Source organism: Tursiops truncatus (assembly GCF_011762595.2).
Source record: "Tursiops truncatus isolate mTurTru1 chromosome Y unlocalized genomic scaffold, mTurTru1.mat.Y SUPER_Y_unloc_1, whole genome shotgun sequence".
Lineage (NCBI taxonomy): Eukaryota > Metazoa > Chordata > Mammalia > Artiodactyla > Delphinidae > Tursiops > Tursiops truncatus.
Genome location: NW_022983136.1, coordinates 3,967,174 through 4,111,352, shown reverse-complemented (window position 1 = coordinate 4,111,352; position 144,179 = coordinate 3,967,174). Strand labels below are relative to the sequence as shown.

At 38.8% G+C, this 144,179-nt stretch overlaps 1 protein-coding gene across 8 annotated transcripts; it reads right to left on the bottom strand.

The window, feature by feature from the left end:
• Nucleotides 1–49,998: 49,998 nt before the first annotated feature.
• On the bottom strand, nucleotides 49,999–111,003 carry LOC117310588 (gamma-taxilin-like). Of its 8 annotated transcripts, none has more exons than XM_033850289.1 (10): nucleotides 110,876–111,003; nucleotides 98,583–98,886; nucleotides 96,820–96,911; nucleotides 63,304–63,474; nucleotides 61,630–61,824; nucleotides 59,143–59,262; nucleotides 57,309–57,383; nucleotides 55,248–55,340; nucleotides 53,184–53,279; nucleotides 49,999–52,232 (listed from the first exon to the last, which is right to left on the bottom strand). In XM_033850289.1, exons 2-10 carry the CDS (start codon nucleotides 98,827–98,829, stop codon nucleotides 51,912–51,914), a joined length of 1,410 nt encoding a protein of 469 aa, XP_033706180.1. In that variant the 5' UTR covers nucleotides 98,830–98,886; nucleotides 110,876–111,003; the 3' UTR covers nucleotides 49,999–51,911. The 8 variants fall into 8 exon arrangements, with proteins under 8 accessions (XP_033706180.1, XP_033706179.1, XP_073655875.1 ...); XM_033850288.1 differs by lacking the exon at nucleotides 110,876–111,003 and adding an exon at nucleotides 103,144–103,246; XM_073799774.1 differs by lacking the exon at nucleotides 110,876–111,003 and adding an exon at nucleotides 97,473–97,541 and having other exon boundaries at nucleotides 96,820–97,362; nucleotides 98,583–98,697.
• Nucleotides 111,004–144,179: the final 33,176 nt, after the last annotated feature.

The window sequence follows — 144,179 nt, the reverse complement described above, 5'->3', positions numbered from 1 at the left end:
AGCAATACAAGCCTACCTTAAGAAACAGGAAACATCTCAAATAAACAACCTAACCTTGCACCTAAAGCAATTGGAGAAAGAAAAACAAAAAAACCCCAAAGTTATCAGAATGAAAGAAATCATAATAATCAGATCAAAAATAAGTGAAAAAGAAATGAAGGAAACGATAGCAAAGATCCATAAAACTAAAAGCTGGCTCTTTGAGAAGATAAACAAAATAGATAACCCATTAGCCAGACTCATCAAGAAAAAAAGGAGAAGACTCAAATCAATAAAATTGGAAATGAAAAAGGAGAAGTAACAACTGACACTGAAGAAATACAAAAGATCATGAGAGATTACTAAAAGCAACTCTATGTCAATAAAATGGACAACCTAGAAGAAATGGACAAATTCTTAGAAATGGACAACCTGCCAAGACGGAATCAGGAAGAAATAGAAAATATGAACACAACAATCGTAAGCACTGATACTGAAACTGTGATTAAAAATCTTCCAAAAAATAAAAGCCCTGGACCAGATGGTTTCACAGGCGACTTCTATCAAACATTTAGAGAAGAGCTAAGAACTATCCTTCTCAAACTCTTCCAAAATGTAGCAGAAGGAGGAACAATCTCAAATTCATTCTACGAGGCCACCATCACCTTGATACTAAAACCAGACAAGGATTTCACAAAGAAAGAAAACTACACGCCAATATCACTGATGAACATAGATTGAAAAATCATCAACAAAATACTAGCAAACAGAATCCAACACCACATTAAAAGGATCATAAACCATGATCAATTGGGGTTTCTTCCAGGATGCAAGGATTCTTCAATACACACAAATCAATCAACGTGATACACCATATTAACAAATTGAAGGAGAAAAAAACTATATGATCCTCTTAATATATGCAGAGAAAGCTATTGACAACATTCAACAACAGTTTATGATAAAAACCCTGCAGAAAGTAGGCATAGAGGGGACTTTCCTCAACATAATAAAGGCCATATATGACAAACCCAGAGCCAACATCATCCTCAATGGTGAAAAACTGAAAGCATTTCCACTAAGATCAGGAATAAGACAAGGTTGCCCACTCTCACCACCCTTATTCAATATAGTTTTGGAAATTTTAACGACAGCAACCAGAGACGAACAGTAAATAAAAAGAATCCAAATCAGAAATGAAGAAGTAAAATTGTCACTGTTTGCAGATGACATGATACTATACATAGAGAATCCTAAAGATGTTACCAGAAAACTATTAGATCTTGTCAATTAATTTGGTAAAGTTGCAGGATACAAAACGGATGCACAGAAAACTCTGGCATTCCTATACACTAATGATGAAAACTCTGAAATTGAAATCAAGAAAACACTCCCATTTATCACTGCAACAAAAAGAAGAAAATATCTAGGAATAAACCTACCTAAGGAGACAAAAGACCTGTATGCAGAAAATTATAAGACACTGATAAAAGAAATTAAAGATGATACAAATAGATAGAGAGATATACCATGTTCTTGCATTGGAAGAATCAACTTTGTGAAAATGACTCTGCTACCCAAAGCAATCTACAGATTCAATGTAATCCCTATCAAACTACCAGTGGCATTTTTCACAGAATTAGAACAAAAAAATTCACAATTTGTATGGACACAAAAGACCCTGAATAGCCAACACAATCTGGAGAACAAAAAACAGAGCTGGAGGAATCAGGCTCCGTAACTTCAGACTATACTAAAAACTACAGTAATCAAGACACTATGGTTCTGGCACAAAATCAGAAAGATAGATAAATGGAACAGGATAGAAAGCCCAGAGATAAACCCAAGCACATATGGTCACCTTATCTTTGATAAAGGAGGCAGGAATGTACAGTGGAGAAAGGAGAGCCTCTTCAATAAGTGGTGCTGGGAAAACTGGACAGGTACATGTAAAAGTATGAGATTAGATCACTCTCTAACACCATACACAAAAATAAGCTCAAAACGGATTAAAGACCTAAATGTAAGCCCAGAAACTATCAAACTCTTAGAGGAAAACATAGGCAGAACATTCTATGACATAAATCACAGCAAGTTCCTTTTTGACCAACCTCCTAGAGAAATGGAAATAAAAACAAAAATAATCAAATGGGACCTAATGCAACTGTAAAGATTTTGCACAGCAAAGCAAACCATAAACAAGACCAAAAGACAACCCTCAGAATGGGAGAAAATATTTGCAAATGAAGCAACTGACAAAGGACTAATTTCAAAAATTTACAAGCACCTCATGCAGCTCAATAACAAAGAAACAAGCAGCCTAATCCAAAAATGGGCAGAAGACCTAAATAGACATTTCTGCAAAGAAGATATACAGACTGCCAACAAACACATGAAACAATGCTGAACGTCATTAATCATTAGAGAAATGCAAATCAAAACTACAATGAGATATCATCTCACACCAGTCAGAATGGCCTACATAAAAAAATATAGAAACAATAAATGCTGGAGAGGGTGTGCAGAAAAGGGAACACTCTTGAACTTTTGGTGGGAATGTGAATTGGTTCCACCACTATGGAAAACAGTATGGAGGCTCCTTTAAAAACTACAAATAGAACTACCATATGACCCAGCAATCCCACTACTGGACATATACCCTGAGAAAACCATAATTCAAAAAGAGTCATATACCAAAATGATCATTGCAGCTCTATTTACAATAGCCCAGAGACGGAAACAACCTAAGTGCCCATCATCGGATGAATGGATAAAGAAGATGTGGCACATATATACAATGGAATGTTTCTCAGCCATAAAAGAAACGAAATTGAGCTATATGTAATGAGGTGGATATACCTAGAGTCTGTCAACAGAGTGAAGTAAGTCAGAAAGAGAAAGACAAATACCGTATGCTAACACATATATATGAAATTTGAGAAAAAATAATGTCATGAAGAACCTAGGGGTAAGACAGGAATAAAGACACAGACCTACTAGAGAACGGACTTTAGGATATGGGGAAGGGGAAGGGTGAGCTGTGACAAAGCGAGAGAGAAGCATGGACATATATACGCTACCAAACATAAGGTAGATAGCTAGTGGGAAGCAGCCGCAAAGCACAGGGAGATCAGCTCGGTGCTTTGTGACCGCCTGGAGGCACGGGATTAGGAGGGTGGGAGGGAGAGAGATGCAAGAGGGAAGAGATATGGGATCATATGTATATGTATAACTGATGCACTTTTTTATAAAGTAGAAACTAACACACCATTGTAAAGCAATTATACCCAATAAAGATGTTAAAATAAAAAATAACTAAATAAATAAATAAAAGTCATACAAATTATTTGATAATTTTCAACATGTTTTCATGATAAACGTTCTCAACAAATTGGTTGTAGAAAGGACATACCTCAACATAATATAGGACATAGCATGACAAATCTGCAGCTAATACACTCAGGTGAAAGGCTGAAAGAAACCTTTTACTCTAAGATGATAAGAGGCATGCTCTAGCCACTTTTACTCAACATAGTACTGGAATTCCTAGCCAGGGCAATTAGGCAAGAAAAGAAATTTCAAACTGGAAAGGAAGAAGTCTCTCTCTCCATGTGACATATTCCTGTATATGGAAAATCCTGAAGACACCACCAACAAAACAGTCCTAATAAACAAATTCAGCAAAGTTGCAACATTCAGTACCAAGGTACAAATGTCAGTTGTGTTTCTACACACTACAATGAAATATCAGAAAGAGAAATAAAGAAAAATAATGCATTCACAATAGCACCAAGACCAAAAAATACTAGGAATAAGTTTAAGCAAGGAAGTGAAAGTTCTATACACTGAAACCTACAAGACAGTAATGAAAGAAATGAGAAACATGAATGAAAGGTTTCTCATGTCAATGATCAGAAGAGATAACACTGTTAAAATATCCATGCCATTCAAAGGCATCTATAGACTCCATGCAATCCCTATCAAAACTCCAAAGACATTTTTCACAGAATTAGTAAAGAACAATTCTAAATGTGTAAAACAGATCTCATAAAGCCAAAGCAATAATGAGAAGGAACAAAGCTGGAGGAATCAAACTATCTGATTTAAACTATATGACAAAACTATAGTTATCAAAACAGTATGGTTCTGATATAAAGAGACATATAGACCAATGTAGCCAGACTGAGAGCCCACTATAGGTTAAACTAATATTTGACAAGGCAGCCAAGAATACTCAAGGGGAAAGAAAAATCTCTTCAATAAATGGTATTGGGAAAACTGGATATTCATATGCAGAACAGTGAAACTGGACACATATCTTACACCATTCACAAAAATTAACTTCAAACGGATTAAGGATTTAAATTAAATGTAAGACCTGCAAATGTAATATTTCTCTAAGAAACACAGGGAAAAAGTTCCTTGCCATTGGAATTAACACAGGTTATATCCAAAATATATTAAAAACTCATACAATTCAATAGCAAAATAACAAACAATCCAATTTAAAAATAAGGGGAGATAGCTAGTGGGAAGTAACCACATAGCACAGGGAGATCAGCTCAGTGCTTTGTGACCACCTAGAGGTGTGGGATAGGGAGGGTGGGAGGGAGACACAACAGGGAGGGGATATGGGGATATATGTATATGTATATGTATATGTATAGCTGATTCACTTTGTTATACAGAAGAAACTAACACACAATTGTGAAGCAATTATACTCTAATAAAGATGTAATAAATAAATAAATAAGAAAAGAAATTCAATTCCAAGTGGCCTAAAAACAAAAAAGGGAAATTACTGATTAAAAACTCATTTATTAAAAATAAATAAATATATAAGGGGAGGATCTGAATAGACAGTTTCCTAAGAAGACCTACAGATGGTCAATAAGCACATGAAAATATGATTAATATCATTAAGACTCAGGTAAATTCAAATCAAAACCACAATGAGATACCACCTGACACCTGTCAGAATGGCTATCATCAAAATGATGAGAAATGCTGTTGATGAGGATATGGAGAAAAGGGAATTCTTGTACATTGTTGGTGGCAATACAACTACTACAGAAAACATAATGGAGGTTCTTCAAAAAAAAATAAAAATAGAGCTAACATATGATCCAGCATTTCTACTTCTTGGTATATATTACAAGGAAATGAAACCTCCATCAAATAATATGCACTCCCATATTCACTGCAGCATTATTCACAATAACCAAGTCACAGAAAGAACCTAATGATCCACTGACAGATGACTGGATGAAGATATACACACACACAGTGCAATATTATTCAGCCACTAAAAAGAATGGTATCTTACCATCTGTGATAACCTAAAGAGAGCTGGAGGCTTTATGCTAAGTGAAATAAGAAAAGAAAAATATTGTATTATTTCACTTATATGTGGAATCTAAAAAAAAAATTGAATTCACAGAAACAGAGAATAGAGTAGTGGTTACCAGGGACTAAAGGGTGGGGGAAATGTGGAGATGCTGGTCAAATGGTACGGACTTCCAGTTATAAGATGAGTAAATTCCAGAGTTGTAATGTCCATAAAACAACAACAACAACAACAACCCCTCCCCCACAAAAGACAAATGACTCATAAACCCAACCAGTCTAGATAATTAAGAAAATTAATTTCAACCAAGTATTAAAGAACAGGACTTGACCTATGTTAATTACCTTTATATGACATTGAAATAATATATTTGTTGAACAGTGACATTTATCTTTTACCTTATAAACAACAATACTGCAGTCACATCTGACACAGGATTTTTGAATCTGCATATTGGATGCAAAGAGTGGAATGCTTCTACATTTACCAATAATAGTAACCACATGGATTCCCACCATAAACTGAAAGCTATGTATTAGATGCTGCTGCTGTTATCAGAATGATTACCATTCACAAATCAATGAGAAACGTAGGCACAGAAAATGTGAAGCCTGTGCTCAAGTTCAGGAAATGAAGATAGGATATAAATCAAGAATAATTTCATCCAAAAAGTAAACCAGTAATGTTATCATTGGTAAAATAACACTTGTTCATTAACTTAATATAGCTCACAAATTATAAGAAATTCATCCCCAAACTCTTAATAGGAAAATAAGGAATATAATAGGAATAATTGTAAAGATGACTTCAGGAGGAAGACCTATAAACTATATTGTCAAATAGAACATTCTGTAATGATGGAAATGTTCTATTATTTGAGTTGTCCAATACAGTCGTCATTAGCCTGGTGGTTCTCAACTGAGGGGTAATGTGTCCACCTAGGAGATATCTACCAGTACTGGAGAACATTTTTGATTGTCACAATCAAGAGGTGCCACTGGTATCCAGTGGGGAGAACCCAGGGATGCTGCCAAATATCATACAATGGACAGCACATCCTCCATAAAATATCATAGGACAACTGAAAATGTCAATTGCGTTGACGTAGAGAAAAGCTGAACTAACCACGTACAGCTAATAAGCACTTGAGTATGGCTAATGAGAAAGGAGAACTTAATTTTTAAATTAATGTACTTCTAATTAAGAAAATTTAATTTAATAATGATTATACAGCTTTATCTACATATATAAAGTATGTAGCTAGAGATAATGAGCATAATATAAAAATAAGGATCTTGTTTCTCAAGTATTTTAAAAGCTGAGTATCTTCAAAGAACAGATTCTGTGATTAACATATACACACTACTAAATATAAAATTGATAACCAGCAAAGACCTACTGCATAGCACAGGGGACTATACTCAATATTATGTAATAACCTATAATGGAAAAGAATATATATGTATATGTATATACATAACAGAATCACTTTGCTGTATACCTGAAACTAACACAACACTGTAAATCAACTATACTCAATACAATTTTTTTTAATTTAGGGAAATAATGAGCATAAATAAAAGCATAAAAGTGAACACCCGTGAAGCTTTAGGACACATGTCCCGGCACCAAACAGGAAATCGCAGGGAAACTCTCCCTCTGTCACTGCAGGCCACTCACTCTTGCAGGGTCTCCACCCCCTTTTCTTTGTACTTCAGTTCTTGCTTCATCTGGGTCAGCTCTCATTTTAATCTGCAAAGCTAAAGACAAATTACATTTTTTTTCCACAAAAAGAAGCTGTGAGAAATGATTTCTACAGTTGTTAGCATTGTCATCTAAGTTTCTGAATAGCTTGCAATTCACGGGATCACCCAGTCTCTCCATGACCTCCCATCCCTGGCATATCAAACAGCCCTGGCAGAGGGGCTGGCTCACTTAGACACAGAAGGCCCGGGTCACCAAACAGCTTTCTACCCATGTGGAGCCCTGGAACTGGCAACAATTTTCTTTTTCAAGGTATTGATTTACACATTGTAATGAGCAAACTTTGTCATACTTTTTTTCATCCTCTCTTCTGCTTACTACCCACAGATCTCACCTAGGAAACCCTGTTGCTCAAAGCATGGCTTCCCACTACCTGAAAGTCAGTCGCCTGCAGTGCTTATTTAAACAGGTGCTAGGACCCACTCCAGGCCTTGTTAAAACTCCACCTCCAGCTCCTTCAGCAGAAACCCCGCGTCTTCCCCAGGTCCCCCTGAGAAGGTCCCCCACACTCACTCCCCCTCTTCCATACCCAGTGACACACATATGGGGACGAATCGAGGACATGGTGACTGCACGGGACAGGGAGGGCTTGTAGACCCAGGGCAGCCCCTCTGAGCCCCTCGTGGAGGAGACAGACCCCTCCACCCACTTCTGGAGAAGCCTGCTGGCCCTGGAGCCTGGTGACAAAATGCCTTCCGAGCAAGGGGACAAAGGGCAATGCCCAGGAAGTGATTTTAAACCTAATGGGTCACATGTCTTTTGTTCAGCATCTTCGGGGCACCTGGCAGGCCTGCTCACACAGCACCCAGTGAAAATCGCAGGAAGGCCGACGTCTGGGATCTCGTAACAGGCGCATCACCTGGTCACAGGATGGGGCGAGCTCATGTGTCTAAGACGCCGAGAAAAATCCCCACGCAGATATCTGATCACTCCAGAAAGCGGGCATACTGACATCCCTTCTGAACCACGCTGGCTGGGGTTGGGAGCCATCTCTGGCAGCCGAGCGAGGAGGGGACACTTAATTGTGGGCCGTTTGCTGGCAGGGAGCCCTGCCTCTTCCAGGGGCAGCCAGCATGGTAATGAGACAGTTTCTATGGAAATGGGGATGGGGCTCACACTTTGAACTGATGCCCCAGGTGTTTTTTGTTGATGCACTAGAATGTGAGAACCATAGCACTAAAAGAGACACTCTGGTTTAGGCACTGAGACACTAGGATGGGAGGCTTGGTCTCCAAGATGTCTCCTGTCCCCCCTCCCAGACACCAAAGACAAGAGGATGAAGGGATGGAACACGGTGGCACACAAAGAACCCGGCACCACTGGCAAAGAGCACCGGCACCTTCTGGTCAAACACCATCGCAGGCAAGATTTCTCTGGGAATACAGAGACCAGGGAAGAACGGCAGATGCTAAATCTGCCAAGGGACAGAGCTGGCCTCCCACTAATAAAGGGAAGCAGCCCTGTGAGCTCGGGCCCGGACATCGCCAAATCTTTCCAAATGTTGGGTGAATCTAGCCCTATGAAATACACAGAGGGATACAAGCAATTTTTTGTTAGATGGGCTGAGGCTTTAAAATGAAACTTTTCTCTTCCTATCAAAGGAATTAAGTAAATCATAATAAGTGATGTTATCAGTATATAAAGAATACACAAGCTGCTTCTAGTGTAAAAACACTCATTTTTACTCACCCTGTCCTGATGACTTGCTATTTCTGCTTTTATTTGGAGTGGGCTGTACTTAGTATTTGTTGAATATCCAGAAAAGGCTAAATAGAAAGAAAATATTTTATTTTACAATAGATCCATTAAATTACATACATGCATACAGATAAGAACTTCATATTCACCTTATTAATTACCTCTTCGCATCACACATACAAATTAACATTAGCACTGACAACTAAAGAACTAACATTTCACAGCCTCAAATATTTTTAATGGTTGATTTTTACTTAAGGATTTGTTTGCAGATGACTTGACCTTTATATGAAAAATCTGGAAAAAAATGACCAAAAAAACTTCCAGTAACTAATAAATGATTATAACAAGACTGTAGGATATAAGGTTAATATATAAAAGTCAACTGCTTTCCTAAATACCACCAATAAACAAGTAGATCTGAAATTTAAAACACAATACCATTCACATGGCACCACCAAAAGTGAAATACTTAGTTATAAGTCTAACAAAACTTGTACAGGAGCTATACAAAGAAATTACAAATCTCTGATGAACTGAAACAAAGAAGAACTAAATAAATGAAGAGACATTCCATGTTCATGGATGGGAAAGATTCAATACTGTCAGGATGTTACTTTTTTCCAGCATGCTTTATAGATTCAAAACAATCCCAATCAAAATTCTAGCAACTTATTTTGTGGACATCAACAAATTGATCCTAAAGTGGCAATAGGCCCAGGACAGCCAACACAATACTGAAGAAGAACAAAGCTGGAGAACCTATCAGAACCTATCAGACCTCAAGACAATATAAAGCTACAGTAATCAAGATAGTGTGGTAGTGGCAAAATAATATGATAGCAAAGATAGTCTTTCAAAAAATGATGCTGGAACAAGTGGACATCCACATGCAAAAAAAAAAAAAAAAAATCACCTAGACAGACTTCACACCCTTCACGAAATTTAACTCAAGGCCTAAATATAAAATGCAAAACTATAAAACTCTTAGAAGATTACATAGGAGAAAACTAAGAGGACCTTGGTTTGGAAATGTCATTTTAGATACAATACCAAAGGCAGGATCCATGAAAGAAATAATGGGTAAGCTCAACTTCATTAAAATTAAAACTTCTGCTCAGTGAAAGCCAATGTCAACACATGTGAGACAACAAATCACAGACTGGGAGGAAACATTCGCAAAAGACACATCTGATCAGAACTGTTATCCAAAATATAGAAAGAATACTTAAAACTCAACAGTGAGAGAACAAAGAACTCAATTAAATGGGCCACCACCAATTAATGGACACCTCACTGAAGAAGATAAACAGACAGCAAAGCATATGAAAAAAAGATGCTCTAAATCATACGTCATTAGGAAAATGAAAATTAAAACAACAGTGAGATTCCACTACACACCTGTTAGAATGGCCAAAATGAAGACACTGACAACATCAAATGCTGGTGAGGATGTGGAGTAACAGGAACTCCCATTCACTGCTGGAAAGAATGCAAAATGCTACAGCCACTTTGGCAGTTTCTCACAAAACTAAACATACTCTTACCATGTGATCCAGCAGTCACACTCCTTGGTATTTACCCAAAAGAGCTGAAATTTTATATCTACATAAAAACCTGCACACTGAAAAAAAAAAAAAAAAACCCTGCACACTGAAGAAGGTTCATAACTCAAAACTGCCAAAACCTGCAAGCAACCTAGATGCTCTTCAACAGGTGAATGGTAAATAAACTTTATTACATCCAGATCATACAGTATTATTCAGCACTAAAAATAAGAAATAAAAAGTCAGAAAGCCATAAAAAGATATGAGGAAACCTAAAATATATATGTGAAAAAATATACAAGTGACAAAAGCCCATCTGAAAAGTCTGCATGCTATATGATTCCAAGTATATGACAATCTGGAAAAGGCAAAAACTGTGTATCCTACAGCAAAAGAATCAGTCATTGCCACAGGTTGTAAGGGGGAATTAATAGCTAGAAACCAGAATATTTTTAGAGAAGTAAAAATATTCTAAAAGATACTATAATGATACATACATGTCAGTATATGTAGGTCCAAACTCACAGAATGTACAGTACCAAGAGACAGCCTAATATAAAGATGAATGCTGGGTAATGATGATATGTCAATATATATTCATCAGTTGTAAAAAATGTGCCCTTTGGTAAGTGATGGGGAGGTTGTGTATGTGTAGGAGCAGTGGAATATGGGAACTTTCTGCTGAATTTTGCTGTAAATGTAAAACTGTAAAAAATAAAGTTTTTTAAAGGTAGCTTTATAGTAATCTGTCAGTATATGGCAGGCCTGAGAAAATGTAATTCCTCCAAGGTTTTTTCCCCACACACACTGAAGAGCCCACAATTTTATCCTGAGTTGGATTTCACAGATATGTAATAGCTAATATACAATACATGGCTCACTGCTTTCATAAACAGTGAAGTGCACATGATTTAAAGTTCTTTAACAGGCACAGCATCATTACCAAGAATAACCCATATCTAGGGGTGAATAAGGCAGAACTTTTACACAGTCAGGCACTTTCTGGCAGCACAGAGTGCTGCAAGCCTTTTCCAGTGTCTCGACACCTAGACCACTTTAGTGGCCGTTTCTAATTTCTATCACCCCGTCCAACTCTCTGCATCTCTTTTTCTTGATGCTTCTGACTCCTTTCTCTTAGGCCTTGAAGGTACGGTGTCTTGGTTCCTGTCCCTTTCTGAGTTGTGGAGACTCCTCTTTCTTCATCTGAGAGTCACCCCACACTGGTGTATTCTGCATCCAGGTCATTTTCATTAGTTTCTCCTGCTTATAAGACCCAACTGCAGGGCCAGCATCCATTCTTTTATTCCTTTGATCTGGGTACTGAAGGCTATCATTCAGGCAACTTAGGTGGCAACACTTAGAAACGAGGTCAAAATCATTTCCTGACCTCATATAGGTGAGTGTGGCTTGTAGAGGAAGAATGTCATCTGCCATATCAGTAAGCAAAGCAGGCACCTCCAATGGTACACCCTGAGGAAACACAGGATACTGGCTCCAGATAGCTGAAGTGCATATCAAAGCAATGATTTCAGTGAACCAGACTCTTCCATCTTCCCATACATGGGAAAGCACTAAATTCCTTAATGTGACATATCTGCTTTCTTTTATAAACAGTAAACTTTTACCTGTTTTTCTGTTGCAAAACTCTTCTATATGCTGGCCCCTCCCTTACCTCTTTGGATCAGTCCCTCAGAGCTATCTGAGACACTGACTCATGGGCTTGAGTCTTCAGTAAAAGCCCTGAAAAAAACAACTCCCAACATTTAGGTTGTGCATCTTTCAGTTAGCAGCTACATGCCATGAAGTGCCTTAAACACCAAGATTGTTTAATAGCTCCACATACAACCAAATCCAAATAATTTGAACAGGTCAGAAACTCCTAATTAAAAAACAAACAAATGCAAAAAATCTTTTCTCTGTAAAATTTATTTAACTCACTATCAGTCAGAATTCCAAACAACTGAATCCACTGGAAATAAATTTCTGTTACAGCTAAAATACTTTCCAAAATTACCTCAAATTTTCATTTACTAAGAATCATAGTTACACAAACACAATGGATTAAGTATTTAGAGAATATAAATCTTCCTTAGGCCAAGTCCTATTCCTTTTGTTTTGCCTCTTTCTTTCCATTTATTAAGATCACAAACAAAATGAATACCTCAAATAATGTCACTGAAAGAAATCATTGATACAAAATCTCTACGTTAAAGTCCTGGGACTCAAACACAGTAAGTTAAGCAAAATGAGAAGACAGAGAAAAACACAGTAGATGAAGAGGCAAATTAAAAACCCACCAGACCAAACAAATGAATAGGAAATAGGCAGTCTACCTTAAAAAGAATTCAGAGTAATGACAGTAAACAAGACCCAAAATCTTGGAAATAGAATGGATAAAATACAAGAAATGTTTAACAAGGACCTAGAAGAACTAAAGAACAAACAAACAATGATGAACAACACAATAAATGAAATTTAAAATTCTCTAGAAGGAATCAATAGCACAATAACTGAGGCAGGAGAAGGGATAAGTGACCTGAAGATAAAGTAGTGGAAATAACTACTGCAGCACAGAATAAAGGGAAAAAATGAAAAGAATTGAGAACAGTCTCAGAGACTGCTGGGACAACATTAAATGCACAAACATTCGAATTATAGGGATCCCAGAAGAAGAAGAGAAAATAAAAGGGACTGAGAAAATATTTGAAGAGATTATAGTTGAAAACTTCACTAATATGGGAAAAGAAATAGTTAATCAAGTCGAGGAAGCACAGAGAATCCCATACAGGATAAATCCAAGTAGAGGAGAAACACACCAAGACAAATATTAATCAAACTATCAAAAGGTAAATACAAAGAAAAAATATTAAAAGCAAGAAGGGAAAAATAACAAATAATATACAAGCAAAATCTCATAAGGTTAACAGATGATCTTTCAGCAGAAACTCTGCAAGCCAGAAGGGAGTGGCAGGACATATTTAAAGTGATGAAAGGGAAAAATCTACAATCAAGATTACTCTACCTCGCAAGGATCTAATTCAGATATGACAGAGAAATTAAAACTTTTACAGAGAAGCAAAGGCTAAGCAAATTCAGCACCAGGAAACCAGCTTTACAACAAATGCTAAAGGAACTTCTCTAAGCAGGAAACTCAAGAGAAGGAAAAGACCTACAATAACAAACCCCAAACAATTAAGAAAACGGTAAGAGGAGCATACACACTGACAATGACCTTAAATGTAAATACATTAAAAGCTCCAGTAAAAAGACAAAGACTCAATGAATGGATACAAAAACAAGACACACATATATATATGCTGTCTACAAGAGACGCATTTCAGAAATACGGACACAAACAGACTGAAATTGAGGGGATGGAAAAAGATATTCCATGCAAATGGAAATCAAAAGAAAGTTAGAGTAAGAATACTCCTATTGGATAAGATAGACTTTAAAATGAAGACCATTATATGAGACAAAGAAGGACACTACATAATGATTAAGGAATCAATCCAAGCAGAGGATATAAAAATTGTAAATATTTATGCACCCAAAATAGGAGAACCTCAGTACATAAGGCAAATACGAACAGCCATAAAAGGGGAAATCGACAGTAACACAATCATATTAGGGGACTTAAACACCCCCCTTTCACCAATGGACAGATCAACCAAAATGAAAATAAATATGAAAAAAAAAAGCTTTAAATGATACATTAAACAAGATGGACTGGGCTTCCCTGGTGGCACAGTGGTTGAGAGTCCGCCTGCCAATGCGGGGGACACGGGTTCCTGCCCCAGTCCGGGAAGATCCCACATGCCATGGAGCGGCTAGGCCTGTGAGCCATGGCCGCTGAGCCTGCACGTCCGGAGCCTGTGCTCCGCAACGGGAGAGGCCACAACAGTGAGAGGCCTGCGTACCACAAAAAAAACAACAACAACACCAACCAACAAACAAGATGGACTTAATTGATATTTATAGGACATTCTATACAAAAACAACAGAATAAACTTTCTTCTCAAGTGCTCATGGAACATTCTCCAGGACAGATCATATCTTGGGTCACAAATGAAGCCTTGGTAAATCTAAGAAAATAGAAATTGTATCAAGTATCATTTCTGACCATAGCACTATGAGACTAAATATCAATTACAGGAAAAATTCTATGAAAAATACAAACATATAGAGGTTGAATAATATACTACTTAATAAACAAGAGATCACTGAATAAATCAAAGAGGAAATCAAAAAATACCTAGAAACAAATGACAATGGAGACACGATGACCCAAAACCTACGTGATGCAGCAAAAGCAGATCTAAGAGGGAAGTTTATAGCAATACAATACTACCTCAAAAAACAAGAAATATCTCAGTTAAACAACCTAACCTTACATCTAAAGCAATTAGAGAAAGGAAAACAAAAAAATTCCCAAAGTTAGCAGAAGGAAAGAAATCATAAAGATCAGATCACAAATAAATCAAAAGGAAATGAAAGAAACTATAGCAAAGATACATAAAATTAAAAGATGGTTCTTTGAGAACATAAACAAAATTGAGAAACCATTAGCCAGACTCATCAAGAAAAAAAAGGGAGAAGACTCAAATCAACAGAACTTGAAATGAAAAAGGAGAAGTAACAACTGACACTGCAGAAATACAAAGGATCATGAGAGACTACCAGAAACAACTATACGCCAATAAAATGGACAACCTGGAAGAAACGAACAAATTCTTAGAAAAGCACAAGTTTCTGAGACTGACCAGAAGGAAATAGAAAATATAAACAGACCACTCACAAGCACTGAAATTGAAACTGTGATTAGATATCTTCCAACAAACAAAAGCCCAGGACCAGATGGCTTCACAGGCAACTTCTATCAAACATTTAGAGAAGAGCTAACAGGTTTACTCCTCAAACTCTTCCAAAATATAGCAGAGTAAGTAACACTCCCAAACTCAGTCTACGAGGCCACCATCACCCTGATACCAAAACCAGAGAAAGATGTCAGAAAGAAAGAAAACAACAGGCCAATTTCACTGATGAACATAGATGCAAAAATCATCAACAAAATACTAGCAAACAGAATCCAACAGCACATTAAAAGGATCATACACCATGATCAAGTGGGGTTTATCCCAGGAATGCAAAGATTCTTCAATATATGCAAATCAATCAAAGGGATACACCATATTAACACACTGAAGGAGAAAAACGATATGGTCATCTGAACAGATGGAGAAAAACTTTCAACAAAATTCAACACCCATTTAAGATAAAATCCCTCCAGAAAGAAGGCATAGAAGGAACTTACCTCAATAAAATAAAGGCCATATATGACAAACCCACAGCCAACATTGTTCTCAATGGTGAAAAATTAAAAACATTTGCTCTAAGATCAGGAACAAGACAAGGTTGTCCACTCTCACAACTATTATTCAAGACAGTTTTGGAAGTTTTAGCCACATCCATCAGAGAAGAAAAGGAAATAAATGGAATCCAAATCAGAAAAGAAGTAAAGCTGTCACTGTTTGCAGATGACATGATACTATACATAGAGAATCATAAAGATGCTACCAGAAAACTACTAGAGCTAATCAATGAATCTGGTAAAGTAGTAGGAAACAAAATTAATGCACAGAAATCTCTTGCATTCCTATAAACTAATGATGAAAAATCTGAAACAGAAATTAAGGAAACACTCCCATTTAGCACTGCAACAAAAACAATAAAATACCTAGGAATAAACCTACCTAGGGAGATAAAATACCTGTATGCAGAAAACTGTAAGACATTGATTAAAGAAATTAAACATGATACAAACAGATGGAGAGATATACCACGTTCTTGGATTGGAAGAATGAACACTGTGAAAATGACTATACTACCCAAAGAAATTTACAGATTCAATGAAATCCCTAGAAAAACAGCAATGATATTTTTCACAGAACTAGAACAAAAAATCACACAATTTGTATGGCAACATAAAAGACCCAAATAGCCAAGGCAATCTTGAGATAGAAAAACGGAGCTGCAGGAATCAGGCTCCCTGACTTCAGACTATACTACAAAGCTACAGTTATCAAGACAGTATGGTACTGGCACAAAAACAGAAATAAAGATCAATGGAACAAGATAGAAAGCCCAAAGATAAACCCAGGCACATATGGTCACATTATTTATTTTATTTTATTTTATTTATTTTTTGCGGTACATGGGCCTCTCACTGTTGTGGCTCTCCCATTGTGGAGCACAGGCTCTGGATGTGCAAGCTTAGCAGCCATGGCTCACAGACCCAGCCACTCCATGGCATGTGGGATCTTCCCGGACCAGGGCAAAAACCCATGTCCCCTGCATTGGCAGGCAGACTCTCAACCACTGTGCCACCAGGGAAGCCCCTGGTCACCTTATGTTTGTTAAAGGAGGCAAGAATATACAATGGAGAAAAGAGAGCCTCTTCAATAAATGATGCTAGGATAACTGGACAGCTACATGTAAAAGAATGAAATTAGAACACTCCGTAACACCATAGGTAAAAATCAACTCAAATTGGATTAAAGACCTAAATGTCAGGCCAGACACTATCAAACTCTTAAAGGAAAACATAGGCAGAACACTATATGACATAAATCACAGCAAGATCCTTTTTGACCCACCTCCTAGAGAAATGGAAATAAAAAAAAAAATAAACAAATGGGAACTAATGAAAATTAAATGCTTTTGCACAGCAAAGGAAACCATAAAAAAGACAAAAAGACAACAATCAGAATGGGAGAAAATATTTGCAAATGAAGCAACTGACAAAGGATTAATTTCCAAAATTTACAAGCAGCTTATACAACTAAATATCAAAAAAACAAACAACCCAATCCAAAAATGGGCAGAAGATCTACACAGACATTTCTCCAAAGAAGATATACAGATTGCCAACAAACACATGAAAGAAATGCCAACATCACTTATCATTAGAGAAATGCAAATCAAAACTACAGTGAGGTATCACCTCACACCAGTCAGAATGACCATCAACAAAAAATCTACAAACAGTATATGCTGGACAGGGTGTGGAGAAAAGGGAACCCTCTTGCACTGTTTGTGGGTATGTAAATTGATATAGCCACTATGGAGAACAGTATGGAGATTCCTTAAAAAACTAAAAATAGAACTACCATACGACCCAGCAATCACATTACTGGTCATATACCCTGAGAACACCATAATTCAAAACGGTCATGTAGCACATGTTCACTGCAACTCTATTTACAATAGCCAGGACATGGAAGCAACCTACATGTCCATTGACAGATAAATGGTTAAAGAATATGTGGCACATATATACAATGGAATATTACTCAGCCATAAAAAGAAATGAAATTGAGTTATTTGTAGTGAGGTGGACCTAGAGTCTGTCATACAGAGTGAAGTATGTCAGAAAGAGGAAAAACAAATACCATATGCTAACACATATACATGGAACCTAATAAAAATAGGTTATGAAGGACAAGAGACAGGACAGGAATAAAGACACAGATGTAGAGAATGGACTTGAAGATACGGGAAGGGAGAAGGGTAAGCTGAAACAAAGTTAGACAGTGGCATGGACATATATATACTACCAAATGTAAAACAGATAGCTAGTGGGAAGCAGTCACATAGCACAGGATCATCAGCTTGGTGCTCTGTGACCACCTAGAGGAGTGGGATAGGGAGGGTGGAGGGAAACACAAGAGGGAGGGGCCATGGGGATACATGTATATGTATGGCTGATTCACTTTGTTATGCAGCAGAAACTAACACACCATTGTAAAGCTATTATACTCCAATAAACACGTTAAAAAAAAAAAAGAACCCCCTACAGAAAAAAGACTACCAGAAAGACTCCCACATAATCAGAGAGGAAGTGGGAAAAGTACTGAGTTGGGACCTGTGACACTGGGAGGGGACTAAGAAGAAAAGTGAGGCTACACAGGCAAAGACCTACCCTAGGGAATGAGCAGGTCAAGCCAAAGACTGGGTCCCACATGGAGGAGACAAGCACTGTGAGGCCTGGCTGCAAGGAGAACTGCTGAGACAAACAGAAAAGCTGGAGAATCTGACACTCCACACCTGAGAGGTGATTGTGTGCTGCCTTGCCCTCAGGCAGGATTTACAGCATGGATTGAGAAGACACAGGTGGCTGGCTGATTTCTCGTGAACCCCTGGGCGCATTGATTCTGCAGACTGATCCAAGCAAACGCCCTAGTAGGCTTGTTGCATGTCACAGCTCCACAGTAAGCTGGCAAGCCAAGGACAGAACTTGGCCGTGGAAGGCAGAGGCACCTCAGACCTTAAAGAGGTATCTGCATGGGGCAGAGGCAGCCATTTCTGGCACTCACTTTCAGGAGAAAGTTCCTCTTTCTCTTACACTACTCCAGCAACATGGGACCTGACCACACCTTGGATAGGGCAGTAATAGTCACTGAACAGAAGAGAAGCCCTGGTTCAAACTGGCTCTGGCTCTAGGCCCTCCATGTCCAGTCCCACCACCTACCAAGGTGATAGCTGCCAGCACACCCTGAGGAAAGACATGACTAGTGATCACATCAGATTGAGCTCTCCCAACAAAGCCACTGGGCACATGCAGGAAAAGCATTTGACAAATTTGAATATTCATTCATGATAAAAACTTTAATCAAAATTGGTATAAAGGGAACTTATCTCAAAATGATGAAGGCTATTAATGACCAAGCCAGCCAACATAAGTACTCAATGGTGAAAAGCCAAAAGACTTTCCTCTAGAATGAGAACGAAAACAAAGATGCCCACTCTTGCCTCTTCTATTCAACTTAGTATTGAGTACCTGGCCAGAGCAATCAGACAGGAAAAAGAAATTAAAACCATCCAAACTGGAAGGGAAGACATAAAACTGTCATTATTTGCAGGTGACAAGATACTCTATATGGAAAACTCTAATGTCTTCACCAAAAAACTATTAAAACTAATAAATGAATTCAGTAAACTTACAAGATACAAGATTAATATTCAGAACTGTTGCTTTTCTATACAATAACAATGAAATATCAGAAAAAGAAAGCAAGAAAACAATCCTGTTTAAAATTTGATCAAAAAATAAATTAAATATCTAGGAATAAACTTAACCAAGGAGGTGAAAGACCTATACTCTGAAAACTATAAAATACTGATGAATTAAAGACGATGTAAAGAAGCGGAAAGATAACCTATGCTCTTTGGTTGGAAGAATTAATATTATTAAAAGGGCCATACTGCTCAAAACAATCTACAATTTAAAGCTATTGCTATCAAAATATCAGGACATTTGTCACAGAACTAAAACAAATAATCACAAAATTTATATGGAACCACAAAAGACACCAAGTTGCCAAAACAATCTTGAGAGAAAAGAACAAAGCTGGAAGTATCACACTCCTTGATTTCAGACTACATTACAAAGCTACAATAATCAAAATGACACTAAATTAGCACAAAAACACTCACATAGATCAATGAAAGAGAATAGAGAGACCAGAAATAAACCCACACACCTATAGTCAATTAACCTATGAAAAAGGAGGCAAGAATAACAATGGAGAAAAGACAGTCTCTTCAGCAAGTGGTGCTGGGAAATCTGGACAGCTGCATGTAAATCAATGAGATTAGAACATTTCCTCCCACTGTACACAAAAACAAACCAAAATAGTTTAAAGACCTACATGAAAGCCCAGAAATCATAAAACTCCTGGAAGAGAATAGAGGTGAAACACTCTTTGACATGAACTGTAGCAATATTTGTTTGGATCACTCTCCTAAGGCAAAAGAAATAAAAGCAAAAATAAACAAATGGGACCCAATTAAGCATAAAAACTTTTGTACATCAAAGGAAATCATCCACAAAACAAAAAGACAACCTATGGAATGGGAGAAGATATTTACAAATTATGTGACCAACAAGGGGTTAATGTCCAAAATATACAAACAGCTCATACAACTCAATATCAAAAAGCAAACAGACAACCCAAATGAAACATGGGCAGAAGATTTGAATAGATATCTTTCCAAAGAAGACAGAAAGATGGCTAACAGACACTTGAAAAGATGCCCAACATCACTAATTATGAAGGGACTGCAAATCAAAACTACAGTGAGGTATCCCCTCACACCTGTCAGAATGGCCATGATCAGAAAGTCTAGAAACAACAAAATGTTGGTGAGAATGTGGAGAAATGGAACTCTCGTATGCTGTTGGTGGGAATGGAAACTGGTGCATCACTGTGGAGACCAGTATGGAAGTTTCTTATATAAACTAAAAATAGAGCTACCATATATGACTCAGCAATCCCACTCCTGTATATATCCAGAACAAGAATGAAAACACTAATTTGAAAAGATGCATGTACCCCAATGTTCACAGCCGCATTATTTACAATAGCCAAGATATGGAAGCAACCTACATGTCCATCAACAGACAACTGGATTAAGAAATGTGATATTTGGGGCTTCCCTGGTGGCGCAGTGGTTGAGAGTCCGCCTGCCGATGCAGGGGACACGGGTTCGTGCCCCGGTCCGGGAAGATCCCACATGCCGCGGAGCGGCTGGGCCCGTGAGCCATGGCCTCTGAGCCTGCGCATCTGGAGCCTGTGCTCCGCAACGGGAGAGGCCACAACAGTGAGAGGCCCGTGTACCGCAAAAAAAAAAAAAAAAAAAAAAAAAAAAAGAAATGTGATATTTGTATATATATAAATATATATGTATATATACACACACACAATGGGATATCAGTCAGTTATAGAAACAGAATGAAATCCTGCGATTTGCAACAATATGTACGGACCTAGAGAATATCATGCTTAGTGAAATAAGTCAGACAGAAAAAGACAAATACTATCTGATACCACTTGCATGTGTAATTCAATAATAATAATAGTAATAATAATACAGTGGCTGTATCTGCAAAACAGAAACAGACTCAGATATAGAAAAGAAATTGGTGGTTACCAAAGGTGACAGAGTAGGGGAAAGCGACAAATTAGGGGTATGGGATTAATGGATACAAGCTGCTATTAAACAACTATTAAAATAGATAAGAAACAAGAATATAATATACAGCACAGGGAATTATACCCACTACCTTGTAATAACCTACAGTGAAATATAATTTCTGCAAAAAGTTTTTTAAAAAACAAGCCTACCCAATACCTCTGTAATTGGGAGTTTTGCCTCAGTCCTGGTCAGGTGACCATGAGTGAACCAGAAGGAGTTGCAGAGTTCCCCTGCCAAGATCAAAGAAGGAAAGAAATTAGTCCCAATACCAGCTAGGTCACATTTGGGACAACTTTATTTCTCCGTAGACATCCCCTTCCCTTAACAGGAAACAGATATTGAAACAGTAATGAAGACTCACTCATGGGTGATTCCTGCAGTGTTAAAATGAATTTACATTCCTATAGAAAGGGGAAAAAAAGGATTTACATTTTGAAAAGAAAAAACTAAAATACTTCTACAGCAAAAAAAAAAAAAAAAAGAAGAAAATTCCACTTGAAAATACCACCTAGAAGAAATAAATACTTAAAAACAAGTTTATGGACAATCGAAGGTGGCGGAAGAGTAAGACGTTGAGATCACCTTCCTCCCCACAGATACACCAGAAATACATCTACACGTGGAACAACTTCCTACAGAACAACTACTGAACGCTGGCAGAAGAACTCAGACCTCCCAAAAGGCAAGAAACTCCCCCACATAGCTGAGTAGGGCAAAAGAAAAAAGAAAAAACAGAGACAAAAGAATAGGGATTGGACCTGCACCAGTGGGAGGGAGCTGTGAAGCAGGAAAGGCTTCCACACACTAGGAGCCCCTTTGAGGGCAGAGACTGCGGGTGGCTGAGGGGGAAATCTTCGGAGCCACAGAGGAGAGTGCAGAAACAGGGGTGCAGAGGGCAAAGCGGAGAGATTTTCACACAGAGGATTGGTGCCGACCAGCACTCACCAGCCCGAGAGGCTTGTCTGCTCACCTGCTGGGGCGGGCGGACTGGGTGCTGAGACTCGGGCTTTGGTCACAGCACAGGGAGAGGGCTGGCAGCGTGAACACAGCCTGAAGGGGTTAGTGTACCACGGCTAGCCGGGAGGGAGTCCGGGGAAACCTCTGGACCTGCTGAAGAGGCAAGAGACTTATTCTTGCCTCTTTGTTTCCTGGTGCGCAAGGAGAGGGGATTAAGAGTGCTGCTTAAAGGAGCTCCAGAGATGGGCGCAAGCCGTGGCTGAAAGCGAGGACCCCAGAGATGGGCATGAGACGCTAAGGCTGCTGCTGCCGCCACCCAGAAGCCTGTGTGCGAGCATAGGTCACTCTTCACACCGCCCCTCCCAGGAGGTTGTGCAACCCGCCACTGCCAGGTTCCCGGGATCCAGGGACAAATTCCCCGGGAGAATGCACGGCCTGCCTCAGGCTGCTGCAATGTCACGCCAGACTCTGCCACCGCAGGCTCACCCCACATCTGTACCCCTACCTCTTCCCCCGGCCTGAGTGAGCCAGAGCCCCTGAAACAGCTGCTCCTTTAACCCCATCGTGTCTGAGCGAAGAACAGATGTCCTCATGAGACCTACACGCAGAGGCGGGGCCACATCCAAAGCTGAACCCCAGGAGCTGTGCGAACAAAGAAGAGAAAGGGAAATCTCTCCCAGCAGCCTCAGGAGCAGCGGATTAAATCTCCTCAATCAACTTGATGTAACCTGCTTCTGTGGAATACCTGAATAGACAATGAATCATCCCAAATAGAGGAGGTGGACTTTGGGAGCAAAGATATATATTTTTTCCCCCTTTTTCTCTATTTGTGAGTGTGTGTGTGTATACTTCTGTGAGTGATTTTGTCTGTATAGCTTTGCTTTTACCAATTGTCCTAGGGTTCTGTCTGTCCTTTTTTTATTTATTACTTAAAAAAGGTTTTTCTTAGTAATTGTTTTCTCTTTTAATAACTTTATTTTATTTTATTTTATCTTATTCTTTCTTTCTTTCTTTCTTTCTTTCTTTCTTTCTTTCTTTCTTTCTTTCTTTCTTTCTTTCTTTCTTTCTTTCTTTCTTTCTTTCTTCCTTCCTTCCTTTCATTCATTCATTTTTCTCCCTTTTATTCTGACCCGGGTGGATGAAAGGCTCTTAGTGCTCCAGTCAGGCGTCAGGGCTGTGCCTCTGAGGTGGGAGAGCCAAATTCAGGACACTTGTCAACAAGAGACCTCCCAGCTCCATGTAATATCAAACAGCAAAAATCTCCCAGAGATCTCCATCTCAACACCAAGACCCAGCTGCACTCAACGATCAGCAAGCTACAATGCTGGAAACCCTATGCCAAACAACTAGGAAGACAGGAACACAACCTTATCCATTAGCAGACAGGTTGCCTAAAATCATAATAAGGCCCCGGACATCCCAAATCACACCAACACACGTGGACCTGTCCACCAGAAGACAAGATTCAGCCTCATCCACCAGAACACAAGCACTAGTCCCCTCCACCACGAAGCCTACACAACCCACTGAACGAACCTTACCCACTGGAGACAGACATAAAAAACAACAGGAACTACGAACATGCAGACTGTGAAAAGGAGACCCCAAACACAGTAACTTAAGCAAAATGAGATGACGAAAAACATACAGCAGATGAAGGAACAAGCAAAACCCACCAGACCTAACAAATGAATAGGAAATAGGCACTCTACCTGAAAAAGAATTCAGAATAATGATAGTAAAGGTGATCCAAAATCTTGGAAATAGAATAGAGAAAACACAAGAAACATTTAACAAGGACCTAGAAGAACTAAAGAGCAAACAAACAGTGATGAACAACACAATAATGACATTAAAAATTCTCTAGAAGAGATCAATAGCAGAATAACTGAGGCAGAAGAACAGATAAGTGACCTGGAAGATAAAATAGTGGAAATAACTACTGCAGAGCAGAATAAAGAAAAAAGAATGAAAAGAACTGAGGACAGTCTCAGAGACCTCTGGGACAACATTAAATGCACCAACATTCTAATTATAGGGGTTCCAGAAGAAGAAGAGAAAAAGAAAGGGACTGAGAAAACGTTTAAAGAGATTATAGTTGAAAACTTCCCTAATATGGGAAAGGAAATAGTTAATCAAGTTGAGGAAGCACAGAAAGTCCCATACAGGATGAATCCAAGAGGAAACACACCAAGACATGTATTAATCAAACTATCAAAAATTAAATACGAAGAAAAAATATTAAAAGCAGCAAGGGAAAAACAACAAACAACATACAAGGGAAGCTCAAAAGGTTAACAGCTGATCTTTCAGCAGAAACTCAGCAAGCCAGAAAGGAGTGGCAGGGCATATTTAAAGTGATGAAAGGGAAGAACCTACAACCAAGATTACTCTACCCAGCAAGGATCTCATTCAGAGTCGATGAAGAAATTAAAACCTTTACAGACAAGCAAAAGCTAAGAGAAATCAGCACCACCAAACCAGCTTTACAACAAATGCTAAAGGAACTTCTCTAGGCAAGAAACACAAGAGAAGGAAAAGACCTACAAAAAGGAACCCAAAACAATTAAGAAAATGGGAATAGGAACATACATATCAATAATTACCTTAAATGAAAATGGATTAAATGCTCCAACCAAAAGACATAGACTGGTTGAATGTATACAAAAAGAAGACCTGTATATAGGCTGTCTAAAAGAGACCTGCTTCAGACCTAGAGACACATACAGACTGAAAGTGAGGAGATGGAAAAAGATATTCCATGCAAATGGAAATCAAAAGAAAGATGGAGCAGCAATTCTTATATCAGAGAAAATAGACTTTAAAGTAAAAACTATTACAAGAGACAATGAAGGACACTACATAATGATCAAGGGATTGATCCAAGAAGAAGATGTAACAATTGTAAATACTTATGCACCTCAATACATAAGGAGCACCTCAATACATAAGGCAAATACTAACACAATCATAGTAGGGGTACTTTAACACCCCACTTTCATCAATGGACAGATCATCCAAAATGAAAATAAATAAGGAAACACAAGCTTTAAATGATACATTAAACAAGATGGACTTAATTGATATTTATAGGACATTCCATCCCAAAACAACAGAATACACTTTCTTCTAAAGTTCTCATGGAGCATTCTCCAGGATAGATCATATCTTGGGTCACAACCCTCAGAATGGAAGAAAATAATTTGAAATGAATCAACACACAAAGGATTAATCTCCAAAATATATAAACAGCTCATGCAGCTCAATACTAAAAAAACAAACAACCCAATCCAAAAGTCGGCAGAACACCTAAATAGACATTTCTCCAAGGGAGACATACAGATGGCCAAGAAGCACATGAAAAGCTGTTCGACATCACCAATTATTAGAGAAATGGAAATCAAAACAATGATGAGGTATCACCCACACCAGTTAGAATGGGCATCATCAGAAAATCTACAAACAACAAATGCTGGAGAGCATGTGGAGAAAAGGGAACCAGAACTCGCTCTGTTGGTGGGAATGTAAATTGATACAGCCACTATGGAGAACAGTATGGAGGTTGCTTAAACAACTAAACATGGAATTACCATGTAACCCAGCAATCCCACTACTGGACATATACCCAGAGAAAACCATAATTCAAAAAGACACATGCACTCCAATGTTCATTGCAGCACTATTTACAATAGCCAGGATGTGAAAGCAACCTAAGTGCCCAATGGCAGATGAATGGATAAAGAAGATGTGGTACATATATACAATGGAATATTATGCAGCCATAAAAAGGAACGAAATTGGGTGATTTGTACAGACGTGGATGGATCTAGAGACTGTCATACAGAGTGAAGTTAGTCAGAAAGAGAAAAACAAATATCGTATATTAACACATATATGAGGAACTTAGAAAAATGATACAGATGAACCGGTTTGCAGGGCAGAAACTGAGACACAGATGTAGAGAAGAAACGTATGGACACCAAAGGGGGTAAGCAGTGGGGGTCGTGGGAGTATGATGAATTGGGAGATTGGGATTGACATAGATATACTAATATGTATAAAATGGATAACTAATAAGCACCTGCTGTATAAAGAAATAAATAAAATAAAATTCAAACAAATAAAAATAATTTTAAAAAGAAGGAATCAATGATTAAATGGTAATTTTAAAAGAATTTTTAGAATGGGAAAACACTGCTAAATAATTGGTTCAAAGAAGAAATGTTTATAGAAATTAGAGAATATTTTTAAATGAATGATAATAAAAAGTAGTGCCAATCAAAATATGTGAGATGAAGCTAAAGCAGTACTTGGAGAGTTTATACTTCAAATGCCAACATAAGCAAAAAGAAAGGCTAATCAAATTTAACAGCATATAAAAATGATAATATATAATGACAAAATTGAGTTTATCTCAATAAAGCAAGGTTTTATCATTAGAAAATTAAATTTGTTATAATATTACTAGATGAATGGAGGGAAATAAAAAAAAAAGAATCATACAACATTTTAAAGTACAATTAATTCCAGGTGTGCAATAATGGTTTAACATAAATCAATTAGCGTGATACAGAAATTAATATAATGTAATATAAAAATCATACGCTCATCTCAAGAGACACACAGAAGTTATATAACAAAATAAAACATCCACTTATAATGAAAACACTTCAAAAATGAGTATGGCTGGAACATAGCTCATTATATTAAAAGTCATATATGAAAAGCTCACAGCTACCATACACAATGGTGAAGACCTAAAAGGTTTCTCTGTAAGATCTGGAACAAGACAAAAATGCCAAATTTTAACTCATTTATTCAACATAGCATTAGAAGTTCTAGACTGAGCATTCAGGTGAAAAAGAAATAAAAGTGTTTAAATTGGAAAGAAAGAAGTAAGACTACAACTATTTGCAGAAGACATGATATTAAGTAGAGAAGCCTAAAGTTCAAAATTTGGACCCAAAAAACTTTAGAAATAATGAATGAATTAATGTTTCAATATACACAATTGATATACAAAAATTTGTTACATTTGTACAAGTAATATCAAACTATTAAAGAAGTTAAGAAATCAATTCCATTCACAATTGCATCAAAAGGAGTAAATTACCTAGGAATAAATTTAACCAAGAAAGTAAAAGTTGGTAAAATAAAAACTATAATTTAGTAAAAAGAACTGAAGCAGAGACAACAAAATTGAAAGATATTCCATGCTCATGAATGAAAAAATTAATGTTGTCTTTACTACCACAAACAAATACAGATTTAATGCAATTCTTATCAAACTTCCAATGGCATTTTTCAAAGAAATAGAACAAACAATATTAAAATGTGTATGGAATAAAAAAGGAATCTGATAAGATGAAACGTGAAAAAGAACAAAACTGGGGGACGAGGGGAGATGGTGGAAGAGTAAGACGTGGAAATCACCTTCCTCACCACAGATACCTCAGAAATACATCTACACGTGGAAGAACTCCTACAGAAAAACCTACTGAACGCTGGCAGAAGACCTCAGACTTCCCAAAAGGCAAGAAACTCCCCACGTAACTGGGTAGGGCAAAAGAAGAAACAGAGACAAAAGGATAGGGACCGTACCTGCACCAGTGGGAGGGAGCTGTGAAGGAGGAAAGGTTTCCACATACTAGGAAGCCCCTTCGTGGGCGGAGACAGTGGGTGGCAGAGGGGGGAAGCTTCGGAGCCGCGGAGGAGAGCGCAGCAACAGGGGTGCGGAGGGCAAAGCGGGGAGATTCCCGCACAGATGATCGGTGCTGACCAGCACTCACCAGCCCGAGAGGCTTGTCTGCTCACCCGCCGGGGCGGGCAGGGCTGGGAACTGAGGCTCAGGGCTTTGAGGGGAACGCAGGGGGCGCACTGGGGTTGGCTGCGTGAACACAGACTGCAGGGGGTTAGTGCACCCACGGCTAGCCGAGATGAGTCCGGGAAAAATTCTGGACCTGCCGAAGAGGCAAGAGACTTTTTCTTCCCTCTTTGTTTCCTGGTGTGCAAGGAGAGAAGATTAAGAGTGCTGCTTAAAGGAGTTCCAGAGACGTGTGCGAGACGCGGCTAACAGCGCGGACCCCAGAGACGGGCATGAGACACTAAGGCTGCTGCTGCCTCCACCAAGAAGCCGGTGTGCAAGCACAGGTCACTATCCACACCCCCCTTCCGGGCAGCCTGTGCAGCCCGCCACTGCCAGGGTCCCGGGATCCAGGGACAACTTCCCCGGGAGAATGCACGGCACGCCTCAGGCCGGTGCAACAACACGCCGGCCTCTGCCGCTGCAGGCTCGCCCCACACTCCGTACCTTTCCCTCCCACCGGCCTGAGTGAGCCAGAGCCCCCGAAGCAGCTGGTCCTTTAACCCCGTCCCCGTCTGAGCAAAAAACAGACGCCCTCCAGCGACCTACACGCAGAGGCGGGGCCAAATTCAAAGCTGAGCCCCCGGGAGCTGTGCGAACAAAGAAAAGAGAGTGAAATCCCTCCCAGCAGCCTCAGAAACAGCAGATTAAAGCTCCACAAAAACTTAATGTACACTGCATCTGTGGAATACCTCAATAGACAACAAATCATCCCAAATTGAGGAGGTGGACTTTGAGAGCAAGATTTATGATTTTTCCCCTTTTTCTCTTTTTGTGAGTGTGTATGCTTCTGCATGAGATTTTGTCTGTATAGCTTTGCTTTCACCATTTGTCCTAGGTTTCTATCCGTCAGTTTTTTTGTTTTTAAAAAGGAAATTTTTTGTTAATAATCATTTTTTATTTACTAACTTTATTTTATCTTATTTTATTTTATCTTCTTTCTCTCTTTCCTTACTTCCTTCCACCCTCCCTCTATCCCTTCCTCCCTCCCTCCCTCCTTTCTTTTTTCTTTCTTTCTTTCATCTTTCTTTCTTTCTTTCTTTCTTTCTTTCTTTCTTTCTTTCTTTCTTTCTTTCTTTCTTTCTTTCTTTCTTTCTTTCTACTTTTTCTCCCTTTTATTCTGAGCCATGTGGTGCTGCAGCCAGGAGTCAGTGCTGTGCCTCTGAGGTGGGAGAGTCAATTTCAAGACACTGGTCTACAAGAGACCTCCTAGCTCCACCTAATGTCAAATGGCGAAAATCTCCCAGAGATCTGCATCTTAACAGCAGCACCCAGCTTCACTCAACGACCAGCAAGCTACAGTGCTGGACACCCTATGCCAAACAACTGGCAACACAGGAACACAACACCACCAATTAGCAGAGAGACTACCTTAAATCATAATAAGTCCACAGACACCCCAAACACACCACCAGACATGGACCTGCCCCAGAGAGAAAAGATCCAGCCTCATCCACCAGAACATAGGCACTAGTCCCCTCCACAAGGAAGTCTACACAATGGGAACTCCAAACCTCCACCCTGCAAAAAGGAGACCCCAAACACAGTAAGATAAGCAAAATGAGAAGACAGAAAAACACAGCAGATGAAGGAGCAGGATAAAAACCACCACACCTAACGAATGAAGAGGAAATAGGCAGTGTACCTGAAAAAGAATTGAGAATAATGATAGTAAACATGATCCAAAATCTTGGAAATAGAATAGACAAAATGCAAGAAACATTTAACAAGGACTTAGAAGAACTAAAGAGGAAACAAGCAACGATGAACAACACAATAAATGAAATGAAAAATTCTCCAGAAGCGATCAATAGCAGAATAAGTGAGGCAGAAGAACAGATAAGTGACCTGGAAGATAAAATAGTGGAAATAACTACTGCAGAGCAGAGTAAAGAAAAAAGAATGAAAAGAACTGAGGACAGTCTCAGAGACCTCTGGGACAACATTAAATGCACAAACATTCGAATTATAGGGGTTCCAGAAGAAGAGAAAAAGAAAGGGACTAAGAAAATATTTGAAGAGATGATAGTTGAAAACTTCCCTAATGTGGGAAAGGAAATAGTTAATCAAGTCCAGGAAGCACAGAGAGTCTCATAGAGGATAAATCCAAGGAGAAATATGCCAAGACACATATTAATCAAACTGTCAAAAATTAAATACAAGGAAAGCATATTAAAAGCAAAAAGGGAAAAACAACAAATAGCACACAAGGGAATCCCCAAAAGGTTAACAACTGATCTTACAGCAGAAACTCTGCAAGCCAGAAGGGAGTGGCAGGACATATTGAAAGTGATGAAGGAGAAAAACCTGCAACCAAGATCACTGTACGCAGCAAGGATCTCATTCAGATTTGATGGAGAAATTAAAACCTTTACAGACAAGTAAAAGCTGACAGAGCTCAGCACCACCAAACCAGCTTTACAACAAATGCTAAAGGAACTTCTCTAGGCAAGAAACACAAGAGAAGGAAAAGACCTACAAAAAGGAACCCAAAACAATTTAGAAAATGGGAATAGGAACATACATATCGATAACAACCTTAAATGTAAATGGATTAAATGCTCCCACAAAAGACACAGATTGGCTGAATGGATACAAAAACAAGACCCATATATATGCTGTCTACAAGAGACCCACTTCAGACCTAGAGACACATACAGACTGAAAGTGAGGAGTTGGAAAAAGATATTCCATGCAAATGGAAACCAAAAGAAAGCTGGAGTAGCAATTCTCATATCACACAAAATAGACTTTGAAATAAAGACTATTAGAAAAGACAAAGAAGGACACTACATAATGATCAAGGGATCAATCCAAGAAGAAGATATAACAATTGTAAAATCTATGCACCCAACATAGGAGCACCTCAATACATAAGGCAAATACTAACAGCCATAAAAGGGGAAATCGACAGTAACATATTCATAATAGGGAACTTTAACACCCCACTTTCACCAATGGACAGATCATCCAAAATGAAAATAAATAAGGAAACACAAGCTTTAAATGATACATTAAACAAGATGGACTTAATTGATATTTATAGGACACTCCATCCAAAAACAACAGAATACACATTTTTCTCAAGTGCTCATGGAATATTCTCCAGGATAGATCATATCTTGGGTCACAAATCAAGCTTTGGTAAATTTAAGAAAATTGAAATTGTATCAAGTATCTTTTCCGACCACATTGCCATGAGACTAGATATAAATTACAGGAAAATATCTGTAAAAATACAAACACACGGAGGCTAAACAATACACTACTTAATAACGAAGTGATCACTGAAGAAATTAAAGAGCAAATAAAAATATACTTAGAAACAAATGACAATGGAGACGTGACGACCCAAAACCTATGGGATACAGCAAAAGCAGTTCAAGCGAGAAGTTTATAACAATACAAATCCACCTTAAGAAACATGAAACATCTCGAATAAGCAACCTAACTTTTCATCTAAAGCAATTAGAGAAAGAAGAACAAAAAAAAAAACTCCAAAGTTAGCAGAAGGAAAGAAATCATAAAAATCAGATCAGAAATAAATGAAAAAGAAATGAAGGAAACAATAGCAAAGATCAATAAAACTAAAAGCTGGTTCTTTGAGAAGATAAACAAAATAGATAAACCATTAGCCAGATTCACCAAGAAAAAAAAGGGAGAAGACTCAAATCAATAGAATTAGAAATGAAAAAGGAGAAGTCACAACTGACACTGCAGAAATAGAAAAGATCATGAGAGATTACTACAAGAAACTCTATGCCAATAATGTGGACAACCTGGAAGAAATGGACAAATATTTAGAACCTGCCAAGACTGAATCAGGAAGAAATAGAAAATATGAAAAGAAAAATCACAAGCACTGAACTTGAAACTGTGATTAAAAATCTTCCAACAAACAAAAGCTCAGGACCAGATGGCTTCACAAGAGAGTTCTATCAAACATTTAGAGAAGAGCTAACACCTATCCTTCTCAAACTCTTCCAAAATATAGAAGAGGGAGGAACACTCCCAAATTCATTCTACAAGGCCACCATCACCTTGATACCAAAACCAGACAAGGATGTCACAAAGAAAGAACACTACAGGCCAATATCACTGATGAACATACATGCAAATATCCTCCAAAAAATACTAGCAAACAGAACCAACAGCACAGTAAAAGGATCATACACCATGATCAAGTGGGGTTTATTCCAGTAATTCAAGGGTTCTTCAATATACGCAAATCAATCAAAGTGATAAACCATCTTAAAAAATTGAAGGAGAAAAACCATATGATCATCTCAATAGAGGCAGAGAAATCTTTTGACAAAATTAAACAACCATTTATGATAAAAACCCTGCAGAAAGTAGGCATAGAGGGAACTTTCCTCAACATAATAAAGGCCATATTTGACAAATCCACAGTCAACATCATCCTCAATGGTGAAAAACTGAAAGCATTTCCACTAAGATCAGGAACAAGACAAGGTTGCCCACTCTCACCACTGTTATTCAACATAGTTTTGGAAGTTTTAGCCACAGCAATCAGAGAAGAAAAGGAAATAAAATGAACCCAAATTGAAAAAGAAGAAGTAAAGCTGTCACTGTTTGCAGATGACATTATACTATACATAAAGAATCCTAAAGATGCTACCAGAAAACTACTAGAGCTAATCAATGAATTTGGTAAAGTTGCAGAATACAAAATTAATGCACAGAAATCTCTGGCATTCCTATACACTAATGATGAAAAATCTGAAATTGAAAACAAGAAAACACTCCCATTTACCATTGCAACAAAAAGAATAAAATATCTAGGAATAAACCTACCTAAGGAGACAAAAGACCTGTATGCAGAAAATTATAAGACACTGATGAAAGAAATTAAAGATGATACAAATAGATGGAGAATATACCATGTCCTTGGATTGGAAGAATCAGCTTTGTGAAAATGACTCTACTACCCAAAGCAATCTACAGATTCAATGCAATCCCTATCAAACTACCAGTGGCATTTTTCACAGAACTAGAACAAAAAATTTCACAATTTGCATGGAAACACAAAAGACCCAAAAGAGCCAAAGCAATCTTGAGAATGAAAAACAAAGCTGGAGGAATCAGGCTCTCTGACTTCAGACTATACTACAAAGCTACAGTTATCAAGACAGTATGGTACTGGCACAAAAAACAGAAAGATAGATCAATGGAACAGGATAGAAATTCCAGAGATAAACCCACGCACATATGGTCACCTTATCTTTGATAAAGAAGGCAGGAATGTACAGTGTAGAAAGGACAGCCTCTTCATAAGTGGTGCTAGGAAAACTGGACAGATACATGTAAAAGTATGAGATTAGATCACTCCCTAACACCATACACAAATATAAGCTCAAAATGGATTAAAGACCTAAATGTAAGCCCAGAAACTATCAAACTCTTAGAGGAAAACATAGGCAGAACACTCTTGACATAAATCACAGCCAGATCCTTTTTGACCCACCTCCTAGAAAAATGGAAAGAAAAATAAACAAATGGGACCTAATGAAACTGGAAAACTTTTGCACAGCAAAGGAAACCATAAGCAAGACCAAAAGACGCCCCTCAGAATGGGAGAAAATATTTGCAAATGAAGCAACTGACAAAGGATTAATTTCCAAATTTACAAACAGCTCATGCAGCTCAATAAGAAAAAAATAAAAACCCCAATCCAAAAATGGGCAGAAGACCTAAATAGACATTTCTGCAAAGAAGATATACAGACTGGCAACAAACACATGAAACAATGCTGAACATCATTAATCATTAGAGAAATGCAAATCAAAACTACAATGAGATATCATCTCACAACAGCCAGAATGGCCATCATCAAAAAATCTACAAACAATAAATGCTGGAGTGGGTGTGGAGAAAAGGGAACACTCCTGCACTCCTGGTGGGAATGTGAATTTGTACAGACACTATGGAGAACAATACGGAGGTTCCTTAAAAACTACAGATAGAACTACCATATGACCCAGGAATCCCATTACTGGGCATTGGATTGTATTGGAAGAATCAACTTTGTGAAAACGACTCTACTACCCAAAGCAATCTACAGATTCAATGCAATCCCTATCAAACTATCACTGACATTTTTCACAGAACTAGAACAAAAAATTTCACAATTTGTATGGAAACACAAAAAAACCCGAATAGACATATCAATCTTGAGAAAGAAATACGGAGCTCGAGGAATCAGACTCCTGGACTTCAAACTATACTACAAAGCTACAGTGATCAAGACAGTATGGTTCTGGCACAAAAACAGAAACATAGATCAATGGAACAGGATAGAAAACACATAGATAAACCCACACACATACAGGTACCATATTTTGATAAAGGTGGCAAGAATACACAATGTAGAAAAGAAAACCTCTTCACTTAATGGTGCTGGGAAAACTGGACAGCCACATATAAAAGAATGAAATTAGAACACTACCTAACACTATACACAGAAATCAACTCCAAATGTATTAAAGACCTAAATGTAAGGCCAGACACTATAAAACTCTTAAAGGAAAACTTAGGCAGAACACCCTATGAAATAAATCACAGCAAGACCCTTTTTGACACGGCTCCGAGAGAAATGGAAATTAAAAAAAAAAAACAATTGGAACTTAATGAAATTTTAAAAGTTCTGCACAGCAAAGGAAACCACAAACAAGACACAAAGACAACCCTCAGAATGGGAGAAAATATTTGCAAATGAAGCAACTGACAAAGCATTAATCGGCAAAATTTACAAGTGGCTCATTCAGCTCAATATGACAAAAATAAAAAACTCAATCCAAAAATGGACAGAAGATCTAAATAGACATTTCTCAAAGAAGATATACAGATTGCTAACAAATACATGAAATGATGCTTAACATCACTAATCATTAGAGAAATGCAAATCAAAACTACAGTGAGGTATCACCTCATACCAGTCTGAATGACCATCAACAAAAAATCTACAAAGAATAAATGCTGGAGAGGATGTGGAAAAAAAGGAACTCTCTTGCACTGTTGGTGGGAATGTAAATTGATACAGCCACTATGGGGAACAGTATGGATGTTCCTTAAAAAACTAAAAATAGAACTAGCATACGAAACAGGAATCCCACTACTGGGCATATATCCCGAGGAAACCATAATTCAGAAAGAGTCATGTGCCACAATGTTCATTGCAGCTATATTTACAATAGCCAGGACCTGGAAAGATCCTAAGTGTACATCGACAGATGAATGGATAAAGACTACATGACACATATATACCATGGTATATTACTCAGCCATAAAATAAATGAAAGTTAGTTATTTGTAGTGTGGTGGATGGACTGAGTCTGTAATACAGAGTGAAGTAAGTCAGAAAGAGAAAAACAAATACTGTATGCTGACATATATATATATATATAAAATGTAAAAAACAAAACAAACAAAAAAATACGTTCTGAAGAACCTAGGGGCAGGACAGGAATAAAGACTCAGACATAGAGAATGGAGTTGAGGACATGGGGAGGGGTAAAGTTTAGCTAGAACAAAGTGAGAGAGTGTCCTGGACAATTATACATGACAAAATGTGAAATAGCTAGCTAGTGGGAAGCAGCCACATCACACAGGGAGATCAGCTCAGTGCTTTGTGACCACCTAAAAGGGTGGGATAGGGAGGGTAGAAGAGAGACGCAAGAGGGAGGAGATATAGGAATATATGTGTATGTATAGCTGATTCAGTTTATTATAAAGCAGAAACTAATATACCGTATAAAGCAATTATACTCCAATAAAGATGTTAAGAAAAGAGAAAGGAATGAAGTAAACAATAACAAAGATCAAAAAAACTAAAAGCTGGTTCTTTGAGAAGATAAATTGGTAAGCATTAGCCAAACTCATCAAGAAAAACAGGGAGAAGGCTCAACTCAACAGAAGCAGAATTGAAAATGGAGAAGTAACAACTGACTCTGCAGAATTAAAAAAGATCATGAGAGATTCCTACAAGCAACTATATGCCAATAAAATGGACAACCTGGAAGAAATGGGCAAATTCTTAGAAAAGTACAACCTTCCAATACTGAATGAGGAAGAAGTAGAAAATATGAACTAATTCCAAGCACTGAAATTGAAACTGTGGTTAAAAATCTTCCAACAAACAGCTATATACCAGATGGCTTCAGAGGTGAATTCTATCAAACATTTAGAGAAGAGCTAACACCTATCCTTCTCAAACTCTTCCAAAATATAGCAGACGGAGGAAAACTCCCAAACTCAATCTACAAGGCCACCATCACGATAATACCAAAACCAGAAAAACATGTCATAAAAAAAGAAAACTACAGGCCAATATCACTGATGAACAGACATGCAAAAATCTTCAAGAAAATACTAGCAAACAGAATCCAACAACACATAAATAAGATCATACAACATGCTCAACTAGGGTTTATACCAGGAATGCAACGACTCTTCAATATATGAAAACAATCAATCTGACACACTATATTAACAAATTGAAGGAGAAAAACCATATGATCATATCAATAGATGCAGAAAAATCTTTCAACAAAATTCAACACCCATTTATGATAAAAACCTTTCAGAATGTAGGCATAGAGGAACTTACCTCAACATAAGAAAGGCCATATATGACAAACCCACAGCCAACATCGTCCTCAATGGTGAAAAACTGAAACAATTTCCACTAGATCAGGAACAAGATAAGGTTGCCTACTCTCACCACTCTTATTCAACATTGTTTTAGAAGTTTTAGTCAGAGCAATCAGAGAAGAAAAAGACATAAAAGGAATCCAAATCAGAAAAGAAGAAGTAAAACTGTCACTGTTTGCAGATGATATGATACTATGCATAGAGAATCCTAAATATGCTACCAGAAAAGTACTAGAGCTAATCAATGAATTTGATAAAGTAGCAGGATACAAAGTTAATGCACAGAAATCTCTTGCATTCGTATACATTAATGATGAAAATCTGAAAGAGAAATTCAGGAAACACTCCCATTTACCATTGCAACAAAAAGGATAAAATACCCAGGGATCAACCTACCTAAGGAGACAAAAGACCTGCATGCAGAAAACTATAAGACACTGATGAAAGAAATTAAAGACAATAGAAAAAGACAGAGAGATACACCATGTTCTTGGATTGGAAGAATCAACATTGTGAAAATGACTATACTACCCAAAGCAATCTACAGATTCAATGCAATCCCTATCAAACTACCAGTGGCATTTCTCACAGAACTAGAACAAAAATTTCACAGTTTTTATGGAAACACAAAAGACCCCGAAGAGCCAAAGCAATCATGAGACAGGAAAATGGAGCTGGAGGAATCAGCCTCCCTGACTTCAGACTACACCACAAAGGTACAGTAATGAATACAGTATAATACCTGCACAAAAACAGATATAGGTCAATGGTACAGGATAGAAATCCCAGAGATAAACCCACGCACATATGGTCACCTTATCTTTGATGTAAGAATATACAATGGAGAAAAGACAACCTGTTCAATAAGTGGTGCTGGGAAAGCTGGAGAGCTACATGTATAAAAATGAAATTATAACACTTACTAACATTGTATACAAAAATAAAATCAAAATGGATTAAAGACATAAGTGGAAAGCCAGACACTATAAAACTCTTAGAGGAAAACAAAGACAGAACACTCTATGACATAAATCACAGCAAGATCCTCTTTGACCCACCTCCTAGAGAAACGGAAATTAAACAAACAAAACAAATAAACTAATGGGACCTAATGAAATTTAAAAGCTTTTGCACCAAAAGGAAAGATAAGCAAGATGAAAAGAAAACCCTCAGAATGGGAGAAAATATTTGCAAAAAAGCAACTGACAAATGATTAATACCCAAAATATATAAGCAGCTCATGCAGCTCAATATCAAAAACAAAATAAAAAAAAATCCCAATCCAATAATGGGCGGAAAATCTAAATAGACATTTTCCTAAGAAGGTATACAGATTGCCAACAAACATATGACAGGATGCTCAACATTACTAATCATTAGAGAAATGCAAATCAAAACCACAATGAGGTATCACCTCACAACCTTCAGGCCATCATCAAAAATTCTACCGAAAATAAATGCTGGAGAGAGTGTGGAGAAAAGGGGACCCTCTTGCATTGTTGGTGGGAATATAAATTGTTACAGCTACTATGGAGACCAGTATGGAGGTTCCTTAAAAACTAAAAATAGAGCTACAATATAACCCAGCAATCCCACTACTGAGCATATACCCTGAGTAAATCATAATTCAAAAATAGACATGTACTACAATGTTCATTGAAGCACTACTTACAATAGAGTGAAGTAAGTAAGAAAAAGAAAAACATATGCCATATTCTAACACATAACTCCCCCAAAAATTGTTCTGATGAACCTAGGGGCAGGACAGGAATAAAGACACAGATGCAGAAAATGGACTTGAGGACATGGGGAGGGGAAAGTGTAAGCTGGGACAAAGTGAGAGAATAGCATTGACATATTTACACTATCAAGTGTAAAATAGATAGCTAGTGGGAAAAAGCTGCATGGCACAGGGAGATTAGCTCAGTGTCTTGTGACAACCTAGAGTTGTGGGATAGCAAGAGTGGGAGAGAGGCTCAAGGGGGAGGGGAAATGGGTATATATGTATACATATAGCTGATTTTCTTTGTTATACACAGAAACTAACACACATTTTAAAGCAATTATACTCCAATAAAGATGTTTAAAATAAAATTATCCTCATGCCAAAGCAGGGGACATGGGTTTGATCCCTGGTTCAGGAAGATTCCAAATGCCACAGAGCAACAAAACCCATGCACCACAACTACTGAGCCTGCCTTCTAGGGCCCCCACAAGGCACAACGACTGGGGCCTTGTGCTGCAACTACTGAAGCCCATGTGCTCTAGGGCCTCATGCCACAACTACTGAGCCATGGGCTGCAGCCTCCCACGTGCCCAGAGCCCATGCTCTGCAACAAGAGAAGTCACTGCAATGAGAAACCTGCACACCCAACGAATAGTATCCATTACTCAAAGCAACTAGAGAAAGCCTGCATGCAACACAACAACCCAACACAAAAAATATTTTAAATAACCATGTATGGTAATGAACGTTAAGATTGATCATGGTGATCATTTTGGAATATATATACAAATATTAAATCATTATGTTGTAAGTTGAAATTGCTTTACAATGATGTGTTAGTCTCTGCTGTAACACAAACTGAATCAGCTACACGTATACATATAACACAATATCCCCTCCCTCTTGCATCGCCCTTGCACCCTCCCTATCCCATCCCTCTAGGTGGTCAAAAATCACGGAGCTTATCTCCCTGTGCTATGTGGCTTCTTCCCACTAGCTATCTATTTTACATTCGGTAGTGTATATATGTCCATGCCACTCTCTCCCTTCGTCCCAGCTTACCCTTCCCCCTCCCCATGTCTTCAAGTCTATTCTCTATGTCTACATCTTTATTCCTGTCCTTCCCCTATGTTCTTCAGAACAATATATATATTTTTTAGTTTCCATATATAAGTGTTAGCATACAGTATTTGTTTTCCTCTTTCTGACTTACTTCACTCTGTATGACAGACTCTAGGTCCATCCACCTCACTACAAATAACTCAATTTCGTTTGTTTTTATGGCTGAGTAATATTCCATTGTATATATATGCCACATCTGCTTTATCCATTCATCTGTCAATGGACACTGAGGTTGCTTCCATGTAGTATTATAAAGAGCGCTGCAATGAACATTGTGGTACATGACTCTTTTTGAACTATCGTTTTCTCAGGATATATGCCCAGTAGTGGGATTGCTGGGTCGTATGGTAGTTCTATTTTTACTTTTTTAAGGAACCTCCATACTGTTCTCCATAGTGGCTTTATCAATTTACATTCTCACCAACAGTGCAAGAGAGTTCCTTTTTTTCTGCACCCTCTCCAGCATTTATTGTTTGTAGATTTTTTGGTGTTGGCCATTCTGGCTGGTGTGAGGTGATACCTCATTGCGGTTTTGAGTTGCATTTCCCTAATGATTAGTGATGTTGAGCATCCTTTCATGTGTTTGTTGGCAGTCTGTATATCTTCTTTGGAGAAATGTCTATTGAGGTCTTCTGCTCATTCTTGGATTGGGTTGATTGTTTTTTTTATATTGAGCTGCATCAGCTGCTTGTATACTTTGGAGATTAAACCTTTGTCAGTTGCTTCATTTGCAAATATTTTCTCCCATTCTTAGGGTTATCTTCTTATCTTGTTTATGGTTTCCTTTGCTGTGCAAAGCCTTTGAAGTTACAGTAGGTCCCATTTGTTTATTTTTAGTTTTACTTCCCTTTTTTCTAGGAGGTGGGTCAAAAAGGATCTTGCTGTGATTTATGTCATAGAGTGTTCTATGTTTTCCTCTAAGAGTTTTATAGTGTCTGACCTTACATTTAGGTCTTTTTCATGTCAATCCATTTTCAGTTGATTTTGGTGTATGGTATTAGGGAGTGTTCTAATTTAATTCTTTTACATGTAGCTGTCCTGTTTTCCCAGCATTGCTTATTGACGAGGCTATCTTTTCTCCATTGTATATTCTTGACTCATTTATCAAGTTAAGGTGACCATATGTGTGTGGGTTTATCTCTGGGTTTTCTGTCCTGTTCCATTGATTTATATTTCTATTTTTGTGTCAATACCATACTGTCTTGATTAATGTAGCTTTGTAGTATGGCCTGAAGTCGGAAACCTTGATTCCTCCAGCTCCATTTTTCTTTCTCAATATTGCTTCAGCTCTTCAGGATCTTTTGTGTTTCCATACAAATTGTGAAAATTTTTGTTCTTCTGTGAAAAATGCCATTGGTAGTTTGAAGGGAATGGATTGAATCTGTAGACTGCTTTGGGTAGTACAATCATTTTCACATTGTTTATTCTTCCAGTCCAGGAACATGGTATATCTCTGTATCTATTTGCATCATCTTTAATTTCTTTCAGCAGTATCTTTTAGTTTTCTGTGTACAGGTCTTTTGTCTCCTTATGTAGGTTTATTCCTAGGTAGTTTATTCTTTGTGTTTCAATGGTAAATGGGAGAGTTTCCTTAACTTCTCTTTCAGATTTTTCATCATTCGTGTATAGGAATGCAAGAGATTTCTGTGCATTAAGTTTGTATCCTGCTAATTTACCAAATTCCTTCATTAGGTCTGGTAGTTTTCTGATAGCATCTTCAGGATTCTCTGTGTATACTATCTTGTCATCTGCCAACAGTGAGAGTTTTACTTCTTTTCCAATTTAGATTCCTTTTATGTCTTTTTCTTCTTCTCTGATTGCTGTGGCTAAAACTTCCAAAACTGTGTTAAATAATAGTGGTGAGAGTGGGCAACCTTGCATTTTTCCTGATCTTAGAGGAAATGGTTTCAATTTTTCACCTTTGAGAATGATGTTGGCTGTGGGTTTTTCGTAGATGGACTTTATTATGTTGAGGTAGGTTCCCTCTATGCTTACTTTCTGGAGGGTTTTTATCATAAATCAGTGTTGAATTTTGTCAAAACCTTTTCCTGCATATATTGAGATTATCATATAGTTTTTATCCTTTACTTTGTTAATATGGTATATCACACTTATTGATTTGCATATATTGAAGAATTCTTGCATTCCTGGGATAAACCCCACTTGATCATGGTATATGAGCCTTTTAATTTGCTGTTGGATTCTGTTTGCTAGTATTTTGTTTAGGATATTTGCAGCTATGTTCATCAATGTATTGGCCTGTAAGGTGTGTGTATTTGTGTGCGTTTGTGTGTGTGTGAAATATCCGTATCTGGTTTAGTATCAGGGTGATGAAGGCCTCATCATCATCAGTTTGGAAGTGTCTCCACCTCTGCAGTTTTTTGGAATACTTTCAAAAGGTTACGTGTTAACTCTTCTTTAAATCTTTGGTAGAATTCACGTGTTAAACCAACCAGTCCTGGACATTTGTTTCTTGGGGTTTTTTAAATTACTGATTCAATTTCAGTATTAGTAATTGGTCATATTTTCTATTTCTTCCTTGTTCAGTCTTGGGAGATTGTACCTTTCAAAGAATTTCTCCATTTTTTTTAGGTTTTCCATTTTATTGGTGTACAGCTGCCTGTAGTAGTCTCTTATGATCCTTAGTATTTCTGTGGTGTCAGTTGTAACTTCTTTTAATTTCCAGTTTTATTGATTTGGGCACTCTCCCTTTTTCTCTTGTTGAGTCTGCCTAGAATTTATCAATTTTGTTTATCTTTTCATAGAACAAGCTTTTAGTTTCATAAATCTTTTCTATTGTTTTTTAATTTCTATTTTATTTATTTCTCCTCTGATTTTTATGACTTCTTTAGTGGTATATAGTTTAGCCTCCACAACTTCATACTATTTTGAAGGGTTGGTTTTTTTTTCTTGTTGTTGATTTCTAATTTTACAGTGTTGTGATCATCAAAGGTACTTGAGATGATTTTAATTTTTGTAAATTTACCAAGGCTTGTTTTGTGGTCTAGTCTGTGATCCATCCTGGAGAATATTACATGTGCACTTGAAAAGAATGCATATTCTGCTGCTTTCAGATGGAATGCTCTATAAACATTAAGTCCATTTGGTCTAGTGTGTTATTTAAATCCTGTGTTTCCTTATTGATTTTCTGTCTGGATGATCTGTCCTTTGATGTAAGTGGGGTGTTGAAGTCCCCTACTATTATGGTGTTACTGTCAATTTCCCCTTTTATGTTTGTTAATATTTTCTTTATATACTGAGGTGTTCTTATGTTGGGTGCATTTATATTTAAAATTGCTATATTTTTTTCTTGGATTGGTCCCTTGATCATTGTGTAGTGGTCTTCTTTCTCTCTTATAACAGTCTTTATTTTAGAGTCTGTTTTGTCTGATATAAGTATTGCTACTCTAGCTTTCTCTTTATTTCCATTTGCATGGAATAACTTTTTCCATACCTTCACTGTCAATCTGTGTGTGTCTTTAGATCTGAAGTGAGTCTCTTGTAAGCAGTCTATATGGGTCCTGTATTTTTATACGTCACCCACTCTATGTCTTTTGTTTGGAGCATTTATTCCATTTATATTTAAGGTAATTATCAATATGTTCTTATAGCCATATTGTTCATTGTTTTGGGGTTGTTTTGAAGGTCTTCCCCCCACTCTTTTTCTTTGTTTTTTTAGCTTGAGATTTGATGATTAACTTTAGTGATATGTTTGGATATCTTTTTCTCTTTTGTGTATATCTATTATAGGTTTTTCTGGTTTGTGGTTATCATGGGTATTTGTATAGAAGACTATATACATACATGGTTGTTTAAAGCTGCTGGATTCTTAATTTCAAATGCATTTTGAATTCCCTATATTCATACTCTCTTTCTTCCATGATTACTGTTTTTGATATCATATTTTACATCTAATTGTTTTTGTATCCCTTAATTGCTTATTGTAGACACAGATTATTTTTAAAAAGTTTTGTCTTTTAACTTTTTAACCTTTTAACTAGCTCTGTGTGTGCATGATTTCATACCTTTACTGTATGCTTGCCATTACTGGGGAGTTTTTCCTTCCATAGTTTTCTTGTTTCCTGCTGTGGCTTTTCCTTTTCCTTTTCTTTTCTTTCTTTTTTTTTTTTCTAGAGGAAGTATTTTCAAATTTGTGGTAAATCACGTTTGGTGGTGGTGAACTCTTTTAGATTTTGAGTGTCTGTAAAATTTTTTTATTTCTCCATCCAATCCGAATGAGAGCCATGCTGTTTAGAGTATTCTTGTTTGTAGCTTTTCCCCTTCCATTACTTTGAATATATCATTACAGTCCCTTCTGGCCTGCAGAGTTTCTGCTGAAGAATCAACTGATAGCCTAACAGGAGTTGCCTGGTATATTATTTGCTGCTTTTCCCATACTGCTTGTAATATTCCCTCTTTATCTTTATTTTTTTCATTTTGATTGCTATGTGTCTTAGTGTGTTCCTTTTTGGATTAATCCTGTATGAGACTCGCTGTGTTTTCTGGACTTGGTTGACTGTTTGCTTTCCTAGGTCTAGGAGATTTTCAGCTATTAGCTCTTCATATATTTTCTCAAGGACTTTCTCATTCAATTCTCTTTCTGGGACCCTATAATGCAAATATTAGTGCCCTTGATGTTGTCTCAGTTATCTCTTAAACTGTCCTCACTTCTTTTTATTATTTTTTCTTTTTTTTTTCTGTTCAGTGGCAGTGATTTCCACTATTCTATCTTCCAGCTCACTGGTCCCTCCCTCTGAGTCATTTAGTCAACTATTGATTCCTTCTAGTGTATTTTTCATTTCAGTTATTGTATTCTTCATCTGTCAGGTTGTTATTTATATTTTCTACCTCTTTGTTAAATCCTTCTAACTGCTTACTCTGTGTATCCATTCTCTTACCGAGTTCTTTGATAATTTTTACTATCATTACTCTGAATTCTTGCTCAGGTAGATTACGTAACTCCACTGTACTTAGTTCTTTTTCTGGGGGGTTAATCTTGATCAATAATCTGGAAATTATTCATTTGCTGTCTCATTTTGTCTAAGGTTCTATTGGCATTTTTCTGTATGTTGTAGGGTATTTACGTTTCTTGGAGAAGTGGCAATCTGTAGGAGACATCCTATTCCTGCCAGCAGTTTACTTTCCTCTCATTGCTTGAGGTATATGCTCCAGGGGTTCCCCCTCAAAGGGCTGCATGGTCCTTCTTTCACGGTTAGCTGACCATGTCAATGGTCTTGTAGGCTTGCTTGGCCCCTGGTCCTGCCTTATGTGGATGCTATTGCCTACAGTTTGGTGGGGCCTTGTCATGAGGTGGCTGGTTGCCGAATCCTAGGGGCCCCTGGAGCTAGTGCTGGTCTATTTGTTGGTGGAGCAGGGTCCTGACTGGGACCCTGGGGCTTTTGCCCACCCAGTGACAGGTGAATGCAGACCCTGGGGTTAGTACCAGACTACTGACAGGCAGAGCTGGTTCCTGGAGTCTGGCTGTATGGCCCAGGGATCCTAGAGCTCATTTCAGATCATGGTGGGGGACGTGGGGAGGGAAGATTTCTGATACTGTTGGGTATGGGGCCCAGGATGTCAGAATGATCGTTTTTGGCCTGTTTGTGGGCAGAGCCAGGGCCCAGCTGGTCAGAGTAAGGTCTGGCATGCATTGCAGGATCATAGTTTTTTGCTTCTCAGGACTGCTCTCTGGTGGGTGAGGCTGATCTAGAGGTTTTGCCAGGCTTCAAGGTGGGAGGTGCTGGTGCCTGTCCAGTTGTTCATGAATCTGGCTCTTGGCCTGCTGGTAGGCTGGACTCTTTTTAGGGACATGTTTAGAGGTGGATGTGGGCTCTTCAGTCTTTAGGCAGCCTGTCTGTTGATGGGAGCCAACAGGCTGTTTGGGTAGGGCCAGGTCTTGCATTAATGATCCAAGATATGAGGTACCAGGAGTGTTCACATGGCTGAATGTTCCCCAAAATGGCTGCCACCAGTGTCTAAGTCCCCAGGGTGAGTTGTAGCTTCCCACTCTCTCACCAGGAGACTCTCCAAGATCAGCAGGTAGGGCTCGCCCAAGCTCTTATAAAATTACAGGGTTTGCCCTCGGTCGTTGTGCACGTGAGGTTTTGTGTGCATCCTTTAATAGTAAAGTCTCTAGTCTTTGGGACTTTTGCAGCTAAGCCCCACTAGGCTTCAAAGGCAAATGTTCCACAGGCTTGGCTGGGAAGCCTGATGTGGGGCTCAGAACTCTCACTCATGTGGGAGAACCTCTATAATATAATTATTATAGAGTCTGCCCTGGGGGATTCGGGACTTGATTATATTGAAAATCTGGTCCTCCTACCCCTCTTGTTGTGTTTCTTCTTTACATCTTTAGTTGTGGAAAATCTTTTCTGGTAGATTCTAGACTTTTTCTCTGATGGTCATTATGCAGACAGTTGTGATTATAGAGTGTTTGTGAGAGGAGGTGAGCTCAGGGTCTTGCTACTCTGCCACCTTGGCCACACTCTTCAATCCATTATTGAGGGTACATATTAATGTCCCCAAACATTATTGTATTATTATTTCTCCTTTTAGCTCTCTTAGTGTTTGCTTTATACATTTATGTGTCCCACACATTTTCAGCTGTTGGTTGCATAAATATTTATAATTGTTCTATCTTCTTAATGGATTAATGTTCATTATCATAATGAAATTCCTTGTCTGTCATTTTTAGTTTAAACTCCATTTTATCTGATATAAATATGGCTAACACTTCTGCCTCTTCCTCTTCCTCCCCCTCCTATCTCTCCTTCTCATTTGTCTTCTCTTTGTTTCAGGTTCCCTTTGCTTGAAATGCCTTTTACCATCTCTTCACTATTGGTCTGTGTCTATTTTAGATATTGTATTATTGGAACTTATGGTTTATTCATTCAGCCATTCTAGGTCTATGTACTGATAAGTAAGGACTTCTTTTTTTAACATCTTTATTGGAGTATAACTGCTTTACAATGGTGTGTTAGTTTCTGCTTTATAACAAAGTGAATCAGTTATACGTATACATATGTTCCCATATCTCTTCCCTCTTGCATCTCCCTCCCTTCCACCCTCTCTATCCCACCTCTCTAGGTGGTCACAAAGCACTGAGCTGATCTCCCTCTGCTATTCAGCTGCTTCCCACTAGCTATCTATTTTACGTTTGGTAGTGTATATATTCATTGTGGCTCATAATTCCTGCAGTCTTTTTGTCCCTTTTCAATTTTTTTTTCCTTTTTACTCCTGTGACCTCCTACCTTCCATGTCATTGATTTTTCTGTAAATCTCTACTGAATTCTTCAGTTATTTTATTTTTCAACTCAGAGCTTTCTGTTTGCCTTCTTTGATGTTTGCTATTTCCTCATTGAACTTTTTATCTTCAGTCATCATTTTCCTAATTTTGTTTCACAGTCAGTATGTGTTTTCTTGTAGTTCACCAAACTTCCTTAAGTGAGTTACCCTGAATTTGTCTGACAGTTCAGTTTTCCTTTTCTTTTGGGTCAGTTATTAGTGTTTTATTTGATGTCACATCTACCTGATTTCTGTGAACCTTTATTTCTTATGTTGTTACCTGTACATTTGAGTAATGGAACTCCTCTTCCAGACTTTACAGGTTTACTCTGGCAGAGAGGGTTTTTCACCAGTCAGCTCAGTTTGGTTTTCTGGGTTTGGTTTTCTGAAAACCATTTCTGGGAAAGTCCTTGGGCAGGTGGGTCCTGTTCTTATTATTTATTTGGGAGATGAACAATTCTTCAAGTTCTGAGAATGGGATGGAGGGATGCGACCCTGGCTTAGAACAGTTAGGCTTCCTGGTTCTCTATGCAGGTTAAGCTATAGAGTACACTACACATTTGCCTAGGATCTCTGGTCAGGCTTACTACATGGTCAGGATTGGGTACTCTTTTCAGTAGTAGATGAGGCTATGAATTAGCTTCTTTGCCATGACAGGCAGCAAGGTGTATCCCAGGACCTGCACAGCTCATTGTCTGGGGATCCAAGTCAGCCATTAGTGTGCACTAAATTCCCTGGTCAGGTCATACTCTCTATTCAAGTGTCACTAAACATAGGCTGTTGCATGGGCTTTGCAGCTTCCCATGTGATCTGGTTTGGTCTCCAGTCTGGACATGCTGACGGCTGTGTTCTACAAAAAATGGGGTTACAGGTTAGATTCCCTGCAGTGGGAGAAGCCGCTCTAAAACCAGCAGCTCTTGTTTTCTTATCCCATGCCAACCCCCATTCTAGTTCCCTGGCCAAACTGGGCCACTGTCTTTGTTCTCTAAACCATGTTTTTGTCTGCAATACTCTCACTACAGTGCTGCTGAGCCCCCTAACTTTCAGGTCTTTTTGTCAGGACTTCTGGTGAGATGGAACTGAAAGGCATTCTCCATAGGAGTTGTGGCTATGTTCCAGCCCCCTTGCCTGGATGGGAAGAGGACGTGCTGCTTCAGGCATATCTCAATTTCCAAAACAGCCTCACTGGTTGGGAGGGGCTGAGGGTTACACTCAGCCCTAGCTATGAATTAACCCCCTACCTATCGGTAGCAGGGGACACCTCCATGGCTGACACTGACTTTAATCTGGGAGTAATCAGCTCTGCCCTCCTGCCTCTTAGCTTGAACATCCCTGGACTGCATAGCTTCCAGTTATCATTGACCCTTCTGGTCATGGGACTTGAAAGCACTTTCCAGTGGGTGGTGCTTCGACTCAGCACCTTGACTGGGCAAAGACAAACTGATATCTAGGGCAGGCAAATCTAGTTTGTGGATCCTCATCAGGCAGATATGCACCCCACCAAGTTACCTGCCAAGAACGTGCCAACTTAGTTCTGCGGATGAGAAAATCAGTGGTTGAGATTGACTGGATGCTGCAGGCGTAAACTCAGCCTGCCAAAACTCACATGCTGGTTTTTGCAAGTCCCTGCTCCATCACAGTCAGATACCCAATGGTTGTGCCCAAAAAAACTCTACATTGCCCACAGTGTGAGCTCAGATTACAGGTTCCCACAAAGCAACCCACAATGCTGAGGATAATGCTAATTGTCCCTCCTGGGTTCTTTCTTCCCAATGGGGTAACCAACCAGAGGGTCAGAGGAACCTCTTCACATGGTGCTGCGTTTGACTGGGGGAAGTTTCCTCTTACCCTCTTAATGTGCTCTGTCTTGGTCTCAGATGCAGGGGTGTGCTTTAGGCTCACCTCCCCCCCACCATATTTTAGGATTCTATGTTGTCTTGTTCAGAATGGTTGTTAATTTTCCCAGTGTGGGGGAGCAAACTCAGGAAAGACCCATGTCCCAATCTTGGTGACATCATCTCACCTCCTGACTAAATTTTGAGGAATTTCTACTCATTCCCATACCAGCTACACAATTTTACATTTCCCTAAGCAATTTACAAGAGTTCTAATCTCTCCAAAACTTCATCTTGTTGTTATTTTGCCTATTTCATTTTTGGACTAGCTGGTATGAAAAGGTACCTCATGATTCTGATTTGCATTTCCCTAGAGATTACTAAAGTTTCATTTCCTACCTTATTACATACCTTCTTTGGAGAAGTGTCTATTCACTTTCTTTCCCAAAATTTTTACTGTTGTCTTTTTGTTGTTGAGTTGTAAGAGTTCTTTGTATATTCTGGTTAGTATAACCTTATGCAACATATGATTAAGAAATACTTTCTCTCATTTTATAATTAGCTTTTCATTTTCTAGAAAATGTTCTTTGATGTAAACTTTTGTAAATTTAGTTGTTGCAATAGAGGGGCTGACTCTCAGCATTTTCCAACCATTGTTCACAATATTTCTCTTGACCTCTATTGTTTAGTGATGTATCTGGACACTCAAGACAAATATTAGTTTTCTTCTAGGTTGTTCAACCAAAAAATAAAAATTTGCTGCTTTGCTTATGTAGACTTAGGTAAACACAATTTTTGGTTATCAAAACATAATTGAATAAAAGACACTGAAACTCCATATACAGATATCCCTTACTAAGGTCATCTAAGACTAAAGAAATTCATAGTTTTTAAAGCCTTGGCAAAAGTTACACTACAGCTATCTTCTAAAACACCTACTTTAAAAGAAAAAAATAAGGTGTGAACCAAACTCTGGCTGAATAAAATGACTTCTGCCAGTCAGTCAGGGGGTGGTATCCTTTACCCCACACCCCAGCCACTTATTTAAATGGTACAGTAATTACCTATGCTTCCAAGGCCTGAGAAATCAGCCATTCACAATTATCTTTTCAGTTGATTATTGTCATATGAAGTCACATTAAGTTAAAAGAATACACAGAGACAGTTAAATTAGTCATTACATATTTACTGAACCTTTAACAGAGTAGATGAAATAAAATTCACATTTATGAAAAATCTACAAAATGTCTTTGAATTGCAAAATAAGACTGTCTCAATTTTTTATCTTCAGGAAAAATGTAAGCTGTAAAAATAAAGCAGTGTATTTAGCACTTTTCAGTTTTTCATTTACAGTTTGAAAGAGGTAGGTAATTCTGCAACACCTGAGAAATGTATGGTGATAGCCAACTGTAATAAAAGTTTCAAAAGTAACTAAAAAAAATTGGTCTCATAACCACAGAATGTCTTCCTACACATCTCAAAATAAAATGGTAATTTATTCTACATCCACATTTTTTCTGTACCTTGGTATCCACTGCCACTATAGATTTTACAACTCTAGAAAATTCCATAAAATGGTGCAACGAGCACAATTCAACTCTTCGCAACCTTTAAACTTTTCATCATCCAGCTAAAGTGTTTTCAAACAAGGGTTGAGGAAAAAAAGGGTCATATAATAACAATTAGCCAGAGGAAGATTTCTGAAGGGAAACCAAATACATCCCAAACATAACCCAGAACCTTTGTATATCTCTGTATTATTTCACACAATTATCTAATATACCTAGCTACACCCAAAACAGTAGACTTAAATGTTGTCAACCACATTGCTTTCAGCCCAAGATTTACTTTCCACAGAAAACAAGTGCCACAAAGAAGTGTGGTGTGCCACACAACTACCTTAACATTAAATGTCAGGATCTTACATGCAGCAGGATTCTGGTGAAATATGATCAATCACATTAGTTTTAAGGTAAATTCTTACTTCTAACATACATGTTCATTTCCTCTCATAGAAGTGAGTCCAATATTTAACTCAGTAACTAAAGGAGATATTTATAAAAATTTGTTAAAGAACTTTATCTGCTTTTGTTAATTTTGGTAGGGTAGTTAGTCAATTTTCATGTACTTTGTTTTGCTTTCATGTACTGTCTGGTCCCTTGATCATCAAGGTCAGTGATGGAACTTTTTAAGTATCTCACATTCGGGGCTCTCTTTCCCATTATATAATTAAATTTTGAATCCATTTTAGATCATAAATGTGACAGGAACATATAAATAAGATTATTCAGCTGTTAGATATCAAACTAACAAAGTTAAATAAAGAACAAACTTCAGAAAACTTCCCCCTTCTAAATACTATTTTTTTTCTTCAATCATCTGTTCCAACCTGTAACTAAAGGAATACAAATATTTTTAATTCACATTCAACCTGTCTGTCCAACAACTTGCCTGAATATAATGCCTTCTCTACAAATGACATCTTCATTTACATATTCTGCCACAACTTTGAAGGAGTCAAAACTTGCAGTTATCTCAGTTTAAGTGATAAAAATATTATCAAAAACTAATCTGAATCAAATATGCTGTGTTTTTTCATATCACATACTGCACTTTTATTTCTACCTGGCATTTAAACGAGCTACTAGACAAAAGTAATCATCTTTATATTTTCTTTTACATTAATGAACTAGAATTTAAATTAGTATTAGTTTTTACAAAAAGGAACCATTATCAGACAAGTGTCAATTTAATTCTGATAAATATATGCAAGAGGCAGGGAGAAGGCAATGAGCAGATGAACCGATACATTCAAAGGAGAAGGCAATGAACACATACAGTCCAATGAAGGAAAAAGAAGGCAGATGTGTATAATACAGCTTTGGAAAAATGTATACATTAAAACAACACCTAACTGCTAAGCAGCCTCCTGTACCATGTAGTACAACAGCTAAGAAAATACAGATATGGTAGAAAAAGTAAGAAAATTTTCATCACAAAAGGAAGAGGAACTACTATAGAAAAGTTATATGCAAAATATATCTCTCATTACAGTGATCACACTTCATCTTAGTCAACTGAATCAATGCCCAGAAAAGATCACGTGGAGAGGATCTTTTAAGCTGCATTTTGTTTCATTTGTTCCTTTGGGCTTAGCCTTCAGGTTGCCTCCTGGAGCTCTTTTAGAGGAGGTGTTCAGCTCTTTCTTAGAATCAAGAGCAGTGCAGGGCTGTATTACAGGTGTTGCTGAATCTACATCCGCTGCTTTTACACAGACCTGCTCTTTCAGGATTTCCACCTTCTCACTGAGCTCATTTCTTTCCATCTGAAGAGCTCTGCACAGCTTCTCTAATCGTTCCAGTTTTATCTGAAAGGGCTTGTACTCTTTATCACGGACAGTTTTCTGGGGAAAAAAAGACAAAATTTATGGAACCTTCATATTTGGAAACACAAGTTAGGTTATTATGTACAAAACTAAGTTATCTGAGCCAATCTGTAAACTACTTTTTATCATTTCTTGAACACCACTATATTTAAATAGTTACAACTATTCGGGAGCAATGCAAAAATTAAATTCTCTTGTATTTCTTGAAAGCAAGCAAAATCCACTTCTTGACTTAATAAGTACTAAGTAGACTTAATAAAGTATTATGGAAATTCAGGATCTTAATTTAAAATGCTATAAGTAAGAAGATGAAAGTTCTTATTTCTACAAGTTTTCTTTCCTTCCACCACTTTTGAGTTCCAATATTTCCTCTTGTGAAATATTATAAATTACTCTTATCAAGTATATTAAAGTGAGAAAATTACTAACTGCAAATGAAATACATTTCAACCTTATTTACAGCAAACCAGACAAACAGTACAGTGTTGCCTTTTGTAAAATAATAAGTCAAGGTAGAAAAGCAGCTGAGTTTGTGCTCTCTCCATAAAAAATATAAAGAAAGTTGTGTTTTCTGAAGAGCAGAGTCTCTCAGGTTGCAGCCTTCCAACGAGAGCATCAGTATTACCATAATACATGAAAGAAATGCAAATTCTTGGACCACACCAGATATTTAACTAATTAACTATGGGGGAACAGCACACCAGGTTTAACAAGTTTATTCTGCAAAAGTTCAAGTTTGCTATGGAACAAAGCCAAACCCAGATACTTTATAGCTGTCTACACCATAAACATGAGCTAACTGATTAAGAAAAAAAGTTTAAACGCCTCTCTCACAACAATCTAAATCACTGTATTAAAGAGAACATATAATCAAACCTACAGTTACCTAGCAAACCTTCGTAAGTTCTAGCCTGCATTAATACTGAAATAAATGAGCATTTTCTATTCAGTCATGTAAAATCTTCTCACCTCTTCAGCCATTTGCAGAAGTGCTTTATTATTATTTTCCCATTTGGTACGCCATATTATCATTTCTTTTTCCAGTTTTTTAATTTTCTTTGTCATCTGTGAACCAACAAAATTGCAAATTTAAATTCTAAACTGCCTGACCCACCACAAAAACATTTTATAATGTTCTTCTAATCCCTCAACACTCACTGTACTTGTCTCACATGGCTGATAGCTATTTATATCTTTATAAAAGTGGCTGTGATGGTCTGTTACATGCAGAGCTAACAGAAGTCCCTATGGTAGAGCAGTAGGAACCAAAGTTGAGACCTGCATATTATGAGAAAAACATATTTGATCTCCTCAGTTTCACAGGAAGCAGCAGCACATGGAAACTTCAGATACCACATTCTGAACTCTCAATTAGGGTTGGAGTGCAATTCATTCCAGCTGGAGGTAACAAGAGATGAGAACTCCTTCTCCCCAAGTTGTACGAAAAAAGTGTCCATGTTCTCGAGTAACTCATCAGATTCTTGGAAGGACAGAGATTCACAGCCCCCAACAGATTTAAGAATCATAAGACATATTAGTATCAGAACTAGAGGCAGGATAACAAGTGATCACGAAAAATACTTTAATTATTAAATCCTTAGCTTTAATCATCCTCACAACTCACAAGACAGTTTTATTTCAGACTTTGTTAAAGATAAAATGATTCAAAAAATGACGTCCCATGCTACAAGATCTCAGTTTTCAGAAATTCAGAATAAGATTCAGGTATGCTGGTCTATCACCCTTGTTTCTAATAATACTTTATTGCTGGTCTGCACATTAGGTCTTTTCTAGGTAGAGATATTGAGTCAGGCACTGTTGAGGGAAACAAGGATAAGACAGAGCCAATGCCGTGTGCCACGGTATTTTAATTACCCACAAAATACCACCATGCAGTGAGACAAAGACTATGTGGCTTGAGTGCTGATCTGTAGTAACCTCTACAGCCACTAGCAGAGAGGAATGTGTTCCAGTCCAAAGGATTCTCCAGCAGGATAACAAATTTGGGAGTCCCCGTCTTAAACTGTCCTTCATCAAAAGCATACATGTGTTGGAGTCCAGCTGACACTTCCACTGTGTCCCTCGACCAAAGCCTCAACTGAGAGGACTGTCACTGAATTCTCCACATTACTGGGTGTAAAAATACCTGAAGGTGGTAAACAGAGCACTTAACATCGCCAAGCACTGTTTGAAATACAGCAGATACATTTATTACTTTCATTTTTAAGAATAAAGGAACAAAAAGGAATAGAAAGGTTAAACAACTGGCCCATGGTCTACAATAAATGACAACAATTATTGATCCAAGAAATGTGACTGCCAGGCATGTGCTCTAAACCACTATGTTTGTTAAGATTTAATAATAATCATGACTAATACCTATTGAACGCTTACAAAATTCCAGGCCCTACTGTTACTTATCCTCCATTGACCACCTTTTATAAAAAATCCCAATTTTAAGGGGAAATGCCAAGCTAAACAGCTTGCCCCAAGGAATTCACACAACGCAAACAAGAGATCTCAGTTCCAGCATCCATGCTCCAAACCAAGGTACTCCCTGCTTATTTTGAGAAAGAGGCAGGTAACTATACACTTTAAAATTGTCCTTTAGCCCATATTCTGAACTAGAATGACCCAAAACATTTTTGTACACCAAACTTTAACTACTTTATAAATTTTATAAAGATGTCTCTCTATATTATATGTATAGAGATCAAATTTAAAAGACTAAAAACATTTTAGGCAAATAATCTACCAATGTTTTATGAAAGAACTGGGAGTGATCATCTGAAGTGACTCTTTTAAAAATCTACTCCTAACAACAATTCACCTTTAGTACAAAAATTTAATTTTAAGAGTATTAAGATCATTAGCAACTTGGGGTAATTTCAGGGCAAAATTTCTAAATAAGCCAGCAGAGGATAAGAAAAGATAAAGTTAAGATCAGGATCAGACTCCATCCAAATAGTAATTATGCTTAAAATAACCTCTTATAAATTTAGTAGTGATATTCTACTAAAAATATGTAAATACCTTTTCCATTTCCTGCCTGAAGGTTGTAAACAGTTCATTGCTTTTTGCCATGGTAGTCTGGAATTCTTCAAACTTATCCATATAAACAGAAAGCTACAGAAAAAAGTATCAAATATTCTGAGTTCCAGATAAGTGACATAAAATCCCAAAGACTATCAAAATAACACAGTGTGGCGAAACATTAGTTACTTGTTATAAGTGATAAAAAATGAGGGCAAATGCGTAATAAATCTTTGAGCAGACATAAATGGCTAAAATTCTTATAACTCACTGAAATGCACTGAGACTTACGAAATTTTGTTGGTCTAATGTAACTGTACATGTTTAAAATGTACATTTACTAGCTCCATTTCACCAATATAAACTACAGTGGTATAACTACACATTTCATATAATTATAATGCTTTATGCACTACCCTTCTCCTTACATTTGTAAAACTGTTCTTAGAAAAAGATCAATCTTTCAGAGTACAACCTGCATAATTATTAGCTTGATATCAAGGCTATGTCTTTCCGTACCTAAGCAGGAAAATACAACAGAAGTCAAAGAATAGTTTGGCTGAAGGAGAAAGAATTTAGTGGGAGTACGGTTGAGAAAAAGATCTTCGAAAAGAGGCAGAAACAACAATTTTTATTTTAACCCCTATCCTCAAGGAATTTTTATTCTAGCTGGGAAAATAATGCTAACTGACAAGACTAAAGAGAATACAGAATGCAGAGTCACCTTTTCCTCTTCCACAGAAAATGAGTTCAGTTGGGGAGGGGAGTGCTACTGTAATATAACTGTATTATCTTCAAGACGAGGAAACAGAGGTTCAGAAAATAAAGTGGTTTGCCAGAGAAGTAGAAAAGAATAAAAGATGGAGGACAAAAAAAGTGGCTTTTCCACTTTCATTAGTGCTATATTAGGAATATTAAATAGATCCATGTGAATAGGATGGGGAGGGAGTAGGATACGATGCAATGACACTTAAGGGAGATTAGAAGTTATGGCAGTTTTAGCATGGTCCATTTTTACTGAAAATGGAACATCCAAGTATCCTGTTCCACCTGAGAGTTCAGTGCTGGCCAATACTGTGTAGTTAGTAAGTGGTAACTACCATACACTTGAACTTATGTGCCTACATTACTAAACAGTGGTCAAGACACACCAGTAAGACTATGAAATCATCAATGAAAGCTGGAAACTGACATAGTAAGAACATACAATGAGACTAATACTTGGAAAGGACAGCCACATTTAGGGAGCAGGTGGCAGTAAAGAAAACTAATGATTAGATAGGCAATGTCAAAAAGTGACACGTCCCTAACAACAGAAATTGCACTGATAACATTACAACAGAATCAGAGCTGGCCTGTGAGCTTGGTAAATAGGTCCTCTTGGTGTCTCATCCTGGAGAAATTATCAATGACTCCCACATTAAAGACCATCTCCCAAAGCAAATACAGACTTTCTTATACACTCTCCACATCAATTCTCTTCTCCATTTATATGAATCACTGAGTATACAGGGATAATAAAGAAGGTAAATAAACTGGTAAAACTTTACAAGATGAGAAGCATAATCCTTCCAATATCTTTCCTTTAAAGCAAGGATGCAGCATCTGCTCAAGGCAACCAAATTAGAAACTGGAAAGGACAACACAAGAAGGCTGAACTGAAAACCAGGGAGAACTCCAATTCTTTTAAAAAGAACAAACATGCAACCTTACCTGGAAGTGGACCTAACACTACACATACAACAAAATATGTACTTTCTACTGTTTTATTTTCCTCATAGGAGAAACTCAAAAGATACTGGAGAAACTATCCGGGATAGTATTGATAGAATGGGAACACTGAAAACAGTCTGACCAGACATACCAATTTGCCTGGAACTGAGGGGTTTCTTGGGATACAGGACTTCCAGAGAAAATTCCTAGTCAAAACATGATAAGTAAGTCACCCGAAGTGAAGAGGAAAATTTCAGGAGGCCAAAAGACCTATTATTCAGTTCAGCTCTGGCTCTGGCTGGGAACCAGGAGACTCACAAACTCTGCTAACCTCTACTGTCAAGTTACCTGTTGTTTTAACTGTACTTCTTGCTGTTTCATTTCTTCAAACTTGTGCCTCGATTCTGTTGCTTCTTTTAATAGCTAGAAAACAGAAACATTCTGGCAAAACACTAGTAGTAATTACACATTTGACTAAAGTGTCAGATGGCCGAACACTAAGCCTCTCCATTATTTTAACAAGAATCATGGGTCAGTGAAACATCCTATTACATCAATTGCCAATTATCCCTATCTTTGATCTGTTAAACCCTTGTTAATACTTAGGAATATAGAAATAATCTTTAAACCACTTACAGATAAAAAGTACCTGAGAGGCATAGTAAGGTTTATAAAACTCAGGGTTGGGCTTCCCTGGTGGCTTAGTGGTTGAGAGTCTGCCTGCCGATGCAGGGGACACAGGTTCGTGCCTCGGTCCGGGAAGATCCCACATGCCGCGGAGTGGCTGGGCCCGTGAGCCATGGCCGCTGAGCCTGCGCGTCCGGAGGCTGTGCTCCGCAGCGGGACAGGCCACAGCAGTGGGAGGACCGTGTAACGCAAAAAAAAAAAAAAAAACCTCAGAGTTAAATTGTTCTGTTATAGGTGAAAATAATCAGATGTCTACACTTCAAAGCAGAAAACAGGGTGATGAATTTTGACCTTATCTGGGTGGTTGAGAAAGCTCATTGACGTCATGAGAGGCAAGATGAGGCAGGTAGAAAGTATGTGTAGCAAAGCAATGAAGACAAACTGGGTCTCTAATTACCTTTTTAAAAGTGGGACAGATGAGTATCTAGTTAATACACCCGGGTTTTTAAGAAAATGGTACAGTAAATTTTCTTGGTAGGCAGCTGTGAAATTCAATCCTTGAACTTCTGAAATAATGTTACATACAGTGTAAATAAGGCTTCAAATGTCGTCAAAGCAACCAGAAAGTATACTTATGTAATACATGTATGTATGTACATGTGTTATATATGTACACACACAGACACATTCACGTACACTCATGTGAGCAAGCAGTTCATAGTCCACATTGAAAACAGCAACTGTATCTTCACTGTCTATGGCTTTGTACTGAAGGTCCATGCTGTAAAAAATGTATGTCTCTAAACCCTAGACTCACACTAAGGGTGAGTTGTTTACATCATGAGGGACACACAGGAATACTACTCATGGTATATGTATGCCATACCATGTTTACCTCAGTGCCTAGGCTACTTGAATGAAATGCTGGATGGAATAGTCCACATTACTAGAATCATTTCTCACTTTATTAAGTTAAGCACAGATGATTTAATTTATGTATGATAAATATGAGATTTCACTATGTTCACAATTGACAAGCAAAATAATCTGAGCACACTCAAGGAACAATACCATATGATTAGGAAATAGAGAATTCTGTTAAATTTCATCAGAAAGTTATACCAGAGTAATTAAACAAGCAGTTTACCTGCCTTAAACTTTTAGAAAAAATGTAACAGAGAGTGTAGGAGACCCATTTTTGGTGTGAAAAAACTTGGTGTGAAATTTAATTGCCCCTCACTCTCAAGGCCTAATTTCCCAATAACTGGCATAAATCTTGAACCTGGTGACTCACTATCTAAAAATCAAGACAACATTCTACATACAGAAAATCAAACATGTGCAGGTCTTTCCATTAAACTTGGTATAATAGTTCCAGTATATATTTTATATGAAAATTTCATCAGAAATACAAAACCAAATGTATTCTTACATTTCTCAATCTAGACAGTAAAAAAACAAATCACATGACCCAAGATCTACGTAAAATAATGTTGAATGAGTTTAAGAGATTTAAGTGGCTTTGGTAACAATTTTGACACTATAATTAACTTACCATCTCTCTTTCTCTTTGATGTTTGTCATCAGCTTCCTTTATGAGCTGTGTTGTTTGCTGAAGCTTGGCATCCACAAGTTGTTGTTGCAGTTCCTTGTGTTTGAACACTTTATCAATATGCTAGAAGGAAAATAAGATTTCTTCCATCACTTAATGAAAAAGGGTACACACTGGTGACGGAAGTATATAACACAAGTTACAGTATCTTGCCTCCCTGTTGTTCCTACCAATACTATGATAGCTAACAACACTGGGTCTTTCTGTGCATATGCTTGAAGAAGAATCTATTTATATTACCTTGCAAACCACCCTACACCTACAAGAAATATCCCCTCTGACTACTTCCCCATACTTGTTCCTTGTTGGAGGTGGGCTATTACCATCAACAGTTTTGTATATCCTATTTCTGCTCTATATTGAATATTAGGCTCAAACTATCAAGAAAAAGACTGAAAAGGAGCTCAAACTATTAAACCCATTCAACATACACAGGACTCCCGGACATTTTTTTCTCCTCATTAAATTTTCCAGAATTTCATACTGTAGGTAGTAGTATGTAGTACCATGGCATAATGGTAGGAATAGCCTGGAGTCATATCCTGGCTTAGTGGAGGATCTTGGACAAATTCTCCCCATTGATGAATCCCAGTTTTCTTAACTAAAAAGGTTGATAAACACATCTACCTTGCAGAGTTATTGTACAAATCAATGCAATGGTTAAACTAAGGGGCTTGGTGCCTGACACATTAGTAAACACTTGGTAAGAGAAGATGTCATATTTCCAAACTAAACTGTTAAGTGGCACTCATGTACAATAAAGTAATCAGAACATCCATCTCAGAGAAATAGTAACTCTCTTAGTTAAATAACCCATGTAAGAGAAAGAAAGGCTAATTGATAAGACATAACCTAATTAGCTTTTGAGGACTGTACCAGATCTGTCTTGAATTGCAGACAGTTTGATTATTAAATTATACTCTTACCCAAAGGAAGACAAAATTCTGTAATATCTCAAAAAAGATTTAGAAGTAATATGACTTGGACATACATTTTCCAAATTCACTACATTAATAGCCAGGTAGACTGTCATTCTTGAAAACAACAAAACATAAAAGACTCCTTTAAGAAAGTGCTGACTCTATAAAAATAAATACAAGAAAAAAGAAAATTCACTGCATAGGCTTAAAAATTGTCTCTTCAATAAGCAGAATCCAAGGAGAAAAAAAGAGAGGGAAACCTATATATTACAAAGACTTGAGACGTAACAACCAATCAATTGTTTAAGCCTTATTTGGACCTGATTCAAACAATCTTATAAAGTGGGAGATGGAGAAATGTAAACAGTGATAAAGTATTTGATTAGTTATTGTGAAATTTTTAGGTATGAAAATGGTATTGTATTCTGCTTCAAAAAAGTCTTGCCATTTCAAGATATGCATTTAAACAGTGGACTGAAATAATATATCATCTTGGATTTGCTTGAAAGTAGATAAAAAATGTTACTAGGCACAAAAGTGAATAACTGCTGAAACTGATGAATTCTACTTTTAATTTTCAAATTATGGAAGTTAGAAAACTGTTAAAAGATAGAAGAATGGTTTGGAAAATGCTCAAAATCTTAAAAATGTTTTCAAACACTACATAAAATTATAAATTGAAATAATCTGAAATTTGAAACTGCACAAATGCCACAATCTTTTTCTGTTGTTGTAAAATACATATGAAGTTTTCCATTTTAACTGGAGATAATGTTTTTTAGTTAGCAATTTTTACCTGTTTGCATAAGGATCAAAATACATAAAAGAATAATATTTTACTAGCTTAAAGCACATTAAAGACAGGGTATGCACCCTTTGGAAAACCCAAAGCCTCTCATCCTGCACATTTGACCTGTGAAAGTAACAAAACTTAGATGAGCAGGTTATCACCAATTTGCTTTTAATCTAGACACCACCCAACTTCCAGACTAGTTTGTAAAGTAATTGCAATGACCAGGTTCTGCAGCCACAGATCATTCCTATTAACTTTTTACTTCATTAAGTATACCAACAGGACTAGGTAATGGGTTATTTTCTTCTCCCAAATACAATATAGTAGGGGGAAAGCAATGGTACTGTACTGTACAGATTATTACAGAAGTCTGAGATATTCAGTGTTTGGGTGCCAAATATTTATTTATTGTTAGGTCAGATATGGGAAAAACTGTCTCTGTGCTAAAATCATATTCTTCCAGTACTACATGGGAAACAAGTACTACTTAACATATCTCCTAGAAATTACCTTACATATCCAAATCCACTGACTCCTGGGACATCAAGTGATGATCCCAATTCAGTTCACATAGTGCCTAACCTTCTCCTAAGAAATCACTGACTTCCACTATAAATATGCATAAGTTCTAAAACTGTCCGGTGACAATAAAATTTGTAAGAAGTGGCACAAAGTTTTTGGAAATAACAAGATGTCTAAACACAGAAAAATCTTTACCTCCTCCCTCAGTGCATACTGTTCAATGAGCTTCTTCAGTTTCTCTCCCAGTTCAATATTTTCCTGGTGGAGTTTGGCGTTGTGTACATCATGTTGTTCTAGTTGTGCCTGGATTTCATTCAAAGTAAACTGGAAATGTGCAGTTGCTTCTTTACGTCTTTCTTCTTCTTCTCTTGCTTGCTGCATATTTTCTTCCTAATTAACCAAAATCTTTTTGTTAATACTGTGAAACTATAGCGCAAATGCTGAAAAAAAAGATGTTGTCGCTATGTGGGTTCATATAATGCTGCCCAAAGTGTTACTTCTGAACTAAAATCTTCTCCCTTCTGGTCTACAGCCAGAAAGCTCTCACTGAAAATCAAGCAGATTTTCCAAACTAGACAGAGTAATCATAGAAACACAAACTGCCCTGCTATAAATAAAGTGTTATCTGACCATCTACATAATCACTATACTACAGTACAAGTGAGGAGCCTGTCCACACAGTGTGCTTCTTCCACATTATTTTGCCAAATATCCTCCTCACTGGTTAAGCAGAGCATCTTCTTAGATCAGCCTCAAGTGATATATATCCCATTTAGCAGCTTACTTTCTGAGTCACATTCCCTAAAGGGCAAGGGACAAATGGAATCTTTATTTTAAAAAGCTTACTTTCAACTCTTTCAAATGCCAAAAGACCTTTACCTAAACAATTATTAGTTCAGTCAAAATTTTGACCTGTTGTAAGAAAAAAAATCTACTTTTACTATATCTAAATCCAAGGTTTCAAAAGCAAAGGGGAAAAAAATACCCACACACTAGATGATTATTTCTTGAGTTGTCCTATATTCTAGGTCCTTGAGACTTTCAGAGATAGGGGTAATCAGAGATCAACCATGCTCAATCAAAATCATACTCCAACTGTACCTCTTTATTGCTAAAGGCAGACATGTTCCCATTATAGGAGGTAGATTCTTTCTAGAGTCTACTCTTTGTCCTTCTTCCCCTACTGATACAAATTTTGATACCTGTTCCCTCTTCCTTCACTTCCTTTACTAATTCCTTTATATCAGCTCAGGTATGACTAGTATTCTGAAGTATTCAGCAACTAAATAGTTGAAAATGCACTGAGTAGAAAGCAAACTACCCAATTAGCATCCATAGGAGAGCTCTGCCACATGCTTTTCCTTTAAACTCATTCTGACTCAAGTCTGTAAGTTTCTTCATTTCAGCCAAGCCATTTCATTCCTTATCCAGGGGAAACATGGTAATCAACTACATTAATGGTCAGAAGACTATGCAGCAGCCTTAAACTTCCTAAGCAGGGGGATTATTGACATAAACATCAGTACATTCTAGCTTCCCTGTGATCAAGTATGAGGTAAGGAGCTCTTCCTTGAATCTGAAACCAAATGTTAGATATAAAAAGTCTTTGATTTACAATGACATCACACACAGCATTAGCCCAAGCAAAATAAAAAGCAAGGTAGTTTGTCTCTGAAGACCCCACAGACTGGTCTGCTCAGGAACCTAATCTACCAGAGCAATTGTACCCAGGATTTATCAACCAGCACCCATTAATGTAACTAAGTCCCACTAAAGCAAATGACATAAGGATTTACTTCAAATACATACAGGGTAATTATAAAATCAGCCTAAGTACCTCCTGTAAAACAGAAAAAGAAACCAACTAACCTTTAATGTCTTATTGTGACGCTGAAGTTCCCTGCAAAGAGACTCTAGTTTGCTTCTTGCCAAGATAGCCTTGCTGTGTTCACTCTGCAACTGAACTTTCTCTTTCACGATCTGGGCTTGCTTCTTCTGCAGAATCTTCACTTGCTTCTGAACGTTCCTGCTCTCCTCCAGCTAAAAGTAATAAGCACTTTCTTTAGGTTTAGAAAGTAAAAACTTTTGAATTAAAACTGGAAAAATAGCAATTATAGTCATGGAACTTTTTCTCTTACTTTTTTACTCAGATGTCACAAGAAAGTACACAAATCATTTAATGCAGGAAGAAAACCAATTTCATTGTCTATTATTTTATTAAAAACTAAATCTCTTAAGAACACTTCTTATGAATCAACACTATCTAGAGTTTTATTTTTCTAAAAGAAAAATGTGAAACACACTTTGTTGAAAAGGGTAAGCAGCACTCAGGAGTCTTTGTGAGTAAAGAAGGCAATTTTAAAGTTAGAGCAAATTCTTCTGTTTTATGCTAACAGACATTTCAATAAAGCTTTCAAAACGAATAAACGTTCACCCAAATACTCCAAGTGCAAAAGTAACATATCCAAGAAACCTATCAAGTCTCCTTACAGGTAAAATATTTACAGCTACTAAAAACAGCTTTATTGAAATTCCTGCAGGGAAAAAATAATCTTGCTTTTGTATCTTACTATGGTCTGTGAGCAGAGCACACTAATTTAAGTGTAGGTTAAACAGGTTCCATAGGTTCTATACAAATTATCTGTAACCAGACCTCTTTCTTTCCCCGTCCAAAGTTCTCACATACCAGAGGATTAGTATAATCTCTATTGTGCCTATTGTAATTATACTCTTCAATGGTAACAATAATTTAAAAAAATACTGGTACTGCATCTCAGAAGCTGATATATTACACTGAATTGATTAGGTACTGACGTTGAAATAATAAACATTAATAAACATTAATGATTAAAAAGACTGAATGAGCGTCCAGAAGATGGGCACAAATGCAATTAATTTTTTTGTTTGGTTATTTATTTATTGGTGCGTTGGGTCTTTGTTGCTGTGCATGGGCTTTCTCTAGTTGCAGAAAGCGGGTGCTGTTCTTTGCGGTGCACAGGCTTCTAATTGCAGTGGCTTCTCTTTGCTGCAGAGCACCAGCTCTAGGCATGTGGGCTTCAGTAGTTGTGGCTCATGGGCCCTAGAGCGCAGGCTCACTAGTTGTGGCACATGGGCTTAGGTGCTCCACGGCACGTGAGATCTTCCCAGAGCAGGGATCGAACTCATGTCCCCTGCATTGGCAGGCGGATTCTTAACCACTGCACCACCAGGGAAGTTCCTGTATTTAATTTATTTGATGTGGAGACACTGACAGATTGATGGTTTCTCTACAGAAATATACTGCAGAGAGGTAGAGGGAATTTGAGGATTAATATTTAACAAAAAAGGTATCATCTCACTGTGGCACTTTTATAATACTATAGTGACTGTGGAGAAACAGGTATTAAAATGATCTTCAGCGATGAAGATCCAGTTGCATTTTCATCTGCCTAGTTATATTTTTGGATACCCAGAGTTGGCATTACACCAGGCAGGTGGAATGAACAAAGGGGATAAGGAGTATTTCCAAAGAGAAATACTGATTATGATGATGTATGAAACCTAAGGGAAAAAAACAGACATAAAGACAGAAGGTGGTATGGGTAAAGACAAAGCAGAGAATGTAGAGGTGGCTACAGCAGTTACAGAAAACAACTGCAATGGGAATACTTCAACAGGTATGCTGCACCAATGGTTACAGTCTGAATAGAGTATCTTTTGACTTTTCACCTCTGGAGCAGAGGACAGCCAGGGAGGGCACAGTGATGAGGTAGTCAGGAACAAGAAGCTGAAGTGACATCAGGGAAGATGGCACAGTGGACAGAGCCAGGAATCTGTCTCCACATCTAGACAACAACTACACTGACAGAAACTGATATAATTATTTTGGAACTCTGAGGTCTATTCAAAGGCTTGCAATTTCAAGAGAAATACTTGGTCAGTAAATTGTAATTAATTTTGGTTCATTTAAACCAAAAGCAGTGTAGTAGTACTTATTCTTCCACTCCACAGCGCCATGGCAGGCGGCCATACTAAAATTCTTGGAGCGACTCACATGAGCCAGGGTAGGCAATGAAGACTCAGTCCTCCAAATGTCAGGGATCTGTGTTCTGACTCTGGATTTATAAATACACCTGATCATAAAAGGGTAGACACAGAGGTGAGCCACCAGTGTTGCAAACACCTCCATGTGAAGAAGCATGTAGGGGACTGAAGGAAACAGGATCAATTTTATTATTTTCCCCTTCATTTATCCTTTTTTATCCCCTTTGAAGAGACATTAAGCACTAGAACATGCAAAACCAACCCCATCTGGGGAAATTTAGAAAGTCACCATGCAAGTCTAGGATCAAAGATGACGTGAGAAGACCTTAGATTTGCATCACAGGCTGATCTCTAACAAAGAGACACTCTACAACAATAACAAAACAAAATTAAACAAAACAACAAACCTTGGCAAAGAGAGAGAATCTCATATCCAGAACTACCACACCGTAAGATTCAAATGTCCAGTTTTTAACAACCACAAAAAAATCAATAGGCATACAACAAAATAAAGTATGGCCCATTCAAAGGAAAAAGACCAATCAAGCAAATTGCCCTAGAGAAACACCAGATGGTAGAATTATCAGAGACTTTAAAATAACTGTAGTTAAAATGCCTAGAGTTAAAGAAAGATGCAAAGTCAGGAAACAATGTATAAGTAAAATGGAAAAATCAATAAGGAGACAGAAACCACAGAAAGGAACCAAAAGAAAAAATCTGGAGTGAAGAGTACAGTAATTGAAACAAGAAATTCACTAGAGGGATTAAAAATCTGATTTGAGCAGGGAGAAGAAAGAAACAGTGAACTTGTAGAATAGAAATTATCAACTCAGAGGAAATAGAAATAAAATAGACTGAGGAACGATCTAGGAGCTAAGGTACCTGTGGGACACCATCAAGTGGACCAACACACCCATTGTGGGAGACCAAGAAGAAAAAAGAGAGAGGGAAAGGGGCAGAAAGGTTACTTGAAAACTAATGACCAAAACTTTCCCAAATCTGATTCCAAGATATGAATACACAAGCCCAACAAACTCTAAGAATGATAAAGTCACAACACTCACACTGAGACAGATAGTAATAAAACTGTCGAATGTCAATGACAGATCTTGAAAGCAACAAGAGGAAAAACAACTCATCACATACAAAGGATCCCATTAAGATGATCTAATTTTTTAAAAATTAGAGTATAATTGCTTTACAATGTTGTGTTAGTGTCTGCTATACAATGAAGTGAATCAGCTATATGTACATCTCCTGCCTCTTGGACCTCCCTTCACCCCCACCCATCCTACCCATTTGGACCTCCCTTCACCCCCACCCATCCTACCCATCTATGTCATCATAGAGCACCCAGCTGAGTTCCCTGCGCTATATAGCAGGTTCCCACTAGCTATCTGTTTTACACGTGGTAGTGCACATATGTTAAACTTATTCTCCCAATTTGTTCCAACCTCCCCTTCCCCTCCCCCGTCCGTGTTCACATGTCCGTTCTCAACATGTCTCTATTCCTGCCCTAGAAATAGATTAATCTGTACCATTTTTCTAGATTCCACATACATGCGTTAATATATGGTATTTGTTTTTCTCTTTCCAACTTACTTCACTCTGTATGACAGACTCTAGGTCCATCCAAGTCCCTACAAATGACCCAATTCCATTCCTTTTTATGGCTAATACTCCATTTATATATGTGCCCATCTTCTTTATCCATTCCTCTGTTGATGGACATTTAGGTTACTTCCATGTCCTGGCTATTGTAAATTGTGCTGCAGTGAACATCAGGGTGCATGCATCCTTTCAAATTATGGTTTTCTCCATATATATGCCCAGGAGTGGGATTGCTGGGTCATATGGTAGCTCTATTGTTAGTTTTTTAAAGAACCTCCATACTGTTCTCCATAGTGGTTGTACCAATTTACATTCCCACCAACAGTGAAAGAGGATTCCCTTTCTCCACACCCTCTGCAGCATTTATTGTTTGTAGAATTTTTGATGATGGCTATTCTGACTGATGTAAGGTGATACCTCATTGTAGTTTTGATTTGCATTTCTCTAACAATTAGTGATGTTGCACACCTTTTCTTGTGCCTCCTGGCCATCTGTAGGTCTTCTTTGGAGAAATGTCTATTTAGGTCTTCCATCCACTTTTTTGACTGGGTTGTTTGGTTTTTTTGATATTGAACTCCATAAGCTGTTTGTATATTTTGGAGATTAATCCTTTGTACATTGCTTCGTTTGCAAATATTTTCTCCCATTCTGAGGGTTCTCTTTTCATCTTCTTTCTTACTTCCATTGCTGTGCAAAAGCTCTGAAGTTTAATTAGGTCCCATTTGTTTATTTTTGTTTTTATTTTCATTACTTTAGGAGGTGGGCAATAAAGCTCTTGCTGTGGTTTATGTCAAAGAGTGTTTTTCCTATAAGAGTTTTATAGTGTCCTGTCCTACATTTAGGCCTTTGATCCATTTTTAATTTATTTTTGTGTACAGTGTTAGGGAGTGTTCTAATTTCATTCTTCTACATGTAGCTGTCCAGTTTTCCCAGCATCACTTATTGAAGAGGCTGTCTTTTCTCCATTGTATATTCTGGCCTCCTTTGTCATAGATTAGGTGACCATAGGTGTGTGGGTTTATCTCTGGGCTTTCTATCCTGTACCATGGATGTATATTTCTGTTTTTCTGTCAGTACAAAACTGACTTGATTACTGTAGCTTTGTAATATCGTCTGAAGTCAGGGAGCCTGAATCCTCCAGCTCTGTTTTTCTTTCTCAAGTTTGATTTTGCTATTTGAGGTCTTTTGTGTTGCCATACAAATTGTGAAATTTTTTGTTCTAGTTCTGTGAAAAATGCCATTGGTAGTTTGAAAGGACTACCATGCATGCACCAAGAAAAAAACAGAACTCATATAAATAGAACTAAAAATGAAAGAGCAGGCATTACAGCTAATGCCACAGAAATACAAAGGATTATGAGACTACTGTGAATAATTATACACCAATAATGAACAATCTAGAATAAATGGATAAATTCACAGAAGCATTCAACCTAAAAAGAGATTCACAAAGAAACAAAATCTGAACAGATCAATTACAAGGAAGGAGACTGAATTAGTAATGAAAGAACACCCAACAAACAAAAATCCAGGACGATATGGTTTCACTGATGAATTCTACCAAACATTTGACAAAGAAATACCAATTGTTCTCAATCTCTTCCAAAATCAGAAGAGGGAACATGTTCAAACTCATTTCATGAGGCTTGCATTACTCTAATACCAAAACCAGATAGGATATTATGAGAAAATTACAGGTCAATATCTCTATTGAACATAGATATAAAATTTAATAAAATACTGGCAAATTAAATTCAACAATATTAAAAGAATCTTACACCATTGATCAAGTGGAATGTATTTCAGAGATGCAAGGATAATTTAGTATCTGCAAATCAATCAATGTGATATATCACCTTAACCAAATGAAGTATAAAAATCATAGCATCATGTCAATAGACAGAAAAAAAGCATCTGACAAAAATTAACATCCTTTTGTAATTAAAAAAATAACCACCTTCCCAACAAGTGGGTATTACAGGGAAAGTATGTCATTACAAGAAAGACAAATATATGACAAGCCCACAGCTAAAATGTCCCTCAGTGGTAAAAAGCTTAAAGCTTTTCCTGTAAGATCAGGAACAACACAAAGATGCCCACTCTCACCACTTTCAATCAACATGGTAATGGGAGTCCCAGCTAGAGCAATTAGGAAAAAAAAAAAAACATATTGAAATTGGAAAAAGAAAAACTGTCAATATTTGCCAATGATATATAAATTCAGTAAAGTTGCAGAATACAAATTTGATATACAAAAATCAGCTTCATGTCTATATACTACTAACAAACTAACAGAGAAATGAGAAAGCAATCCCATTTACAAATTGATCCAAAAGATAAAATACCTAGGAATAAACTTAACCAAGGAGGTGAAAGACCTGCAGTGAAAACTATGAGACACTGATAAAAGAAACTGAAGACATAAACAAATGGAAATATATTCCATGCACAAGGACTGGAAGAATTAATATTGTTCAAAATGTCCATACTACCCAAAGCAATCTATGGATTCAGTGCAATCTCTATCAAAATTCCAATGGCATTTTTCACAGAACTAGAACAATCTTAAAATATGTATAGAACAAAAGACTTGGAATAGCCAAAGCAATCTTGAGAAAGAAGAACAAAGCTGAAGGCATCACAGGCTATATTACAAAGTTATAGTAACCAATGCAGTTTGGTATTGTCATAAAGCCAGACACACAGATCAATGGAAGAGAATAGACAGCCCAGAAATAGACCCTCACACCTATGATCAATTAATCTATGAAAAAGGGGCCAAGAATATACACTGGGGAAAGGGGAGTCTCTTTAATAAATGGTGTTGAGAACACTGGACAGCCACATGCAAAAGAATGAAAGAGGACTCCTATCTTATATCATATACAAGAACTAGCTGCAAAGGTAACCATCAATAAAATGAAAATGCAACTTACTGAATGGGAGAAAGTATTTGCAATTATATATCTGATAAGGGGTTAATATCCAAATTCAACAATTCAATAGCACAAACAAACAAAAAAGACATTCAGCTAACCAACAGGTACATAAAAATCCTCAAGGTCACTAATTTTCAGGGAAATGCCAACAAAAAACAAAATGAGATATCACCTCACACCTGGCTCAAAGGCTATTATCAAGAAGACGAGAATAACAAGTATTGGAGAGGATGTGGAGAAAAGGAAAGGGAACCCTTGTGTACTGTTGGTAGGAATGTAAACTGGTGCAGCCACTATGGAGAACAGTATGGAAGTTCCTCAAAAATTTAAAAATAAAACTACTACATGATCCAGAAATTCTACTTGGGAAAATTTTTCTTGAGGAACCAAAAATACTAACACATAACTGGATAGCCATGGCATAAAAAAACCTAAATGTCCAAGGATGGATGAATTAAATTTTACAATGATATACACACATACACTCACATGATATACATATATATATGATATAGACAGCCAGAAGATGATATAGACACACACAGACAATGGCATATTATCCACCTACAAAAACAGAAAGAAATGCTGGCATTTGTGACAACATGAATGGAATTTGAGGGCATTATGCTAAGTGACATAAATCAGACAGAGAAAAACAAATACCATGTGATCTCACTCATATGTGGCATCTTTAAAACAACAACTCAGATACAGATAACAGATAGGTGGTTGGCAAGTGAGTCAGGGAGCCAAGAGGGGGGCCATAATTGGTGAAGATGGTCAAAAGGTACAAACTTCCAGTTATCAGATAAATGACTGCAGGTGACTACAGTTAATAATACTGTATTTTATACCGGATAGTTGCTAAGGCAGTAGATCTAAAGTTCTCATCATAGGAAAAAAAATGTATAACTATATATGTTGATGGACGCTAACTAGACTTATTGTGGTGATCATTTTGCATTATATATTGACACATATATACATATCTATCATTATGCTGTACATCTCAATGAAAAATATAAATAAACATATATAAACACGACTGAACTATATACTATCTATGAGATTCATTTTATATCTAAAACATAAACAGGTTGAGTATATGACAGAAAAAGATATTCCATGTAAACAAAACCAAAAGAGGTGTGGAGGTAGCTATACCAATCAGAATATCATTAAGATCACAATACTACCCAAAGCGATCTACAGATTCAATGGAATCCTATCAAAATACCAATGATGTCTTTTGCAAAAGTAGAAAAATTCCTCCTCAAATCCTATGGAATCTCAAGGGATCCAGAATAGCCAAATAATGATGAAAAAGAACAAAGGTGAAGGTCTCAAACTTGCTCATTTTAAAACTTACTACAAAGTTAGAGTGATCAAATAATGTGATACTGGCATAAAGACAAAAAAGGGAATAGAGTAAACACAGAAATAAATTTTCAAATATGTGGTCAAATAATTGTCACAAGGGTGCCATGACCACTCAATGGGGAAAGGACTATCTCTCAACCAAAGATGCTGAAGAAACTGAACATCAACACTCAAAAAAGAATTTGACCCGGGCTTCCCTGGTGGCGCAGGGGTTCGTGCCCCGGTCCGGGAAGATCCCACATGCCGTGGAGCGGCTGCGCCCGTGAGCCATGGCCGCTGAGTCTGCGCTCCGTGACGGGAGGGGCCACAGCAGTGAAAGGCCCGCGTACCGCAAAAAAATTTAAAAAAAAAATCCTTTGCTCTTAAAAAAAAAAAAAAAAAAGAATTTGACCCTTACCTAACACTACTGCAATAATTAAATCAAAGTGGATCAATGACTTAAATGTAAGTCCCAAAACTATAAAACTCGCAGAAGAAAACTTAGGGGAAAAAACTTTGTAACATTGGATCTGACAATGATTCCTGAGTCTGACAGCAAAAGCAAAGGCAACAAAAGAAAAAAACTAACAAATCTGACTTTATCAAAATGTCATCAAAGGATACCATCAAATTAATGAAAAGGCAACCCTCAGAAAAGCAGGAAATATCTGTAAATCATATAGGTGATATAAGATTAATATTCACAATATATAAATAGCTCCTAAAGCTCAAGAACAAAAAAAATTTTTTTAATGGGCTAAGGACTTGAACAGACATTTCTCTAAAGAAGACATACTCATGGCCAATACATCAAAAATACACAACGTCACTAATCATTAGGGAAATGCAAACAAAATCACAAGGAGATAATCATATACCCACATAGGGTGACTATTACCAGAAAAACAGAAAACAAGTGTTGGCTATGATGTGGAGAAATTTTAATCCTTGTGCATTGCTAGTGGCATGCAGTCACCATAGTAAACAGAGCATTACCATATAATCCAGCAATTCCACTTCTGTTCGGAATACACACAAAAGAATTAAAACAGAGTACTTGAACAAATGTTTGTACACCCATGTTCACGGCAGCACTATTCAAAGCAGCCAAAAGACATAAACAATCCAAATGTCCATCAAAGGATAAATGTGATACAAACAAAATATGCCTAAATAGACTTTCATCAAGGAAGACATACAGATAGCCAAGAAGCACATGAAAAGATGCTCAACATCACTAATTATTAGAGAAATGCAAATGAAAACTACAATGAGGTATCACCTCATGCCGGTCAGAATAGCCATTATCAAAAAAGCTCGAAACAATAAATGCTGGAAAGGGTGTGGTGAAAAGTGAACCCTCCTACACTGTTGGTGGGAATGTAAATTGATACAACCAGTATGGAGGTTCCTTAAAAAACTAAAAATAGAACTACCATATGACCCAGCAATCCCACTGCTGGGTATATACCCTGAGAAAACCATAATTCAAACAGAGACATGCACCACAATGTTCACTGCAGCACTATTTACAATAGCCGGGACATGGAACCAACCTAGATGTCCGCTGACAGATGAATGGATGAAGAAGATGTGGCACATATATATAATGGAATACTACTCAGCCATAAAAAGAGACGAAATGGAGTTATCTATAGTGAGGTGGATGGACCTAGAGTCTGTCATACAGAGAAAAGTAAGTCAGAAAGAGAAAAACAAATACCATATACGAACATATATATATGGAATGCTAAAAAAAAAATGGTACTGATGAACATAGTTGCAAGGCAGGAATAAAAAGGTAGACACAGAGAATGGATTTGATGACATGCGGTGGGAGGGGGAAGCTGAGGCGAAGTGAGAGTAGCCATCGACATATATACATTACTGAATGTAAAATAGTTGGCTGGTGGAAGCAGCAGCATAGCGCAAGGAGATCGGCTCGGTGCTTTGCGATGACCCAGGGGGTGGGATAAGGAGTATGGGAGGGAGGCTCAAGAGGGAGGGTATATAGGGACATGTCTATGCATATGGCTGATTCGCTTTGTTGTGCAACAGAAACTAACACGGTATTGTGAAGCAATTATACTCCAATAAAGATCTCTTAAAAAATAATTAAGTAAATAATTATCGCTAATCACACACACACAAACACACAAATGTGGTATATACATACAACGCAGTGTTAGATAGAAAGGAATGAAATTCTGATACAGGCTAGGACAAGGATGAATCTTGAAGATATTACACTAAGTAAACTAAACAAGGCACAAAGGGACAAATACCGTATGATTCCACTTACATGGGATACCAAGACTAGTTAAAACCATAGAAATAGGAAGTAGAATGATTGCAATTAGTGGCTGAGGGAGAGGAGAATAAGGAGTTATTGTTTAATAGGTATAGAGTTTCACTTGGGTATGATGAAAATTTCTGGAAAAAGACAGTGGTCAATGGTTGCACAACAATGTGAATGTTTTTAGTACCACTGCTTTAAAATGGTTAAAGTGATAATAATATTATAGATATTTAACCACAATTCAAAAAGTTCCTCAGGGGCATGGGGGGAACCCAGCAAGTGCTGACAAGAATGTAGAGAAACTGAAGCCCTTGTGCACTGTAAGACTAAAAGAATGCAGGTCCTGTGAAGAAGACAATTCCTTAAAAAATTAAATAGCAATTAAAAACATTTTTTAAACAGTAATTTTATGTCATGTATATTTTACCACAACAGAAACGAAAACAAAAGGCCAGGGTCAGAGTTTCATCTGGACTGTTCACAGTGAAGAAGCAGCGTAATTACTGGGACCACAGTGGGTCAGTGCAAAAGCATTCAGTGTGGGAGAAATGATCAGGAAAGTTGGTAAGTGACAGCAACAAAAAGAACAGCAGAACAGCTAGATTTGTCTTAAATCTTAAGATAAACGGAGGACACAGAAACAGGAAGGGTCCACTTACAAGCACTGAGATACACGCAGAAGAAAAGACCAAAATGGAGTAAGGTCTTAAGGCGAAAACCAGCTTTCAATAAATACAAGCTGAAGTACTGATCACAGAAGTGGCCATGAGTTTTGGAGATTGCCATTTCAAAAAACCATTAAGTTTTTATTCTTTGTTTTTCCTTGGAGAAAGGCGGGGCAGGGGAGGACCTTTTCAGATACCTTCCATCTTCCAAGCCCTAATCCCCCCAGTCCAAGATACTATGGATTTCACTGTGCTCAGAAGGCAAGGTTTATTCTGGCTTTCTTACAGAACAATAAGGGGCAGGGCTTCCCTGGTGGCACAGTGGTTGAGAATCTTCCTGCTAATGCAGGGGACACGGGTTCGAGCCCTGGTCTGGGAGGATCCCACATGTCACGGAGCAACTAGGCCCGTGAGCCACAACTACTGAGCCTGCACGTCTGGAGCCTGAGCTCCACAAGAGAGGCCGCAATAGTGAGAGGCCCACACACCGCGATTAAGAGTGGCCCCTGCTTGCCACAATTAGAGAAAGCCCTAGCACAGAAACGAAGATGCAACACAGCAAAAATAAATTAATTAATTAATAAACTCCTACCCCCAACATTTAGGGAAAAAAAGAACAAGGGGCAAGTCAGAGCCGACAAATCTGCTACAGTTTGGTATACAGACTGGGAAACCAAGACCTAGAAATTTATTTCTCAAAGACAACTGGCACTGGCAGCTGTGATTATGCAGGAGTTAATAACAAATGCAGAGACAAGGGGAAGACGGCGGAAGAGTAAGACACGGTGATCACCTTCCTCCCCACATATACACAAGAAATACATCTACACGTGGAACAACTCCTAGAGAACACGTACTGAACGCTGGCAGAGGACGTCAGACCTCCCAAAAGGCAAGAAACTCCCCACGTACCTGGGTAGGGCAAAAGAAAAAAAGAAAAAACAGAGACAAGAGAATAGGGATTGGACCTGCACCAGTGGGAGGGAGCTGTGAAGGAGGAAAAGTTTCCACACACTAGGAAGCCCCTACGCGGGCGGAGACTGCGGGTGGCGGAGGCGGGGAGCTTCGGGGCCGCGGAGGACAGCGCAGCCACAGGGGTACGGAGGGCAAAGCAGGGAGATTCCCGCACACAGGATCGGTGCCCACCGGCACTCACCAGACTGAGAGGCTTGTTTGCTCACCCGCCAGGGAGGGCGGGGTTGGGAGCTGAGATACGGGCTTTGGACGGAGCGCAGGGAGATAAGTGGGGTTGGCGGCGTGAACACAGCCTGAAGGGGTTAGTGCACCACGGCTAGCCGGGAGGGAGTCCTGGAAAAGGTCTGGAGCCGCCGAAGGCAAGAGACTTTTTGTTCCTTCTTTGTTTCCTGGTGACCGAGGAGAGGGGATTAAGAGCGCTGCTTAAAGGAACTCCAGAGACGGGCGCGAGCCGCGGCTAACAGCGCGGACTCCAGAGACAGGCGGGAGACGCTAAGGCTGCTGCTGCCGCCACCAAGGGGCCTGTGTGCGAGCACAGGTCACTATCCATAACCCCCTTCCAGGGAGCCTGTGCAGCCTGCCACTGCCAGGGTCCCGGGATCCAGGGACAACTTCCCCGGGAGAACGCACGGCGCGCCTCAGGCTGGTGCAACGTCATGCCGGCCTCTGCCACCGCAGGCTTGCCCCACACTCCGTGCCCCTCCCTCCCCCCTGGCCTGAGTGAGCCAGAGCCCCCGAATCAGCTGCTCCTTTAACCCCATCCTGTCTGAGCAAAGAACAGACGCCCTCAGGCCACCTACACGCAGAGGCGGGGCCAAATCCAAAGCTGAGCCCCCAGAGCTGTGCTAACAAAGAAGAGAAAGGGAAATCTCTCCCAGCAGCCTCAGGAGCAGCAGATTAAAGCTCCACAATCAACTCGTACCCTGCATCTGTGGAATACATGAATAGACAACGAATCATCCCAAATTGAGGAGGTGGACTTTGAGAACAGGATTTATGATTTTTTCCCCTTTTCCTCTTTTTGTGAGTGTGTATGTGTATGCGTCTGTGTGAGACTTTGTCTGTATAGCTTTGCTTCCACCATTTGCCCTAAGGTTCAATCTGTCCTTTTTTTTTTTAAATAATTATTTTTTAACTTAATAACTTTATTATAACTTTATTATAACTTATTTTATCTTCTTTCTTTCTTTTTTCCTTCCTTCCCTCCTTCCTTCCTTCCTTCCTGCAACCGTCCCTCCCTCCCTCCCTTTCTTTCTTTCTCTTTTTTTCTTCCTTCCTTCCTGCCGTTCTTTCTTTCTTCCTATTTCTACCTACTTTTTCTCGCTACTTTTTCTCCCTTTTATCCTGAGCCGTGTGGATGAAAGACTCTTGGTGCTCCAGCCAGGCATCAGGGCTGTGCCTCGGAGGTTGGAGATCCAACTTCAGGACACTGGTCAACAAAAGACCTCCCAGCTCCACATAATATCAAACAGCGAAAATCTCCCAGAGACCTCCATCTTAACACCAGCACCCAGCTTCACTCAATGACCAGCAAGCTACAGTGCTGGACAACCTATGCCAAACAACTAGCAAAACAGGAACACAACCCCACCCATTAGCAGAGAGGCTGCCTAAAATCATAATAAGGCCCCAGACAACCCAACACACACCACAAGACGTGAACCTGCCCACTAGAGAGACAAGATCCAGCCTCATCCACCACAACACAGGCACTAGTCCCCTCCACCAGGAAGCCTACACAACCCACTGAACCAACCTTAGCCACTGGAGACAGACACCAAAAACAAGGTGAACTACGAACCTGCAGCCTGCAAAAAGGAGACCCCAAACACAGTAAGATAAGCAAAATGAGAAGACAGACACACCGCAGATGAAGGAGCAAGATAAAAACTCACCAGACCTAACAAATGAAGAGGAAATAGACAGTCTACCTGAAAAAGAATTGAGAATAATGATAATAAACATGATCCAAAATCTTGGAAACAGAATATGCAAAATGCAAGAAACATTTAACAAGGACCTAGAAGAACTAAAGATGAAACAAACAACAATGAACAACAAAATAAATGAAATGAAAAATACCCTAGATGGGATCAACAGCAGAATAACTGAGGCAGAAGAACGGATAAGTGACCTGGAAGATAAAATGGTGGAAATAACTACCAAAGAGCAGAATAAAGAAAAAGAATGAAAAGAACTGAGGACAGTCTCAGAGACCTCTGGGACAACATTAAACGCACCAACATTCGAATTATAGGGGTTCCAGAAGAAGAAGAGAAAAAGAAAGGGACTGAGAAAATATTTGAAGAGATTATAGTTGAAAACTTCCCTCATATGGGAAAGGAAATAGTTAATCAAGTCCAGGAAGCACAGAGAGTCCCATACAGGATAAATACAAGGAGAAATACGCCAAGACACATATTAATCAAACTGTCAAAAATTAAATACAAAGAAAGCATATTAAAAGCAAAAAGGGAAAAACAACAAATAACACACAAGGGAAACCCCATCAGGTTAACAGCTGATCTTTCAGCAGAAACTCTGCAAGCCAGAAGGAAGTGGAAGGACATTTTTAAAGTGATGAAGGAGAAAAACCTGCAACCAAGATTACTCTACCCAGCAAGGATCTCATTCAGATTTGATGGAGTAATTAAAACCTTTACAGACAAGCAAAAGCTGAGAGTTCAGCACCACCAAACCAGCTTTACAACAAATGCTAAAGGAACTTCTCTAGGCAAGAAACACAAGAGAAGGAAAAGACCTACAATAACGAACCCAAAACAATTTACAAATGGGAATAGGAACATACATAGCGATAATTACCTTAAATGTAAATGGACTAAATGCTCCCACCAAAAGACACAGATTGGCTGAATGGATACAAAAACAAGACCCATATATATGCTGTCTACCAGGGATGCACTTCAGACCTAGAGACACACATAGACTGAAAGTGAGGGGAAAAAGATATTCCATGCAGGGCTTCCGCGGTGGTGCAGTGGTTCAGAGTCCGCCTGCCGATGCAGGGGACACGGGTTCGTGCCCTGGTCTGGGAAGATCCCACATGCCGTAGAGCGGCTGGGCCCGTGAGCCATGGCTGCTGAGCCTGCGTATCCAGAGCCTGCGCTCCACAACAGGAGAGGCCACAACAGTGAGAGGCCCATGTAAAGTTAAAAAAAAAAAAAAAAAAAAAAAGATATTCCATGCAAATGGAAACCAAAAGAAAGCTGGAGTAGCAATTCTCATATCACACAAAATAGACTTTGAAATAAAGACTATTAGAAGAGACAAAGAAGGACACTACATAATGATCAAGGGATCGATCCAAGAAGAAGATATAACAATTGTAAATATTTATGCACCCAACATAGGAGCACCTCAATACATAAAGCAAATACTAACAGCCATAAAAGGGGAAATCGACAGTAACACATTCATAGTAGGGGACTTTAACACCCCACTTTCACCAATGGACAGATCATCCAAAATGAAAATAAAGAAAGAAACACAAGCTTTAAATGATACATTATACAAGATAGACTTAACTCATATTTATAGGACACTCCATCCAAAAACAACAGAATACACATTTTTCTCAAGTGCTCATGGAATATTCTCCAGGATAGATCATATCTTGGGTCACAAATCAAGCCTTGGTAAATTTAAGAAAATTAAAATTGTATCAGGTATCTTTTCGGACCACAACACTATGAGACTAGATATCAATTACAGGAAAGGATCTGTAAAAAATACAAACACATGGAGGCTAAATGATACACTGGTTAATAACAAAGTGATCACTGAGGAAATCATAAAAAATACCTGGAAACAAATGAGAATGGAGACATGAAGACCCATAACTTATGGGATGCAGCAAAAGCAGTTCTAAGAGGGAAGTTTATAGCAATACAAGCCCACCTTAAGAAAAAGAAAAAGGAAACATCTCGAATAAACAACCTAACCCTGTACCTAAAGCAATTAGAGAAAGAACAAAAAAACCCCAAAGTTAGCAGAAGGAAAGAAATCATAAAAATCAGATCAGATATAAATGAAAAAGAAATGAAGGAAACAATAGCAAAGATCAATAAAACTAAAATCTGGTTCCTTGAGAAGATAAAATAGATAAACCATTAGCCAGATTCATCAAGAAAAAAAGGGAGAAGACTCATATCAATAGAATTAGAAATGAAAAAGGAGAAGTAACAACTGAAACTGCAGAACTACAAAAGATCATGAGAGATTACTACAAGCAACTCTATGCCAATAAAATGGACAACATGGAAGAATTGGACAAATTCTTATTAAAGCACAACCTACTGAGACTGAAACAGGAAGATATAGAAAATATGAACAGACCAATCACAAGCACTGAAATTGAAACGGTGATTAAAAATCTTCCAACAAAGAAAAGCCCAGGACCAGATGGCTTCACAGGTGAATTCTATCAAACATTTAGAGAAGAGCTAACACCTATCCTTCTCAAACTCTTCCAAAATATAGCAGAGGGAGGAACACTCCCAAATTCCTTCTACCAGGCCACCATCACCTTGATACCAAAACCAGACAAGGATGTCACAAAGAAAGAAAACTACAGGCCAATATCACTGATGAACATAGATGCAAACATCCTTCACAAAATACTAGCAAACAGAATCCAAGAGCCCATTAAAAGGATCATATACCATGATCAAGTGGGGTTTATTCCAGGAATGCAAGGATTCTTCAATATACGCAAATCTATCAATGTGATAAACCATATTAACAAAGTGAAGGAGAAAAACCATATGATCATCTCAATAGATGCAGAGAAAGCTTTTGACAAAATTCAACACCCATTTATGATAAAAACCCTGCAGAAAGTAGGCATAGAGGGAACTTTCCTCAACATAATAAACGCCATATATGACAAATCCACAGCCAACATCATCCTCAATGGTGAAAAACTGAAAGCATTTCCACTAAAATCAGGAACAAGACAAGGTTGCCCACTCTCATCACTCTTATTCAACATAGTTTTGGAAGTTTTAGCCACAGCAATCAGAGAAGAAAAGGAAATAAAAGGAATCCAAATAAGAAAAGAGAAAGTAAAGCTGTCACTGTTTGCAGATGACATGATACTATACATAGAGAATCCTAAAGATGCTACCAGAAAACGACTAGAGCTAATCAATGAATTTGGTAAAGTAGCAGGATACAAAATTAGTGCACAGAAATCTCTGGCATTCCTATATACTAATGATGAAAAATCTGAAATTGAAAACAAGAAAACACTCCCATTTACCATTGCAACAAAAAGAATAAAATACCTAGGAATAAACCTACCTAAGGAGACAAAAGACCTATATGAAGAAAATTATAAGACACTGATGAAAGAAATTAAAGGTGATACAAATAGATGGAGAGATATACCATGTTCTTGGATTGGAAGAATCAACATTGTGAAAATGACTCTATTACCCAAAGCAATCTATAGATTCAATGCAATCCCTATCAAACTACCACTGGCATTTTTCACAGAACTAGAACAAAAAACCTCACAATTTGTATGGAAACACAAAAGACCCCGAATAGCCAAAGCAATCTTGAGAATGAAAAAAGGAGTTGGAGGAATCAGGCTCTCTGACTTCAGACTATACTACAAAGCTACAGTAATCAAGACAGTATGGTACTGGCACAAAAACAGAAAGATAGATCAATGGAACAGGATAGAAAGCCCAGAGATAAACCTACGTATATATGGACACCTTATCTTTGATAAAGGAGGCAGGAATGTACAGTGGAGAAAGGACAGCCTCTTCAATAAGTGGTGCTGGGAAAACTGGACAGATACATGTAAAAGTATGAGATTAGATCACTCCCTAACACCATACACAAATATAAGCTCAAAATGGATTAAAGACCTAAATGTAAGGCCAGAAACTATCAAACTCTTAGAGGGAAACATAGGCAGAACACTCTATGACATATCACAGCAAGATCCTTTCTGACCAACCTCCTAGAGTAATGGAAATAAAAACAAAAATAAACAAATGGGACCTAATGAAACTTCAAAGCTTTTGCACAGCAAAGGAAACCATAAACAAGACCAAAAGACGCCCCTCAGAATGGGAGAAAATATTTGCAATTGAAGCAACTGACAAAGGATTAATCTCTAAAATTTACAAGCAGCTCATGCAGCTCAATAAGAAAAAAACAAACAACCCAATCCAAAAATGGGCAGACCTAAATAGACATTTCTGCAAAGAAGATATACAGACTGCCAACAAACACATGAAAGAATGCTCAACGTCAATAATCATTAGAGAAATGCAAATCAAAACTACAATGATATCATCTCACACCAGTCAGAATGGTCATCATCAAAAAAATCTAGAAACAATAAATGCTGGACAGGGTGTGGAGAAAAGGGAACACTCTTGCACTGCTGGTGGGAGTGTGAATTGATTCAGCCACTATGGAGAACAGTATGGAGGTTCCTTAAAAAACTACAAATAGAACTACCATATCACCCAGCAATCCCACTACTGTGCATAGAACCTGAGAAAACCTAAATTCAAAAAGAGTCATGTACCAAAATGTTCATTGCAGCTCTATTTACAATAGCCCGGAGATGGAAACAACCTAAGTGCCCATCATTGGATGAATGGATAAAGAAGATGTGGCACATATATACAATGGAATATTACTCAGCCAGAAAAAGAAACGAAATTGGGCTATTTGTAATGAGGTGGATAGACCTAGAGTCTGTCATACAGAGTGAAATAAGTCAGAAAGAAAAACACATATACTGTATGCTAACACATGTATATGGAATTTAAGAAGAACCTAGGGTAAGAGAGGAATAAAGACACAGACCTACTGGAGAACGGACTTGAGGATATGGGGAGGGGGAAGGGTGAGCTGTGACAGGGCGAGAGAGAGTCATGGACATATACACACTAAAAAACGTAAGGTAGATTCCTAGTGGGAAGCAGCCGCATGGCACAGGGATATCGGCTCAGTGCTTTGTGACCGCCTGGTGGGGTGGGATAGGGAGGGTGGGAGGGAGGGAGACGCAAGAGGGAAGAGATATGGGAACATATGTATATGTATATCTGATTCACTTTGTTATAAAGCAGAAACTAACACACCATTGTAAAGCAATTATACCCCAATAAAGATGTAAAAAAAAAAAACATTATTACTAATAAGAATGTCTATACCTCTTAGAATCTCCACCATATAATCCAGTACTTGATTATGAACTGTATTGAATTCTGTTGTTTCATAAGTAAATATCTGTCTTTCCACCTAAAAGTTAAATTTCTTTTAACTTTTTAAACTTCTTTTAATTATGAGGCAAACTCCATTCCTCATATTAAACCTAAACTGTCATTTCTCATGACATCACCATTTTTGACTGACAGGATTAGTAAAATATTAAAACAGCAAAAACAAACAAACAAAAAATCAGATCAGAAATAAATGAAAAAGAAAAGTAGGAAATGATAGCAAAGATCAATATAACTAAAATCTGGTTCTTTGAGAAGATAAACAAAATAGATAAACCATTAGCCAGATTCATCAAGTAAAAAAGGGAGAAGACTCAAATCAATAGAATTAGAAATGAAAAAGGAGAAGTAACAACTGAAACTGAAGAAATACAAGAGATCATGAGAGATTATTACAAGCAACTCTATGCCAATAAAATGGACAACCTGGAAGAAATGGACAGATTCTTAGAAATGCACAACTTGCCAAGACTGAATCAGGAAGAAATAGAAAATATGAACAGACCAATCACAAGCACTGAAATTGAAACTGTGATTAAAAATCTTCCGACAAACAAAAGCCCAGGACCAGATGGCTTCACAGGTGAATTCTATCAAACATTTAGAGAAGAGCTAACACCTACCCTTCTCAAATTCTTCCAAAATATAGCAGAGGGAGGAACACTCCCAAATTCATTCTGCGAGGCCACCATCACCTTGATACCAAAACCAGACAAGGATGTCACAAAGAGAGAAAAACTACAGGCCAATATCACTGATGAACATAGATGCAAACATCCTTCACAAAATACTAGCAAACAGAATCCAACAGCGCATTAAAAGATCATACACCATGATCAAGTGGGGTTTATTCCAGGAACGCAAGGATTCTTCAATATATGCAAATTATGTGATACCAATATTAACAAATTGAAGGAGAAAAACCATATGATCATCTCAATAGATGCAGAAGAAAGCTTTTGACAAAATTCAACACCCATTTATGATAAAAACTTTGCAGAAAGTAGGCATAGAGGGAACATCCTCAACATAATAAAGGCCATATATGACAAACCCACAGCCAACATCATCCTCAATGGTGAAAAACTGAAAGCATTTCCACTAAAATCAGGAACAAGACAAGGTTGCCCACTCTCATCACTCTTATTCAACATAGTTTTGGAATTTTTAGCCACAGCAATCAGAGAAGAAAAGGCAATAAAAGGAATCCAAACTGGAAAAGAAGAAGTAAAGCTGTCACTGTTTGCAGATGACATTATACTATACATAGAGAATGCTAAAGATGCTACCAGAAAACTACTAGAGCTAATAAATCAATTTGGTAAAGTAGCAGGATACAAAATTAATGCACAGAAATCTCTGGCATTCCTATATACTAATGATGAAAAATCTGAAATTGAAAACAAGAAAACACTCCCATTTACCATTGCAACAAAAAATCTAGGTATAAACCTACCTAAGGAGACAAAAGACCTGTATGAAGAAAATTATAAGACACTGATGAAAGAAATTAAAGGTGATACAAATAGATGGAGAGATATACCACATTCTTGGATTGGAAGAATCAAAACTGTGAAAATGACTCTATTACCCAAAGCAATCTACAGATTCAATGCAATCCCTATCAAACTACCACTGGCATTTTTCACAGAACTAGAACAAAAAATTTCACAATTTGTATGGAAACACAAAAGACCCCTAATAGCCAAAGCAATCTTGAGAACAAAGAACAGAGCTGGAGGAATCAGGGTCTCTGACTTCAGACTATACTACAAAGCTACAGTAATCAAGACAGTATGGTACTGGCACAAAAACAGAAAGATCAATGGAACAGGATAGAAAGCCCAGAGATAAATCCATGCACATATGGACACCTTATCTTTGATAAAGGTGGCAGGAATGTACAGTGGAGAAAGCACAGCCTCTTCAATAAGTGGTGCTGGGAAAACTGGACAGGTACATGTAAAATTATGAGATTAGTTCTCTCCCTAACACCATACACAAAAATAAGCTCAAAATGGATGAAAGACCTAAATGTAAGCACAGAAACTATCAAACTCTTAGAGGGAAACATAGGCAGGACACTCTATGACGTAAGTCACAGCAAGATCCTTTTTGACACACCTCCTAGAGAAATGGAAATAAAAACAAAAATAAACAAATGGGACCTAATGAAACTTCAAAGTTTTTGAACAGCAAAGGAAACCATAAACAAGACCAAAAGACGCCCCTCAGAATGGGAGAAAATATTTGCAAATGAAGCAACTGACAAAGGATTAATTTCCAAAATTTACAAGCAGCTCATGCAGCTCAATAACAAAAAAGCAAACAACCCAATCCAAAAATGGGCAGACCTAAATAGACATTTCTCCAAAGAAGATATACAGACTGCCAACAAACACATGAAAGAATGCTCAACGTCAATAATCTTTAGAGAAATGCAAATCAAAACTACAATGAGATATCATCTCACACCAGTCAGAATGGCCATCATCAAAAAAATCTAGAAACAATAAATGCTGGACAGGGTGTGGAGAAAAGGGAACACTCTTGCACTGCTGGTGGGAGTGTGAATTGATTCAGCCACTATGGAGAACAGTATGGAGGTTCCTTAAAAAACTACAAATAGAACTACCATATGACCCAGCAATCCCACTACTGTGCATACACCCTGAGAAAACCATAATTCGAAAAGAGTCATGGGGCTTCCCTGGTGGCACAGTGGTTCAGAGTCCACCTGCTGATGCAGGGTACACGGGTTTGTGTCCTGGTCTGGGAAGATCCAACATGCCGCGGAGTGGCTGGGCCTGTGAGCCATGGCTGCTGAGCCTGCGCATCCAGAGCCTGTGCTCCGCAACGGGAGAGGCCGCAGCAGTGAGAGGCCCGCGTACCGCAAAAAAAAACAAAAAACAAAAGTCATGTAACAAAATGTTCATTGCAGCTCTATTTACAATAGCTTGGAGATGGAAACAACCTAAGTGCCCAGCATCGGATGAATGGATAAAGAAGATGTGGCACATATATACAATGGAATACTACTCAGCCAGAAAAAGAAACGAAATTGAGCTATTTGTAATGAGGCTGATAGACCTAGAGTCTGTCATACAGAGTGATGTAAGTCAGAAAGAGAAAAACAAATACCGTATGCTAACACATAGATATGGAATTTAAGAAAAAAAATGTCATGAAGAACCTAGGGGTAAGACAGGAATAAAGACACAGACCTACTAGAGAACGGACTTGAGGACATGGGGAGGGGGAAGGGTGAACTGTGACAAAGCGAGAGAGAGGCAAGGACATATATACACTAACAAACATAAGGTAGATAGCTAGTGGGAAGCAGCCGCATAGCACAGGGAGATCAGTTCGGTGCTTTGTGACCGCCTGGAGGGGTGGGATAGGGAGGGTGGGAGGGAGGGAGACGCAAGAGGGAAGAGATATGGGAACATATGTATATGTATAACTGATTCACTTTGTTAGAAAGCAGAAACTAACACACCATTGTAAAGCAATTATACCCCGATAAAGACGTTAGAAAATAAAAATAAAATAAATAGTAACAAATGTAGATAACCCACGAGCTTCACCACACTGGGGTAGTCCAGGAGAGATTCCAGGCAAATGCAGAAGGTATTCTGCAACATCTAATCTCATCTTAGACACACAACCAGTGTTTCCAACAGAGAAAGTACCTCAAAGATGGTTAGAGTCCCACAAGGGACTCATTGCTACTTAAATGTCTGCCCCATAGGAAGAGGCACTGATAAAACTGTAAGATAATAAAAGTGGCAACTCAAAGGCCTATCTCTGTTCTTTTTGTCCTATTTTGGCGGGAAGTAGGTGGATAAGATTGAGATTTTTGAAACATGGCTTTTGAGTCAAAGAAGTAAAATTATGTTCTCTTCGCTGTAATAAAAAGTGCACAGCAACATTCCAAGGGGAAAAGGGGCAAAGGAAACTAGATAATCAATATGCACAGAAACACAATTAATCAATACATAAGAAAATATTAAAGTCAACGAAGTGCAAAGATATTTTCCATTTAATAAGCATTACTGAGGAATTTCTATATATTCTATCCATACTTTTTCTGTTATCTCTCCCACTTAAAAAATGTACAAACCAAAACTTTTTCTCTTCTTCAATAAAATGCCTCATGTCTCCTGTCCTTTTTCTACTGGGTTATTTGCCTGTCCTTACCACTCTGTACATGCTATTCATATATTCATGATTCTAATCCTTTGTTGGGTATCTGCTGAAAATTTCTCTAAGGTGTCTTTAATGAGACAGGGTTAATTTGAATAAAGCCACACTTTGCCATTATTTTCCCTTATAAGTGTGTTTGGTTTCTTAAAGAATTCCTTGGTTCAAAATTGAAAAGTACTTATGTATATTATTATCGCAAACAATTTAGTTTATTTTTCTTATATTTTTGATTTTTAAAATTCAGGTATAACTGACATAATATTCTATTAGCTTCAGGTGTACAAAATAATGATTTGATAGTTGTATACACTGCAAAAGGATCAACACATGAGTATATTTAACATTTATCACCATATGTTGTTACAAAACTTTTTTTTTTTCTTTTGAGGAGGATTTTTAAGATCTAGTCTCTTAGCAACTTCCAAATATGCAATACAGTATTATTAACTGTAGCCATCAAGGAGTACCTTACATCCCCATGACTTATTTTATAGCTGGAAGTTTCTACCTTTTGACCCCCTTCACACATTTGTTCACTTCCCATCCACCTGTGGCAACCACTAATTTGTTCTCTGAACCTATGAGCTTGTGTGTGTTTAATTCCACATATCAGTGAGATTATATATTTGTCTGTCGTATTTCACTTAGCATAAAGCCCTCAATGTTCATCCATGCTGTCTATGCAAATGACAAGATTTATTTTTTAGTGATCAAGACTGAATATTTCATTGTTCGTATGTATATATATTGTATATATATTTCCCAGATATACATGTATACATTTCCCACATCTTTTTTATCCATACATCCACTGATGGACACTTTGGTTGTCCCAAACCTTGGCTATTACAAATGATGCTGCAAAGAATACTTAACTTCAAATTAGAGTTTTCATTTTCTTTGGAAAAAAACCCAGAGGAGAAACTGGTGGATTATATGGCAAGTCTATTTTTAATTTCTGGATACAGCTCCATAATGTATTTACATTCCCACCAACAGTGCACATGGATTCCCCTTTTCCCATATCCTTATCAACACTTATCTTGTATCTTCTTGATAGGCATACTAAGGATGTCAGATGATAGCTCATTATAGTTTTGATTTGCACTTCCTAATAATTTGTGATGTTAAGCAACTTTTCATGTACCTGTTGGCCATGTCTTTTTTGAGTAAAAAAAAAACAAAAAAAAGGTCTATTCAAATCTTCTACCCAATTTTTAACTGAATTGCTTGGTCTTGACTATTGAGTTTTATGTATATGTATTTATATATTTTTTATCTACCTTTACATATCCTGCATATTAACTCCTTAACAAATATATGATTTACAAATATTTTCTCCCACTCAGTAAATCACATTTACAATTTTTTCATGATTTCCTTTGCTATGCAAAAGCTGTTTAGTTGGACATAGTCCTACTTATTTATTTTTGTTCTTGCCACCTTTGCTGTGGCATCAAATCCAAAAAATTACTGGGAAGACCAATGTTAAGGAGCTTACCACTCATATTTTCTTTTAGAACTTTTATGGTTTCAGGTCTTACATTCAATGGATTCTTTAATCCATTCTGGGTTAATTTTTGTATATGGTCTAAGACATAAGTCCCCTTTTTTTCTTTTACATGTGGTTGTCCAGGTTTCTCAAGACAATTCATGCAAGAGACTGTCCTTTTCCCATTGTATATTCTTGGCTCTTTTCTTATAAAATAATTTAGCCATGTATGCATGAGTTTTTTGGGGGCTCTCTGTTCAGTTTCACTGATCTATGTGTCTGTTTTTATGACAATAACACACTGATTACTATAGCTTTGTAGTACAGTTTGAAATCAGGGAGCAAGATGCCTCCAGCTTGTTTTTCCTTTATAAGTTTGCTTTGATTATTCAGGGTCTTCTGTGATTACATCAAAAAAAAACTAAGGTTGTTTGTTCTATTTCTGTAAAAAAAATGCCATTGGTATTTTCATACCAATTTTAATGAATCTGTAGACTGCTGTGGGCAGTACAGACATTTTAGTATATTAATTCTTCCAATCCATGAGCATGAAATTTATTTCTTTCCATTTAGCTGTGTCTTCTTCAGTTTCCTTCATCAATATCTTACAGTTTTCAGCGTACAGGTTTTTCACTTCCTAGATTAATTTTATTCCTAGGTATTTTATTCTTTTTTTTTTTTTCTTTTTGCAGTACGCGGGCCTCTCACTGTTGTGGCCTCTCCCGTTGCGGAGCACAGGCCCCGGACGCACAGGCTCAGCGGCCATGGCTCACGGGCCCAGCTGCTCCGCGGCACGTGGGATCCTCCCGGACCGGGGCACGAACCCGTGTCCCCTGCATCGGCAGGTGGACTGTAACCACTGCGCCACCAGGGAAGCCCTATTTTATTCTTTTTGATACAATTTTAAGTGGAACTGTTTTCTTAATAGCTCTTGCTGAGGAGAAATGCAGCTCATTTTTGTAAATTGGTTTTGTATCTAGGAACCTTACTGAATTTGTCCATTAGTTCTAAGAGTTTTTTTGGTAGGGTCTTTAGGGGATTCTGTACAGTATCACATAATGCCACTTGCAAATAGTGACAGTTTTTACTTCTCTTTCTTGCCCAATAGCTCTGGCTATGACTTGCAATACTGTGTTGACTAAAAGTGATGAGAATGAGCATCACTGTCTTGTTCCTGTTTTAGAGGAAAAGCTTTCAATACATCATTTTTCAGTATGTTAGTTGCAAAATTTTCATACATTGACTTTTTTTTATGAGGTACATTTTCTCTACACTCACTTTGTTGAGAGTTTTCATCGTAAATAGATGTTGAATTTTGTCACATGATTTGTCTCCATCTACTGAGGGGATGTTATGATTTTTATCCTTCATAGTATTAATGAAGTGTATCACTGATTGATATGAGAGGCTGAATCACCCATGCACCCCTGGAATAAATCCCACTTGACCATAGTGTATTATTCTTTTAATGTATTGTTAGATTCAGTTTGCTAATAGTTTGTTAAAGATTTTTTTATCTATATTCATCATGGATACTGGAGTGTAATTTTCTTTTTCTTGTGGTATCCCTGTCAGGTTTGGTAACAAGGTAATGCTGGCATCATACAAGTAGTTAAGAAGTGTTCCATCCTTTTCAACTTTTTTGAAGAGTTTGAAAAAGAGGTATTAATTATTAAATCTTCTTTGATTGTTTGGTAGAACTGACCAATGAAACTGTTTGATCCTGGACTTTTGTTTCCTGGGATATCTTTGATTATTCAATCTTTCTACTAGTTATTGGTATGTTCAGTTTTCTATTTCCTCATGATCCAGTCCCGCTTGCTGGTATGTTTCTAGGAATTTATCCATCTCCTCTACAATTTGCTAGTATATAACTGTTTATACTAGTGTGGACTAAGAATGCCACCAGCCATTGCACTAAACAAAGGATGCTGCAGCCATCAAGCCATCAAACACTCCAATTGCCCCCAACTGTGCACCCTGAGGGGACTCAAGATAGGAGACAACAGGATAGTGACCCTACATAGCTAAGGTGTGTATCAAAGGAATGATTTCCGTCAGCCCAGACTCCTGCACCTCCCCATAGAGAGAAACGTGCTAAATTCATTCACTTGAGATGTCTGGTTTTCTTTAAATAACAGAAAGCTTCTGATGTTCCAACTACCTGGTTTTTGTTGCAAAAACTCCTATATATTCTGGCTCCTCCTTTACCTCTCTGGAGCAGTCCCCCAGAGCTATCTGAGAGGGTGTCTCCCAGGCTACAGTACTCAGAAAGTCTGCCAAATAAAACGTAATTCTCAACTTTTAGGTTGTGCATTTTTGTTTTCAGTTGACAGTACACTCTTACAATCTTTTTTATTTCTGTGGTGTCTGTCTCTTTTATTTCTGATTTTATTTATTTAAGCCCTGTCCTTTTCTTGACGAGTCTAGCTAAACGTTCATCAATTTATCTTTTAAAAGAAAAAAAGCCTCTTAATTTCATTCACCTCTTCTATTGTCTTTTGAGTCTTTGTTACATTTATTTCCATCCCGATCTTTGTTCTTTCTTTCCTTATAGTAACGTGGGGCTTCATTTATTCTTCTTTTTCTATTTTCTTGGTGTGTAACAGTTAGACTGTTTATGGAGTTAGGCATTTTATCACCAGGAACCTACCTCTTACAACTGCTTTTCCTGCATCCCATAAATCTGTTATGTTGTATTCTCATTTTCTCGAGGTTGTTTTTCTTTAAATTTCTCTTTTGATTTCCTCATTGACCCATGGTCGGTTCACTACATGTTGTTTGATCTCACACATTTGTAAACTTTCTAGTTTTGTTTCAAAATTGATCTCTAGTTTTATACCTGATGCTCAATACACTGAAATCTTCCTTTATTTATTAAGAATTGTTTTGTGGCCTACAACATTTCTTCTCCAGAATGTTCCATGTGCACTTCAGAAAAATGTGTGATTCTGCTGGATTCCTTTTTCTTTTTTTTTGATGGAATGGTCTGTATATATCTGATAAATCTATGTGATCTCACATGTTCTTTAAGGCTGACATTTTCTTACTGATTTTCTGTCCGGATGATCTATATGGTTGATGTAAGTGGAGTATTAGAAGCCCCTACTATTATTGTATTGATGTCCATTTCTCCCATTAGGACTGTTAATATTTGCTTCATATATTTAGATGGTTCTATGCTGGGTGCATAAATGTTTACACATGTTATATCCTCTTACTGTACTGACCCCTTTATCATTATGTAATCCCTTTGTCTCTTATTACAGTCTTTGTTCATAAACTCTATTTTGTCTGATATATATATATACCTGCCACAGCTTTCTTCTGGTTTCCATTTCTATGGAATATCTTTGTCCCCCCTTTCACTCTTAGTTTGTGCCTATCCTGATACCTGAAGTGAGTCTCTTGTAGGCGGCGTATAAATGTTATTTATTTTAGCCATTCAGTCACTCTACTACTTCTGAATGGAGAATTTAGTCCATTTGTACTTATTGCCATTTCAATTTTTTTTTAATTGTTTTCTCATTCCAGCATTCCTTTCTTGTTTCTTGCTCTCTTCCTTTGCACTTTGCAAATGGTATTATTAGATTCCTTTGTCATTATTTTTTGTGTTATCTACCACAGGGTGTTGCTTTGTAGTTACCATGAGGTTTACATGAGGTAACAAATTATACCATTCCATTTTAAGTTGATAACAACTTACGTCTGAAAGCATTCTAAAGCTCTAAATTCTTATCTTCCCACACACACTTTTCAAGTTTTTGATGTCATGTTTTATATCTTTTATCTTGTGTATCCCCTAATACCAATTATTATCCACTAATACCAAAGTAGTATTTTTACTACGTTTGTCTTTTAACCTTCATACTAGCTTTACAAGATTAATCCACTGTCTTTCCTACATAATTACCTTTATCAGTGACATATTTTCATATATGTTCCTGTTAATTAGTGCCCTTTCTTTTCAGCTTAAGGAAATCCCGTTTACATTCCTTATAAGACTGGTTTAGTGGTAATGACCTCCTCTAGAATTGCTTGTATGGAAAATTCTCTCTCCTTTACTTCTGAATGGTAACTTTACTGCGTATTCTTTTTTTCTTTCAGCATTTTGATAATATTGTGCAACTTCTTTCTGGGCGGCAAAGTTTGTGCTGAAACATCTAATGATAATCTTCTGAGTATTGCCTTATATGTAACAGGTTGCTTTTTCTCTTGCTGCCCGAAGTCTCTGTCTTTAACTTTTGACATTTTAATTATACTGTGTCTTGCTGTGGGTTCCTCTGAGTACATCTTATTTGGAACTTGGAGCTGGATGTGCTTCCTTCCCCATTTTAAGGAACTTTTCAATCACTCTTTTTCAAATAAGTGTTCTGCCTGTTTCTCTCTCTTTTCTCCTTCTGGGTCCCCTATAATATGCATATCAGTGCACCTGATGTTGTCTCACACATTCCTAAAGCTGCCTTCACTTTTTAAATTTTTTTCTCCTTTTGCCGCTCTGCTTGGGTGAATTCCACCGCCCTTGCTTTAAGTTCACTGATCCTTTCTTCTACTTCATCTAGTCTGCTGTTGAACCCACTAGCGTATTTTTCAGTGTTTTTCAATTTTCTAGTTCTGTGACTTTGATTTTTTACTTTCTTATATTTTCTATCTTTGTTGAAGTTCTCACTGTGTTCATGCATTCTTCTCCTAGCTCAGTGGGCATCTTTATGATTATTACTTTGAACCCTTTACCAAGAAAATTACCTATCTCCACTTCATTATGTTTTTCTCCAAGGTTTTATTTTGTTGTTCCACGTACAGCATATTTCCCCTCTTCCTCATCTTGCTTGACTTTCTGTGTTTGCTTTTATACACTCCATGAAATAGCCACCTCTCCCAGTCTTGGAGGAGTGGCCTCACTTAGGAGATGAATCTTATCCTTCAACCTTGCAGCTCTTGCTTGTCTCTCAAACGTTGGTGATTGCTTGTGCAAGCAGCTTATTTTATTTTTAATGTCTCCCAGTTGTTGAGTGTGTTCCAGGACCTGTCAGTGTCCCAAAGAGGTCAGGGGAGACTTCAGCACAACCTAGGTTCAGGCTGATTGGAAGCCTGACCCTGAAAGGCAGCAGTTTTTAAAGAATGCAAATATGTACAGTCCTGTACAACTGCAAGCTAAGCTCTGCTGGCCACCAGACCAGGCCATCTGCGGGTGCCCCTTTGGTGACAGCTGTAAAATTCAGGCCTCCATAAGAATGGATCAGCACCTTCTTGTAGATTATGGTAAGCTGTAGTGAGGCAATGGGAGAGTACAAAGATCTCATCCTTCAGCCTGTTTTCCTAGAGAGCGAGTCCATAGGCCTCTGGATGTGTGCAAAACCCAAAGACTGACCCTCACACCAACGTTCCTGGACAAGCAAACAGGCGTCTTCCACAGAAGGAGGGGGTGTTTTCAGTGTGCTATCTGTGCAGTGCCCTGGGTGTGGTAGCCAGCTGTGTCTCTGACTCGTATGAAACCCAGGTACACAAACCTCCCTGGTCAACAGGCCAGGCATTCATTGGGGGCGGGGGGGATTCCATGGTCAGCAGCCACGAAAGCAAGGCACCAGACACGTGTTAAGAGCTCCGCTCCAAGAGAGTCTAGCACTCTGGAGCATAAGAGGGGGAGCTCAAAGATAACACCTGCTTTCCTAGGTCTCTGGAAGGCTTACAGTTAGCCCTTTGATGTGTGTTTAATTTAGAAGCCTGCCCCTCAGTCCATAGCCATGAAAATAAGCTCATCAGCCTCTTTCACAGAAAGCCCTAGCTCCCTGTTCCATTGCCTCCTGCTGTGCTCTGGGATGGTAGCTGTTTAAGAACTTTCCTCCACTGGATACGGTCTTCTGGTACCCACTGACCATCACTGGCCCCCAGAACCAAGCAATGTAGAGGTGTCCCCTGGCAGCAGACACAACAACTGGGGCACCAGATAAGGTGCGTTATGGAAGATAGCAGCAACCTGAAGCAAAGCAGAGGGAGAGTGCAAAGATCCTGTCCTCCAGCCTCTGTTCCCTGACAGCAACTCCACAGGCCTTTAGAAGTGTGCCACACTAGAAGCCTTCCCCTCAAGCTAAAGCTCCTGGACAAGCAAACAGTCCTCTTTCTCAGAAAGACTAAGGCTGGGTTTAAGTCTGTTGTCTGTGCAGTGCCTTGCAAGTGGCAGGTTGCCAAGAACTGTCTCTCCAATTGTTATAGTCCTGAGGTACCCAGGAACCCAAGACTGCTGGCCTGCAGGGCCAGGTGATCACAGGGCATCCCCTGAGCTGCAGCTGCAAAATCAGAGAACCAAACATGTATAAAAGCTCCTCTCCAGGAGGTACTGGAGTGGAGCAGAGGGAGCATGAAAACGTCTCCCACTGGCTTTAGCAACATTTAACAAGATTTAGTGAAAGTGCAGAAATGGCACCCTCCCTAGAAGAAAAATGTCTAGAGGGAAAAATAAGGCACCCATTGGCTTTAGAGTGAGAGTACAGAAATGGCGCCTGCACCTCCATCCTTGGAGAGTATCTCAACCAGCCCCTTCTTCTCAGGCCCATGCTCTGAGATTAGCAAATCAATCTCTTTCACATAAAGTCTGCATGCTTTTCAAACAGCTGCATCTGCACTGGGCCCCGGGGAGAGTAAGTCTGTGCAGCTTCCCTTTAAGAAGCATTTCTCAGTCAACTACAGCCCTCGGGGTCACACGGGTGCGATTCCCCTGTTGTTTTTCAAAGCCAGATGTTTTGGGGGCTTCTTTCAGGTGCAGGACTTAAAAATGTTGGGGTGCCTGATGTGGGGTTCAGACCCTTTGCTCCAGGTTTTTTTGTTCTCTTTTAATTGTGGGTTGCTACCCTGAGGGTGAGGTCTGTGACTCAACTTCTCCAACCCACCTTGATTTGACAGTGATGTTATACTCCCAAGGTGATCCAACTGTTTAGAAAATGAGTTTTTCAAGAAACAGTTTTTGAACATATTTTTTAAACCAAAATACACCTATTTTGTATTATTCACCAGAACTACTGATCTCCACAAGGATAAAACCACATCAAAAAGAGGCTACTCCTCAGTCAAGTCTCCAATGTATCACTTTTGCAAACAAATGCAGTAACTCGTACTTGCCATATCCTCCTCCTTCAAAAACATATCTAAATAAATAAATAACTTGATTCCTGTTTCTCAAAGTCTAGTCCCTGGACCAGCAGCTCTGGCCATCAACTGGAAACTTGTTAAAATGCAAGTCTATCTTAACCATCTTCCCCATCTCCACTTAAAATCTACTGTAAAGTGTCTTTTATATCTACTGACTCAGAATCTGCAATTTGACAAGATCTCTAGGTGATATGTATGAGTCTGAGAAGGACTGAGTTAGCCCACTATGCTAGTTGATTTCTCTTTCTTCCCTAATCCTTTCATGGCTGGCTGCTGCTGTCACTTCAGTAAGTCAAACTAACCTATTCTGCTGCTTTTCCTACCCAAATTTCACTCCTTTCTCCTTTTTCTTTTCTCCCCTTTTTTCCTTTTCTGCCAATTCTTACTTGATTTCCATCATGTGACTATACTATTAGAGACTTTGATATCCAATGCAAGCATTCTTTTCTGAGGCCAGCAATGCATCAACACTGACTGCTGCCATCTTTGCATTCAGATGGCTCTAGGTCATTTTCATTGATACTCGGGGGGTTCCTACTTCTCAAAATATCAGAAGATGCCAGGCTCCTAAATGAGACATGCATGTACCACTTGAAGAAACAGTAACTAAAGTTGTTCCAGCTTTGTTCTTAGAACCGTTACTGACAAAATATAGTAAAATTTATGATACAGGATAGTTTTTTAATAATAGATGAAAATGCACAAAGTTTATCAGTGATAATTCACACAAGTTCTTCACAAAATCAAGAATTTTGGCATTTAAATTAGAACCAACTATTCTAAAAATTTCCCACGTCTGTTCTTCAAAAGATTCTATGCCTTTTCCATTCTTTGCTTTTAAAAAGCTAGCAAGGTTTCCATGTTGACAATGCTTCCATAATCCTAGAAGAGTGCTACTTGAAATAACATAGGTTAGAACAAACTCTTCCATGAGTCAATTTCTTTGGAAGATGGAAAAAGGAACAATGCCTAGCATATAGTAGATGCTCAGTAAATACTTCCTGAGAAACAGTACTGTTTTCCAGGTAACTCAAAATTTCAATCAAAATGGTTAACACTTTTATTTCTAACATTCCTTTCATGTATAGAATTCCTGAACTTGAATACAGAAACCACTCCCTCCCAACTGGGAGGCATCTAAAATGCTGATCTGGAAACACTAAGGCTGACTGACTCTCAGGATACATCTCAGAAAGCACTGTAATATACTATATAGCGTATCATAAAACTAAGCCATACTATCAACAACAGTGCCAAGAAATTTAATTCTTCCCTTCAATTTTGTAATAAAATATAATTTTACGTGTGAAACTATATCAAAATTATATTTTTAAAGTTTATTAAGAAGTTACACATATTTTGCCCTACTATATACAGGTCTCACTCCCTTAATACTCACGAGATCAGCATATTTCTTACACAGTGCTGCCAGCTTCTCCTCTGGAGTTGAAAGAGTGTTTAAGGCTTGCATCAATAATACTACTTCTTTTCCTAATGATTTATAAAAGAAAAAAGGTAGCAGAAGGATGACTTAAATTCAACATAAAACTAATGTTTACAATTTAAGGCTATAATTAAACATAGAGATTCACCTACTAAATTAAAGAAGCTATTTTCAAATCAGTTTATTAGCCTCACCATCATCCAAATTTCTTCACTTACCAACACTGCTACCCGTTAGCTATTTAGCATTTGAACAGTGAGAACAACACTTTAAAGAGTTTTGGTTTTTTGGGAGTTTTTTTTTTTTTGTGGTACGCGGGCCTCTCACTGTTGTGGCCTCTCCCGTTGCGGAGCACAGGCTCCGGACGCACAGGCTCAGCGGCCATGGCTCACGGGCCCAGCCGCTCCGCGGCATGTAGGATCTTCCCGGACCGGGGCACGAACCCGTGTCCCCTGCATCGGCAGGCGGATTCTCAACCACTGCGCCACCAGGGAAGCCCTAAAGAGTTTTAAATGAGTAATTTAATAGATTTGGCAGGGAGAAGCAGGTGATCAAGACAGGTGAAGGCAAATGGGCTTTAAAGTAAGAAATAACGTTCTATTGCTTACCTTGGTGGTAGAAAACTTTTTATTTCCTAAAATGTTCACTCTTGTATGTAGACTATTTCATCTAAAAAGCTGAAGAAAACTTTGATTTGATATCAAACTTATATTTGATATACTTTACATGCTGCTATAAGGGTGGGAGAGAGGAGGAACAGGCCACTTTCAAAAAGAATACTTTCCTATCCACATAAAATTTTAGTACTGAAAATTTTTTACCTTCAGGTCAAGATGAAATAAAAAAGAGGAAATATAATGATTGAATATTTAGACATAACAGTAATGTGCACTTCAGTATATGAAGATTTTAAACTCTAACCATTTTAAGCTATTTAAATGATTTTAACCTGAAGCTACATTTTATGCATAGCGGTGGGGTTAATGACTCTGAAGGTATTAGTCTTGTACGGAAGGAATTATAAACACTTCTCATATTCATATAAATTTTAAAGTCTTTAGAATGTAGCAGAAAGTAGATTAAGAAAGAGAATTTCAAGTTACAATCCTATGCACAAATCACTGAAACCAAACAAGGTAAATATTAGGTACAATAGGAATGAAAAATTGAGGGGTAACCAATAAGGTGAAATAGGGTTTCAGGTTTCATTCATAAAATTTAACATATCACATTCTTAGTCTGAACTGTCAAACTAACTAAGCAGAGGGATAAAACATATCCTAGAAGCAATCTTATTAAGCTACTTTCTAAACTGCAAAAAAATATCATTTCCAAATTTTAGTGAATATTCTTTAAAAAGCTAGGCAATTATAACAGTTTTCATAGTAATTATTAGTCAGACTACTTTAAATGATCAAACAGCCAAGCAAATCAAATACTACTTCTGCCAAACTGGCCACAAACTCTTTCTGGAAAACAAGTCTTAATGAGAGAGAAAGAAGCAAGGTACCCATAACTAAGCTTTCCACTCTGCTACTTGCGCCTCCTGCACATAATTGCAGGAGACAGGCATACTGACCTGACCAAAGAAACTAGATGTGTATTAGCTAAACATCTACCTCAAAAATGGTCATGCTCAATAATTACCTGTGCTGCAGAAAATATAAGTTAAACAAGCAGCATGTGCAAATGTCCAGACCCTAAGCAGAGATTATTACCTAAGATATTTCCTTTGTTTCTGCGGCATTCTGAATCTTGCTGACCATCAGAGGGATCTGCTCCAGCTTCTGGCCCTGAAGGTTCCTCTCTTGACTCTTGTGTGCAGTACACTGGACTCAGCAAATCCCTGCTGTGTGTTATAAAGTTACTGCTTTCATCCTCTTCCAGTGAATGCTTGTTAGTTGGGCTACTGTAATTTGAGTCACGACGTTGAGGAATATCATTTGATTGAGAGTTATGCAACATATCTGCGTTTACTCCTAGTCTGTAAATTCTAGATTCTTCAACTGTGCCAATCACAAGCTACAGAAAAAGAGCAGAAAAAAATATGGAGAAAGGAATTAAATCAAATGTAATCAAGGGAGGAAAACAATGCAGTATATAAAAGCTCAGTGTTCACCCCATTCTGCTCATTTTTTTAACAGTGAAATCAACCTGTTTTCCTTTCCTTTTGTCCTGGCCACACAGCTTGTGGGATCTTAGTTCCCTGACTAGGGATCAAACCGGGGCCCCCTGCAGCAGAAGCGTGGAGTACTAACCACTGGACCACCAGAGAATTCCCCACTTTGCTCATGCTTAAATGTAGTTTTCACTTTTTGTACGTGGTACAATCAACAGGCATGTCACTATTAGTTTAATTTTTTCCCTTTCATACTGGTTCATAAAACAGCAGTGCTTCTTAGAATCAAAGGAGGAAAAGGGAGGGGAAGAGACTACTGTAATAGTGGAACAGGGAAAAAATCCAAGTTTATGTCCCTCTGACAAATAATATGCTGGCAGCATCTATCAGAATCAACCTCTGCAAAACTCTAGAATCTGCTAAAAGCTTGCAAAAGATAATTCAAATTTACAGCCCCAATTTACAGCTTAGTGAATAAAAAAAAATTAGGAGAGCACGATAGGATTTTAAACTTCTTGTCTACCATCATGCATACCCTAGGTCAACAAAGACCATAAGGAGAGCAGCCCACACTCTCAGTGAAGGCTACTGGTGCCAAAGGGAACAATACAAACATTATTTTCAAAGGACTGGGTCTCATTCATTCTTTCGGGTAGCTCCCTAAGAAATCTGTACAGGAGTTTGCCTTTGTTTCGTCCTTGGAAGAGCTGTTTCAGGACTAGGGCAGCTTCCAGGATAGCTTTAGATACAAGTATGAAAGTACTGACTTCAGCAGCCTGGGGTATGGGGCAAAAACTTGGAAAAAGCAATAAACATAAATATCTGAGTAGAGAGAGACTGAGAAAGGAGATGACATAGGCATATGAAAGCTCCCACATTAGACTAATCTTATTATCTCTGCCTGGCCTTCAGTCTGGCCTTCCAGCAGAATTAAAGGCTAAGGTAAAGTTGTAAACACCCTGACTAAGTATTCTAAGCTGATGAAAAGTAAAAGAGAAAACATGTCTTGCTTACTGATGTGAAACTAATCTGTCTTCACATCCACTGATTTCTCCCTGGGTACTCTGTGTGTACCCTGACTTTAGCCACCTTACGCAGAAAGGTGGCTAGGATTGTGACCAAATTCTCCCCACCCCCAAATGGAACCCATTTTAGTATGCTGGGGCGCTGTGGAGACTAGAAGGACTCAAACATTTATGGCTCTTTGGAAACAGGTATCCAAGTCACTCACTGTTCCATCTGGTTCTGTAGGGGAATATGACCTCCAAACTCCTGCTTCCCCAATAAGTATGCCAACCTTTCATTTGTATGCCCCTCATAACTGGCTTGCCAATGGAACCCAGGGCAGCAGCTCCCCACCTATCTGCCTGCTCTCCCTCTGAGAGCATATTCTTGCTTAAATAAATCCTCACTTTACTTCTTAACCTCGCTGTCTCATCTCCAGATTTCTTCCACGATGAGGCAGGAACCTTAAATTCACTGGGAACACACAGACTGGTGGATAAAAGTACCACAAACTGGAGAAATAAATCATGGCTACTACGGGAATCATATGGTTTATTCACACAGACACGTATGCTGAGTGAAGTCAAGCTACTGATCAAGCCTGCACTGCCTTGATCATTGGGTACGATCAAGATGGGTATGATTGCTATCTGCACTACACTCTTTGCACTGATTATGGCTGTGTGTCTACCCTCACAGAAAGGGCACCAAGTAAAAGAGTCTTTTTTTTTTTTGCAGTGGCTACCTTGTGACGCATGCTGAAAGGTGACCCAGTTGTCTCCAGATTGGGAAGGCCATGACACACAGAGCATTGATTCTCCTCATTCTGGAAGTCTGAGTGCATCCAACCTTTAAACCTATTCAGGTCTATTCATCCTGGATGCCCCATAGTTGACCACCATTTCAGGTCATGGGATTGATGGTCCACACCAATCAGCTGACTCTGGCCACATCATTGTAGCCTTTGAACTGATCTGCCATGTGGTCAGCTTTCTGGATAATATGCAGTCTGAAAATGGTACACATTCTACCACAAAAGTAAAAGTAGTCAATGTACCTCCACCATTCCCATCCACACTCCCTGTCATCCATAGGCATCTGGAATTATTGAGCATTAGGTCTGCTTTTGAAAAACTGACTCAGAAAAGAATCCTGATATTAACCCCCTCACCTTCACCTTTTCTACAAACTGTGGAAAGGCAAGTTGGGTCACTGAATGAGCTGGTCCCAGAGAGGGACAACCCCCTCTCAGTCTCTTCCTTGCTAAGGATCAGGACAAATTGGGTGCTGGGTTATACAAACCCATTTTAAAAACTCAGCATTGAATGTCAAGGAGATTCAAAGAAACTTAGCCATTCTTAGGCTACTGATTTTTTCTTTCTGCCAATAGCATAACCATGTCAGCCCAAGTGGCATGCTCTAGTCCAAACTGGCACCTAGAGGATTCAAACTTGGTTTCTACTACCTGGATTCTCTTGTGAGACTGAAATGGTTCTAGATCAGTGTACCCAGTGGATAATTACCCCTTCCTAAATACACTGCCTATGGAGCCTCCCTATGGTGACCTTTGCAGGTCAAAGAAATGGGGCATAATGGATCTCTGCAAGGCTTACAAAAATCCCCTCACTCCTCTAGTACCTGGCCTTTGTGAGCCAAAGGACTGTCATGAGTAGGTGATGACTGATTGGACAAAAGTTGAAATTATAGCTACTGGAAATACAGCCTTTGTTAACAAACCTAACAACATTAATCTTCCCACATGTTTAAAAACTGTCTCTGGAGTCTTCATCATAAAAATAGGTGTCCTAGTGTGGCTCTCCCAAATTGCTGCAAGCCTCTTGAATTTAAGGGTGTTGAATCTGCCTTCCAGCCAGAGAGCTCAGGTGACAATTTGACTGCCATTCAAATAGAAATAGCAGGAATGTCCCAGCTACTGCATTTCCTATGCAAAACACTTAAGTGTCATCACTGAATGTCTCCCACACCGTCATTTCTCTAACCATAGATAAGTCATTCCAGGGGTAGACAAATGCCATCCAGCTGGTATCAGAGCCAGACGGTAGGACTGTGTGGCCTTTGGCAGGCCTTTTAAAAAGAAGGATGTGATTCAGTTTTTCACCTGGAAACGCTAAGGTTAGTAACTGGCTAGGGAGACATGATGTAAAGCACTTTAAATCTGTGCCCACTTGGAAATACTAATGTTAAGTCCCATTTGAGGACTTACATAATCAATCAGAATCAACCCTTTCTTGCCAGAGGTACCAAGTATGCCCTTTCTCACATGGAAGCCAGGAATTAACTTGCATCTCTCTAGAAAACACTGTTTCCCACATTAAGGGGAGGGCATAACAGATCATCAACTGTTTCAGAAAACATAGTCAGTAGTCATGCAGCCTTTGGACAACTGCAAAGTGCTCTCCAAAATGAGGCCACTTTTGGTTCCTTGGAGAAACTCACCAGAGGGGCAACTGACCTCTGGCTTAGGGTCACACTGCAGGTAGTTATCCTCTCAACGGGAGCCATTCATTAATGAAAGGTAGTATGATATCTCTCCACAACTTCAGCTGAAACGATCAGTGGACTGCATTCAAGTGCGTCTCGAACTGTCTGGCCACAGTTATCAGTTATGGCAAAATTGCCCTAGACTTTTTTCTTATGGGCCATTCATGAATATATCCTGCTGCAACTGAATCGGTGAATCAGGCTAAGTGGGAAGGTCAACACATAGCCTTAAGGAAGCCAGATGGTAGACTCTGATTATGTATGGAACTTGTTCATTTGTTTAGGTCTGGGACTCTGAAGTCAATCCTAAGTTTTGGGCTCTTCCTTAGGCTTGGAGTCCTGTTCCTAGTATTCTATAAGATAAACTGAACAGATCTGGTCCTAGCCTATTTTGACCAAATTTAACAGTGTGGCCAATGAACCTGCATACTCAAGGAAAAACTCAATAGAAGCCATGACAGTGTTTCTGCTTCTCTTGTGAACAGAGGTAGTGACTGTCTTTGTTTCAAACTATCTTTTCAAGGATGCTCATACAGCAAAGAGCCTTAGAAAAAAAATAGAAATGATGTCTACCTCATCTGCAATGGGCAGGTTTGCTTATTGCCAATATGTTTCCAATTGCTGTTGTAATAAAATACCACTCATTTATTTACCTTACATTCCTTCTGGAGGCTCCCTGAGAGAAAAGAGCTTTGCCTTTGCTGACTTCTAGGGGCTGACTGTATTCCGTGGATCATGATCCTTTCCTCCATATTCAAAGCTAGTAAAAGGCAAGGCAAGTCATGCAAAATGCCATCTCTCTGGATCTGACGTTTATCTTCCTCTTTCTTTTCTAAGTATACTTAAGATTTCATTGTGTATACCATGATAATCCAGGGTAATGCCACAAAGTCCTAATCTATGCAAATCCTTTTAACCAATAAGATAATTCACAGGTCCCTGTTTAAGACACAAACAGCTTTGAGCAGCCACTATTCTGCCTACCACACTGCCCATTATAAAAGATTTAATATCCCTAAACTTAGGAGTTCTTTTTTGTAATGCAAATATCTAGTTCTCTTCATATAACCCTGTAGGAACAAAAGCTCGGGAATCAGGTGCAAAAGTGGACACTAGTAAATACTACTGTAAAAAAGTATCCTTTGTCTCCAGATTTCTCCCAGTATCCATAAGTTATGGGAAAATTATGAATTTGCAAGTAAATTAAAATCTCTGACCCTTCAGAGTTTCTTGCTGCTATGATTACATATTCAAATTTGGGTATCTGCCAGACATTTTTCAGAAAATGTCTGTCAAGATAAACCAACTGACATTATTCGTTTTAATGATAATATCTTACAGAGTTTAAGTTTAGATAAGGCTATAAATTGCTGGCCCACAACAGGACTTTCATAATAATTTGTGAAGTTTCCTACTACTGTTATAACAAATTATCACAAACCTAAAAATGGATTAAAAATTCACATTTATTATCTTACAGTTCTAGAGGTCACAAGTCCAAAATGGATCAGCAGGGCTGTGTTACCTCTGGAGGTTGAAGAATTACTCCCATGCCTTTTCCAAGTTTAGAGACCACCTGCCTGCATTAGCTTATCATCCCCTTCTCCATCTTCAGGGTCTGAAGCATAACATCTTCAGATCTCTGTCTCTAATCTCTGTTTCCATCATTACATCTCTTCTGATTCTGACCCTTCTGTTTTTCTATTATAAGAAACTTTGTGATTACACTGAATCCACCAAGATAATCCAGGACAGTCTCTTCATCGCAAGATCATACTTAATCAGATAGGATAAACATATTCACAGGTTTCAGAGATTAGGACATGAGCATATTTGGGGGGGGGGCATTATTTTATCTACCACACATACATTGTCACATTAACATGGTCCACACTTCAATTCTTAAAGAAGAAATTATCTTTTAAATTACTGGCATAACTTCTACGAACTATATACCCCACCAAACTGCTCTGCACTATAGGAGCAGGAAATAAAGTATCATCTTAGCAAGTAAATATTAGTTATGGCAGATTAAAGGGCAAACACTGGGGAGAGTGAGGGGCATCTGGGAGATACTTTGGAAATATTACATGGGATTCAAATCAACACTCAAAACAACAAATATTTGTTTGTTTGTTTGCAGTACGCGGGCCTCTCACTGTTGCGGCCTCTCCCGTTGCGGAGCTCCGGACGCACAGGCTCAGCGGCCATGGCTCACGGGCCTAGCCACTCCGCAGCATGTGGGATCTTCCCGGACCGGGGCACAAACTCGTGTCCCCTGCGGCAGGCAGACTTTCAACAACTGCGCCACCAGGGAAGCCCAAAACAACAAATATTAATAAAACTTGCTCAGTAGCACAGGGAGACAGCATAGGTCGTTTGGTGAATCTTTTCCATCAAGTCAAAGAACTTACAGAAATTCATTAAAATAAATAAATTTAACTAGGAAGTGGACTGAATTATAAAAATAGAATCCCTAGGTGTGAATGGAACTTAAAGCTTATCTAATACTTGTTCTCTTCTGAAAACTGCACAAATGGAAAAAGTTAAACATAGCTGATACTCAATAATATATTAAATTTGTTTAACACGTTAGGTATGTCAAATACCACTACATTCATTATATTATCTGAAAGTGACTCATAATCACATTAACAGCAAAGAAAAAGGAATTGGAAGGAGGGAAGGAAAAGGAGGCAATAAAGTTTATTTGGGACATTAGTATAAATCTTATTTTACATAAACAACAACTGACTATGAAGTAAGGTCTGTCATATGCCCTATCAATTAATCATGTATTAATTATAAATGAAAATCACTCTCTAGGAACTATGTCATTTAAACAAGTTTTAATTTTTAAATAAGAGGCATTATTTATCCAGATACCACTACTTTATAAAGGTAAGCTCATACCTGGAGAGGAATATCACTAAAATTGATAACGTATTAATCTGTGACAAAGGGGGCAAGAATATAAAATGGAGAAAAGACTGGTGCTGGGAAAACCGGATAGCTACATGTGAAAGAATGAAATTAGAACATTTTCTAACATCATATACAAAAATAAATTCAAAATGGATTAAAGACCTAAATGTAAGGCTGGAAACCATAAAATTCTTAGAAAAAAATACAGGCAAAATGACAACCTACCCGATGGCAAAAAAAGTTTTGCAAATTATATGACTGACATTTTGGTTAATATCCAAAATATATAAACAGCTCATACAACTCAACATAAAAAAAACAAACAATCCAGTTAAAAGATGGCCAGAAGACATAAATAGACATTTCCCAAAGACATACAGATGGCCAAGAGGCACATGAAAAGATCCTCAATGTCACTAATTGCCAGGGAAATGCAAATCAAAACCACAATGAGATTATCACCTCATACCTATCAGAATGGCTATCATCAAAAAGAACAGAAATAGCAAATGTTGGTGAGGGTGTAGAGAAAATTAACCCCCTCTTACACTGTTGGTAAAATGTAAATTGGTGCGGTCACTGTAGAAAATTGTATGGCGGTTTCTCAACAAACTAAAAATAGAACTACCATATGACCCAGCAGTTCCACTCCTGAGTATATATCCGAAAACACGAAAACACTAATTCAAAAATACACATGTGGGCTTCCCTGGTGGCGCAGTGGTTGAGAGTCCGCCTGCCGATGCAGGGGACACGGGTTCGTGCCCCGGTCCGGGAAGATCCCACAAGCCGCGGAGAGGCTGGGCCCGTGAGCCATGGCCGCTGAGCCTGCGCGTCCGGAGCCTGTGCTCCGCAATGGGAGAGGCTGCAGCAGTGAGAGGCCCGCGTACCGCAAAAAAAAAAAACAAAAAAAAAACAAAAAAACAAAAAATACACATGCACCACAATCTTCATAGCATTATTTACAATTACCAAAATACTAAAGCAACCCAAGTGTCCATCAAGAGATAAATGGATAAAGATGTGCCCCCCATGCCACACATACGCACAAAGGAATACTACTCAGACACAAAAACAAATGAAATTTTGCCTTTTTCAACAACATGGATGAACTTGGAGGACATTATTCTTTGTGAAATAAGTCAGACAGAAACACAAGTACTGGATGATTATCACTTACATGTGGAATCTAAAAAATAAAACTAGTGAATAAAACAAAAAAAGAAGCAGACTCACAGATCTAGAGAACAAATTAGTGATTATCACTGGGGAGAGGGAAAAGGGGAGGAACAACATAGGGGTAGAGGATTAAGAGGTACAAACTACTTTGTATAAAATAACCTACAAGAATACATTGTGGGGCTTCCCACAATGTATTCTTGTAGGTTATTTTATACAAAGTAGTTTGTACCTACTACTTTGTATAAAATAACCTACGTATAAAATAACGTCCAGGAAGATCCCACATGCAGTGGAGCGGCTGGGCCCGTGAGCCATGGCTGCTGAGCCTGTGCGTCCGGAGCCTGTGCTCCGCAACGGGAGAGGCCACAGCAGTGAGAGGCCCGCGTACCGCAAAAAAAAAAAAAAAAAAAGAATATATTGTGCAACACAGGGAATATGGCCAATATTTTGTAATTGTAAATGGAGTATAACCTTGAAAAATTGTGAATCACTATGTTATACACCTGAAACTTACATAATATTGTACATTGACTATACCTAAATTTAAAGAAAAAAATTAAAGAAAGAAAATGGTGAGATAGCAACCTCCCACTTCTACACGAAAGCAATGATTATGGTGACAAAAATTGTCCAAATCAACTTTTTGGAAACTCTGGGAAACAGTTGAAACCAACAACCAGAGGAATCCTTAACTAGGAAAGAAGCTGCTGCAGTTCACTTAAGGAATATTGTAACTTTTTATTTTACCTGCCTACAACCCCCTAATCCCCACCCTGGAAGGAGCGAGCATATCTGGTGTGGCTTGCTGATGCCAGATGGATAAGAAACCTTGTTCTTAAAAGTTCTGATAGTGGGCTTTGATCTATATGGCAGACCCCCAAAGGGAGCTCAAGAATATCCTCCTGTTTTGCCAGCCTCAAAATTTTCTCACAGTTGGTGCAGCTTCTTGGTGTGAAATGTTGAAATAACAGCCACAGCTACGTGGGCTAAGGACAAAATGACAAGGCAAATGGCAGACAGACTAAAAAGCCCCAAAATAAGGAGGGTGTTAAGAAGAAACATGGAAGGATAAGGGCTTTGGATTGGCCCCAGGTATACCAGGGAATCTCAAAGCCTACATGCATGTCCAGGGCAACATACATGCCAGAAAAGACCGCAGAAGACCCTACACTTTTGTATCTGGCTCTGTGCAAGAAGGAAGTACATGCTAAGCCTGGGCTTACCTAAGCGTTAAAGGAGTGGCCTAAACAAAATCAATTTGCAAAGACGTGGAGTTTAGTTTTTGTTATTTTTGTTGCTCCAGGATTTCAAGAAAATCTCTTTTAAATTCCTGGCTGACCTCTAAGCTACCTGGCTGACCTCTAAGCTACCACAGAAGACTTCAGAGACCACGCAGGACAAAGAATACAATCTTTATAGAACAGCTTACCACAGAATTACTAAGCAAACATTTACAACCCATAACAATCAACAACAACAAACCCTAGGGATGTGGGGAGAGTCTGATTCCCAGAGTATAGGGTTCACAATTGCACATTTCTTAACTGTCTTGTCTTAACCAGACTTCAGTCAAGCTTCTCTCTTCGCATAAACCCCTGGATACTGGCTTACCCACCATGATCAAGCACTCAAATGCAGAGCGTGCCCCTAGTAACAACTCATCCCAAGGATCCAAGAATCAGCTGACAATCATCTCCCATCAACCATGCCAATTATGCTGTCTGCTCACTCTCCTTTGTTTGCTCGATTTCCCCTTAAAAAGTTTCTATTAACCTGTTTACCTGTCTCAATAAAAGTCATTCTCTGATTTTAAGACATTTTCAGATTTCTGAAATCAGAGTGTTCTCCGTATTGCAGGAGTGCCTCTGAATAAGGTCTCTTGTTATCTAAATCAGGATTTGTTTTTGTTTGACAGTCACATTATAATACTAAAAACATTCAGTTGCCAACAAAAAAAATCACAAGTCATGCAAAGAAGAAATTAACTGTAGGCAAGTCATAGGAATAAAAGAAATTAAGAATCAGCCATCAATAAAAAGGTAGAAATTATTTTTTAAATGAACCAAAGAAAAATTCAGGGCTGAAAAGTATGACAACTGAATTTAGCAGGAAGAATAATCAGCAAACTAGAATCTAAGTCAATTGAAAATACAATCTGAGAAACAGAAAGGAGAAGGAATAAATAAAAATCAACAGAACTTGAGACTTGTGGGACACTAGCATATACATAATGGAAGTCACAGAAGAGGAGAGAAGGAGGCTGGAAGAATATTCAAAGAAATGAAAAAAAACTTCTCTCATTTGATGAAAACCATTAGTCTACACATCCAATGAGTTAAGTAATGAGTAAACTCTTAAGTATGATAAACTCAAAGACTATCTTTCAAAATGAAGAAGACATTAAAACATTCCCAAATACACAAAAGCTGAGGGAATCCTTTACTAGTAGACCTGCCCTGAAAAAAAAAAAAACAAAACAAAACACCACAAAGGAAGTCCTTCTGACAAAAATAAAGGGACATTACAAATTAACTCAAAAGCCATACAAAGAAATAAAGAACAATAGTAAAAGTAACTACATAGGAGAAATTATCAATTACAGATCCCAACAGAAGAATCATCAATAGGAAAAAATTCTCAACTACCAAAAGGTGCCAAAAGGGAAAAAAATGTACAGTGCATCTCCTCCAAGAAATCGACTACTTCAACAACTCAGCCAGTGAGAAATTATCAACATCCTGAACTCTCACTTTTCTGCAACAGATTTTCATTCAAACCTCCCACAACCTCTCCTTTTTGTCTATAAAATAAGATTTCTCTTCTTTGTTGGAATATCGTAAACTGCATTGTTGTTGGTTTTTTTTTTTTAAATCAGAGTTGTCCTTGGAGAAAGTAGTGAAAGTGATCATTTTGAATCTCTACAGTACTATGCACTCAAGTTTTTTTCGCAATCCTTTAAGAACTGGATCTTTCTTTCAGAATACAAGGAGAGAGAAAGGAAAAAAAAGAAAGAAAGATGTGAAGTACTGACACCTTCATACAGAGGCACAAGAAAATACCTCACCTCAGAAACAGGTCAAAAAAAGCTAATTCTTGACACTTTGCTCAAATCTAAACTGAGATTTTTGAAGTTCATGAAACATGTTAGAAAAATATTATTTCATACGTTCAAACAGGAATGAACGCTTCAACAAGTTTAAATGAACGGAAAAAGAAAAAAGATTTCCACTGTACCAAGCCCTTTCCCTGCAATTCTCAACTCTAGGGTAGGGCTCTGGAAACCGTATATACCTGTATGCAGCCCAGTCATTGTGGAAAACTTCCTGATTCTACAAACTCAGCCCAGGAGAAGTGGGATTTTTACAGTCTGAAGCAGATCTAGATTTTCCTGTCACCAGAGGAACAATGAAATGCCCCTGATGTAAGTAAAGTAAGACAAGGGGAACGTTCCAGCATGTCTACCGGATTGAGAGACCAAAAGTACGGGAGGCGCTAAAGCACAAACCAAAGGAAAGATAAAGGTGTTCAGTTTTGTTTTGGTTTGTTTTAAAAGGAGTTAGAAAGACAAGTTATTGCACGATGATGCTCCCCAATTAGGTTGGAAAGAGGTACTTCGGCGTCACCTCTGTATCCTAAGCCCCGAATGTTGCCTTGTCAGTGACGCTAAGAAGCAGCCCTACCAGTTCCGCCACCGCCGGCCACCATCTGCGTGGTAACAGAGACTAAAGGAGGACTGGGAAACAGAAACGCAGCGCATCCCCGGCCCCCGCGCCATTATCTAAGTACGCAACAGCCTTGCCGGCGCTAACCCCAACGCACCATGCAGAGCGACGCATGCAGTCGCCGAAAGCTGAGAAGAGCAAATCCCTGTCCCTAGTCGACCGAAGGTGGCGCCGAACGGAGGGAGCACGAGGACGTCAGAAACTGGGAGAGAGAACATCAAGCTCACAGGACCCCGGAGCACCCGCAGTACATCGTTGCAACACATGGCGCACCCCCGCCTCGCACCCTTTCACCCACAGACAGGACTGCGTTCCCCGCCTCTTCTAATACCCAAGCCGCACACATCCCTCCCCAACCCACAGCGGTCCCCTCCACCCCATTTATTCCGATTCCACCTCCTCGCCACACAAACGCCCTAGTATCGCCACCGTCTGAAGAAAGCAGAATGTTTGTCCCGTACCTAAAGTAACTGAAGAGAGTGCACAGGCAAACCTGTAAAAGGTAATACTCTCCCTCACACTCCACCCTCGCCACCCCGTGGAAACCAGGACTGACCTGCTTCTGGCTGCTCAGTCGACCGCTGCGTCCGGCCTCAATCGTCTCCTTAGCCCCCACTCCGCCGCCTCTTCCCGGCGCTCTTTATCCTACCTGCGTCGCCAAGAAGTGACGGAAGCACTTAAACCGGCACCTTTGACCCAAAGAACGGAAGCTCGCAAGGCCTATCTACTACCTTCCAAGCCTCAGCAGCCAGTCGACGATCCGGCCCTCTCCACGTGACGGCTGGATGTTTGCCTCCAGAGAATTGAGTGAGGTGGGGGAGGGGAGCATCGGAGGCCAAGCCCGGTCTCAGGGCCAAAGGGCTAACAGAATGCCCCAGTGACTCTGCGCAGAAGAGGATAAAGAGTGTGGAAAGAACTGCAGGTCCTAGCAAACTGTCCCGCCATAGTTTGCAAGCCCAGATTGGGTTTAGGGCGGAACTCCGCGGCATTCTGAGACGGGAGGAGTACTTACTGTGCTGCGCCTGCTGCTTAATGGGATTTGTAGTTTTTTAGGGGCGATTTCACGCTAAAGGAAACTACTTTGAAAAGGGAAGAGTTTAGGGTCAGGTGAAAACAGGAGTATCTCCTGTTTTTGTTCTTGTTAGGTTATCCTTATTATGGGCCCTACTAGCTATTATTATCCTGAAATAATTGGGGGAAAGAGGCGCTGCAGGCATACCTTGTTTTATTGCACTTCACACATATTGCATCATTTTACAAATTGAAGGTTTGTGGTAATCCTGCATCCAGAAAGTTTATTGCCACCATGTTCCAACATTATTTCCTCACTTCCTGTCTCCTGTGTAAAAAAATTAACAAACAGAAACCTCAGTTAAATAGGATTGGGTGACCAGAAGGGTAAGACCACTGCAGACCCTTCCCCTCCGCCCCCCTCCGCCCCGCCCAGGAAGAAGAGAGCCCTCTTCTTGTCAAGGACTCAGCCAGTGAGAACCCAGGGACTCTGTTTGCTACCGCCCTCCCACCTTCTTTCTCCTCTCTGCAATAGCGTTCTCCTGCTGTGGGGGAGTTACATGTGGCCTGCCCACTGTTGCGGGTCCTAAATTACAATTCTTTGCTGATCCTGAAAAGAACCCATCTGTGCTGGAGAAATAACCGTGAGTCTATTTGTTTCAGCTAAATACTCAATTTCAAAATTTTTCATTATTACATTTGTTATGGTGATCTGTGTCCAGTCATCTTTGATATTACTACTATAACTTGCTGAAGGCTCACATGATGGTTAGAATTTTTTAGCAATAAATTATTTTTAATTAAGGATTGTACATTGATTTTTGTATGTAATGGTATTGCACACTTAATAAACTACAGTATAGGGGAAACATAACTTTTATACACACTGGGAAACCAAGAAAAAAATGTGTGTGACTCGCTCCATTGCACTGTTCACTTTATTGCAGTGGCCTGGAACAAAACCAGCATAATATCTGAGATATGCTTGTACTTTGCAAAAAGCAGAGGAGTATTATCTTTCAGAATTTGAATTTTCCAGCTCCAGCACCTGCCCAGGGTCCTGACCCTTCACCAGAACTTTCACCATTGTTTACAAGTCCTGAGTTAATGTGCCTTGGGGGCCACACCCTGTTCACCCTGTTCAGTAAAGCCTGCGCTGCATCTTTTACTGCAAATTTGCAGAATTCATTTATTACATTGTGTCTGTGTTCATGTTCCTTGTATATACAAGAACATGTCTTGCAAATAGTGTTACTTCTTCCTTTGCCAATTGGGATGCCTCCAGTTATTGTTTCTCCAGAGTTTCTCCAGGTGCTCAATTGTTGAGAAGTTTGGAGGGATGCTTCAAGCGAAATAACTGGAACATAACTTTCCAAGGTAAGACTTACCCAACTGTTTCAATAGACCAGAGAACTACATATTTAGCCCTTAGTTTGGTAAAGGTAAGTTCCAGAGCCTCTTGCTTGGTGAAGGAGATGTCAGGGAAAGTCTTTAAAAGAACTCTTTTCCACACTCTCCCTCCCCACTCCCCCACACGCCCACCCCCCCCGACAGCAGCCATCCTCCCCACTATCCATCCAACTTCTGGCAGTCAATTATCACTAGACTACTGGGGATCTTCTTACCTTATTATACCATTGGACCGACTCCTTTATGGGCCCCAATGTGGGCAGTCAAACCGCATCTCTGGGAGCCAGAGATCCGAAGGAAAACCCCAGCTCTTCAGTCTAGGGTAGGGACAGGTAGTTCCGAGTTGCTTACTCTTGCACTGCTTCCCCTTACACCCGTGCCCCATGCATGTATACACACTCTGTGTGCTGCGCCCAAGGAAAAGTCATGAGAAAGACTGCAATGCCCTCCTTCCAAAGTGCAGCATGCTGGTAATTAGATCAAAGCCAGCTCCCACGATCCCTCCAAAAAGGTTGCGGTGGTTAGCAGGGATTTGTGTGCTGGTTGTTCAGTGTTCCACCACATCCCCAGGATCTGAGGAAGGGTCTGAGTAGTAATGCCCGCAGCAGGATGGGGATCTCTGACGGTAAATCCCTATTTCTGAGATTGCCCTTTCAACCTCTACTCACACTACCATAGTTTCTACTAGTCATTTTTTGCACTGAACGCAGCCTACTGCTTTCTTGAGCCTACAGGTGCTTGGTGTTCAGTGAAAGAGCATCCGTTTCACCCCAAACCCCCGAAGCTTACTTTGTAGTTTGCAAAGACAGACTAATGCCCTGCTGAGTGGAGTTAAACAGATTCACACCCTAACCCAGTGGGTCGCGGTTTGCGGTCTGCTGCTCTAATGACTTCCAAACACAGAAAATACAGATTTCTGGCTGGACAGGAGAAAGTCAAGCCAGTGTTGTAGACATTAGAGAAGCTCCTGCGTCCCTCAAGGCAGACCCCACGAGTTTTCCAGAACTTGAAACTCTGGCACTGTAATCTTCTCCAGTGATTAAATGTTTCTTTATGACTTCCTTCCTCAGTGTGGCTCTTCATTCCACAGAACTGGAATAAACAGATGTGCAAAGGCATGCAAAACTGCACTCTTCGTGCGAATACTTGTCTCTCAGGATTCCAAAATATGGCGTGCCCTGTGTCTCCATGCATTGTTTTTCACTCAAGGTCATGGACTAGATCCAGGACACACAACTGGGTTTCCACCCAGCCCAGGCAAAATCTAAATTTACTGGGAAGGAGAGCATATACTGACAAGACACCTATGCCTCCCGTTCCTGTGAGAATTATATCTATCACAGATATTGCTCCACCCATAACAGGACCAATCCTGCTGTCGCTCCAGGAATCAACTCCCTCACAAGCCCAAAAGCTATTGCAACAGTCCAGAGGGTCCGTCTGCAGGAAAGCTTTAAAAATTGTTCTCCCTGCATTAGGTGAACAGAAACAGTTGAAAGACACAGTTCCTGCATTTCCAGGCTGTGGAAGGAGCTGCCTAAAAATGTGTGCTGCTGGGACTGCCTGGGCAGAATATGGTGTGGATCTCAAGCATACAGAGCTCAGAAAAGGATGCAGTATTTACTGATGACATTGACTTTTACGGCAGGTGGGGGCAAAAGGAGGCTAATTTTATCTGGTTTCCAACCAAGGTCAGTGAGTAATACTAGCTTCCTGAAACTTACCTGGTGAGACGACTTATATATGTGATATGTAATATGAGAATAATAGCTTCATCCTGCAGAATTCACATGTGTTTCTGATGACCAAAAGATAGAATATGTTAAAGCACTTTGTAAACATGGCCTAACCTCTCCCTTTCACTGTGAATAATGTTTAGTCTCCCTTCTCCTGGAAAAGGCATTCATTTCCTGATTTAAAGAAAGAAAAAGAAAAAAAACGGTAAAAGACTTTGCAAATCCATGTAGGAATGTAAGAGATAAAGAGAATCCAAAGCAATCTAATATTTTGAACCTCTCTCTGTTACATTACTTCCAATTCAGTTTCTCAAGTAATAAGCACATGGGGGATAAACAAAAAGATTCCTGATATCTTCAATGTAAAACTAATCAATGTTTACATTACATTCTTCCAGGTTATAAAATTCTATCCTTTAATTGTCTTACAGCAATGCAAAATTCTTCTACAGACAGATAAATGAATTCTCTGAAGTGGAATTTTCATACTTTCCCCTACATGTACTAGCCAAAAGATGCCCATGATTATCAGCAAACCACTGAGAGCTAGGAGGAAGTCATGAAACAGATTCTCCCTCAGAGAAAGCCCATAGAATGAACCACCCTATCAACCCCTTCATTTCAGACTTCTAGGCTCCAGAACTGTGAGGAAATAAGTTTGTTGTTTTAAGCCACCTATTTTGTGATAATTTTTTTATAGCAGCCCTAGAAAAATCATTTACGTGTGTTTCTCAACATTCCTATACTCCATATTAAAAAGGTGCTTATTTGACTTGTGTACTGTTTATGGTACCTCACTGATACCCACATTTATAATATAACCACAATCTTTAACGTGCTTTTTAGTGTATTTGTATGAGTTATGACTTTGCCCTTTAAGTCCTTTGACATAATTATTTTTAAGAGTTGGGAGTAACAATGACATATTTTGCAGATCTCAAGGGACCTCAAATAGCCAAAACAATCTCGAAAAAGAAGAACAAAATGGAGGAACTCATACTTTCTGATTTCAAAACTTACCAGAGAGCTACAGTAATCAAAACAGTATGGTACTGGCATAAAGGCAGACATAGAGACCAATGGAATAGAATAGAAAATCCAGAAGTAAAAATCCCATTATGGTCAAATTATTTTTAAAAGAGTGCCAAGATTATTCAATGGGGAAAGGATAGCTGGATATCCACATGAAAATAATGAATTTGGACCCTTGCCTAACACCATCTACAACAGTTAACTCAAAATAGATAAAAGACATAAATGTAAGACCTAAAACAATAAGACTCTCAGAAGAAAACATAGGGTAAAAGCTGTACAATATTGGATGTGGCTACTACATCTTGGATATGACTCAAAAGGCACAGACAACCAAAGAAAAAATAGACAAATTGGATTTCATGAAAGTTAAAAAATTTGTGCATCAAAAGGCATCAACAGAATAAAAAAGCAGAAAATATTTGCAAATCATATATCTCTGATAAGGGCTTAATATTTAGTATACAAGGGGAACAGCTAAAACTCAACAACAAAACCAAACAATCCAATTAAAAAATAGGCAAAGGACTTGAATAGGCAACTCTGAAGGATTTTCACAAATTTCCATAAATAAGTTTGTTGTGCATGGCCAAGTGAAAAACAGTGGTGTAGAAGATGCTAGATCCAAATTGAAGTAAAGTTGTGAACAAACATTTAAAATAAAATAAAAACTAAAATTATTGAACTACGAACCTGCAGCCTGCAAAAAGGAGACCCCAAACACAGTAAGATAAGCAAAATGAGAAAACAGAAAAACACACAGCAGATAAAGGAGCAAGATAAAAATGCACCAGACCTAACAAATGAAGAGGAAATAGGCAGTCTACCTGAAAAAGAATTCAGAATAATGATAGTAAGGTTGATCCGAAATCTTGGAGATAGAATGGACAATAGAATGGACAAAATGCAAGAATCAGTTAACAAGGACCTAGAAGAACTAAAGATGAAACAAGCAACGATGAACAACACAATAAATGAAATTAAAAATACTCTAGATGGGATCAATAGCAGAATAACTGAGGCAGAAGAACGGATAAGTGACCTGGAAGATAAAATAGTGGAAATAACTACTGCAGAGCAGAATAAAGAAAAAAGAATGAAAAGAACTGAGGACAGTCTCAGAGACCTCTGGGACAACATTAAACGCACCAACATTCGAATTATAGGGGTTCCAGAAGAAGAAGAGAAAAAGAAAGGGACTGAGAAAATATTTGAAGAGATTATAGTTGAAAACTTCCCTAATATGGGAAAGGAAATAGTTAATCAAGTCCAGAAAGCACAGAGAGTCCCATACAGGATAAATACAAGGAGAAATACGCCAAGACACATATTAATCAAACTGTCAAAAATTAAATACAAAGAAAGCATATTAAAAGCAGCAAGGGAAAAACAACAAATAACACATAAGGGAATCCCCATAAGGTTAACAGCTGATCTTTCAACAGAAACCCTACAAGCCAGAAGGGAGTGGCAGGACATACTGAAAGTGATGAAGGAGAAAAACCTGCAACCAAGACTACTCTATCCAGCAAGGATCTCATTCAGATTTGATGGAGAAATTAAAACCTTTACAGACAAGCAAAAGCTGAGAGAGTTCAGCACCACCAAACCAGCTTTACAACAAATGCTAAAGGATCTTCTCTAGGCAAGAAACACAAGAGAAGGAAAAGACCTATAATAACGAACCCAAAACAATATGGAAAATGGGAATAGGAACATACATATCGATAATTACCTTAAATGTAAATGGACTAAATGGTCCCACCAAAAGACACAGATTAGCTGAATGGATACAAAAACAAGACCCTTACATATGCTGTCTACAAGAGACCCACTTCAGACCTAGAGACACATACAGACTAAAAGTAAGGGGATGGAAAAAGATATTCCATGCAAATGGAAACCAAAAGAAAGCTGGAGTAGCAATTCTCATATCAGACAAAATAGACTTTAAAATAAGGACTATTAAAAGAGACAAAGAAGGACACTACATAATGATCAAGGGATCGATCCAAGAAGAAGATATAACAATTGTAAATATTTATGCACCCAACATAGGAGCACCTCAATACATAAGGCAAATACTAACAGCCATAAAAGGGGAAATTGACAGTAACACATTCATAGTAGGGGACTTAAACACCCCACTTTCACCCATGGACAGATCATCCAAAATGAAAATAAATAAGGAAACACAAGCTTTAAATGATACATTAAACAAGATGGACTTAATTGATATTTATAGGACACTCCATCCAAAAACAACAGAATACACATTTTTCTCAAGTGCTCACGGAACATTCTCCAGGATAGATCATATCTTGGGTCACAAATCAAGCCTTGGCAAATTTAAGAAAATTGAAATTGTATCAAGTATCTTTTCTGACCACAACGCCATGAGACTAGATATCAATTACAGGAAAAGATCTGTAAAAAATACAAACACATGGAGGCTAAACAATACACTACTTAATAATGAAGTGATCACTGAAGAAATCAAAGAGGAAATCAAAAAATACCTAGAAACAAATGACAATGGAGACACAACGACCCAAAACCTGTGGGATGCAGCAAAAGCAGTTCTAAGGGGGAAGTTTATAGCAATACAAGCCTACCTTAAGAAGCAGGAAACATCTAGAATAAACAACCTAACCTTGCACCTCAAGCAATTAGAGAAAGAAGAACAAAAAAACCCCAAAGCTAGCAGAAGGAAAGAAATCATAAAAATCAGATCAGAAATAAATGAAAAAGAAATGAAGGAAACAATAGCAAAGATCAATGAAACTAAAAGCTGGTTCTTTGAGAAGATAAACAAAATAGATAAACCACTAGCCAGACTTATCAAGAAAAAAAGGGAGAAGACTCAAATCAATAGAATTAGAAATGAAAAAGGAGAGGTAACAACTGACACTGCAGAAATAAAAGAGATCATGAGAGATTACTACAAGCAACTCTATGCCAATAAAATGGACAATCTGGAAGAAATGGACAAATTCTTAGAAATGCACAACCTGCCAAGACTGAATCAGGAAGAAATAGAAAATATGAACAGACCAATCACAAGCACTGAAATTGAAACTGTGATTAAAAATCTTCCAACAAAGAAAAGCCCAGGACCAGATGGCTTCACAGGCGAATTCTATCAAACATTTAGAGAAGAGCTAACACCTATCCTTCTCAAACTCTTCCAAAATATAGCAGAGGGAGGAACACTCCCAAACTCATTCTACGAGGCCACCATCACCTTGATACCAAAACCAGGCAAGGATGTCACAAAGAAAGAAAACTACAGACCAATATCACTGATGAACATAGATGCAAAAATCCTCAACAAAATACTAGCAAACAGAATCCAACAGCACATTAAAAGGATCATACACCATGATCAGGTGGGGTTTGTTCCAGGAATGCAAGGATTCTTCAATATACGCAAATCTATCAACGTGATAAACCATATTAACAAACTGAAGGAGAAAAACCATATGATCATCTCAATAGATGCAGAGAAAGCTTTTGACAAAATTCAACACCCATTTATGATAAAAACCCTGCAGAAAGTAGGCATAGAGGGAACTTTCCTCAACATAATAAAGGCCATATACGACAAGCCCACAGCAAACATCATCCTCAATGGTGAAAAACTGAAAGCATTTCCACTAAGATCAGGAACAAGACAAGGGTGCCCACTCTCACCCCTCTTATTCAACATAGTTTTGGAAGTTTTAGCCACAGCAATCAGAGAAGAGAAGGAAATAAAAGGAATCCAAATCGGAAAAGAAGAAGTAAAGCTGTCACTGTTTGCAGATGACATGATCCTATACATAGAGAATCCTAAAGATGCTACCAGAAAACTACTAGAGCTAATCAATGAATTTGGTAAAGTAGCAGGATACAAAATTAATGCACAGAAATCTCTGGCATTCCTATATACTAATGATGAAAAATCTGAAAGTGAAATCAAGAAAACACTCCCATTTACCATTGCAACAAAAAGAATAAAATATCTAGGAATAAACCTACCTAAGGAGACAAAAGACCTGTATGCAGAAAACTATAAGACACTGATGAAAGAAATTAAAGATGATACAAATAGATGGAGACATATACCATGTTCTTGGATTGGAAGAATCAACATTGTGAAAATGACTCTACTACCCAAAGCAATCTATAGATTCAATGCAATCCCTATCAAACTACCACTGGCATTTTTCACAGAACTAGAACAAAAAATTTCGCAATTTGTATGGAAACACAAAAGACCCCGAATAGCCAAAGCAATCTTGAGAACAAAAAAAGGAACTGGAGGAATCAGGCTCCCTGACTTCAGACTATACTACAAAGCTACAGTTATCAAGATAGTATGGTACTGGCACAAAAACAGAAAGATAGATCAATGGAACAGGATAGAAAGCCCAGAGATAAACCCATGCACATATGGACACCTTATCTTTGATAAAGGTGGCAGGAATGTACAGTGGAAAAAGGACAGCCTCTTCAATAAATGGTGCTGGGAAAACTGGACAGGTACATGTAAAAGAATGAAATTAGAACACTCCCTAACACCATACACAAAAATAAGCTCAAAATGGATTAAAGACCTAAATATAAGGCCAGAAACTATCAAACTATTAGAGGAAAACATAGGCAGAACACTCTATGACATAAATCACAGCAAGATTCTTTCTGACCCACCCCCTAGAGTAATGGAAATAAAAACAAAAATAAACAAATGGGACCTAATGAAACTTCAAAGCTTTTGCACAGCAAAGGAAACCATAAACAAGACCAAAAGACAACCCTCAGAATGGGAGAAAATATTTGCAAATGAAGCAACTGACAAAGGATTAATCTCCAAAATTTACAAGCAGCTCATGCAGCTCAACAACAAAAAAACAAACAACCCAATCCAAAAATGGGCAGAAGACCTAAATAGACATTTCTCCAAAGAAGATATACAGACTGCCAACAAACACATGAAAGAATGCTCAACATCATTAATCATTAGAGAAATGCAAATCAAAACTACAATGAGATATCATCTCACACCAGTCAGAATGGCCATCATCAATAAATCTAGAAACAATAAATGCTGGAGAGGGTGTGGAGAAAAGGGAACCCTCTTGCACTGCTGGTGGGAATGTGAATTGGTTCAGCCACTATGGAGAACAGTATGGAGGTTCCTTAAAAAACTACAAATAGAACTACCATATGACCCAGCAATCCCACTACTGGGCATATACCCTGAGAAAACCGAAATTCAAAAAGAGTCATGTACCAAAATGTTCATCGCAGCTCTATTTACAATAGCCCGGAGATGGAAACAACCTAAGTGCCCATCATCGGATGAATGGATAAAGAAGATGTGGCACATATATACAATGGAATATTACTCAGCCATAAAAAGAAACGAAATTGAGCTATTTGTAATGAGGTGGATAGACCTAGAGTCTGTCATACACAGTGAAGTAAGTCAGAAAGAAAAAGACAAATACAGTATGCTAACACATATATATGGAATTTAAGAAAAAAAAATGTCATGAAGAACCTAGGGGTAAGGCAGGAATAAAGACGCAGACCTCCTAGAGAACGGACTTGAGGTTATGGGGAGGGGGAAGGGTGAGCTGTGACGGGGCGAGAGAGAGTCATGGACATATACACACTAACAAACGTAGTAAGGTAGATAGCTAGTGGGAAGCAGCCGCATGGCACAGGGATATTGGCTCGGTGCTCTGTGACAGCCTGGAGGGGTGGGATGGGGAGGGTGGGGGGGGGGGGGTAGACGCAGGAGGGAAGAAATATGGGAACATATGTATATGTATAGCTGATTCACTTTGTTATAAAGCAGAAACTAACACACCATTGTAAAGTAATTATACCCCAATAAAGATGTTAAAAAAAAATAAAATAAAATAAAATAAAATTATTACTTTACACACTATATAGTTATTGCCTAGTATCATCCAGCAAAGCACTAAAAGACAGAGAAAAATGCAACAGAAATTAATTAACTCATAGTCAATTTAACCAGGGTTTTCTTTGAACCTAAAAATATAGAAAGTGATGACACTGACAAAACTCTTGAACGAACTTCCTCGTATAATTGGATAAAGTATGCAATTTCTGAATTTAAAAAAGTTCTTCACAAAAAATAAAATATTTAAATTAAATCTTTAAATTTAATTTAATTTTAATTAAATTAAATTAAATTTAAATTAATTGCACTTACAGAAATAAATTTAACCTAGTCAAGACTGAGTGTCTCATTTGATTTGAAAATTTTCCTATGCAATTCTTTAATAGCAACATATATCATAAGCATATATTTCTAGCATCTCTCTTTTTATAATATGGAAGAACAAATCTCTATAATATTTTCTGTTTTTTGTTTTTGCGGTACGCGGGCCTCTCACTGTTGGGGCCCCTCCCATTGCGGAGCACAGGCTCCAGACGCTGAGGGTCAGCGGCCATGGCTCACGGCCCAGCCGCTCTGTGGCATGTGGGATCTTCCCGCACCGGGCCACGAACCTGCGTCCCCTGCATCGGCAGGCGGAACCCCAACCGCTGCGCCACCAGGGAAGCCCTGAAAGATAGTTTTAAGTGTTAAAGATATTCTGAATTTTTTTCTATGCTTAGGGTATCTTTAGAAGGCAAAAGTCAGAAACATTGTCTGAGCAGAATTGGACATGATTAAAATTAGTTTTTTGATATATGATAATAAATGCTTATCACCTATTTAATTAAATTGACAGTAAAAATATTTTAAACATACACGTAACATGGCTGTAAATAAAACAAGCTCTTCTGTAAGTGATGAAATATTTTGTCTGTCTTTGTTTTTTCCTAAATAATAAAACAATATTAAAGTCAACCTAAAGCACAGAAATTATTCTGGTAAGTCACAAATCTTTACCATGTAGGCAAGTAACACAGAACGTTAAGAAAATCCTTTCATATTGTAGGCAAACACATTAATCAGTAAGACAAAACAAGGAACGCCATGAAAACAGAGCAAACATTGCCAAAAAAATCAGTAACACTTCTTCTCACGTTCAGGTAATATAGACCAATGCAGGTAAAATTCACTTTCCAAATTTTTTGGAAATATATCTTTTTATATTCTGGAAGAAATTAACATTTTTCTTGAACATGGAGATTTTTTTCTCAGTGGGTACTCAAGATCAAAACAATTCAAGATGCTATTTGCATAACATCTTACATATGTTAACCCATGCAATATGTGTATTAGTGCTATTTTAAAATGAATCAGCAGGGAATTCCCTGGCAGGCCAATGGTTAAGACTCCTCGCTTCAGCTGCAGGGGGCATAGTTTGGAGCCCTGGTCAGGGAACTAAAATGCCACATGCCTCGTGGCGCAGCCAAAATAATAATAATAATTAAAATGAGTCAGCGATAAAATTACTATTTCATTATTGATAATTATAACTCATGTAAAGAAAAATATTTTGGTGTCTTCAATAAGACTTCAGAGTGTAACAAGGTCTGGACACCACCAACAACAAAATAATAAAGACAACAAACTGTTGAAATCTGAGTTACTTTGTTAGAACGAAAAAACTATTTTGCCTTGAAAAACAGAAACATGTACAATTTATTTCTCTGCCATTGTTGCTCCTAATACATAAGATATTCTATCTTACTTAGAAGTAATCTAGGAATTCAATAAATAAACATTAACCTACTCAATTTTCTAACAGTTCAACATTTTAAGATACCTAAATATCTTGGAAAATAATCATCCAACTTACAAATTACAAAATATGATTACTGTTGAAATCAGTTTGTCATAACAATGATTCAATTTGGTTTAAAAAACAGATTTACTTTCTCTGTAAGCCTAAACATTAAATGGAAATAACTTTAGCTTACTTATCAGTAAACCTGGAAAAAGAATACCTAAGTAGGATAAAATGTATGCTTGTATTTTACTTAACAATTATTAATCAGACAAGAGAAAGGTGTTTTTATTGAACAAAAATGGTTAGTCTCATTTGAAAAAAATTTGACTGGATTTGTGAATTTGGATTTTTAAAACTGTTCTGAGTTGTTTCCTACAAGAAGAGTATTTATTTTCCTAGCACAGTTACATTTTAAGGAGCTTCATTTTATTTTCTGGATATTTAGAAATATTTAATTCAGAATTCCTTTGTTTTGTATTCTAAAAAATTACAAACACAAAATGAGAGGTACCTTCTGAGTTACAGAGAGACACTGGGACACAAGAACAAAAGTTTGCATCTTCAATTAAACCATTCCAACTACAAGAAAAGTTAAACATAGAAACTAACAGGCAAAACACTCATTATTCCAAATATCAAAGATCTATTATCTTGCTTCACAGGATGAAAAATTCTTAATTGCTTTGAGCTAAAATAGACAGAGATTAATAAATTAGATTCTTTCATCTAACCAGATGTCCATAAACCTCTAATTGTTTTACAGAAAACATCATCTGATCAGATTATACAATTAAAGTCCCCATCATTGCTACCTTTAATGGGAAATAATTTCACTATCATAAATGAGCTAAAGTCGATTCAAAAATAAACGCAAAATTAGTACAGGGGAAAAATAGAGAAACTAAGAGCACCCAAAATTAAAGTCTTATTATAGCTTGAAATGCACGTGTGGGAGCTTATAAACGATGTGTGGCGTTGAAGCGTCCACTTCCCACGCAATTGAGTTTAACTTGCTCTGTCAAGCTCGAAGCCATTGCACAATCTTCCGGAAACCTCCGAAAGTGTTTTGGAAAACTATTTTTAAAGGTCAGTGTAACTGTGACTTTCAGAAAGGCTTGGGCAGCTAGGTGATACCTGCAAGCATCGAAGGAAGTTGAGCCAGTGGGTTTGAAGATGCTGTCTCCAACACTAGGAGTCCTTGTGAGGACAATCTATGAAATTAGTGGTTATCCTGTGCAGCAGCCTTATGAGTTATCCGCACCTTATTGTCACGGACCTTTTTACAACTGTACAAAGTGTAGACAATTGAAATGGACCAACAGTACCTCCCTCTTTTCTTCCCACTTCTATCCCGGCTATTTTTCTCTTCTCTGATCACGCAACCCGCTTCCTCCAAAAAACTTGGAGCTTATATGTTGCTGAGAGGTGGCATGCCTGCGAGTAGGTTAACCGGTTACCAAGAGGACGGATTAATTTGACATATTAAAAGGGACGACTTTCAGTAAAGGGTAAACCATTCCCTCTCGGCTTTACCCAGGCTGTTGATCAGCTGCGGTCAGGGAAAGATCCCTACCCTGCGCTCTTCACGCACGAAGCGATCCCCTCCTACCCGACTCGCTCATTTCTTCCGTAACAGACCGACACAAATGCCAAGAAAGCACTGTCTGCTCTTGCAGACGGTGGCTGCAGCCCAGGGCTGTGCCCCCCACCACCTCGCGTCCCAGGACGCGGCCGCCCCCTATAATTACTCCCCACGGCCCACTACCAAGCCAGCTCATCCTCTTAGCAGCTTCTTGTCTGGGCTTCGCGTCCGGAACTGCAGGCGCAGAAGGTCCTGCCATCCGGAGCCTCGGGCGGTTCCTTGGTGGGGCGGACCTTTCACCGAGTCCTACACAGCACTCACCAGGATGCTTCCCTCTGAGCCCTACTCCTGGTCTTCATTTAACAAGCCAGGGCTTCCCTGGTGGCGCAGTGGTTGAGAGTCCGCCTGCCGATGCAGGGGACACGGGTTCGTTCCCTGGTCCGGGAAGATCCCATATGCCGCGGAGCGGCCCGTGAGCCATGGCTGCTGAGCCTGCGCGTCCGGACAACAGTGAGAGACCCGCGTAAAGCAAAAAAAAATAATTAAAAAATAATAAAATAAAAAACAAGCCAGCTCTGTGCTTCTTCTCAACTCCTCTACTCCGGGCTTTTGGGTCTGCTTTTGCCATTCCCCTTAAGGGCTCCTACCCGCTAGGGTAAAACTGACCCGCCCCCTTGGAAAGGCAGAGCCAGAGCAGGCAAGGGGACTTATCTGATTTGTGGTCAATCCTAAAAAGAGACCAAACACCCCTCAGACCTCACACTGTCCCCCACTTTCAGTGTGAGTGAGCTCAGTGGACCTTTGCTTACTCCACCCTCCCCGGCTCTCCAAGGTTGAAAACTGTTAAGTGTTGGCTCTTGGAAAATACAGTTTAAACACCTGTTGGTAAAACAAATAGCTTACTTCATTATTACCGCGATAAGAGAGTTCACTACCTCAACAGGTCCCAACGTATTAGTAGGAATTAAAGGGGGCTGGAAAGGACAAAATTGGTATGCATTTTTGAAGATTTCACTTTTCAATTAACACTGGTGTTTTCAATTGGCAGTAGCGTACTTGGTTGGTTAGTAAGGGGTAAAGATCTTAACACGATACAGCGTTAATTGGTACAAAGATTGGAGAGTTTTCACGGAGGATATTCAAAGAGAGTTGGGGGATATAAACTGTGGTTTGATGCGTCAGCAGAATAGTCTTTCAGCGACTTTCATTAATAAAATTTATTTGACATTTTTATCTTCCAGGCAACTTTCCTGAAATACTGAAGTATGTTGAAGAAGAAAATGAAATAATAAAACCTGAAACATGAAACTATCTTCGGATTTTCAGCATGAAGCCTGATTCTAGGCCATTCTTAAGGTGTGTGTGTCTGAGGAGCATTGTGCAGAAAGCACTACTTTGAGTTTACTCATGATTTTCTCCCCAGTCCCTCCTTACTGGTCCAACAATTCCTGCCCAGGCTACCGCATACCCGGCTGCTCCGCAGTGGCTGGCATCGTTGTTAAGTTACCACAGCCGTGGCTAAGTAGTCTCCACTAGGTCACAAGGTCGGCTAATTACAACTTGCTCTGTACCTTTGCGCTCAGTCGAGCTGCTAGGTTTCCAGCTCGGTTAACCTTACCAGCTTTCCCTCCACCCTGTGCGCCGGCCTCTCTCCCGGGTCTTCCTGTAAGCTTTTCCCCTTCAATGTGTGCCTCTTGACCCCTGTATCGAAGTCAACTGCCTTTCCCCAGACTGAAAAGTTTTGTACTTTCCGAGGATAACAGGCAAGTGCTTCCCTTGTTTCCCCCTGGCGGAGAGGTGGAGAGAAAAAAAGAAAAAAGAAAAGAATATTCAGTAGGGAAGTGGGGCACGTTGATTCCCTCTCCACCCCTTAACATCCTACACTCCAATTTAAAACTCTCTCTGTTTTGCTGGTGGTAGTGCTTTCCTTTGAAGGAAAGGATCCTCAGGGCCACTGGCACGCCTCACTTCTAGGCTATTTCTCCTGCCTAGTATGCTGAGCGCCCCATTAGCAGGATTCTGAAGTGCTTCTCCCTTAGGACAGTGACCAGCAACCTCACCTTCCCCTGCCCCCTTTTCCCTGCGAACGTGCTGCCGCTGTTTGCTTCCTTTCTGGGTACCAGAGGAGCCCTGAGTGACCTGGGGCTGTGGTCGGCCCCCTATGCCTCCAGGGATATCAGAAAGTTAAAGCTAAGTGGGATGGGCAGCATGTAAATGCCAGAAGTGCTCCGAGAGAACTCAGCAAGAGCCCGACAACCACTTTGCGTTCTATTCATATTGTCTCAGGAGGAAAGTTTATGGAAAGAACATACCCAAAATTTGTCTAAAATATTAGGCCCATTACCTGTTGGGTGTGTGTTTATGTGGGTGCACCACTGTTGTCTACTATTCCTGGGACTCTAAGAACAACTATTTTTGAAGCTTAAAGCTACATTCAGCATTGCTGTTGTTGCTTTTAACTTCTTAAAAAGAGGAGTGTGTGGGGCTTCCCTGGTGGCGCAGTGGTTGAGAGTCCGCCTGCCGATACAGGGGACACAGGTTCGTGCCCCGGTCTGGGAAGATCCCACATGCCACGGAGCGGCTGGGCCCGTGAGCCACGACCGCTGAGCCTGCGCGTCCGGGGCCTGTGCGCCGCAACGGGAGAGGCCACAACAGTGAGAGGTCCACGTACCACAAAAAAAAAAAAAAAAAAAAAAAGAGGAGTGTGTGTGTGGAGGGGGGTTGGAAGAGGGGTAAATTGAACCTCTCTTGAACAAAATGTACATGTTTACAGAAAAGATTGGTTCTCTAAATTTACAGATTTGAAATAGCTCAGAGGAATGAAATGCTCAGAATCCCTACAGATCAATATAAGTGACTACTGTAATTTGCATAGTTTATACACATATACATTGCTCTTGTTGACTTTTTTTTAACATCTTTATTGGAGTATAATTGCATTACAATGGTGTGTTACTTTCTGCTTTATAACAAAGTGAATCAGGTATACATATACATATATCCCCATATTTCCTACCTCTTACACCTCCCTCCCACCCTCACTATCCCACCCCTCTAGGTGGTCACAAAGCACCAGGCTGATCTCCCTGTTCTATGCGGCTGTTTCCCACTAGCTATCTATTTTACATTTGGTAGTATATATATGTCCGTGCAACTCTCTCACTTTGTGCCAGCTTACCCTTCCCCCTCCCTACGTCCTCAAGTCCATTCTCTACATCTGCATTTTTATTCCTGTCCTGCCCCTAGGTTCTTCAGAACCACTTTTTTTTTTAGATCCCATATATATGTTTTAGCATACGGTATTTGTTTTTCTCTTTCTGACTTACTTCACTCTGTATGAGAGACTATACATCCATCTACCTCACTAAAAATAACTCTGTTTTTTTCTTTCTGACATAACTTCAATCTGTATAACAGACTATACATCCATCTACCGCACTACAAATAACTCAATTTCGTTTTTTTATATGGCTGAGTAATACTGCATTGTATATATGTGCCACATCTTTATCCATTCATCTGTCGAGGGACACTTAAGTTGCTTCCATGTCCTGGTTATTGTGAATAGACCTACAGTGAACATTATGGTACATGACTCTTTTTGAACTATCGTTTTCTCAGGGTATATGCCCAGTAGTGGGATTGCTGGCTCGTATGGTAGTTCTATTTTTAGTTTTTTAAGGAACCTCCAGACTGTTCTCCATAGTGGCTGTATCAATTTACATTCCCACCAACAGTGTAAGAGGGTTCCCTTTTCTCCACACCTTCTCTAGCATTTATTGTTTGTAGAGTTTTTGATGATGGCCATTCTCACTGGTGTGAGGGAGGTGATACCTCATTGTAGTTTTGATTTGCATTTCTCTGATAATTAGTGGTGTTGAGCATCCTTCCATGTGTTTGTTGGCAATCAGTATATCTTATTTAGAGAAATGTCTTTTTCAGTCTTCTGCCCATTTTTGCATTGGGTTGTTTGTTCTTGTGATATCGAGCTGCATGAGCTGCTTGTAAATTTTGGAGATTAGTTCTTGGTCAGTTGCTTCATTTGCAAATATTTTCTCCCATTTTGAGAATTGTTTTTTTTTTTTTTGTCTTGTTTATTTTTTCCTTTGCTGTGCAAAAGCTTTCAAGTTTCATTAGGTCCCATTTGTTTATTTTTGTTGTTATTTCTATTTCTCTAGGAGGTGGGTTAAAAAGGATCTTGCTGTGATTTATGACATAGAGTGTTCTGCCTATGTTTTCCTCTAAGAGTTTTATAGGGTCTGGCCTTACATTTAGGTCTTTTCATTTTGAGTTGATTTTTGTGTATGGTGTTAGGGAGTGTTCTAATTTCATTATTTTACATGTAGCTGTCCAGTTTTCCCAATAATTGAGGATGCTTTCTTTTCTCCATTGTATATTCTTGCCGCCTTTATCAAAAATAAGGTGACCATATGTGTGTGGGTTTATATCTAGGCTTTCTATCCAGTTCTCTTGATCTATATTTCTGTTTTTGTGTCAGACTGTCTTCATTACTGTAGCTTTGTAGTATAGTCTGAAATCTGGGAACCTGATTCCTCCAGCTCTATATTTCTTTCTCAAGATTGCTTTGGCTGTTTGGGGTCTCTTGCGTTTCCATACAAATTGTGAAATTTTTTGTTCTAGTTCTGTGAAAAAAATACCATTGGCAGTTTGATAGGGATTGCATTGAATCTATTGCTTTGGGTAGTATAGTCATTTGCACAATGTTAATTCTTCCAATCCAAGAACATGGTATATCTCCCATCTATTTGTATCATCTTTAATTTCTTTCATCAGTGTCTTACAGTTTTCTGCATACAGGGCTTTTGACTCCTTACATAGGTTTATTCCTAGGTATTTTATTCTTTTTTGTTGCAATGGTAATGGGAGTGTTTCCTTAATTTCTCTTTCAGATTTTTCATTATTAATGTATAGGAATGCCAGAGATTTCAGTACATTAATTTTGTATCCCACTACTTTACCAGATTCATTGACTAGCTCTAGTAGTTTTCTGGTAGCATCTGTAGGATTCTTTATGTATAGTATCCTGTCATCTGCAAACAGTGACAGCTTTATTTCTTCTTTTCCAATTTGGATTCATTTTATTTCTTTTTCTTCTCTGATTGCTGTTTCCAAAACTATGTTGAATAATAGTGGTGAGAGTGGACAACCTTGTCTTATTCCTGATCTTAGTGAAAATGGTTTCAGTTTTTCACCATTGAGGATGATGTTGACTGTGGGTTTGTTATAGATGGGCTTTATTAAGTTAAGTTCCCTCTGTGCGTACTTCCTGGAGAGTTTTTATCACAAAAGGGTGTTGAATTTTGTCAAAAGCTTTTTCTGCATCTGTTGAAATGATCATATGGTGTTTCTCCTTCAGTTTGTTAATATGGTGTATCACATTGAGTGATTTGTGTATATGGAAAAATCCTTGCATTCCTGGGATAAACCCCACTTGATCATGGTGTATGAGCATTTTAATGTGCTGTTGGATTCTGTTTGCTAGTATTTTGTTGAGGATTTTTGCATCTATATTCATCAGTGATATTGGCCTGTAGTTTTCTTTTTTTGTGACATTGTTGTCTGGTTTTGGTATCAGGGTGATGGTGGCCTCATAGACTGATTTTGGGAGTGTTCCTCCGTCTGTATTTTTGGAAGAGTTTGAGAAGGATAGGTGTTAGCTCTTCTATAAATGTTTGGTAGAATTCGCCTGTGAAGCCACGTAGTCATGGGCTTTTGTTTGTTGGAAGATTTTTTTTTTTTTTTTTTTTTGCAGTACACGGGCCTCTTACTGTTGAGGCCTCTCCCGTTGCGGAGCAACAGGCTCCGGACGCGCAGGCTCAGCGGATGTGGCTCACGGGCCCAGCCCCTCCGCGGCACGTGGGATCCTCCCGGACCGGCGCACGAACCCATGTCCCCTGCATCGGGAGGCGGACTCTCAACCACTGCGCCACCAGGGAAGCCCTGTTGAAAGATTTTAAATCACAGTCTCAATTTCAGTGCTTGTGATTGGTCTGTTCATATTTTCTATTTCTTCCTGTTTCCGGGTCGGAAAGTTGTGCTTTCCTAAGAATGTGTCCATTTCTTCCAAGTTGTCCATTTTATTGGCATAGAGTTACTTGTAGTAAACTTTTGTGATCCTTTGTATTTCTGCAGTGTCAGTTGTTACTTCTCCTTTTTCATTTCTAATTCTATTGATTTGAGTCTTCTCCCTTTTTTTCTTGATGAATCTGGCTAATGGTTTATCAATTTTGTATATGTTCCCAAAGAACCAGCTTTTAGTTTTATTGATCTTTGCAGTCGTTTCCTTCATTTCTTTTTCATTTATTTCTGATCTGATCTTTATGATTTCCTTCCTTCTGCCAACTTTGGTGTTTTTTGTTTTTCTTTCTCTAATTGCTTTAGGTGTAAGGTTAGCTTGTTTATTTGAAATGTTTCCTGAGGTAGGATTGTATTGCTATAAACTTGTCTCTTAGAACTGCTTTTGCTGCATCCCATAGGTTTTGAGTCGTATTTTCATTGTCATTTGTTTCTAGGTATTTTTTAATTTCCTCTTTGATTTCTTCAGCGATATCTTGATTATTAAGTAATGTATTGTTTAGCCTCCATGTGTTTTTATTTTTTACAGATTTTCTCCTGTAATTTATATATAGTCTCATAGAGTTGTGGTCAGAATAGATACTGGATACGATTTCAATTTTCTTAAATTTACCAAGGCTTGATTTGTGACCCAAGATATGATGTATCCTGGAGAATGTTCCATGAGCACTTGAGAAGAAAGTGTATTCTGTTGTTTTTGGTTAGAAAGTCCTATAAATATCAATTAAGTCCAATTTGTTTAATGTTTACTTTAAAGCTTGTGTTTCCTTATTTATTTTCATTTAGGATGATGTGTCCACTAGTAAAATTGGGATGATAAAGTCCCCTACCATGATTGTGTTACTGTTGATTTCCCCTTTTATGGCTGTTAGCATTTGCCTTACATACTGAGGTGCTCTTATGTTGGGTGCATAAATATTTACGATTGTTATATCTTCTTCTGGTAGATCTCTTGATCATTATGTACTGCCCTTCTTTGTCTCTTGTAATAATCTATATTTTACAGTCTATTTTGTCTGATATGAGAATTGCTACTCCAGCTTTCTTTTGATTTCCATTTGCATGGAATATCGTTTTCCATTCCCTCACTTTCAGTCTGTAATTATCCCTAGGTTTGAAGTGGGTCTCTTGTAGACAGCCTTTCTTGTTTTTGTGTCCATTCAGCCAGTCTATGTCTTTTGGTTGGAGCATTTAATCCATTTACATTTAAGGTAGTTATCAATATGTATATTCCTATTACCATTTTCTTAATTGTTTTGGGTTTGTTATCGTGGGTCTTTTCCTTCTCTTCTGTTGCCCGCCTAGAGTAGTTCCTTTAGCCTTCGTTGTAAAGCTGGTTTGGTGGTGCTGAATTCTCCTAGCTTTTGCTTGTCTGTAAAAGTTTTAATTTCTTCGTCAACTCTGAATGAGGTCCTTACTGGGTAGAGTAATCTTGGTCATAGGTTTTTCCCTTTCATCACTTTAAATATGCCCTGCCACTCCCTTCTGGCTTTCAGAGTTTCTGCTAAAAGATCAGTTGTTAACCTTATAGGGCTTCCCTTGTATGTTGTCTGTTGTTTTTCCCTTTCTGCTTTTAATATTTTTTGTTTGTATTAAATTTTTGACAGTTTGATTAATATGTGTCTTGGCGTATTTCTCTCTGTATTTATCCTGTATGGGACTCTCTGTACTTCCTGGACTTGATTAACTATTTCCTTTCTCATATTAGGGAAGTTTTCAACTATAATCTCTTCAAATATTTCTCAGTCCATTTCTTTTTCTCATCTTCTTCTGGGACCCCTGTAATTGGAATGTTGTTGTGTTTAATGTTGTTCCAGAGGTCTCTGAGACTGTCCTCAATTCTTTCCATTTTTTTTTCTTTATTCTGCTCTTTGGTAGTTATTTCCACTATTTTATCTTCCAGGTCACTTATCCGTTCTTCTGCCTCAGTTATTCTGCTATTGATTCCTTCTAGAGAAATTTTAATTTCATTTATTGTATTGTTCATCATTGTTTGTTTGCTCTTTAGTTCTTCTAGGTCCTTGTTAAATGTTTCTTGTATTTTCTCCATTCTATTTCCAAGAATTTGCATCATCTTTACTGTTATTACTCTGAATTCTTATTCAGGTAGACTACCTATTTCCTCTTCATTTGTTTGGTCTCATGGGGTTTTACCTTGCCCCTTCATCTGCTATGTGTTTCTCTGTCTTCTCATTTTGCTTAACTTACTGTGTCTTGGGTCTCCTTTTTGCAGGCTGCAGGTTCGTAGTTCCTGTTGTTTTCTCTCCAGTGGCGAGAGGCCTGTTGTTTTCGCTGTCTGCCTCCAGTGTGTTGTGTAGGCTTCCTGGTCAAGGGGACTTGTGCCTGTGTTCTGGTGCATGAGGCTGGTTCTTGTGTTCCTGGTGGGCAGGACCACATTCCGTGTTGTGTTTTGGGGTGTCTGTGCCCTTATTATGATTTTAGGGAGCCTGTCTGCTAATGGGTGTGGCTGTGTTCCTGTCTTGCTAGTTGTTTGTCATATGTTATCCAGCACTGGAGCTTGCTGGTCATTGCGTGGAGCTGGGTCTTCGCGTTGTGTTGGAGATCTCTGGGAGAACTTTCGCCATTTGATATTACTTGGAGCCGGGAGGTCTCTTGTGAACTAATGTCCTGAACTCAGCCCTCCCACCTCAGACGCACAGGCCTGACACCTGCATGGAGCACTAAGACCCTGTCAGCCATATGGCTCAGAAGAAAAGGGAGAAAAAAAGAATGAATGAAAAATAAAATGAAGTTATTAAAATAAAAATAAACTATTAAAAATAAAACAATTAAAAAGTAATAAAAACAAGAAAGAAAGAAGGAAGAGAGCAACCAAACCAAAAATCAAACCCACCAATGATAATAAGGTCTCAAAAGCATAGTAAAAAAAAAAAAAAAAAAAAGGGCTTCTCTGGTGGCGCAGTGGTTGAGGGTCCGCCTGCCGATGCAGGGGGCATGGGTTCGTACCCCAGTCCAGGAGGATCCCATGTGCCGCGGAGCAGCTGAGCCGGCGGGCCTTGGCCGCTGGGCCTGCGCGTCCGGAGCCTGTGCTCTGCAACGGGAGGGACCACAGTGGTGAGAGGCCCGCGTACCACAATAAAAAATAAAAAAAACCAAAACAAAACAGAAAAACAACAGACAGAGCCCCAGGACCAATGGTAAAAACAAAGCTATACAGACAAAATCACACAAAGAAGCATACACATACACACTCACAAAAAGAGAAAGAAAAAATATATATATATTTATATATATATATAAATAAAGGAAGAGAGCAACTGAATCAAATAAACAAATCTACCAATTATAATAAATTCTAAATACTAAACTAAGATAAACATAAAACCAGAAACGAATTAGATGCAGACAGCAACCAAGTCTACAGCTGCTCCCAAAGTCCACCACCTCAATTTTGGGATGATTCATTGTCTCTTCAGGTATTCCACAGATGTAGGGTACATCAAGTTAATTGTGGAGATTTAATCTGCTGCTCCTGAGGCTGCTGGGAGAAATTTCGTTTTCTCTTCTTTGTTCGCACAGCTCCTGGGTCTCAGCTTTGGATTTGGCCCGCCTCTGAGTGTAGGTCACCTGAGGGCATCTGTTCTTCACTCAGACAGGACGGGGTTAAAATAGCAGATGATTAGGGGCCTCTGGTACACTCAGGCCGGGGAGAGGGAGGGGTACGGAATGTGGGGTGAGCCTGGGGGGGCAGAGTCCAGGGTGACGCACCAGCCTAAGTCATGCCTTGTATTCTTCCAGGGAAGTTGTCCCTGGATCACAGGACACTGGCAGTGGCGGGCTGCACAAGCTCCTAGGAGGGGTTGTGTGGATAGTGACCTGTGCTTGCACACAGGCTTCTTGGTGGCTGCACCAGCAGCCTTAGTGTTTCATGCCCATCTCTGGGGTCTGCACTGATAGCCGCAGCTCCCACCCATCCCTGGAGCTTGTTTAGGCGGTGCTCTGAATTCCCTCTCCTTGCACACCCTGAAACAATGGTCTCTTGTCTCTTAGGCAGGTCCGGACTGTTTCCCAGACTCCCTCCTGGCTAGCTGTGGCACACAAGCCCCCTTCAGGCTGTGTTCATGCAGCCAACCCCCGTTCTCTCCTTGGGATCTGACCTCTGAAACCGGAGCCTCAGGTCCCAGCTCCCACCCGCCCCGGCGGGTGAGCAGACAAGCCTCTTAGGCTGGTGAGTGCTGGTTGGCACCTATCCTCTGTGTGGGAATCTCTCCATTTTGCCCTCTATACCCGTATTGCTGCACTCTCCTCTGTGGCTCCGAAGTAGATGTGTTTCTGATGTATTTGTGGGGAGGAAGGTGATCTCCATGTCTTACTCCTCCAACATCTTCAGGATGACTTTTCTGTTGATTTCTTTTTAAATCTCATAAGAAGATGAAATTTTGTTTTTCTGAAGGTTTTCATAAGAAATCTCATTTAAAAGCCCCTAAATCTAGAAAGTCAAATTCAAGAACTGACATCAGATTTTACTTGCAGCACTTATGTATTTCAGTGATTCCTCTATTTTTGAGGTTCCCAATACTCTAAGTTAATTGGGTCAGCCAGGAAGTGACCCTCCTTACTAACTGTACACCTAGACCCTCTAAATGAGGTACTGGTCCAGTTTTCCCAAGACAGCTCTGTGAGCACTGAATCCACAAGGTCAAACTTAGTTCCTTGAAAGTCCCTGGTCATATCTTTTTGTGTCCTTCCCTGCTGGATGTATCATGCCTGGCTCTCTGTGGAGTAGCACTGGGGAAGAAGACATAGATTGATTGGTGTTTTCTTTTAGACTTTGAACTATAAGTTTGACCTGTGGGCAGTAGTTCCCAGCCCTGGCAGATTTTTCCTGGATTGATTTGATATTAAATTACTATCATTTAAAAATATGACATGCCAGGCAAGATCTTGGTTGTCTACAGTGCTTCCAATTGTATCTTGTTAACAGGAAGGACAGTTCTTATCAAACCTATGCAAATAACTATATTGCCATGAAAATAAGAATACTCAATAAGAGATTCCAATGTCGGACCCTTCAGAAAGGTCAGGCAGGGAGAGTGAGATATTCTTTTTAACTATTTCATTTCAGTTTAGCAAAGCAGAATAAAGCTACTAAATTGTTTTGAATTATAGATAGCTTAAAAAGAAAGAGATAGGGCTTCCCTCACAACCAAAAGTAGAGCCTCAAAACAATATCAACAATATTTCCCCATCAGTTCATTCAGTCCTGTGTATTTAATTCATGTTCTGTTAGATCTTAGGATAGTTGTATTATGAAAATTTTTCTCTACTAAAAAGAGTGCTGGAGATCTTGATTCTGTCCAACAATACAACTGCAATATTGTCTAAACTATATTACCAGAAGCCTACCCAACAATATATTTGAAGTGGCAATAGTTTGAATAACCATGGGGTCTGAGACAGTCCTTTCTGTGGAAGATGAAGTATTCTGGCCTGTAGATGATTGCAAGTACTTTCAATGAAACAAATAAAGAGCTATCTACAGACAGACATCTAAAGGCTTAAAATGGTTGTAGTTAACTTATTACTGATCATTTTCAAATGTGAAAAATCTGATAATAGCTTATAATGAGTATTGCAACTGATAAAGAAATTTGGTTGTTTCTGTAGCATATAAAACAAAGCTAACTCATAAAAGTTTTGAACAAAATGTCTATAAAAAATAATAATATGGCTACTTTCAAATAAGGCAGTACACAATATATTTGACACAAAAATAAGCAAAAGTTTTACAGTGGAAAAATCTTAACATAAAACATAAATCTAAGACAATGTGCATACTATCCAATGGATATAGCAAAAATATTAAGGATATACCAAGAATATGTTAAGGATATACCAAGAACATCAAATGAAGAATATCAGTAAGTCTGAAAGAGATCATAATCATCTGTAAATAAATAAAATTCAATAGGTAAATCTGACATGCAACCCGATTGAAAACCACTGGCCTAAAAGATGCTGTACTCAATAGAAGAAATAGAGTTGTGGGACTTCCCTGATGGTCCAGTGGCTAAGGCTCCATGCTCCCAATACAAGGGGCCTGGGTTCGATTCCTGGTCAGGGAACTAGATCCCACATGCTGGAACTAAGAGTTCAAATGCTGCAATTAAGATACTGCACGTGGCAACGAAGATGCCTTATGCCTCAATGAAGATCCAGTGTGCTGCAACAAAGATCCCGCATGCTGCAGCTAAGACACGGCGCAGCCAAATAAATAAATAGATAAAAAAAATAAAGAAAAAAAATAGGGTAGTGATCAAGTTAACACTGAAAACACTAAAAACAACTGAATATGACTGCTAATGCTGTATCGTTTTTGTCTAATATCAGTCAAAGTAAATGACATGAACAAATCTCTAGGAGCTTTGTGTAAATTATACAAGTTCTGAGCCACTTATGTTAATAAGATTTTCCCTATTCAAATTTAACAGAGCATAGGCTGAGCATCCTTTCTTATTTGATAACACTTTCTATCATATTGACAGTGAAGTTGAACAAAAAACAAGGAAATGAGCCCATCAAAACTGAGTAAACTTTGCTAGGATAAAATCTCTGAACATATCATAGCTTTTCAAAGTCAAGCAAAATTTGCTTTCAAAATTTTTCCTTCATTGTTTAAAACTATCTGGAACAAATTAACATTTTAGGGTACATTATAGAGGGTGTGCTTCTCATGGCAGCGACTTCAGACACTTAGCTTTTGGTGCAAATAGTGGGGTATGGAGGAGGAGGACATCTGTAGGAAGTCTCAGAGCTTAATAGTGGCACATCCTCAAAGTTACTGGAAATGAAAAAGCAGTTACTATATAGCAATATCTGCCCTAGAATTTCCTTTCCTCTGAGGGATGTTTTTCAGAGGTTCTTGTTGGTCCCCAAAAATAGGTGAACCCCAGACTCAAAATACCTAATGCACTTACAGGCTGCTAGGCCTAAAAATAAGTCAGAAGGGGATCTGTAGCAGTCTGAGGGTATTAACTTTACCTGTTGTGTTCAGAGAAAAGTGGCATGTTCTTTCTGTTTGATAGTTTTCTGACAATCATTACAGGACAAAGAGTCATAGGTGCATTGACTGTTATTTCCCAATACTTCTTCCCTTTTACCTAACATTTATTATTTCCCATACTATTGCCATGAATTTCTGAGGTGATTTCTCAATCTTATAACCAGGGAAAAATTTCCAAGTCAATCCATACTACTTTCAAGCTATGATAAAAGAAGGGAGTCTATAAAATTAATAATATTATATGGTGTCTAAGACGGCACTTCAGTGGGTTTTTTATCATCTGGAATCCTTAGTTCCTCTTGTTTTTCTGGAGCAGAAAAAAAATAATGTCTCAGATGTGTTTATTCTCCTTTGGTTGTGCCCCATGAGTATATGAGAATCTTGCTTGTGTTTAAGAGCAAGGAAAAATGTGTTTTTATGTTTTCATTATGAAGAAGATAATTTGTGTTTTTGTCTACGTAGGTGGTTATTTGCAAGCAGAATTATAATCTTGCTTTTCTTCCCTGAGAACTAGCCTTTTTCTACTGGATTCTGTTATGGCAGGAGTGTCTAGCCACCTGAGTTTCTTGTTTGTCTTACTTCTACCATCTAGCTATCACCAGGCCACAGGACAGACTGTGCGGTTTCCCAGTACACTGGCAGATTTTTTTTTTAAGTGTGAGAATAACATGTGTATGTGTTAGGGTGGGTGCTTCGAGCACAAGAGGGAAAGCTGCAGGTTTCATCCCAGGCTGCACCGGCTGGGAGAAGTTATAGTTAATAAGAGGTGATTGTGATCACCTGGGGAAGGCAGCAGAGGACCTGAGATTGAAGGGTTCTTCGAACATTATATGGTTCCTACTTACTCAGACAGGTGTCATACGGGTCTCTTTCCATTGTCAAGGGACCCACAGACGGAAACTAATTGGAGTGTACATGTCTTGAACTACAAAGTTAAATAACTTGTTAATCAAATCTACCAGGGCGGAGATGCGAGCTCGAACTCTCCAGGCGTGAGCTCGTGCCAGTAAACTTCACATTATCTCGGGCTCAGGGAGGGGGAGGGAAAAGAGCGGGACGGATCAGTGATGACCACCCCCTCCACAGCAGATCTCAGGGGAGTTGGTGTCCTGGTCCCCTGGCGAGGTTAAACTGGGCAAGCTAGTCAGCGCCTGGCTGCATGCCTCAGCGTCTCGGCTGCGCGGCTGGCACTCTTGCATTTGTCATAGGCCCTCTCTGGCTCTCTCCTTCCACTTTGTCTTGCTATCAGCCCCTGCCCTGCCATTACCAGAGTCTGGTGTGGACTTACAGTGCTCTGCCACACCCAGTATGTCCTCGCTTTAACACCAGCTTACTGTTAACAGCATTTGTGGCCTCTGTACTGGACTGACTTTCCTGAGCTTGGGCTCACCTTGGCGTCTCTCTACTGTGGAGAATTTGAGCACACGGTACCGCCACTGGCCTGAAAGTTCGCGGGACCTGTTGGCCCGGGTAGGAGTGACAGAGGTGGGTGTGTGTGTGTGTGTGTGTGTGTGTGTGTGTGTGTGTGTGTGTAGGTGTGTGTGTGTGTAGGTGTACGCTCGCATAGCATCACAGGCACTCTCGGTCAATTACCGGTAGCGTTGGGGGAAATTTGCCAGACTCCTGCGCTTGGGAAGGAGGCCAGCCGGAGGCCTAAGAACACCCTAGGCTTCCGTGCTGGTGAAGAAATCCTTCCCAGCCCGCAGGGAGTTCTCTCCTATCCCCTGTACAGCACACTGTGAGCTTTCGCGGCGGAAACAGGGACCAATTTTTTGAAAGTAAACTTGCCACGAGGGGCTAGGGAGAGGATGTGCAAGAGTGTCTGCCCGGGGAGGCGGGGAAGGCTTGTGTCAAGTTTCAGCCACTAATGACATTAGGTGGCTGTGTCTATATGCCCAGTCCCCGGGAAGGGCAGTCTGCGCTGAAAGCTCGCGAGGAGGCGGCAGGCAAGGGCACCGGCAGGGGCTGCACTCCTACGCTTTCTAATACGCCCGTTTAGTAAGCGGCTGAAATGCGGCCGCTGACAGCATGTGGAGTGCGTCATGTGTGCTCTCCATGCTTGGCGACCGACCCCTGGCAGCTCTGCTCTCTTTGCTTTCCAAGGACTTGCATTGCATTCCTGTCCTTTATTAGTTCCAGGGAGCCTTACAAATAGGCCTGATTTATTTTCCAGAGAAAATGTCTAATTTGTGTATAAGAAAAATTAGAAAGTATGAAAAGAAGGGGCTTGAAGTTATATTTTAGCAAGTAGACCAAATCAGATTCGCAGCTTTTTCAATATGTTGATTTTTTCATGTGGAAATCTGACCACACTGGCCAAGAGATCATTTCTCCTTCCTTCAACCTGAGAACCTGACAATGATGAAATGAAGTGAATCGTATCTACCCTAGAAAGACACTAGCAGGATTTAGAGGTGAAAAAACCCTACAGAATTTGAGAGTAAAATCTGGTCACAAAAGCAAAAAAGGCTCAAGTCCTAGCAAGTCAACTCTGAAGAACAAAGTAAAAGATCCCTTAAAAGTTTGTTCAGTAAATAAGCTTCATTGGCAATAAAATGAACAAGAAAGATGGAAACTCTGGCTTAAGATAGTGAAAATATAATAAAAATAAATAACTTTGAAGTGGCCTGAACATGTGCTCAGGCCACCCTTCTGCAGGTCCCTAAAGAGACCCACCTTACACAGGCCTCTCTGGAGCACCCTCTCCTATTGAAAATTCACCATTGGTACAAACAATGTAGTTTGGCATGATTAAGCAACTTCCCAGGACTTCCCTGGTTCTAGCACGTTAGTGAAGCAGACATAATTTCTATAAAATTGGCCTTCTTCTCTATGTTTTGATTAATCATTACCATATGAGATTTGAAGTCTAAACTCTTATTTCACTTATTCCAAGGGAATGAGGAAGGTTATTAGAAGTCGTGCCAACTGACTACTTCGGTGTTAAACACTGAAGTAGTTCCCATTACCCTGGGTAAAAGAACTTACTGAAATTCCCGTGGATCTCTTTCTGGTCTGTGCTACCACTTTCTTACTGCATCTCCACGTCTCAGCTTCAGTAGCTATCAATAGGTATAGTACAAACTGAAGCCTTTTGGAACCTTCCTATTTATAAGGAAAAAAGGATTGATGTCTAAAAATAAGAAAACAAGATATATATATATTTCTTTATTGAAGTATAGTTGATACACAATATTATATGTTACAAGAGTACAATAGAGTGATTCACAATTTTTAAAGGTTATACTCCATTTATAGCTATTATAAATATACTTGTTCTAAAAGAACAAAGAATCCTAAAATTTATATGGAATAACAAAAGACCCAGAATTGCCAAAACAATCCTGAGGAAAAAGAATAAAGCTGCAGATATAATGCTCCCAGACTTTGGTTTTTGCATCAAGGTGATACTGGCCTCATAGAATGAGTTTGGAAGTGTTCCTTCTTCTACAATTTTTTGGAATTGTTTGAGAAGGATGGATATTAACCTTCTGTAAATGTTTGATAGAATTCACCTGTGAAGCCATCTGGTCCAGGAATTTCATTTGTTGTCATTTTTTTTTTTTTTTTTTTTTTTGCGGTATGCAGGCCTCTCACTGTTGTGGCCTCTCCCGTTGCGGAGCGCAGGCTCAGCGGCCATGGCTCACGGGCCTAGCTGCTCCGCGGCATGTGGGATCTTCCCAGACCGGGGCACGAACCCGTGTCCCCTGCATTGGCAGACGGACTCCCAACCACTGCGCCACCAGGGAAGCCCGTCATTTTTTTTTTAAATCACTGATTCAATTGCATTACTAGTCATATTATCTATTTTTTCCTGGTGCACTGCTTTAATTGGCATATAGTTGGAGCTTTTAACCTATTCAATTGGTTTGTATGTCTGGCTTTATGCCAGTAACATACAGTTTGAATACTGTGGCTTTGTAGAAAGTTTTAAATTCAGGAAGTGTGGGGATATCCCTGCTGGTCCAGTGGTTAAGACTTCACCTCCCAATGCACAAGGTGCTGGTTCAATCCCTGGTCAGGGAGCTAAGATCCCATATGCCTTGCGACCAAAAAACCAAAAACAGGGCTTCCCTGGTGGCGCAGTGGTTGAGAGTCCACCTGCCGATGCATGGGACACGGGTTAGTGCCCCGGTCTGGGAAGATCCCACATACCGCGGAGCGGCTGGGCCCGTGAGCCATGGCCACTGACCCTGCGCGTCTGGAGCCTGTGCTCCACAACAGGAGAGACCACAACAGTGAGAGGCCCATGTACCACAAAAATAACAAAAAACAAAAATGGTCCACATTTTAAAAAATCTAAAAAATAAAAATAAACTCAGGAAATGTGAGTCCTTCAGTTTTGTTCTTCTTTTTCAAGATTCTTTTGGCCATTTAGGGTCAGTAGATATTTCATATGAATATTAGGATGGGTTGTCTATTTCTGCAAAAACATCAAAGATTTTGGAAGGGATTGAATTGTATCTCTAAATCATTTTGAGTATATGAACATTTTTAATAATATTGAGTGTTCCAATTCATAACATATGGGTGTGTTTTCATTTATTAATTTCTTCTTAAATTTCTCTTAGCAATGTTTTGCAGTTTTCACCTCTTTGGTTAGATTAATTCCAAGGTACTTTATTTTTTAAGATAGTACTGTAGGTGCTTGCTGGCGGGCTGCAGTCGAGACCTCAGCGCTTGGGCTCTCCCATACTGAAAGGATGGATCCGTTGCCTCAGGAGAGCCCCTGCCTCACTGCTCATATATAGCAAAGTTTCTTGCCAGGCTCCTGGGCTACACGTAGTCAAGCAAGGGTGCCTTCCCATCTATTTTTTGTTTTGTTTTGTTTGCACCACGTGGGCCCCTCAGTGTTGTGGCCTCTCCCGTTGTGGAGCACAGGCTCTGGACACACAGGGTCAGCAGCCATGGCTCACAGGCCCAGCCACTCCGCGTCATGTGGGATCTTCCTGGACTAGGGCACGAACCTGTGTCCCCTGCATCGACAGGTGGACTCTCAACCACTACGCCACCAGGGAAGCCCCTCTCCCATGTTTCAGTCCAAAAATTACTCCCAATTTGTCTGGAAATCAAGCACCAAGCGAAAACTCTTCCATCGTCTGTGCCACCATTTACTGGATACTAAAGTCCCTGTTTTAGCCATGTAGCTGACAGGGTCTTCGTGCTCCGGCTGGGTGTAGGCCTGTGCATGTGAGGTGGGAGAGCCAAGTTCAGGACATTGGCCCACTGAGACCTCCAGGCTCCATGTAATATCAAACAGCAAAAACTCTCCCAGAGATCTCCATCTCACCGTAAGACCCAGCTCTACTCAGTGACCAGCAAGCTACAGTGCTGGACACCCTATGCCAAACAACTGGCAAGACAGGAACACGACCCCACCCATTAGCAGAGAGGCTGCCTAAAATCATAATAAGTTCACAGATAACGCAAAACACACCAGCATGGGAATGTGAACTGGTACAGCCACTATGGAGAACAGTATGGAAGTTCCTTAAAAAACTACAAATAGAACTACCATATGACCCAGCAATCCCACTACTAGGCATATACCCTGAGAAAACCATAATTCAAAAAGAGTCATGTACCAAAATGTTCATTGCAGCTCTATTTACAATAGCTTGGAGATGGAAACAACCTAAGTGTCCATCATTGGATGAATGGATAAAGAAGATGTGGCACATATATACAATGGAATATTACTCAGCCATAAAAAGAAATGAAATTGAGCTATTTGTAATGAGGTGGATGGACCTAGAGTCTGTCATACAGAATGAAGTAAGTCAGAAAGAGAAAGACAAATACCGTATGCTAACACATATATATGGAATTTAAGAAAAGAAATGTCATGAAGAACCTAAGAGTAAGACAGGAATAAAGACACAGACCTACTAGAGAATGTTATTGAGGATATGGGGAGGGGGAAGGGTAAGCTGTGACAAAGCAAGAGAGTGGCATGGACATATATACACTACCAAATGTAAAATAGATAGCCAGTGGGAAGCAGCCGCGTAGCACAGGGAGATCAGCTCGGTGCTTTGTGACCACCTAGAGGGGTGGGATAGGGAGGGTGGGAGGGAGGGAGACACAAGAGGGAAGAGATATGGGAACATATGTATATGTATATCTGATTCACTTTGTAATAAAGCAGAAATTAGCACACCATTGTAAAGGAATTATACTCCAATAAAGACATTAAAAAAAAAAAAAACAGAAGCAGACATGGCACAGCCCACCATAAAGACAAGATACAGCCTCATCCACCAGAACACAGG

Bases quoted from the DNA above. Each gene is read 5' to 3' on its own strand.
- LOC117310588 (XM_033850288.1), bottom strand. From the start codon at position 103,242: ATGGAGGAAAGGATCATGATCCACGGAATACAGTCAGCCCCTAGAAGT. The intron at 96,912-98,582 runs GTAATAATCTCT...ATAAATCATTAG, and splicing joins AAACAAAGGAAATATCTTAG to GAAAAGAAGTAGTATTATTG. The intron at 57,384-59,142 runs GTAAGTTAATTA...TCTGTTTTCTAG, and splicing joins ATCAAAGAGAAAGAGAGATG to CTATTAAAAGAAGCAACAGA.